The 131,002-nt window shown below is 36.0% G+C and overlaps 1 protein-coding gene across 2 annotated transcripts; it reads right to left on the bottom strand.

The window, feature by feature from the left end:
• Positions 1–20,702: 20,702 nt before the first annotated feature.
• Positions 20,703–74,670, bottom strand: OPRM1 (opioid receptor mu 1; the record flags this gene model as incomplete). Of its 2 annotated transcripts, none has more annotated exons than XM_079716642.1 (4): positions 20,703–20,741; positions 38,612–39,132; positions 40,265–40,617; positions 74,366–74,670. In XM_079716642.1, the coding sequence occupies 4 exons, from the start codon at positions 74,656–74,658 to the stop codon at positions 20,703–20,705; spliced, it is 1,206 nt and encodes a 401-aa protein (XP_079572768.1). The 2 variants fall into 2 exon arrangements, with proteins under 2 accessions (XP_079572768.1, XP_079572767.1); XM_079716641.1 differs by lacking the exon at positions 20,703–20,741 and adding an exon at positions 35,909–35,953 and having other exon boundaries at positions 74,366–74,658.
• Positions 74,671–131,002: the final 56,332 nt, after the last annotated feature.

The following is a 131,002-nucleotide window of genomic DNA, read 5'->3' as shown; positions in this document are numbered from 1 at the left end:
AACATGGTCAGAGTGAAGATGGACAGGGGACTGCTCAAGGGGCCACTGTTATTGATTGCTGTCCTTTTCCATTGCAGCTGCTGAACTCTGTGTATTTTTGGTTTGTAGTTTGCTCCTAGTTGGAAGAAAAGTAAGAGGCAAGAGATTGCAAGGGGAGAACTCAATGACTTTGAGATGTACCATGAAGGGGACACATTTTTTATGTCCCCTAAGGGAGAAATATAACCTTGCTCATGATCTCTCCAATGTCTGTTACACATCTGATATTTTTCCCATTTTTTCTGCGGGATTCTGATACCTGCTGCACAAGGCAGGACTCATCAATTCTGGGATGCCCACCTTGGCTGTCTCCCTGCCCTCCAAACACATGGGCAAAGCGTCTGATCTCTTCCGTGTGTTCAACCTGGAAGGCATGCGTGTGAGAATTACCTGGGGACTTCTAAAATGTCCTGATGACCAGGCCCCACCTCCAGACACTTAACAGATATAATTCATCTGGAGCAGGGCCCAGGCATTGGTGGTTTTTATTTGAAAACAATCAGATGACTTAAATGAATAACTGGGATGAGAATCACTTCTATATGAAGACACTCTAAGATAGTAACACTATCAAAACCCACATAACTGTCACTTTTTTTTTTTTTTTACTGAAAACTTTCTGCCTATCGTCTAATTTAATCCTCATGTCAGTTATTAATGATTTTGCCCTGGCAGAAACAGGCTCAGGGAGGTTAAGAAAATGCTAGTGAGTAGAAGGGGTGAGGGGTTAAACCTGGTCAGTGACTTGAAAGCTCAGAATTTTAATTACTACACCATTACAGATGCTGCTTTAGTTTTCTTTTACACTGGGATCTGAGCCCCTTGAAGGAGAAGATGAAGTCTTTTTATCACTCTCTTTCTAGTGCTCAGTGCTATGCCTGATGGTAGTTGGACACAATGAATACTCTATGTTGTTCAAGAATTCCAGGACCTTTCAGTAGCAAGGTGGGTCTTGGCACTGACTTCTGGGTCTTCAGAGAGTTCAAAACCAAAATTCAGCTGAATACATTTCAAAGATCTTAATGGCTTTATTCATGAGTCGGGCAGCATCCAACCTAGCATATAGAGAGGAGCTCCAAAGAGCTATACAAGGCAAGAGATGTTGTAGGCAGAGGGGGGCAGGACAAGGAAGTTGTACTAGGCAGAAAAGCGGGTTGGTTACTGCAAGGTTACTTTCCTTACAGGGGAGAGTGGGGATTTGTCAGGGAGATTACCTATTAACGCTGATCAGGTGATTCCTAAGTGACTAGTTTAAGATTCCATTTCTGGGAGAGCAGAATCTGTATTTAAGTCTTGGTTTGGTGACATGTGGCCTAGCACAAGCGACTCCATTTTGAGCCTTTTGCCTTGTTTTTTTTTTTTTTTTTTTTTTTTTGCGGTATGCGGGCCTCTCACTGTTGCGGCCTCTCCCGTTGCGAGGCACAGGCTCCGGACGCGCAGGCTCAGCGGCCATGGCTCACGGGTCCAGCCTCTCCGTGGCACGTGGGATCTTCCTGGACCAGGACACGAACCCGTGTCCCCTGCATTGGCAGGCGGACTCTCAACCACTGTGCCACCAGGGAAGCCCCTGCCTTGGTTTTAACAAGAGTCATTTCTTCTTTTGCACCTGGCTCCTGCGAATCCCTCTGCCCCCAATGTCATACATTATCCTATCCATTGATCTCCATATCATACTTATTTGCTTTATCTTACCTACATTTTCCTACTTACTTTTCCAGGCTAACTTGGCTGAAATGGTTTTTCTTTCTTTGACCTCTCATGGCACTTAACACATGTATTATATTATTTGGTTTATGACTAAATCTGTACCATTCTGTGTTGTATGTATAAAGACCATATACTCCCATTTGGATTTGTAAGATAGTTGTAGTAAGACTGTAAACAGACCAGAATCTTCTGTTTTGAATTTCCCATAACCCCCAATACTCCAGCTATAGAGCACTTGCTAATTAATGTCTGTTTAAATTAGTCTGTCCAAATTACAGAAAAAAGTATTTCTAACATTAGAAAATAAAATTATTGGCATAAAGAACTGAATATATAAAGGTTTATCTCTCTTTATTTAACCATAAAATAATTCATTAATCTTGCACAAGACATGCCACAGAAAATAAACATATTCAGCGACAGATATGTTTTTAAAGAGTAAATATACTCTTATCTAATTCTTTTTATCACTGTAAATAGCTGTAATTCTTCTCTTTACCATAAGCTCACCTCTAGCTTTATTTTTCCAATCATGGGCTTTTATTTATATTTCACTTGAATGTTACCTATATGCTTGGGAAATAAGTTTTGAAAGAAGTAGTATAATGTGAAAGTTGAGAGCATAGTTTTGAAATCATTCACTCCCTGGTTTACTAAGGAGAATATAACCTCTCAGTCTTGATTTCCGCATCTGCAAAATGGGATACCAGTGGTATTGCCTGAGAAGGTTGTTGTGAAGATTAAATGAAATAATAATTATAAAGCACTTCATGGAACAACTGTAGTTTGCACTTGCTGAATGTTCACAATATCCATATTATGTCTTTATGATCATTATAAGAGTTTTAAAATGAGTGCCCTTTATATTCCCAACTAGTCGTGGGGACTTTTTTCAGCAGGTAGGTGTGGGCAGCTACCTACTACTCTGCTTGCCTCCCTCTTTTGCCTTCCTATCATGAGCCAACAGGTTGGAATCCCTTCAAAGCTCACTCCATCCACGTCGCATGGGTGGATCCTGAAAAGCAGTAGTGGTTTTCATTGCACTCCCCACATATTGAAATCTAAGGAGCTGTACATTTGTGTTGTGCCTACACTTCAGAATGTGGCTTGGCCTCTGTCTATGGGGACGCTGGGCCAGTGGGGGAAGAGGATGCAGGAAAGGGGCTGAGTGGCTGAAGGTGTGGGTGGGACATGAGGTCCTCTAGCCATTCTAAAGAGGGAGCAAAAGGTCAGCATGAGAGATTTAGATGAGCTTAGTCTGCAGAATCACTTGGCTATATATCTAGCATCTCTTTCTACATTGTTCAGCTGAAATGTGATACCACGGTTTTACTAGAAGAGTCAAGGATAGCCGAATGTCATAAATTCCCATAGAGGTTTCTCTTATTTCTACTTCTGTCCTCCTACCTCGGGCAGAGTATTTTTCACATTAAACATTGAGCCTCAGAATGGAACCCTGGTGCAGTCAGGAATGGGGAAAGCAGGAGGGAGTGGTGACAGAGAGATGGAGAAGCAGCATCCCAGGAAAACAGCCCTGGTGACAGGTCGTGACACAGGTAAGATTGTGCATAGGATCCCTTTGATATGGCTTCTCACTCTTTGATGATAACCAGGTCCCATTCAGTCACTCCCATGTGACCAGCCAGGTCTCTCTGGGTGTAATGTCTCAGGCTTTCTGCATGGCAGAACTGAATTATGTCTTTATAGGTTCTAAACACGCAAAAGACAGTGGTTCCCCACCTTCCATATGTAAATTAAAATAGTGAAAATACTCAACACTAAAAAAAAGAAAGTTCAATATATACACTACCTAATGTAAAATAGATAGCTAGTGGGAAGCAGCCGCATAGCACAGGGAGATCAGTTCGGTGCTTTGTGACCGCCTGGAGGGGTGGGATAGGGAGGGTGGGAGGGAGAGAGACGCAAGAGGGAGGAGATATGGGAACATATGTATATATATAACTGATTCACTTTGTTATAAAGCAGAAACTAACACACCATTGTAAAGCAATTATACTCCAAAAAAGATGTTAAAAAAAACAAAGTCCAGTGAGCTTGAAATTTTCTATTATGATGATATTGGTTCTTCCCTAGGGAATATTAAATATCAATTCTTTCAATTTTCCCTCTATCCTGGTGTTTTTAATACACCTGCTTTGATTTTCCTCTAAGAAAGGGCATGTCTAGATTCAGTGGGGAGACTTGGCACTGCTCCGGTATCAGGCTGCAATAGGAAGAGTTTGAATGGAGCTCCAACCACTGCCTTCGTTGTCTTGGAGCATCCGTGTGTCCCTGCCAAAGCTGAGAGGCACTGGAGGCCTGGATACGAGGCCCAGGGAGCTCAGGAACATTGGGCACTGTGGCTGGTCCAAGCGTTTCATATGCCACCATGGAGCCTGTCACTAGGGAGAAGACAGAATTTATTTATTTATTTAAATTTCATAATTTTTAATATGCATTATCTGCACTAACATTGTGACAGCTCCATACCGTGGACTGACACACAATACTTAGAACAGATTTATCATATTTGGTCTTTAGGGAACTAATAAATGTTTTAAAATGGCCTAAATCTACCCTTCTGAGCCATCTCATTCCACTAGGAAAACACAGGGGTTTTTCCTCTCTTTAAACAAAAACTTAAATACGAAAATAACTACCCGTAAATTAATAATGTTATGACAATGACATTTAAAAATTCACAATAAGGCCAAAAGCCCTCTTTCTGTTTGCATGCTGCTCAGCTCTGACCCGCAGAACCCTCTGGAAAGGTGAGTGGCTTTCTTCCGGAGGAACGTGGGCTGAGGCCGCGCGGGCCTCCTACGCCTCCTTCTCTCACCTTTGTTTCCTTTCCTCTCGCTTTTATTTGTTGTAGGAGAGAAGTCAGCCTTAGTAACGGACTCAGTTCTAAAAGGTTGAGGAGCGTTTCCTGTTGCAAAGCTGGGTGTTTCCAATGCTTACCCGGACGGAGGGCGCCTGCTTCCAAGGCCCTGGCGTTTAACAGGCAACTTCTGCTCCATCCCAGCCGCTGCTACTGCCGTGAGGGGGACGAACCGCAGTATCACTGGGCTGCCGGCTGGTCGGAGGATGCCGAGAGCTGGTGATGGTACCCAAAATAGCGATCGTGCCACGGAGAGATCTGTGACGTTTGTTTGAAAAGGGTGTGTGATAAAAGATTGAATCTTTTTGTCTTTCCAAATGAAGAAGCAATAGTTCTGTCGTTTTAAACATACACAATACGTAGGAGACTTGTTTGACTTAGAGTGGAAAATTATGCCAGGGACAAAGGCAACACAAAGAAACGAACAACAAAAAGTAGCAAGAAAGAGGAATGGGTAAGTGCAGCTCTGCGAGCCTGGCAGCTCTTTACATCAGGGTTACAAGTGGCCCTTGGGTGTCCGTCTGTGTGTCTGTTGGTCCCACACACGGAAATGGAGGTGGATTAAATGCATCAGGTAACTGCTCTAATGTGGAAAATTTGCAGATGTCAAGGGAGAAGACAGAAATTAAAAGAGAACTAAAGTTTCCCTTAGATCCGGACAAAGATTCAGGCTATCAATATCCCTTAGGATGGATACACAGACTTGATAAGGGAAAATATTTGTTCTCATAGACTTCTAGTTATTATGGTCTATTTTGGTTTTGCAAAAATGTCTACAATCAATTCCATGATACACACAGTGAACAAAGCTTTGTCAAGAAGTGGAGTACAGATTTGACCTAAAGAAATGATCTAAGGTTCAGTCTGCCATCAAACTGCCCCTGGAAGTCCCATGATCCCGTAGGGGATGGGTGGGAAATAAAGAAGAGCTCAGAGGTCTTCTCTTTTCAACATGAAATTTAATTTAGATAGATAGTTCCTGCCATCTATTTTTGATAAGTGGTTTAGCTACTATTCCCATTTCCTCTTCTCAAAGAGTGTTTTCCTTTAACTCTTGTCCTAAAAATGCATATGAATTTTTAAATGAGCTGCTCAGCCAGGCAGTTTCTGGAAGAGAGCTGTCTGTACTTTTGTAGGACTGCCTGACTGCTCCTGCTGTCTGGGTCAGAAGTTGGAGGGGAAGAAACCTGAGTCATGGTTGAATATGTTTTAACGAGTTGCTGTTTTGTGTGCATTTCATTGCACACAATGTGACTTCTGGATGTATTATGTCCAGCCCTTTTAGTCCTGAGAATGTTCCCCGCCTCAGTCTGGGAGTTAGATGAAGGGGAAGGGATGGGTGGAGAAGAGGATGGGTAATTTGGGCACAGCTGAAGTACCAGAGCCATTGTATCTGCTCTCATCAGCTCAACATCCCAGAGAACTCCATGTCTTCCCTGCAGATATCAAGTGGTTCAGAGAGGGTAGCCTTCCTCTCCTGCCTCTCAGACCAAAATTTGGACTGAATGTTGGCGCATTGGAAAGGAGCACATTGCTGGCAGTGTTCACTCTAAAAGGGGACGACATGCCCCCGCCACCACTAGGCATGAAACAACTTCTCTGCTTTCGGGTTCCTGAAGGAATAACTCATTTCTCAGCACCTGGGTATGAACATAACCTTACTTTTAAGGTAGGTGTCTGGGAAATTCGGTGGATGGAGTTGGGTATGGATGCTGCTTCCTGGTGATCTTTCAAAAATGCCAATCTAATCATCTGACTTAATAAAGTATACATTTCTTTCTTTCTTTCTTTCTTTTTTTTTTTGCGGTACGCAGGCCTCTCACTGCTGTGGCCTCTCCCATTGCGGAGCACAGGCTCCGGACGCGCAGGCTCAGTGGCCATGGCTCATGGGCCCAGCCGCTCCATGGCATGTGGGATCTTCCCGGACCGGGGCACGAACCCACGTCCCCTGCATCGGCAGGCGGACTCTCAACCACTGCACCACCAGGGAAGCCCTAAAGTATACACTTCTTAAATAACATCCAAGTCCTTTAAAATTTGGCTTTAGCCAAAGTTAAAGCTTCTTCCATCATTCAGCTCTCAAACCCTATGCCCCAGTCATAAGCCATTTCCAGCAGGCAACACTTTATATGAATCAAAATGCCTTTGGCCTTTTCTGTAGAAATCAACAAGCTGTCTCAAAAATTTGTATGGGAACTTAAAGGGCCAAGAATAGCGAAGTCAATCTTGAGGATGAAGAACAAAGGAGGCCATATGCTATTAGATAATCAAGAATCATTGTAAAGTTATGGTATCTAAAATAGACCAATGGCCCAGAGTAAACATAAACAGACCCACACATATAAGGTTACCTGAATTACAGCATAGGTATGCTGCAGTGCAGAGGGGAAATAGTCTTTTCAATCAGTGGTGGTGGACCAATTGGATGTCCATATGGAAACAACAATGAATACTGTGCCTACTGTGCCTTCTTAATTTAATACATATAAATAAGTAAATAAATAAATAAATAAATAAATAAATTTGTTAAAAACTGACAAAATGAAACATTGGCAAGGTTGTGTAGCACTGGAACTCTCTCACACACTGCCTGAGGGAGAGTAAATTTGTGACGTCACCTGAGAAAACCATTTGGTATTCATTTACCAAATAATTCCATCCCCAGGTACGTACCCAGGAGAAATGCATATATTGATATATGTGCACCAGAAGATATGTATATACTAGTATTGTTTATAATAGTCTCAGACTGGAAACAACCTGACTGTCCATCAATAATTGGATGAATAAATTGTGGTATATTCACACAAAGTATGAAGTCCCTTGGATGTCATGAAAAGGGATTGGACTTTAATTGTTAGGCAATAGAACACCATTCAGAGGTGTTCAGCAGAGAACAGAGTTGTGAATGAAGAAGTTGCATCTGGTCATGCTATGCAGAGAAGATGTTTGCACATATTGGGATTTGGACATAGGTTTTTCTTTTCAAAATGTTCAGGTTTACAACTCTTTTTCAATATATAATCTGGAGTGATCCAATATTATTTTGAAACAGTTTTTTCTTACCATAAAGTGTTTTCATGTCAAGATTGCTTCTACATTCAAAAAATCATACCTAACAAATTAAAGTATGCTTTAAATTTCACCCTGTTGAACTTCTTGTTTCTTGTAAAGAATTTCATTGCTTAAGATATTGAATTCATTTCAAAAAATAGACTAGAAGTGAATGAAACTATGTTTATTTTCAACTATGGACTTTACAGCAGAGGAATTTTTTTTTCTCTTTGTACAGTTTGGTTGGCAGTTCTAGCTGAAGGAGTCATGAAGTTAAGATTAGGGACACTTTAGTTCTAAAAATAGAAGTAATTCATGAAGAGAAAAAGCCCACTTCTTTCATTCATTTCTAAGTGCTTATTCAGTATCAAAGTCATCTGTTAGTCTGATTCTTAGGCTCTTTACATACATTGGAACATTTACCTGGAGAATATTCTTTTTAAACAGGCCAGTTATTATGTGTGAATGAGAAAGACAAGAGGAAATTCTAGATTTCTATTATTATCAGGTTTTCTTTATTGGTCATATATATCATCGTACATTACATGCAAAAAAATCACAATATAGACCAAAATGTATATATATTCCGTCACAAGAGTAATACATTGCAAAAGTTTATGTTTTTACACACAACTATCTTAAACTGTCAGATAGGAATAATGTAAAATTAATTTAGCGATATGCTCACTGTTTGATGTACGGGTCAACATTTTGATCTGCATATGAGACCATTGTGGTTTGACAGCTCATTCTTTTGAAAACTACAGCTGATCATCCTATCCTACTCAGAAATGTGCATTAAATGATAGCTTGGTCTTTACTGCAAGTGAAAATATTTGTTTTTCACAGTGAAAAGGACATTCTGATGGGACTAACACACTAATTAAAACCAAAACATAAACAAAAAGCTAAAGAAAAACTACCAGACCATCAAAATGAAAAGAATGCTCTATATTTTTAAAATGTTCTCTTTGTGTGTTACGGTAACCAACAATATATTCATATGTCTCTATTTTCCTGGCAGGGGCACATACGTGAAGTATAGATACCAGGCAATACTTTTGTCTTATTGTGGTGAAGACAGATATGGGAGGAAGATCTGAAAAATAAATACAGGAAGCATGTTGTATTCATTGTTAAATTTATGAATTTCATAGTATGTTTCAAAAGATGAACTATTCTAGGCCGTCTTTTTATGTTACTAGTTGACATTTCTTCTACTTGCTCTTTAGATAATTAATTGCTGCAGGAAAGCTGAATCCATAGGCAGAACAGCAGATCTGTTTCTTTCCTTTTACTCCCAATACTTTCAAGGAAAACGATCAATTCTGCTCTTCTCTCAGACCCTGGATGGGAGCCACTTGAATGAGATCCATGCATTGAGCTGATTGCTTATGTTAGGTTTGACTTTAAGCTATAGAAACAGGAAGTAAAAATTCTGCTACCATTTCTATTGCTGGGGAGAAAAACAGTTTGTGGGCAAGGACTTGTTTAAAAATATTTGAACTAAGTCAACTACAGAGAATCTCATTTAATGAAACATATTCCTTTATGATATTTTTCCCACAGAAACATTATGGTTATCTTTATAAACTAAATGTTTTTAGTTGCCTGAATTTCAAATGTAATTGAAAACATACAGCACATCTTCTCTTTTCTAATAGAAATTACCTTTAGAAAGCAAAAATGTGTCAATAATGTTACAAAAAATTTAATAACAAGTGACAGAGCACCTAATATTGATTCACACTTTTTTTAAACTTGTCTTTTTTCTCCATTTGATAGAGCAGATTTTTCAATTTCTTTTTTCTTTTAAAGCGCCACTTGCAAAGTGGTTTCTTTTTTTCATTTAACAGAACAAAATGAAAACAAGAAACTTGTTATTTTAAGTTTCCAGAATTACATCAGTAGATGAAAAGTTCAGAAAATGTTTTACGAAGGGAAGGATGAGTTAGTGGAAACTGGCATTTCTTCTTTAATTCCCATTAAACTAATGGGAATTTACATGCCAATATAAATATATAGGTAAGTTTATATAAATATATATATTCCCTTTATATATTCCACTTATATGAGATATATATATTCACATCTAATGGGACATATAATGGAAAATATATATGCCAATATTCCTAATTTGTTTCTTATTAAATTAATGGGAATTTATATTCTGATATTCATAGAGCAGAAATTTTTTATGGTGGGAGTATTAAATTATAAACAGTAGCATTGAATTTTATGGATTCAGAATTTATGACCATTCAAACTTTTCATTGAAATTGATGGTTTGGGTGGAGACCATAGCATCATTTAAAGTTCAAATTAAGATTTAAATAGAGAATGTGTAGCTGAAAGAATCTTCTAATTTTCATTTTAAGTTTACAAGTAGTTTATTGAATCTAGACTTTCAAATAAGGAGCTACATTATCAATAAATTTCATTTTATTGATTGCTTTCTATTTTGATTACAATTACCATATAATTTCCAAGGCTTCATTTTGCTATGGGGTGTGTGTTGGTGTGTGTGTACCAATGATAGTTATTTTAAAGGTTATACTGTAGTTATACTGTATAATGTAAAGTACCTGACTGATAACAGAAATTCATCCAAACTAGCCATTTAAAAAATCACAGGGTTCTCTGATCCTCAAGAGGCTACAGAGCTATTCCTAACAGTTAGGGAGTCACATGTTATCAGACCATGAACTAAATAAATATGTTTGAGAATATACGTAGAATTATCTTTCAAATGTATGTGGATATTCTTACAAGAAATAAAATACAATCTAAAAGTATGATTGATGTTTTAGTTTTTCCAGTAGGCGTTTTCTCAAACAGGGGCACTCAAATTCAAATAATATTTGTATGTGGACGTCTCCAATATTATATCATGTTGGCATGAACTTCTTAGATTTCAAATACTTTAAAATACGGATACAGGCTGAAACTATGCTCTTTTAACATAACAGAGTCAAACTGACTTAGTTTATAGATCCAACCTAACATTAATTTCCTATTATTTACAAAGATATCTGTGTGCTATGTAAAAACAGAGCTAGAGGAAACACTTCTGGTTTTCCAATTTATGTCAGAGATAGCATGGTGGTTACAGGCATTCCCCTCTCTTCTCCCTCAGCTCTGCGGGAAGTATAAGGGAGCATTTTTTTCTCATGGTGTCTTTAATTGCTCAGTGTTCACGTGTCTCTAAGTGAGAAGCCAGCCAGTTAGAAAGCAACTAGCAAAATTGCTTCAAAGATCTTCAGGATCAATAAGAAAACTAACCAAATCAATCTCCCAATTTCCTACTGAAATTGGTATGTGAAATGGTTATGATAAGATTTAGTGCATTCTTGGAGAAGGAAGGATTTCATAATAAAAGTGAAAAAGGAATCATGTAATCAGGGTTTACTCCCCCCCAACCCCCGCTACTAAATGGATGGAGTTTATTAAAACAAACAAACAAGCAAAATCATTGGTCAGTTTTTCTTACTGTTGTTATTTTTCCCCAGTCCACGTAGAAATTATGTGATTGGTTCACAGGTAGCAAGGGGATCCTGAGAACATCTGCCAGGTTCTACTATTTGCAATATTGAATTTGTAAATCCTGGAAATAATTTATTTGAACTTAATTTGTATAGATGCAGGAGCTTGCATGGAAAGTACCCAGCTGGTAGGAGGTCTATTGGTTTTTCCATTCCCTTGGGAAATAAGGGCCATGAATTTCCATAAAGCAATTTAGTTAATATAGCAGTGATCGGTAGCTGCTTCCAGCTGAGTCAGAGTGCTAGGTGAGCCTGGGGGCAGATGGGAACAAATTGTCTCACAGCCAAAGAGAGTAACAGGAAGACATTTTTATTTTTCTGTTTCTGAATGAACCCCTGGGGAGGCCCCGAGCAGGCGATAGAAATCACCTGCAGAGCTGCAGAAGAGATTCAGAAGATGGGTTTCCTGTGCTAGACAGGATATTGGAGATTGAATTCTGACTAGTTCTAAAATCAAAATTATGTAGAGGAGGGGGCCATCGTTTGGTGAAATGAATGTAGGTGGCTCCTCCATGACGTCAAGCCATCAGCAAAGGTAGTCTCAATTTTCCACTTTATTCCAGTGATGCTGACCTCCTACACTGGTCATTGCATAGGGAAATCCATTCAGTAGAGAGAATAGAGGAGTATGTATCTGTGTGGTGACAAACATTCCAGAGAGACCTGAAAAATCTTGAACAGCAGCAGCAAAAACCCCCTAACCATCTAGCTAACTAGCCAACTAACAAAAAATTCTCCAAGGGTCAACAAATGAGGAACAGGCATTCTGAAACACCTAACTGACCATTTTATTCAAATTCACTTTATAAATGGGAACTCTTTTCTTTTGGAAGTCTCTGGTTGTCAGAAAGCTTAGACAATAATGTGCACGTGGTCAGGACATCAGAGCATGATATCTTGATCACAGCAAGAGAAAAGTCACATGTACTACTCTGCCAGGAAAACTATAGAATTTGATAGTGCATTTCAGTATTATGTTCTATAATGGAAATTTCATGCAAATTACATTTTCTTATTTGGAAAAAGTAAGAACTCTAACCTGTCACTCAAAAACTGGGGGGATCCATGGGTTTACCTGTGATTGGAGAACCTTTGAGGTCTTAATGAAGACCTTCTGCTTGTAACTAGGCTTTCCTAATCAGAACTGGAAGCCAAATCTACCCAGGATTTTCTTGCAGCCCAGAAAAGCCACCATCTCTAGGCTTGGTTGTCTGGGTGTCATGGCAGTGTGGGGTGGTGATATTATGGACACAACCAGATATGGAATATGCAAAGTATCTCTGCAACCCAAAAGCTCCATCTAGGAGCTTCCCTCCATCTCTGAGGGAACCAGAGAAAGGAGCGCCTAGGAGACATATGGATTTTGCAAATATCACATAGGGTTGGAATAATTCTGCCCTCCTCGAAATGGGAAAAAAATAATTGCTGTTCTCCCCAGAGATTTACCTGCTTTGTCCTCCACTGAGGATGGTGAAATCACAATCATCAGGTCACACAAATGTAATCTCCTCTCCCTTTTCTCTGGTATTCATTAATTAAAACCTTTTTACTGTGTTAAATGTATGAAGCTCAGTCATGTTGTCCAATGTAGGTGAGTATGCTCAGTTTCACCCAGACTCTTAGGAAAAGAGTTGTCTCCTTTATTCTCTCCTATCCCCTTCTTATATCTCCCTCAGCTTGGACTACTTCTCCTCTCATTTCCATTTGGTGTTTCATAATCCTGTTGATTCATTGAAAAATTACTAACATTAGTGGGTAATGCTAATTAAATAGACATTTATGTATTTTAAGTAAAACAACAAAAATTTTTTTAAAGAGATTTGACAGCAAATATGATAGCCTGTTCTCAAGATTTAGGTTCTTTTAAAAATCAAATTGCAAGGTAAGAAGAAGGAACTTGCAGGTAATGTTTAAAACCACCTTTTCCCAGGAGATTTTTTGTTGCTAAACATTCTTATTACAGGGCATGTAACAATACTAAGGTGAATTTTCCTCACTGTCTCCAAAAGGACCCCTGTGTTCCTTCTCTGAAACCATTAAACAAATATGCATTTTCCTGTATAGACAATGTAAGTCTATAAAGACTTGCTAAGAATGGGATACTATTAGCTCAAACATAAGTAATAGCCGCTCCCTTTTTTGATCGCACTGATCTAGACTTCATGCACATGACTGTGGGGTGAAAAGCAAAGCATGTTTGATTCATGAGGTAGATTTGAGTGACAGCAAATCATTAGAAGTGCAATCATTGAGATGTACCGACAGAGGCAAATTTAGTTACTGTGAAAACTGTATCTTCTTTCATAAGACATATACTTGTAACTCATGTGTCAAGAACCATTCTTTCAAAGCCAAAACTGAAGAAGACATACTATCTGAAAAATGTAAACATATTTATGCTTCCATTGAAAAATTGGGAGCTGCTATGATTAACACTGGGAAATTTTTACACTAACATAGGGCTGTTTGTGCTACTGTCACAAATGCAGAGGTTTTCCAGAAACACAGAGCTGTAAAACTATCTAGTGTAGCTGCCTGCACTCGGATGTGGTTTCAGTAGGTCTTGCTTCTGGTCTGATAGATTCTACAGCAGCGGTCCCCAACTTTTTGGCACAAAGGACCAGTTTCGTGGAAGACAGTTTTTCCACGGACCGGGGGTGGGGGGAAGGGATGGTTTCAGGATGATTCAAGTGCATTACATTTATTGTGCACTTTATTTCTATTAATATTACATTGTAATATATAATGAAATAATTATACAACTCACCATAATGCAGAATCAGTGGGAGCCCTGAGCTTGTTTTCCTGCAACTAACGACAGTGGTTTTAAGTATAATCTGGATGCCGTGTTCTGTGACTATGAATCCTGAAGCGTCTCACACCAGGGAAAATACAGTGGTTAAGCCAAGACATTGATGAAGATGCATGCTTGTTCCCATCCCCTGCCTAACCCAAGCAATATGGCTCTTGAAAAAAGAATTATGTTGAGAATCTAGGCAAGAATTTTGTTGCTTCTATAATGGCAGTAAGGATTCCTAAAGACACTCATTTCCTTTGGTGGATAGCCTATGAAGAGGATAGTGTTTTTGATTATGACCAACTTCTGCAGTTGCACAGCCATAGCAGAGACATATGTGGTCAGTAAAGAAGCCAAGAAGCTGAGGCTACCATGTCCTATCCTAAGTCTGCTCTGGCTAGAACACTGTAGAGCTTGGAAAACCCCAAGGGATAATATCACCTCCTGCAGTATTCATGGCTGAAGCTGGAAAAGTCACCTGTGGGCCACCTCATCTTGATAAGTGCCAGTATACAGAGAATAGGTCTGTATAAACTGATTGTATTAAATGAGATGCAGCAGACATCTTATCATTTCCATGCATTTTGAATGAAACATTTAGTCCAAGCTTTATCAAGAGGATCTTATTTTGACTTTTGAACATATAAATATACTTGACATAAATATACTTGACTTACATAATAAAGGCCATATACATCAAACCCACAGCAAACATCATTCTCAATGGTGAAAAACTGAAAGCGTTTCCTCTAAGATCAGGAACAAGACAAGGATGTTCACTCTCACCACTACTATTCAACATAGTTTTGGAAGTCTTAGCCACAGCAATCAGAGAAGAAAAAGGAATACAAATTGGAAAAGAAGAAGTAAAACTCTCACTGTTTGCAGATGACATGATACTATACATAGAGGATCCTAAAGATGCCACCAGAAGACTACTAGAGCTAATCAATGAATTTAGTAAAGTTGCAGGATACAAAATTAATGCACAGAAATCTCTTGCATTCCTATACACTAATGATGAAAAATCTGAAAGAGAAATTAAGGAAACACTCCCATTTACCACTGCAACAAAAAGAATAAAATACCTAGGAATAAACCTACCTAGGGAGACAAAAGACCTATATGCAGAAAACTATAAGACACTGATGAAAGAAATTAAAGATGATACAAACAGATGGAGAGATATACCGTGTTCTTGGATTGGAAGAATCAATATTGTGAAAATGACTATACTACCCAAAGCAATCTACAGATTCAATGCAATCCCTACCAAATTACCAATGCATTTTTACAGAACTAGAACAAAAAATCTTAAAATTTGTATGGAAACACAAAAGACCCTGAATAGCCAAAGCAGTCTTGAGGGAAAAAAACGGAGCTAGAGGAATTAGACTCCCTGACATCAGACTATACTACAAAGCTACAGTAATCAAGACAATATAGTACTGGCACAAAAACAGAAATATAGCTCAATGGAACAGGATAGAAAGCCCAGAGATAAACACACCCACCTATGGTCAACTAATCTATGACAAAGGAGGCAAGGATATAGGATGGAGGAAAGACAGTCTCTTCAATAAGTGGTGCTGGGAAACTGGACAGCTACATGTAAAAGAATGAAATTAGAACACTCCCTAACACCATACACAAAAATAAATTCAAAATGGATTACAGACCTAAATGTAAGACTGGACACTATAAAACTCTTAGAGGAAAACATAGGAAGAACAGTCTTTGACATAAATCTTTTTTGATTCACCACCTTGAGTAATGGAAATAAAAACAAAAATAAACAAAAGGGACCTAATGAACTTCAAAGCTTTTGCACAACAAAGGAAACCGTAAACAAGACGAAAAGGCAACCCTCAGAATGGGAGAAAATATTTGCAAACGAACCAATGAACAAAGGATTAATCTCCAAAATATATAAACAGCTCATGCAGCTCAATATTAAAAAAACAAACAACACAATCAAAAAATGGGCAGAAGACCTAAATAGATATTTCTCCAAAGAAGACATACAGATGGCCAAGAAGCACATGAAAAGCTGCTCAACATCACTAATTATTAGAGAAATGTAAATCAAAACTACAATGAGATATCATCTCACACCAGTTAGAATGGGCATCATCAGAAAATCTACAAACAACAAATGCTGGAGAGAGTGTGGAGAAAAGGGAACCCTCTTGCACTGTTGGTGAGAATGTAAATTGATACAGCCACTATGGAGAACAGTAGGGAGGTTCCTTAAAAAACCAAAAATAGAATTACCGTATGATCCAGCAATCCCACTACTGGGCATGTACCCAGAGAAAACCATAATTCAAAAAGACACATGCACCCCAATGTTCACTGCAGCACTATTCACAATAGCCAGATCATGGAAGCAACCTAAATGCCCATCGACAGATGAATGGATCAAGAAGATGTGGTACATATATACAATGGAATATTACTCAGACATAAAAAAGAACGAGGGGGCTTCCCTGGTGGCGCAGTGGTTGAGAGTCCGCCTGCCGATGCAGGGGACACGGGTTCGTGCCCCGGTCTGGGAAGATCCCACATGCCGTGGAGTGGCTGGGCCCGTGAGCCATGGCCGCTGAGCCTGTGCGTCTGCAGCCTGTGCTCCGCAACGGGAGAGGCCACAACAGTGAGAGGCCTGCATACCGCAAAAAAAAAAAAAAAAGAACGAAATTGGGTCATTTGTTGAGATGTGGATGGATCTAGAGACTGTCATACTGAGTGAAGTAAGTCAGAAAAAAAAAAACATCGTATATTAACGTATATATTTGGAACCTAGAAAAATGGTACAGATGAACCGGTTTGCAGGGCAGAAATTGAGACACAGATGTAGAGAACAAACGTATGGACACCAAGTGGGGGAAGCGGCCGGGGGTGGGGGTGGTGGTGAGATGAATTGGGCGATTGGTACTGACATGTGTACACTGATGTGTATAAAATTGATGACTGATAAGAACCTGCTGCATAAAAAAATAAATAAAATAAAATTCAACAAAAAAGTATACCTGACTTAAGTAAGGACTTTGAAAGCCTTGGGGTCTTTATAATAAATGTGGTCAGAGAGAATCTTTTCAGAGGTACTTTCTTTGTACCTTAGTTACACATCTCTACTAGGTTTTGAATCAGTGCTTCTGAATTTCAACTTTTGCCTGTATCTTGAGACATAAAGGGCCTGCTGTGATAACGCTGAAAATAGAACTTTATTAGCATCTTTTTGGGGGGTAATATTAAATAAGTTAAGTGTGCTTTTTCAATAATGAAATTTGCAAGTGAATGGATATCAGTTTTAGCAAAACATGTCATATTATCTAAGGAAATGAATATTCTCTTACCAACTCAAAGCTGTTTTTTCGATGGCTTTATTTTAAAACTGCCAACTGTCTATTTCAATGTTGAGAAGTATTTCAAGTGGCCAAATTAAGAGTCTTGTTCTTCTGATGGCACAGTTGGGATGCTATTCTATCACAGGAAATTCTGCTTGAGGTGCTTCCTGTTTTCTTAAAAGAGGTCCCTCTCAGGGCTTTGTGCCAAAGGTGATTAGAGGTGATTCCCAATGACTTCACCAAGTTTCTCTCTCTCTCTTTTTTTTTTTAACATGGATAGTTTTCATTTACAGTTTTCACTCCACATAGGGAGCATTTGCTACATGGTAGGTCTAGATTTTTATATACATTACCTCACTTGATCCTGACCATAACCCCATAAGGGTGCTACCATAGGCCCTACATTTAAGAGAAGGCTGAAGGTAAAAGAGCTGAAATACGTTGCTGAAAGCCACAAAGCCAAAAAATGTCACAATATGTTTTCAGACATGGATCTTGATGACATTGAAGCTCAACCTTTTAGCTTCTCCACTAAACTCTTTTATTTGACATCATCAGATTGTTAGGGTGGATCCAGAATATTACAGCAAAAGTTTAAAACAAACGTGTGATCAAATCCTCTTCCGAGGATCCCCTCCCCTGAGTAGGGGTATTGTCAGTAAAGTCCTGGTGGCTCACTTTTGCTCCAGCTGAGTCTCACCTCCCTCTAGGGAGAGAAAGATGCTGGAGCAAAGTAACAGTGAAGGTAGAGACCAAAGAGGAAAGGCCACTACGTACTAGAGATGAGAAATTCCCCAGCAAGAAATCAGGTGAAGAAGCAAAACTTCCATTTTGTATCTAGAGTCGTCATTACTGAAATGCCAAATGAGGAAGAAATTCCATGCATAAGGACAAGGGTGAAATAAAAGAATAAAAGAACAAAGAACAAGGCAGAACATTACATTTTCTTAATCTTGATTTCATAAGAAGCTTTAGCTCATCCAAATGAGTCCGGGCTGTTACTTCTCTATTTGCCACGGAATTGCAATGTAGTTCTAGCAAATTTATGATAAAAAGGAGTAGTTATATGTACAACTGATTCACTTTGCTGTACACCTGAAACTAATACATTATAAATCAACTATATGCCAATAAAAATAAAAAAAAAGAACAGGAGAAATGTTTCCATGAAAATAAAAAAATGATTTTGAATGAAAAATATAAAAAACACACTACTGTATTATTCACTTTAGAATGTCTTAACTAAGAGCTGGTCATTAGGCAGAAATAATGATTACTGAGAAACAGCCTTATGAGCAGAAAGCTGTACTATGTAATCCCTTGAGAAAACTCATGTTATTATGGCCCATTAAAAATAAGAACTTTCCTCCCCAGTGACTTATATACAAATATTTCATTCTCCCTTATTGTGTTTTGTTTGAATCACCCCTTTTACTTGTGGAAGCTATAGTAGTGTATATATGTATATAATGTATATATGTATATAATGTATATAAACAAATGCATTTATTTGACTTTCTAAATCTTTTCACAGTCCTGGTTTTAATTATTTTGATCAGGAAATGTAAAAAATTTAAAAATAATGCATATCCATTCTGGACATTATATTTGAGAAATGGTGATTGTTAGAGGCAAATATAAGACTTCATCAGAAGGAAACACTAAAACACTTATCCTTTGTTTTGTGTTTTTTTCTCATCCAACAGAGATGTGGGTTGGATCCACATAACTACAACCTATAGGATCTGAGACAATAAATTCATTTATTCCAATCCATGACAGCTGTCTCCCTGAAACATTGCCTTTGTTTATCTGGTGCATATTTGTGCCTTGTTAGATTGAAGAATGAACGCAGATTGTAAGGTTGAGACTACTGGCAGATTGTAGATTCAGGAATATTCTTATAAGGGAAGCTGACACCCTGTTTTCTACTGTGTCTTCAAAGAAAACTACAGTGTACTTGATTCATTTAATCAATGCAGACAAAGGTCAAAGTGGAGAGCTTTAGGGCGTGGGCCATCTAATTTGATTGTCTATATAGGTCAAATAAAATGGGTGATTGCCAAATCTCTACTGTATTTCATGCCACAGAAAACCAAAGAGATGAATTGTCTTAGAGAAACTACTTAGAAGACTGACATTTTACAAAGGAAACCTTGACATTTAGCAAAGATCAAAAAGACCAACGTATTGGTGATGACATTATAGAAACATAATATTCAGGAAAATATTCTTGGGTCATTGTTAACATTTCATGTCCAGGTAACTACAGAGGAGTGAAAAGTACATCACCCATTTTTCTCCACGGTCATTTGAATCTTTCTATTTTGAGATTAAGCTGACTGGATCCATATTTTTTAAAAAAGTTTAAACTGTTCTGAAAATCAACAAAAAACATCTGTCATTTTATCTTGCTGATTCAAAAGGCATAAGTATTCTGAGCAGAGTTTTAAAAAAAGAAAATACAATGTAAAGGGAGCATGTAGTAAGGAGAAATTATTGAGAAATAAAGAGTACACTTTAGTGCTTGACTTCCTGCAGGGATAAAGTGAAGTGATGAGCTCATTGACCCAATATTACCTTTTCGAACACTTGGATGGGAGCAAAGAAACTGCACAGGTAAAACTGGGAAGCAAACCACTGAAAGCCTAAGAGTGGAAAATCTCCCATTATGACTCTCAGGAAGGACTCACAGTGCACAAGAACAACCTTTCTGCAGCCGACACGTTACTGGGTTTCAGATGACCTTTCATGTTAATTTCTAAGAGATGTTATTTTTTAAAAAAATACAAAACAAGACATGAAGATGGAAGTTATGTCTTAACTGAAGATAATTTTAAGGTTAACATTAAAGGTCAAAATAGAGCAAAGTATTCTCTTACAGAAGACTGGAAAGTCTTGGAATTCCACCTCAGTTGCTTTGATCAGAGGTAGCATTTACTTTACATGTTACTACAGTGAAGTTAATAATTAATGGTTTTTCTTTGATGAGACTAAATGTTTGCTTGAAAACAATATTACATGCAGAAGGGCCATCTTCGATGGTAACCTCAATGCACATACCACAGCACGTTTCGGTCCCTTTGGGCATCTTCCTTGTGATTATGTACATGAGCAAACTCAGTGTGCTTTGGTTCTTTCCTTCCTAGTGCTTGACTTAGTTTGGTTGTCCCTCTCATGTGCAGAATGGAGTGGCCAGAGAGGAAGGAGTTTTGATGACTCAGAGCAGGCACTTTCCTAGGAAACCAGAGCTTTCCAACATTCTTGCAGTGACCTGCTTCCACATAGATGGTGGCTTCTAAGCTCAGTGAGGGTCTGAATGGCATGAGACCCAGTTAGGGTAGTGGAGTGGTTTCTGCTTCCAGGTTTTCTAGCTGAAAGACGAGAAAGAGCAAAGACAGTGAATGTTTCAGAGAGGGTTGCAGTGCACATTTATTGGGCATCTTCTATGTGTCAGAATTATATTGAGAAACTTCATGTATACTTTCACCTGCAACTCTCAGAGTTTTTCCTAAATATCAAGATGTTAATTAATCTCCTGGGTCATTATGAATATGCTACTGCATTTGTACACACTAATGAATAGGAACTATACACTAGTCATGAAAGAGATGTTATTGATGGGTTCTTGAAAAAACGTATTTTAACCCAAACTCTGTTTCCCTCTGTCCTTGACTCTCTTCCCTCCTTGTCTTCAAATTATTCATGATTTGACCAAACTTTCAAAAGAAAACAACACCTCTTTTTGTAGTACTGTTTACGTTCTTTATTTCTAGGTAAAGAAATTTTATATTTCACCCAATTCTCCAAATCAGTGGATTCTTTTTTCTGAAGCAACTGATTTGAAGTTCAGAGATTTCCCATCCCCACCTCCACTGTAAAGCTAGCGTATCTGCTGAGCAAAAATGGGACATTTGTTCACACACAAAATTATGGCTTGATATTTTCAAATAAGGGAGGAGGATTATGGACATGAAACAAGTTTTATAATTAACAGATAATTGCTGTGTCCTGGTTGTTAACATTTTTGTTGAGAAAAAAGGAGGTGTTTTTAAGTGTAAAGGCATGAGGATTGTTTTCCTTTAACTTTATTTTGGTAACTTTCAAACTTCAGGAAAAGTGTAAGAATTAGAATGGTACAAAGAACATGTGTGTACCCTTTACCCAGATTCACCTACTGTTAAGATTGTACCCCTTTCACTATACCATTTGCTTTCTCTTCTTTTTTTTTCTCCTTCCAAACAGACACAAAGACACACACACACAGACACACACACACATTATCTTATTGAACCATTTGATGCTAAGTTGATCCCTCAATATTTCAATATACATTTCCTAAGAATAAGGAATGGAGCGATCACTATGTGATCGCTGTGGAAGAGGCAGTATGAGCCCTGGATGCCCCTGTGCATCCATGCTGACTGTACCAAACTGTAAGGCTAACCCGTCTCTGACCCTGAACAGTTCCTACCATGGTAACTTAGGCGATTAAGTAGGTCAAGGTGACCACAGCATTGATCACTGTGGACTGCTTACTCCTGGGAGGTTGGTTTATTGCTTGCTGCCAAAGGGACTGAGATTTTAGCTATGGGTTCCTTGACTGTAACTCAATCCATTGTGTGTGCAGCCACCATCTGGTCCCATCGCATCACCCCATGGGACTTGGGAGCAGGGAGAATCTACCAAGCTAAAGTTTCTACCGTTCACTGTGCTATAATAACCTAAGTATTTTTATCTACTTTGGGCTCCTATGGACTTGTGGCGAGACAATCTGTTTGCTTGCTCAGTCATCTCCTTTGGAGTCTTGTTACTTCTTGTCATCTTCTAAGAGGATGAGATTCTTCCCAAACTGTACAACAAGCAGTGTGTCAAGATGGATGATGACTTTTTGAAAGAGAAAAGACAAGGGCTCATGGATGAGATTTGAGGAGGTGAAGAAACTCCTTGGGAGCTAGTGGCAAATGTTCTGGCCCATGTGGTGAAGAGACAGGGAGTGAATGGTCCACCCTGTCCTACCTGTTGATAAACATGAGTTGAATTGATGGATGGAGGCTGAGTGGTGAGGGAAAACATCTAAGCAGCTTCCCAAGGGGTGCCGTGATTGCTGCTTGCTCTCCTGTGGACTAGGGGACTAGGAGAGCACTCTAGGCTCCACCATGGAGGAAAGCACAAATGCATTCAGTCTTAAGTCACAACCAGGAACATTCAGAGGTCAATATGTCCCTACAGTGAACACCAACTTATAGATCCTTAGTGAGGGGGAAAGGAAGCAAGCCCAGGGGCATTTCGATCTACAGACAGAGCAACTGTTAGACCCAGAACTGACGAAGGACTGAGGAAGGTTATGCTCTTAGAGGGTGAATGAAGCACCTCGGCTGTCAAAATCTTGGGTGGCCCATGACTCAGAAGTGGATTCCAGAGGCAATAAAGAAAATATTCTTTGCACTATGACTCCCCATTACCAGAAACATAGCTCAGCACTTCATTTCACTGTCTAGCTATTGGAGACGATGTGTGCCTTGTCTATGTACGCATTTAGTTGTCTGCAAGTTCATCAGATAATCTGTCAAATTTTGCTGAGGACCCAAGCAGCATGCAACACTGGAGGCACTGCAAGAGCAGCCCAGCCCTGGAGCTTTTTGAACCACAGATTTCTGTAAGAGGAGGGGTATCCCTAGGAGCCTTCCTGGCACCATTCCCCACTTCAGCTGCGGCAGGAATATCTTAGGCTTTGAAGTTGCTGGGAGGGGGAAAGGATTAATGCTCTCTTTGTCTTCAGATTCCAGCCCTGCAGACTGGCAAAGCAATCACATGGTCCACTGGACACGAAACAGCTCTGATTGCCAAACTGACCTACTGCAGGGTTTATCACGCTGGTGTATGTGCTGTGAGGTCAGAGAAACTCATGTGGGTTTGGCTGGTCTTCAGTTATGCCTAATGCAGCTCCTAAATGTGAAAACCTTGTACATGTACAAGCACACACAGATAGAGGCAATCTTGTTTCATGTAAGCTCATACCAATTCCTAAGCTTCCCCTGATACCTGAGTGCCCTTGGGTCATGCCATATGTGGCTATCAAGGCCACAACTATTTGGTGACCCTGCTCCTATGGATTATCCAAATCAATGTAATTGTGATCCAAATCAAGTTTAGCAACAACTCTAGAATTGGAATAACCTGTCCCCTTCAGTTATATGTTTGTTACATGGGAGAGAGAGTGCTACAGGATATCTCTCTACTAGGCATGGGGGCGGGAGGCTTAGTGCCTCTTTGACCCCCTGCAATTATTGGCAATGACACCACTCCTTGGATCCCATTCCTTTCGTTAGGCCCTGAAATAAAGAAGACTGTGCTACCCAAAGGATACATGAATCCCTGTGTCATACAGTAGTGTGAGTATTGTTCCCTGGCATCAGAGTCCACTTTCTAGAGATAGGCCAGGCACTCATCCTCGACTTTAGCTACCATAGCCAATGAGGTGGAATATGCCATAGGAAATCAACAGGTCAGGCTAAACTCCCTGACTGTAAATGAGTCACTGATTGGCCTTTGACTACATTCCGATAAGTATGGTTGCCAACCACTCCTGTTGTGTTTGCATTCATACTGTCAATTACAATACTGTGGTGCAATCCGTGCACATCATGAGAAAGAAGCTACGTGATTATCTGCAGTAAGACCTGTTAGCCCTCTCTGGGACTTAATCTATTCAGTCTGTGATCTGGGAGTACATGGCTGAGGTCAAAAGTGCAGATTGACCTGATCCTGTTGATAGGGATTCTATGGACAATAACCCTAATCTTTAAAGATTCGGTCCTAGCCTCTATCAGTATGTCTAATCCAAATTGCTGATGGGGTGGCATAATCCTATGAAAATTGAACTCCGCCAAGAATAAGTGGAGCTGACAGGTGCATTACTGTGAGAGGCAGTTCATCAGGTATCCCTGTACCTTCTTGCTGACTGAGCTGAGCTGCAAGGCCTTACTATCTTCTGACTCCAAGTACTTTCTATAGCCACATAGTCAAGTAAGACCCTTTACTGCCAAACCACATAAGGACCACAGTAGGACCAATTTGCAATTCCTTGCTCTTACAGGAGGAAGATTGCTTTGTTTACTGCTTGCTACAAAAGGTGGTGAAGCGCTAGCTCTGGGCTTGTCATTTGTGGTGCAATCAACTGTGTGCATAGTGACAATCAGGGTCTATTGTGTCACTCCATGGGACATGGGGGCAAGGCAACCAGCACTCCTGTGTTGATGCTCCTACTGTTTGCTCTGCTGTGAGTAGTAAACTGTTTTCTCGGAACCACTGGGTCACATTGTCTATTTTTGTCACCAAGAGAGTCCTAATAAGCTGAACTGCTCAGTTGCTGAGATAACTCTTTTGGAAACTTGCTACTCTCTGCCATTTTCTAAGACTGGGCTTCTTTCCTGACAGTACCACAGTACCATTATAGATTCAGTAAAGTTAACATTTGACATAGATAAAATATTTTCATCTACCATCAGCTTTCCAATTTTTTCAAGAGCTTCTTAAACTGTTATTTTTCCCAGAAAGTCAACTAGTAAATCCCCTTGGGCTATTTTTTAGCCTATTTTGAAAAATAAAGTTTTGAAAAGTTTTTAGGTTCAAACTGAAGCTTATTTAAAGCACTTTTAATCTCTATCCATACAATGATTGACATGTGCTTCCTATCCCTGGAAGGAGTTTAAAAGATTGCCTTTTCCCATTTCATTAATCTATGGGAGGAAATAGAGGTCTTGAGAGGGGAAGTGACAGGCCCAAGAGTATCGGTTGAGAAAAGCCCATTTAATATTTTTATTTTTGCTCTTTGCAGCACTCTCTTCCACTTCCATTTTCTCTGTCCTATTTGTGATATCATCCAAAGTTACAGTTGAAGCCAGTACCAGACTTGGGTACTTCTGAAGCTGATTAGTGTTTCAGCCAGTAATAGACTTCAAAATCCCATTCATTACAGAAGCCGTAATAACAGAGCCACACAAAAAAACTTTGGGAGTGGATGACTCATAGGTAAAGATCTCCATTTACCTAAATAATGGAGAACTCATCCCTTCTTCCAGGTTCGATTGCCAGAATCAAACGTATTGGGATCTAGAGTATAACAAGGGGTCACACTTCAGTGAAGGAGAATTCAAGGAGAGGTGGAATAATCTGGTAGTTCAAAGGATCCAGACTCAATATGCCATATGCTTCCTTCTGCTTTTAATATGAATTTTTTGTTCAATATAATACATTCTTTCACAAAAGGAAGCTTTGGTGGTTACTTTTGTTGTTCACTGCAAGAAGCTAGCCCCCAGACTCTGAATAAGGGTAATTAATCAAGCCCAGAAATGAGCCCTAATTCACTGGCCATCGACAGAAGCTGGGAAAGTCCTGCTTATGAAGAGATCCCCTTGGCAGCCATTAGCATGGGATGCCAAGTCCACACAGCTGGTTATCAGCAGCCTGGCACCAGAACCCAGGTGGCTTGGCTTCTATCTTGCATTCTTTCACAAGAAAGATTGTAATTATTTAACCTTTGGCATGCTTCTCACAGTTGACTATAGATCACTTTTAAAAGATTTTCTCCTTTAGAATTGTAACCAGAAAGTGACAGGCTTCAAAACAAAGCAAAACAAAAGTGAAAACCCAAACAAAACACAACCTGTTCTATTTTCAGAGATATGAAGTTTCAATATCTTGTTTGTATTTAGACCATATATTTTGAATGAGTGAGAATAAGAGATTGATAATCAAATTTTAGAAGTCTTGTTAATGCCTGAAATAATGGGACATTGCCATTTATTCTAGTAAAATATTGGATTTGGAACAGATTTGTCCATAACTGGGACTAATGATCTACAGTGGGCTTTTTGAAATACTTAGAGGAAACAATTCTGTGAGATGTTACAACGTGTCTCTTGAAAAACTGAAACTGTGCTCAGATAAATTTGAGGACTTTAGCTTAAAGGACTAGATGCAAGTATATATACAGGACTAACTGCAGCACACACACACACACACACACACACACACAAATATAATAGGGCTTTTCAAAGCCTTTAAAATGCTGATCCAAGTATCAGTCCCCATGACCAAAATAAGATATGCAACATTTCTGAACATTTGTCTAAAAGCTATTTTTTAATGGACCACATCTTAGCACTTTCTATAGGAACTCAGTAGAACTTGTAAAAACTAAAAAACTTATGAAAGAGTCATTTGTTTTGATTCCCTAAACATCAAATCTTAACACTTGAGTTCTTGTAACATCCCCTTTTATGTAGGCAAAATGCTGATGTTTGGACATTCAAGACTTCCAGTAACAAGGGAATCCTAGTATCTCAAAGCTTAGAAAATTCTTTCTTTGGTTGTATTGCAATCCCTTTCCCTGTAGCTTCCACCCATTGGCTTTAATTATTGGAGTCGTATTGGTAAGTCCAATTCCCTGCTCACATCCCTTTAAGTATATGAAGATAACTATCTTGTGCCGTCTGAGCCTTCCATTTCCCAGGTAATCATGTGCACTTATTTCATCCATTTGTCATATTAAGGAATTTTAACTCCTTTTGCCTTCTTGGTTGTTCATCTCTGAACACAATCTATTTTGCTTATTTCATTCCTGAAGTGTGTTGTCTATTAGAGTGAGGCTAATATTTCTTTGGTTCTAGAAACCAAAATTCTATTGATGTGATTATTTATAATTGCAAGAGTTGATATGGCCATATTATGGTCATATGTGGTCATATTGTTGGTTCATGAAATAAAATCTTTATGACTTTTTTCACATCTGTTATCACTCACATTCTATCTTTCTATAATTGGATTTTTGGACTAAAGTTTTTCTTCTAGTAACTACTATAGTTTTTGTTTTTATCTCACTCTTCTAGTACGTTTGACTCCTTACCCGATCATAGGTTATTGAGCATTTCTCCATTGATTGGGACCCTTCAGGTGGGAATCAAAGCTGTACCATTATATTCAGATCATAATTCAATATAGGATAGAAGTGTAGAAATTAACAAGAGCTCATCAAATCTCTTGTTAAAAACACTATTGATACTGGGGTACCTGATTTCTCTGTCCTTTAAGAAAATAAAATTTGTCTTGTAACTAATTCTTGAGAACTTATCTCACCTCCTAGAGGTTAATGTTTCCTTTCTAAGTGCTCTCAAAATACACTTTAATAATCTGATCTAGGTTCTAAAAACAATTAGTGCAAAGCTACAGTCTTTGTAGTTTTCATAACTCCTTTGCCTTTGAAATGATGATTTGTGTTTCATTAATTGTGCTTCATTTACAAGTTCTCTTAGTGTTTTAAGATCTCCAGGAGATTCGACCTCATTTCTGAATGTTCTCTAACAATATCTTCACCTTTACTGGTCTTCAATTCTTTCTTAATAATGTTTCAGGCTGAAGATCGTTTCTCTGAAAGAGAAGCTTGAAATAAAATCAGGGTTGAAGAATTTTGCTTTCCTCTTATCTTCCCTTAATATTGAGTCTTATTCTTTGTAACTGGTTAGCAGTGCAGACTAAAGCTTTATTTGAGAAATCAGTGTGATAGTTCAGAGGAGATCTAGTCTAAAGTCAGAATACCTGGGGTCTAGTTCCAACTCTCAGGTGGTGCTTTAAGGACATGACTAATTTGGACCTTGATGTTTCTTCATCTATTAAACATCATTGGTCAGGTTAGATCAGTGGTTCTCAACTGATATTTACCCTAACGGTTTTCAACTGATTGTTTTACTTGGGGAGACAATGTCTGGAGATATTTTGGCTGTCACAACTGGAGATGGGTGGGTGATACTGGCATCTAGTGGGTAGAAGACAGGGATGCTGCTAAACATCCTGCAATGTGCATCCCCTCACAACAGAGAATTATCTGGCCCAAAATGTCACTAGAGCCAAGGTTGAGAAATGTTGGGATAGACCAACTTTACGATCCCTTTTAGCAGCATTAGTTCATTCGTTTAAACTTTTCATTACAAGAGCTATAATTCAACTTCTTGGGGGAAAGAGAATAGAGGAGATGAAAACAGTAAAACCTCACTAAGTGGCTTACACTAGTATTATTAGCCAGTTTCCTGGCACTGTGCTATGTATTTTACATGGATAATTATGTATCACATTCACATCAAAATAAGTGTTAGACACTATAGTTACGACCATTCTTACATATAAGGACATTGAAGTATAGACAGTTTCAGAGATTTCCACAGGGAAATTCAGCTGGTCAGTGGTAGGATCTGACCAAATAAATGAGCCATCTAAATAATTAAGATTTTATATTATATTTGCTATTCTTACTTAATTATAAAGTTTCCCTTTATCTGCTGATATTTTAAATTAAATTTACACATAGTAGAGTTTACATAAAATATAATTATCTATCTTTTTCTTTAGTCACAATTTTTAAAAACTCTATTTGGAAACTAGGCATTTGAAAAGACTCTCACAATTATATATTTTATATTCGGAAAAAAGCATACAATAAAAAATACATTTCTGGCCTACAATTTCCCCATTTATAACATCAGGAGGTTTGGATTAGATGATCTATATACTTTTTCAGTTCCAATATTCTAAGAACTGTGAATATTTTTCATCTTCTTGATAAATCCAATCACATTATTGGGATTTAGATGTTGATATTTACTTACAGTGTAACCATTTGAAAGGTTATTTGTTCCACTGAATTTCTGAAATAACCAGAAAAGTCTTCAGCTGTTAAAGTGCATACTAGCCATTCTGCAAGCCTCTATCTGCAGCATTTTAAGGTTCTAGGAGTGACATGTATCTCATCTGTTTCCAAAGAGTATCTCAAAGACAGCATTTTTTAAAAGTTGATGTTTTGAATTTGAATGAGCTCACATGTAACTATATTTGAGGATTTCTGAGTATAAGAACATGTTACTGACATGACAGAGAAAAAGCAAGAACAACAAGAGTGAGATATTTTTGCTAAGTTGTTAAATTATGGGATGAATTAAATTGGTGATTGCATTGTGAAATGTAGAATGGCCATACTCTATTTCACATCCACTATTCACTGAATTTTCTCATTGTTAAGTTTATTTTTAGTAATTTGACTTTTCTTAAGATATTCTTATTTATTAATGTCAATTTCCATAGACTTTACTTTTTTGCTTTCATATCAGATGCCTTAGAGGTACCTATTTTATCACAAGAAAAATTTTATTCATTTCTTGTGCTTTAAGGAACTTAGAAATATCATATGGGACTCTGGATTATATATATAATTTATATATAATATTTTTTAATCTTTATGAAGATTTGATAATGTATGTAGAAAAAAAGGAAATAAGTAGGGCTTGATAGATTTTGTAGATTTCCAGTATCCCTGAATTTCTATTGTCTATATGGAAAACAGAATAGTAGGAAGAATGTGACTAATTTCTAACATAAAATATATTCTGTGAGTCAGCTTTTTTCTCTCCCTTCCTTCCTTTCTTCCTTCCTTCCTAATAAATACTGCACTCTATACAGAGAAATAGCATGAATTCTTTTTCTACATATTCATTCTCATTCTTGGACCAAGGGAGCCATTACTTTAAATTATAGTGAAACTTTCAGCTTATATTTATTTGATATTTGTAATTACATGGAACTAATTTATCAGGCAAGTTATTTGCATGTGTTCCTAATAAGCCAGGCGTTACAGAAAGAAAAAGTGGTTCATTTCCTTTGATTCACAGTGAAGCAACAAACACTAAATTAAATTCATACTAATCTCCCACCCAGGTATGGTTAATATTTATATTGCCAGATATTCATTCCTTCTGCATACATCATTGACAATGAGGATGACCAAACTCACATGGGGTCTTGAAAGCTGGCATTATAATCTTTTGGATATGTATCAGGAATGCCATTCATGTTTTGAAAAAGTACTATTACAATTTTTTAGCACTCAGAATAAATCCTATTTCTAACCTCCACTTACCCACACCGTATGTGTGTGTGTGTGTGTGTGTGTGTGTGTATATATATGTGTGTGTGTGTGTGTGTGTCTGTGTGTGTATGTATATATATATATATATATATAGTATTCTATTTATATGGTATTTTATTGGTATTGGTATGTTATATTATATGGTATTTTATTTATTTTATATATATGTTATTTTATTGCAGTAAAAGTATAAATCGTAGGCAATATGGTTCTAATATTTCTTTTCATCGTGAAAAATTTCTACTCATTTCAAAGCTAGGAACTCTACTATGTAAGAAAGAAATTCTTGACTGTAAAGGGACAAGGCTGACAAAAGTTATGGCTCCAGGTTCTTGATTTCCAGGGAGATAATAATCAGAAGGAAATATTAAGACAGATTTTATTCTAGAAAGTTATAGTTCTCAAAATGTCACCCCCAAAATAATTTTATAATTTTTTAAAAATTGTAGCGATTTGTAAATATTTATTGCAACTGACCAAAAGATAACCACATCAGAATGATATTCAAAAGTTAGTGGCTGGTCATCTTCATTCCAATGGTAACGTTGTTTGAAGTGAGGAAAAAAATATAAAAGCAAAAAATACTATAAAACTGCATTTCAAATTCATAAACGTAGAAGTAAGAACACATGTGTTGTAGAAAGTTAAAAGAGAAAAGAATCTGCCTCTCATAGCTGGCTCCCAAAGCTAAAAAGAATAGACATTTATATGTATAACTGAATCACTTTGTTGTACAACTGAAACTAACACAACATTGTTACTCAACTATACTCCAGTATAAAATAAAAAGTTTAAAAAAAAGAAAATAAGATTAACATGTTCCAATACACTAAATCTCAATGTAAGGACTTTTTCATGATAAATGTTTATAAAATAGCAATTTACCACTTAAGGTTGCTAAATTAATGACACATCATTTTGAGTTAACTTTTTAAAGAAAACTGTGTTGCCATATTTTATCAGTTAGTTACATTAATTGGAATAACAAGCACAGGAAAATGCTGCAGTAATTATATTAGTTAATCCAATCTTTAAAACTCAACCTCCCTAAAAGTTCATAGTATTCAGTCAGGAAGAACTCTAGCTAATTCATGTATCAGTGTCCACTGTACTGTTCTGCTGTACAGAACGATCTTCTGGGTTAGCCCACTAAGGTGATAGCTGAAAAGACTGAGTTCTTGCAAGATGATGGGTTTCCTCCATCACATGCTGGTCAGTGACAGCATGACAGCTAGAACATTCAACTGACTCACTGTCCTGGTCCCTCTGGCACCACCAGCCCGCCAAGCTGCCTTCTCTAGTAGGATAAATGTGATTGGACTCACAATCCTAAAGGTCAGCTTATGAAAATATTAAATGAACTTCTCTGACATTAATGAAAAATTTTAACTGTGGAAAAGAAACTTCTATCATTCAGTAAGAGTCAATATGACTTTACTGACAGCAACAGATTTTAGTCAAATAATTTGAGCTCATATAATGGTAACCACGATCCCCATTACTGGATTTCTAATTCCCCGTGATAGTCATTAATCTATGTGAGTGTTTACTTTTATATACAGATATGCAAATACAGTAAGAATACATCTAAACAAGCCCATATAAAGGCCTTATGGCATTCAGACTGGCAGTATATAAATGTTAAAATTTAGTTCTAGGAGGCACCACTGAGTGTAGTGAAAACCAGACTAGAGGGATAGTAGGGCACATTAATTAAAAGTCTGGGTTATAATATCAAATTCAACTGTGTTCATTCCTCAGCCACTGCTCTTTACCTATTACCTTAGGCAAGTTAATTCCTTCAACATTGGTTTCCTCAACTGCAGAGATAATCCACACCTCATATGATTAAATAAGATATACTGGATACAAACCAGTCAATAAATGTTATTACTAACAGTCTTTTTTTTTTTACATAAACCTAAATGTATTCAATGCAAATATTGTAATTCCTTTTTTAACCATCTTTTATTGAAGTACAGTTAATTTACAATTTTGTGTTAGTTTTAAGTGTGCAGCAAAATGATTCAGTTATACGTATATATATATTCTTTTTCAAATTCTTTTCCATTATAGGTTATTACAGGATATTGAATATAGTTTCCTGTGCTATACAATAGGTCTTCTTGTTTACCTATTTTATGTATAGTAGCATGTGTATGTTAATCTCAAACTCCTAATTTATCTCCTCCCTTCCATTAAACCCTTTGATAACCATAAGTTTGTTTTCTATGTCTGTGACTCTGTTTCTGTTTTGGAAATAAGTTCATTTGTATCATATTTTTAGATTCCACACATAAGTGATATCACATGGTATTTGTCTTTCTCTTTCTGACTGACTTTACTTAGAATGGTAATCTCTAGGGCCATCCATGTTGCTGCAAATGGCGTTATTTCATTCTTTTCTGTGGCTGAGTAATATTCCATAGTATATATGTACCACATCTTCTTTAGCCATTCCTCTGTCCATGGACATTTAGGTTGCTTCCACGTCTTGGCTGTTGTAAATAGTGCTGCAGTGAACATTGGGGTGCACATATCTTTTCGAATTAGAGTTTTGTCTGGATATATGCCCAGGAGAGGGATTGCAGGATCATATGGTAACTCTACTGTTAGTTTTTTAAGGAACCTCTATACTGTTCTCCACAGTGGCTGCACCATTTTACATTCCCACCAACAGTGTAGGAAGGTTTCTTATTTTCCCACACCCTCTCCAGCATTTATTGTTTGTAGACATTTTAATGATGGTCATCCTGGCTTGTATGAGATGATACCTCATTGTTGTTTTAATTTGCATTTCTCTAATAATTAGTGATATTGAGCATCTTTCCATGTGCCTGTTGGCCATCTGTATGTCTTCTTTGGAGAAATGTCTATTTAGGTCTGTTATTACTAATAGTCAAATATTTTGTGGCAATAAACATATTTCCAAGTAAACAATATTTTCTCATCCCAGATTGTAGCCAATTTACAGAAATATATTAAGCTCTTCTGTTATATTTATGAAAGGGATAATTCATTTTAAACATATATACTCTAGTACTGCACATGCATAGAAGCACGCCTATATCATGCATGTGTATGTTCTCTCTCTCTCTCTCTCACATACACACACACACACTCCTAACTGGAACTGTTTTCTTTTTAAACCAAAGAATTGAAAGAATAGCCACTTTGGTCTCATTCACAAAATATGCATTAATGTGGTCAAACCTGGTAATTTTGTGAGCTATCCTCATTTGGGACTTTTGTCATGGAATTGAAATGCTTTTCCTTCTCAAACTGGTTCTCCACAGATGTCTTGTAAAAATGTCGAGAGCCAACTTTTGAGAGTGATTTGGCAAATTAGGCTTCTGCTTTTAGTTTAGCTGGGGATAATATAGTTTTTTAGTTAGCACAAATGCAAAGCATCTCCTCATTTCTTGACCTGCTACTTTGATCAAAATGTCAAGAAGCTGCTTAAAAAATAGTAACCCAATGGTTTAGGAATGGGCTTGCCATATTGATGAGGAGTTAGCAGAAGGTACCATCATGTTAGCTTTATCATTGTTATATTATTTTGTTCTATAAGACTCACTGATTGATATATTAGAAAGTTAAGGCTTTGTCACAAGATAACTACATTATTTTGCTAAACACAGGATTCATTTGGTGAAAAAAATTAGTATCAATCAGCTTGACCGAATGGGTTACTCAGGTTAGACACAACAGTAACTTTGGTAGTGTTTGGATGAAGTTACATTTTAAATCAGCTTTCAGTTTAGTGTTTTGTTCAAAATTCAGATTATTGGACCCTACTTTGACTCAATGAACCAGATTTCTTAGAGTTCCTCAAAAGTTACACTTTCTGGAGCTCACTGTAAAGCTTGAGATCCTCTGCCTGAGACCATACAGTAATATTTGAGTGCAAAGTGAGATAGCAGAGAAAAGTTTTGGATTAATATGAGAAGTCTAGATATTTGTCTGGGTTCTGCCTCTTACTGGTGGTTTGATCTTGTATAATCATGTAACCTCCCTGAACATTTTTCGTTTCATGTTTACCCATTAGGGTTATTATAGGAAGCTGATGTGATAAAAGCACTTTTTAATCTGCATGCTATCATATAAGAGTAAGGTAACATTATTATTATGGTTATAGTTAACGCAAACTCTTTAAATAATAATCTGACATAACAGAGTTTTCTTTTCCCATATAATGTTATACATTAAACAATAATCTAGGTGTCAAAACTAAAAATACATTAGAGAACGTGATCAGGGTGGAAACCAAGCAGTGAAAGCAGGCCAGCATCTCAGGTCTGAGTTGGACCTGGACTGATTTGAGCAAATGATAGAAGTGTTTTGAAGCCAAGTGGAATCCAATGAGGACAACAACAGGGTACAAAGAAATTAAATTGCATTGAGAGCAGATGGAAAATGAATGCCTTTGCCTAAGTCTACCTACCAAAGATCTAGAAGACATAAAGACAACAAACTGAACATAAATCAGGCATGGATCACTACAGATGGAGAAGTATGCTGGCCCCTGGCATGCATAAAAGAATATGAGACCATCTTTTTTTTTTTTTTCCCACATTGAGCCAGGATATGAGCTCTTTAGGGCACTGAGTCTGGTTCTTGACCTCCTTATCAATAGCACTTATTAAAAATAAAATTAGAAGGCAAGCACCAATGTAAGAAAAATTTTGAAAAGTGTAACTTTGGATCAGAGGACTAAAGGCTGGAGAGAAAAAATGAAGAATCTCTCCTGTGAATATTTTTTTTACTGAAGGGTAAGCCTGAAATAATGTCAGGGTATTACACAATCCTTTAGCTTGTCAATCAGTTGCAAGAAACGGGTCATTCCTACCCCCTCCAGATCTCCTGAAATATCAAAAGATATTTATTCAATCATTCATTTATTCAACAGATGTTTTTGGAGTACGTTTTACTGTGCTAGGCAGATACTGGAGATACAAGAAGGAGCAAGGCAGATATAATTTGTGCTCTCAGGAAGCTAAGGCTAACTTGTCCCATGCACCATGCCTACTGTAGATGGTTAGCAAAAGTGGCCACAGTGACTTTCCTCCCTACATCCACACCCCTTTGCAATGTGACTGCAGCTCCATCAATAGGTGGAGTCTGTTTTCCCACCCGTTGAACCTAGAACCTGTGATGGCCATGAGAACAAGCCTGGGCTAACACAGATGATGGAAGATGAGGATCCATGAGGAGCTAGCCATTCTTGCTATGGCCACCTTAGATCAGCTGGTTGACAGCCGATAGAGCAGCTCACCACAGAGTGAGCCCAGCTAAGACTGGAAGAACTGTCTAGCCCAGCCCAGCCCAGCCCAGCCCAAATTACTGATCTATAGAATTGTAAACTAAATAAATGGTTGCTTTCAGTCATTAAATTTTGGAATGATTTGTTATGCAGCAAAAGCTGACCAAGTAGCCCTTAGCTATGTAAGTATGACTCAAAGTTTATCTTGGGCACATAATTTTCTTATATGATCAAATTACCTTGATAACTGCCAACTCTCCACTTGACTTTGCGTTGCATGGACATGATCTCAGTGTACAGTTTCAGAATACAGACACCCTGGGAAGGTTTGATATTGGATCTCTGATCTGCAGAATATGAAGTTGACTAATGTGCTTGACATGTGACACATACAGTACAACATATTTCTTGGAGAAAATACAAATACATAGATAGGCAGGACATAAACATCTACAATGTTACAGACAGCAGTTAAACATTTAATGCAAATCCAATTAGTTTTGTTTCCTAACATGACGGTTCATGACTTAAAAAGAAAAGAAAAACAAAACAAAACAAAACACCTCTCTGTCAGATACTGAATTTGTAAACGAATCAATGTCCTATAGACACAGCCGTAAAGTCTCCAATTTTTCCCCCAAATAATTTTATTATTTTGATATATTAGTGAAAAGATCACCAAAGACTTATGTATTGTTCCAGATGTCTGTGTGTAACTGCCTTGATTCTAATGATGACACATCAGTGGAGATGAGTGAAAGGGATATTTGATTTATCTTAATTTTCAAATATGTCAGAGTGTCTTTTCCTCTTTTCCTGGCATCCACTCTTCTGTGTCCAGCTCTCCCAGCTGGGCGTTTTGGGAAAGCAGCCAATTCCAGGGCTAATGTGTTTCTGCTGTTATCTGACAGTGATGCTGCTTCATAGAGGCAGCAATGAAGATAAGCCCCATTTGGATGTATTATTAAAGCAAACCTTTTAGTTACTTAGACCAGAGCTTCCCCAGTTAGCTTCTTTTCTCCTCTCTCTGGCTGTGCATGAACCACACATGCGGCTGTGAAACTGCTGGATTTGGAGGGGAGTCAAGGGCAGTGTCGGGGCAGCTGAAGGACACTCATGCTGAACTCAGGAAAAACGCTCCACCAGACAAGCTGGGAGCTGAATTTCCAGGAAAGCAAGGCAGGTGAAGGGTTCTGAGAGGATCAGATATGACAAGAGATCCTGGCTGTGGTACAGGGTACAATACCGGCAGCCACTCCCCAAAGCGCCTGAAAGGAGAAGGAGGGTATAAACAGGTGCTTAAGGAGAGAGAACGAATCCTTTACAATGGTCATCGTTTTGCTCCAATGGTAAATATTTTAACCTTAGTTTAGGACTGAGGGTTTTAAGTTGCATTCTTTAACGTATTATCTTCAGGTTAGAGAAAAATCTATTTAAATTCCTACCCTCTTTAAGTTATTCACAAGATTTCCAGAGTCACTGAGAAGGAGAGCTGCTTAGTAAAAGGAGCAGGCTTAGAGGTCTTGATGTGAAAAAAAAAGATTAAAGAAGCAGAGTAGAAAAACTGTTCTTTCTGGCTTTTGTTTCTGAAATGGAATTAGAAGTGAGACATAATAAGTTAATAATTTCCCTTTGGTTGGAAATAGGCCTGCCATCATTACCTCATGCTCCCAAGGGCTTGCAAGTTCCTGGGTTCATTTTAGCATTATTTAATATCAAGAGTATGAGGATTCATGTCGCTATGGCAGATCCTTCTGGGCCATATTACATTGGTCCTGTGGTCAATTAGAAGGGGTGAGCCTGGGCTGGGTTGGGTGGCAGTAGTGGCAGTCACAAGGGACAGCGAGGGGTGGGGAACAGGAAGCAAAGAGGAAGCAGCTGCATCCTAAGGGAACCAGGCTCTCTCTCTGGCTCTGCGACTTGACTTCCTGATCATTTTTAGGGAGCCATCTGTCCCCACTGTTCTGCTCCCTGACCCTAGAAACTTTACCTAAGATTCTGACATGAGGGTTTACTTTCACAGGGAGTTTGAATTTGAGTTCTGTGTTATGAAATTACACAGGCTGTGATTTTTGGATGCTGGCACCATCATTCAGAAATTTACTTACTTAAGTTAATTTTAATAATTAAGTGATTGATTTACTTTACAAGTCAGACTCCAAATTTTCCAAACCAGTGGCTTAACAAGGCAATATTAACTTAGAGATAGACCTTTTTTCCTCTTTCCTCCATTTTGATTTCTCATGTGATTATTCTGTTGTGTGTAAACCTTGCATCTTCTGTGCAGGCTCCTATCTGTGTTCTTCTGTGCATAGGGATATATCTTCCAACAAATAGTCACTCCTCATTATACTAACCTCAACTGGTATAATGACTGTTGCAAAACTAATTTAGTTCTAATAATTAAGTAATAAGTTTGATGTTTTCTCTAGAGTTCAGGTATACAAATTTATAAATCAGTGGCTTAACAAAGTTAAGGACGGGCCATTGAATCCTCTTTTTTCCTTTGGTGTGACAGTGAGTTGCTGGGAACATCGTCACCCATCACTACAGTGGGCAAAGTGCTGACACTTTCTCTGTAACTGTAGATCCAGAGTAGGACTGGCTTTTGAGAAGTGACAGGGACATTGGAGTGATATGCATGGAACACCTAACATTGGGGGGAATGAGAAGAATTCTAGATTAAAGTCGCTTCCACAATGTGCTGAAGTCATTAATTTTGCATAGAAGCAAAGGCTGTGAAGACAGTATATTTATGGATATCTGATTGGAATGTCTCTCTATCTGAATGAATATGTACACAATACATAGAGCTCAGCTTACGTAACGAAGTGCCTCTCAGTCACAATGATCACAATTTGCTCCCCTCTTCCCCGCCTCCTCAAACTGATCTCAATCCCCTGGTTACTGATCCTTTTCCAATGGACTCAAATCTTGGATTTTAAGAAGCTCTATAATTTTTCTGTCATCCACAGGAGGTATACCCAATCCTAGAAGCTGCATACCTGATGGTTAGTTCTATCCACTGTATTGGCCGTGGAGGGGAGGTCTCTGGTGTTCTGACGCATTCTAGTGGAGTTCTGCTGCTCAATGGTGGAGGAAGTTGGGATACAGAACTCTTTGAAGCATCGTTTGAAGTTTTCATCCAGAAATGCATAAAGGACTGGGTTCAGGCAGCTGTTTGTGTAACCTAGAGCAATGCAGAAGTGCCAGGAAACAGTCTGGAAAGTAGTTTCTGGGATTGTGATCAAGGCTTTGATGATGACGTAAATGTGAATGGGGGTCCAGCAGACAATGAACACAGCCACAACCACCAGCACCATCCTGGTGATTCTTCGCAGGTTCCGATCCTTTTCTTTGGAGCCAGAGAGCATGCGGACACTCTTGAGGCGTAAGATCATCAGTCCATAACACACCGTAATGATGAGGACAGGCATGATGAAAGCAAAGATGAAAACACAGATTTTCAGCAGGTTTTCCCAGTACCAGGTTGGGTGAGAAAATGTTAGTGTACAATCTATGGAACCTAGATGAAAAGAATTATAAGGAAGAATTAGCAGCAACTTTTAATGATGTCATTAGGTGTTACTATTGCCATTTTGCTCTCTAATTTATCACCTTGACCTGAGTTAACTTATGGCTATTACTACACAAGCCAGAAAAGGAAAATTTAAAGAAATCATGGAAGAAACTCAGTTCTCTTTTGATTTTCAGGGAGAGTTATTTTTTCCAAATACGTCATTTAAGTTGCCCACTTTGATGACGTTAAGCTTTCATTCAGTTAACAATTATGAATCTCTCACCATGAGCTAGATCCTCTATGGGGTCTAAGTTGATATAAAAATATAATCACTGTCCAGATTCTATAGGAGTTTCCAGCTAATGGATGTCTTCACTCCAATTTCTGGGGTTTTTTTTTTGGCCACCCATGTGGCTTGCGAGATCTTAGTTCCCCAACCCGGCCACCACTGCAGTGAAAGTGCTGAGTCCTAACCACTGGAAAACCAGGGGATTCCCTTAACTCCACTTTTTTTTTTTTTTTTGGTATGCGGACCTCTCACTGTTGTGGCCTCTCCCGTTGTGGAGCACAGGCTCCGGACGCACAGGCTCAGCGGCCATGGCTCATGGGCCCAGCCGCTCCATGGCATGTGGGATCTTCCCACACAGGGGCACGAACCCGTGTCCCCTGCCTTGGCAGGTGGACTCTCAATGACTGTGCCACCAGGGAAGCCCCCTTAACTCCACTTTTTGATGGGTGGTTTATCATTCTGAAATGAAGTCTAAAAATATAAATTTGTCATGTAGGCAGCCACTTGAGATTTTAAAACAAGCCTCCACTTAATGTTCTTTGGGTTTAAGCTCTAATTACTCTTGAAAGAGCTGTGTTCTTATTTTCCCATCATTTTGATGAAGTAAGTGCAGAGAAATCAGGAACCAGTAGATTATGGTTTATCTTCTATTTCAAATGCTTACTGGACTTAAAATTATAGGGGAAAATTCCTATTTCAAAATATTCAAAAGTATTTTGCTAAAAAGAATCATTAAAATTACAGTTTGTCTACAGCATGGGACCACTCCATAATTTCTACTTGGCTTATGACTTCACTAATATATCTATCTATATTCTCTCTATCCCTCAGGCCTGCAGCCATACTCACCTTGCCGGTACTTTGTTGTTGCCATGAACATCACAGGCAGACCAATGGCTGAAGAGAGGATCCAGTTGCAGATGTTGACGATCTTGGCATTGCGGGGAGTGCGGAAATCCAGGGCCTTGACGGGATGGCAGACTGCGACGTAGCGATCAATGCTCATGGTGCAGAGGGTGAATATGCTGGTGAACATATTATAGTAATCTATGGAGATCACAATCTTGCAGAGGACGGTTCCAAATGGCCATGTTCCCATTAGGTAATTGACACTCTGGAAGGGCAGGGTACTGGTTGCTAGGGCATCTGCCAGAGCAAGGTTGAAGATATAGATGTTGGTGGCAGTCTTCATTTTGGTGTATCTAAGAGATGAAGGAAGAGCAGTGGCACCACCAGAAAAAAATAAAACCATCAGGGTGAAATATAGTTAAGCTTTCAATTAAAAAGCAAAAACTAAAAAACAAAAAAAACAGAACAAAACAAAACCCCCCAAAACCAAAGCAAAAACAATTGCAAGGATTAGTGGAAAGCATTTGAGGTTAGATACAGAGGAACTCTTTCACAGGACTAGATTGGCCATTCATAACCATGTGCCTATGGGCTGTATATATAACTTCTCTACCTATCAGTTTCATTATCTGTAAAAAAGTTATAATAACAGCTGCCATACTGATTTATTGGTTTATTTGTTTTTTTAAAAAATGTGCCGGACACTGATAGGTGTAACAGACCCAGGGAGCACTCAGTCAAGTATCCAGACATGGGGTAATAATACATTTTAATTCTAAATATATGAGAAAAATTTCAGCTATATAGTTAAAATTATGGAACAATGTAATCGTGAAAGAGTGTATGTATATGTACGTGTATACACACACACAAGAACACACACACAAATATACAGGCTATTATGGAGTCATAGAGATGGGGCAAAGGGAATAGCAGGGGTAACATAAGGAAAGAAGGAAGGCATCTTGGGAGTGTACATGCACAAGTTTAATCTTACAGTTGGTAGGAGTAGGTCATTCAAGACAGAGAGAAAGCCCGAGCAAAGGCATAGAGGTGAAATGGCATGATGTGTATGTTTGGCACTGAAAGAGTAAAAATGCCAGCAGGAATGACAATGAATCTGATGGGGGAGGAATATAGAGGCCAGTTCATAGAGGGACTTGTATACCATGGTAAGAAGATTAGACTTTATCCACTTTGTGATGGGGAAGCTAAGCTTGTTTGTCTTGTTTTTATTATTTAATAACTTTATGGAGGCATATAATAAAAGTATACAATTTGATAAGTTTTGCTGTATGTACACACTTTTGAACCCATCACCGTAACCAAGAGCAGGGATTGGCTTGCACACTCAATTAGACTGCACCTGATTTTGTAAATAGTTCTATTGGTACACACTCACACCCATTTAATTACTTCTTATCTCTAACTGTTTTGATGATGCAATGGCAGAGTTGAGTAGTTGCAACAGAGACTATATGGCTTGCAAAGCCTAAAATATTTACTATCTGGCCCTTTACAGCAAAAAATGCCAACTCTTGATCAACATAATGAACATGTCAATCACCCCCCCCAATGGTTCCTTGGGCAGCTCTTTAATCTTTCCATCTTGCCCCTCCCTGCCTTGACCCCTACTCCTACTGTTCTATAGACAATCACTGATCTTGATCTCCTTTCTGTCATTATAGATTAGTTTGCATTTTCTAGACTTTTTATGTAAATAGAATCACCCAATATGTACTCTTTTTTGTCTAGCTTCTTTCACTCAGCACAATTATTTTGAAATTTATTCACGTTGTTGCATGCATCAATGATTCATTCTTTTTTATTGTCCAGTGGTATTCCATTGTATGGATATGCCATAACTTGTCTATCCACTCACCTATTAATGGGAATTGGGTTGCATCCACTTTTTAGATATTACAAATTAGCTGTTATGAACAGTTTTGTACAAGTATTTGCATGGACTTATGTTTTTCTGTCTCTGGGATAAGTATTTAGGAGTGTTATGTGTCCTCAAAGCCGCAGAGATTAGAACTACCAAGTAGAAGACAAACAGGTACGGCGAGACACTAATGAATTATATCTGATGGTAGAAGAATATCTTGCAAATATATTGTCAAATTGTCAAATATATTTGACACTCCACGTCTATCTGCTCTGCTGTTGGTAACAGGACCTCAGTTTCACTCTAAGGAGCCACTCATTTCCCATTCTCAGTCCATGTACTTTGCGATGGGCTCCATTGCTAGTTCAAGGCATGAAGATTTAAAGTGAATGCCCAGCAATGGTCTCATGTTTCAACTAGAGCCAGTGAGATTTTGGGGGGACTTCTAGGGAAAGAGTATATTATTTTTAAAAAATTAAACCTGAGAGGATGCAAGGTATGTAGTTGTTGGAAGAGCCTGTCTGAAAATGGATTTAACCCATAGCATGTGGATCTGAGAGAGTGAGAGAGAAACCCATACCTAAAGCCTGCATGATGTAAAGGCACACTCGACAGCATTAGTCACCTTCCCAGCCAGCAGACCTTACATTTCACATCATGTCTTTAGCAGAATGTTTTATGTCAAATAATCACGTTCTTTACTGTCAGTTTATGACTCATCATACTTTTAACATTTTCTTCAGGCTCATCTTAGCACCAGGTACTTATGGATGTATGATTGTTTCATTAAAAAAAAATCCTTTCCTCCTCCAGAATGAGATGTTTGTGAAGCAAAATTAGGTTAGGGTTCCACATCACAAAAGGAAAAGTGAATATTTATCTGTAAAAGCTATGTCAATTGGCATTTTACAGGAATAATGCTGTTTTTCTCCATTTATCCTAAGAGCTTTCCTCTAAAGATAGCCAGTATTCATATCCCAATTACTCACCCTTTGAATCACAGCAACATATAAAAGAGGGTTCAGCAGTTTCCAAAATATATGGAAGAGAATAATTATACAAGACTAAAGGTTTGGGAATTCCACTTGCCTCTGGCATATCTCCAAAGGCTTCAATCTGAAGGGATAGTCTGACCAGAAAAGGGGTCATGCAGTCCAGCAAACATGAGCTTTTCATTCTGTTCTGTTCTGACGTGGTGGTATGAACATTGCTCCAGGAAAGTTACAGGAACAATCAGAGTCACACTATAAGTTATAGGAGTATATGAACCAGAGTTAGCAAGCATGCCAAAGAGGTGAGCCAGAGGAAGGATTACCTTTGGGTTCAGTTTACCTGGGTGGGTCTCAGTAGAACTCCTGGATGTCAACACACAATCCTTTTTCCATCTTTTGTACCTATGGGTTCTTACTGTGTCATAGATGAGTTTAGTGGCAAAGTGGGCAAAACAAACTGGGAGGGATAGGTGACACATTCTCAGAGTGTCTCACCTGTACTACAGGACCTTTTTGATATTGACTGTTCCTGCTATGCTCACTGAATTGGATCTTTTCCTCTAGGCAGTGAGCCAAGCTATTTTTTCCTTTCTAGTTAGACCACTGAAGTTTTCCCAGTATGTATTTAAAAATTTTTTTTCTAAATGATCCAGTAGTTTATTTGCTATATGAATCCAAATGAATTACAATACAACTATTAAAAAAATATTCTTCTCAGGACCTTCAGTGTTTGACCCATTAGAGTGATTTTATGAAGCTTCCAGATGCTGTGTTGGGGAAGAGGTTTTATAAGCCCATTTCATTGGCAGCTCACCTATTCTCCTGTGTTCCATACATACCTTTTGTTCGTAAGTATCCTTCCTTTTTTTGTGGTTATAATTACTATTTATCTTCAGATGCATTCTTCATTCCATTTCTCCAAATATTACCACTTACCAAAACATCATTGATTTTTGACCCACTTGTGCTACATGAAGCCAAACTGAATAAATTACTCTTGTATACATTGGGATAGGCTTTGTAAACCTTTTGTTGTTTTGTTCTATTTTGCTTTTGAGTTAGTTCTTGAATTGTGATGACCCTATCTCTGTCCAGAAAAAAAATGGAACAAGGATTCTTGAAAAGAGGAAAAACGTATTCCAGAATCCAGCTTGTCAGTTTTGTACCCCATCATATGCTTCACATGGCTCTCTACGTATTTTAGGAGTTCACAATAGAACCAGCTGGGATGTACAGAAGATTTTTGCCTCTTTTTGGGTTGATTTTCTGCCCTTTGATGTTTTACCAAATGGAGTTTTTTTTTTTTTCTAATGTCAGTGAAGAAGAAAGGTGACTAACTCAGTAAGGATTCAATGAGCCCCTTTTATATGTTCAGCATTGTGCTTGGAAAGATACCTTTTTCACATCTGTCACGACTTTTATATCCACTTACCCTCACATAGAGAAATTCACATTTTTAATGGAGAAAAAACTTCCTTAGAGTGTTGTCTTTTAATACTCATGATTAATTGGATAAATCCAATGGAATAAAGGCACTTGTCCTACATTTCAGATTATTATTTAGATGAAGAAAATGGTCAAATTAGTACCTACCTGAATCTCTCCTTTATTATCCATTCCATTCTGTTGTCTCAGGCAAACGTGTGTGTGTGTGTGTGTGTGTGTGTGTGTGAAAGAGAGAGAGAGAGAGAGAGAGAGAGAGGTTGAAAACAACCAAAACCTATGATACATTCTCATTAGGTATTAACACAGAAAGAGACCATATATTGGTTTATTATTTTCTGTTATCTTCTCAACTAACTTAGAGGAGGGAACAGGGGATTTCTCACTTTGCTATAAAATATTCTAAAACATTTTACTTACATTTATTTCAAAGTGGTTTCTGTGGTCAGTGACCAAATTTCCAATGAATTTATACTAGCAAAAGGAGAAAGTAGTATTCTGAGACCTCTGAGCCCTGCAGACAGAAAAGTGATTATTGTTTACTAATTTGTCTCAGAAGAGAAGACAGAGAGAGGTTTACAGGAAATTAAATAGAGAGGCACCTCCTTTCAGAGGTCAATTACCTCTTTCTGTCTCTGTGCCACCAGAGTGTAACAACCATCAGAGTCTTTTTCGTTGAGTGGTACTCTTTTTTTTTCATCCATACTGCCTTTTTGTTGTTGTTGTTTTTCTCTATATTCCTACTTTCCTCCTACTCCATGTCCCATTAATGAAAATTCATGAAAAAAATAGCCTTCGGATGGAACAAGGACAAAATTCTGCTTTCTTCAAGCAGTGGGTGAACCTTATAAATAGAAAATGCAAAACTAGTAACCGATCATATTTTAATTTTCTCATTTAGCGCTAGAAAAAATCAGAATAAAATGTGTGGCTCCTTTTAATAATTCCATAGAATTCTAATGGCACTAGAATCTAATATACTTCTATTGTACTGAGCATCCTGCTAACCTCATCATTTCATTCTCTTTTGGCTTCCAATTTGTCTATTTTCTTCTTTACTTTTCTTATTTTATTGCATGCATTTTTGTAAGGCTCTTTAAATCCTCTTGTTAGAATTGGGAACTGAGGTGGAGGATGGGGAGAGAACAGGGCCACACATCAATGGAGAGGGAAGGAAATGAAAAGAGAGACTCTTCCATTATGGCCAAGAGACTTTGCTTGACCAGTTTTTGCATTACACCTTTTGGAAGTGCTTGTTTCCTGCTTTATTTGATTTCTGAAAATTTTACATACTTCAGGATATTTATTTCATCAGAAGTTTATATGAAAAAAATAATGTTTTTTCCTTGATTCCTGTATTCTGTGATAAATAACATTTACCTATTATAGAAACATATTACCATGCTAAATCCTCTGATGTACGTAAACCATTATAATTTGGTGAAATATTCTTATCTGTGACTTTAGGTTTTTGTTTCCTGAAATATAGATTTTTATCTCTTTAGACCAAATTACTTCAAAAACAGCATCAGAATATCTGTCTCAGCCTTTTGCTTCTTAGATAACAATGCTTTATTTTTATTCTAAAGGCCTGGTTTTTAAAATTTAGAAATGCTTTAGGGACTTCCTTGGTGATGCAGTGGTTAAGAATTTGCCTGCCAATGCAGGGGACACAGGTTTGATCCCTGGTCCGGGAAGGTCCCATATGCCTTGGAGCAACTAAGCCTGTAAGCCACAACTACTGAGCCTGTGCACCACAACTACTGAACCCATGTGTTGCAACTACTGAAGCCCGCATGCCTAGAGCCTGTGATCCACAACAAGAGAAGCCAATGCAATGAGAAGCCCACGCATGGCAACAAAGAGTAGCCTCAGCTTGCGGCACTAGAGAAAGCCTGTGAGAAGCAATGAAGACCTAACACAGCCAAAAGAAAAAAAAGAAATACTTTAGCTTCCAAATTTGGGAGTTCTAAGAGAAAAGGAAATTCCTTTTATTTTAGGATCTGAAAGTTCTGAATGTAAAAAATAATCAGATGTGCATTACCACTAACATCAAATAATAATATACCCTAGGTATTTCTTTAATATTGAAGGAACAAAAGAGAAAACTTCAAAATATAATAAAACAATTCTACAAATGTCAATATTAGAAAATTGCTTTCTGAAAATGCTCAAGTGTATGCTGTAGATTATAAAGTTTTAGAGAGAGTAGACTATGAGTAGAATTATTATCTACTGCACTTAGTGCAACAAATTTAAGATTTCATCTATACTTTTGGTGATGATGTGCATTTAATCACTCAATACAAGTATAATATGAAAGATAGCATGAACAGAAAAGTTAAAAAGCTATAATTAAACTATCCATTCAAAACAGAATCCAGCTCAAGATTGTCACCAGTAAATGGAATTGAATGCAGGAAGAAGGGTTTGGATTTTAATTATTTTTCTTTATGATAAGATGAAACAACCTTTTTTTTTTTTTTTTTTTAGGGAACCCGTGGCTTTTGAAGTAAACAGGGAATATTCCTTTTTGCCTTGTCATTTTGTTGTCAAATTAAAAGGAACTTTGGTCATAGAAGGTCATGGAACGATGAGAAGTAAGATCTGAAAGGGGCTTTCAAGACCACACAGTCTGATCACCTTTTTTTATGGTGGAAGAAACTAAGCACAGAGAGACGTACGAACGTTTGAGATCTTTTCCCCTCATTTCCCTAAGCTTCATTTAAAACAGAAATGTACCTTCTGTGCTGCAACTGCATTGTGGGCCATGTGTATTTCTGGATGTTCATTGCTGATATACTCAACCCACCGTATAGCTAAAGCAAGGTAGGCATGCAAAGCTTTTTAATCTTCTTTTCAAAGATGCTCATGCTGGGAATATCTTGGGAATTTTGAGATATTTTCTCATTATATCGAATGTTGTAACAGAATCATATTTTTAAAAGGAGAATTGAGTTTGCTGCATTTCCTTTGCTTTACTCTTTCACAATCCATGATTTAAGCTTATCAATTCTATGTAGTTGACACACAACCTCTCTCTCGAATTCCATGACTACCTTTCCAACTCTCTTTGGGACATCTGTAATCTCCTATTGACTTCTCAAATGCAATACTTGTCAAAATGTGTTTATTCTTTCTTACCCACCACCACCAACACTACCATCACCATCATCACAATCAATAATAGCAAAATAATCAATAACATCATTGAAGAAGATGTAACAAATGGAGAGTTGAGATAATTAGGGAGACAAAAGTTAATTAAATTTTTAGAACTAGGGAGTAGAAGAGGAAGGGTGAAATATGACTCCCAAATTCTAGCATGGAAGAATGGACAGATGGTAATATCATTGTTTAACAAAGAAGGAAGAGAGGAAAAGCAGTTTTGGTGTTGATAGAAAGTTCAGTTTTGAGTGTACTATGTTGTGGGACAAAAGGAAAATGACTCTTAAGTACCCAAATATATGTTTGCAGTTCAGCTGGAGCAATTTATTTATGTCATCAGCCTCTAGATGTTAATTCCAGTCATGCAAGTGGATGAGATTGCCTTTTTGTATGTTGCAAAATGTGAAGAATGTTGAAATCAGAGAAGAACAAAGTCCCATAAAGGGACAGAAAAGAAGAGAAGGAGAGAACAAGGGAGAGACAGAAGGTGTGAATATGTTATACATGATGCATCAGAATGTGAACGGGAGAGAAATGAGTTGTAAAATGTCAGAGCCAGAAGCTTTTCTGTGGAAAACTCTTCTAATCAGCAGACATACATTTTTTTGTAAATGGGAGGTTTGATTTTTATCAGTAACCAAAATAATAGTTATTTTCTATCATGACTATATTTGATTATACAATGTAAAATGCAATTATTCATAGACTATAACATTGATGGCAGTTGCTTGAAATAGAATTTATCAGAATTCTTGCTTTTGAAAACACAAGTTTGTAGCAGTATCACAGCCATGAGTATGTCTATATGTGAACTCATATATTTTATATATTCTAATATATTAGATCACTTCTTACTTATATGATACATATTTCCCTATAAATCTTATAGCTCATATAAGAAAGAAATTCAATAGAAATTTCCCCAAATTTGATCATCTTAAAAATTTACATTACAATCCCAATATAAACTTGTAGAATGGAAAGACATTTTTCTATAATCCTAATAAAAAAAATAAAATTTGATCAACTAGGCTAGAGGAAAAATTAAATTATTTTCCACTTACCTATAAGAAATGATAATGCAAAATTGTTAAAAAACTTGAAAATATCTACCAATCTATGAATGACATGTAATATGTTGTCATTTTAATTAACATTTTACTAATTACTCTAGAGGTTGAAAATAATTTTATGCATTCCTTGGTCAATTATACTGCCTCTTGTTTTTATTTTTTGCTCATTTTTCCTCATTTTTTATTGACTTGTCAGAGATTAAAATGTTTACTGTAACTGTAAATATTTCTTCTCAGACTGCTACTGTTTAAAAATATTCACCATGTTTTGTTGTTCCTTAAAACTATTGAATTTTAACCTCTTTGATGGTGTGTGTATGTGTGTGTGTGTGCCCATTTTTCATTAAAGGCTTTTCTTATTATGAGGTTATTAAAATGTGACTGAAATTTCCTTTTTTTTTTTTTTTTGTGGTATGTGGGCCTCTCACTGCTGTGGCCTCTCCCGTTGCGGAGCACAGGGTCCGGATGCGCAGGCTCAGCAGCCATGGCTCACGGGCCCAGTCGCTCCGTGGCATGTGGGACCTTCCTGGACTGGGGCACGAACCTGCATCTCCCGCATTGGTAGGTGGACTCTCAACCACTGCGCCACCAGGGAAGCCCGAAATTTCCTTTTAATAATTTAAATTATAGATTTTTCAGAATATATTTTTAATTTTAAAAATATGATGCATGCTTATTGTAAAAATAAATAATACAGGAAAGCACAAAGGAAATAGAAACCTGGAACTCTACCACCTGGAGATAGCATTTTGGCCAACATCCTTCTAAACATCTTCTTATACATGAGAAGAGTAACATTCATTTATACTGGCTACTGACCTGGCATTGCACTAAGTAAATTTACAAAATTGAAGGGAGAGGCACTTCATCATCCCCATGTTACAGATGAGCAAACTAAGCCTCAGAGATCAGCTACCTTACCCAAAGTTGTAAAGCTCATAAGTGACAGAACTGGTGTTACCTCAGGTCTGTTCACTGCTCCATGCTGCCCCCCTCTAATGTATCAGAATGTCACAGAGGTAGAATTTGAGTCTTGTTACTCTTCCAAGCCCAGCACATAGGAGATACTCAAAAATGCTTATTATATTTGGTTATCTAAAATATATATTTAATCTTTAAAAAAAATTTTAAAAATTTTTATTAGTTTTTTTAATTTTAGAATTTTATTTATTTTTTTATACAGCAGGTTCTTATTAGTTATCCATTTTATACATATTAGTGTATACATGTCAATCCCAGTCTCCCAATTCATCACCCCCCCACCCCTCCCGCCACTTTCCCCTCTTGGTGTCCATACCTTTGTTCTCTACATCTGTGTCTCAATTTCTGCCCTGCAAACTGGTTCATCTGTACCATTTCTCTAGGTTCCACATATATGTGTTAATATACGATATTTGTTTTTCTCTTTCTGACTTACTTCACTCTGTATGACAGTCTCTAGATCCATCCACGTCTCTACAAATGACCCAACTTCGTTCCTTTTTATGTCTGAGTAATATTCCATTGTATATATGTACCACATCTTCTTTATCCAGTCATCTGTTGATGGCCATTTAGGTTGCTTCCGTGACCTGGCTATTGTAAACAGTGCTGCAGTGAACATTGGGGTGCAAGTGTCTTTTTGAATTATGGTTTTCTCTGGGTATATGCCCAGTAGTGGGATTGCTGGGTCATATGGTAGTTCTATTTTTAGTTTTTGAAGGAACCTCCATACTGTTCATACTATTAACCTGTATTCAAGAAACACCTGAACATAATTTCATCCTTGTGATGAAAAATGTCAGTTCCTCTTCTCCTATCTCATTCCTATTGCTTATGTGGTCATTTTCAGTATTTGTAACTGATTATCTAATCTTTACTTCAATATCTCTAAATAGCATGCTTCTAGAGTGTGTTGAGGGAGTTACCTCTGAAATATCTACTTTGGCTTGACATTCACAATGGTTTGGCTCACTTTATTCCATCCGTCTTCTTCTTTACTCCAATGGTGTTGATGGAAAATTCTGATTTTCTTCCTTTGCAATGAATTATCCCTTCTCTGTCTTGCAATTTTATCTCTTTTATGTTCTTGAATCTCATTAATATAAGACGAGACTTTTTTTTTTTAAGATTGATTGTGCTTGGCACTCAGAGAGTCCCTCCGGTTTGAAGTCTCATCACTTTCTTTAGTTATGGGAAATGTGGGGCTATTATTTCTTCAAATAGTGCCTCTCTTCCATTCCCTCTGTTGTTTACTTCTAATGGATAGCTTTTCTCTGTTTCCACTTCTGGTATCACATTTGTTTTTTCATCCTTTCCACTTCTATCTCATTTACTACATTCTTCCAGCTCACGAACATACTCTTGATCTTCCCTCTTTTTGTGTTACCCATAGAATACTGAATGTCAAATATTGTGGCTGTTATCTTCAGAATTTCAAATGTGGTTTCCTATGTAACAAACTTACATGTAGGCTATTGCTCTGAGTGCTCTACATTTGTTAAATAATTAGGTAAGTGTTATGATTATCTCCATTATACAGATGAGCAAACTAAGGCACAGACTGGTTAGGTAATTTGCCCTAGGGACACCTGACTGGCAATTGTTGGAGGCAGGGTTTGAGCTCACATTATTTGGGTCCTTAGTTGCCATGCTTTGCTTGTTAATAATCATCTCTTCTTATTTTCAGATGGTTTCTCCTTGTTTCATGGAAACAATACTTTCTTTCACCTCTCTGAAGATATTAAATGTAACTTATTTTAAAGTCCTTATTTGATTACTTTTTTTTTTTTTTTTTTTTTTTTTTTTTTTTGTGGTACGCGGGCCTCTCACTGTTGCGGCCTCTCCCGTTGCGGAGCACAGGCTCCGGATGCGCAGGCCCAGCAGCCACGGCTCACGGGCCCAGCCGCTCCGCGGCATATGGGATCCTCCCAGACCGGGGCACGAACCCGCATCCCCTGCATCGGCAGGTGGACTCTCAACCACTGCGCCACCAGGGAGGCCCTGATTACTTTTTAATTCTGTTTCCTCAAGTGTAAATTCTTCTGTTTGTTGTGCACCCTCTCCTATCTCTTTCATGGTGTAGTCACTCATTAACAATATGATGACCATTGATTTTGAATTGACCCTTAAAGTTAATATTCCTTGCTAGACTGTTCACTTATGGGACAGGAGTTGGAATCAGCTCCTGAGGCTTGTGTACCATACTCTTCTCAATAAGAATGGAGGATGGGGTGGGCTTGAGGTTGACAGAGTACACCAGTGGCTACCTTCTAATCCTCCAGAGCATTGCTGGTCTCCAGGCGCAGCCTAGTATCTCTGCGCCAAGCACTGCACCAGTTTTCAAATGGACATTATTGTTTCTGTCTAGCTTGTAGACTGGAAAACACACAAGGGTCAACCCACATGGCCTCCACCATTGTGGACATCTATCCTATTATGGAACCCTCAGGGGAGCCTCCCCAACCTGAGGCTCATACTCTCTATTCTCTGTCCCAGGCATTCTTTTGGCATTTTAATTTATCTGAAGTGAAAGAATCTCCTTTCTTCTGAATTCATAATTCGAGAGTAAAGTCGTCAGTAACATTATTATGATCTTAACATTATTGATCTTTCTGTTGCATCATTCACTCTTTTCAAAAGAAGGAATCACTTATCTGGTTTATGTTTAGGATAAAGTGTTGGTTATGTACAGCTCTGCTCCTATTCCTGTTGCTTTCTGAGATTCAGCTGCTCAAAGGAAATGCATGTTACATCCCACTACTCCAGCTTCCAAATTTTAAAGGAGCTGGTCCCCGTATGGAGAAGTTGCTAGTGGTCCAGGCCTGTGGGTTAGTGTATTTCATTCTGGGATTTAATTAAGAAGCCATTATTACTGTACAGCTATGTCACATCAACAAAGTATTTATCAGTAATAAAGCTGACATTTTTTTTCTCTGCTGATTCATTTTGCATTATCTTTCAGTTGGTTCAAACATCAGCAGAGAAAGTAGGAATGACATTGAATAAGACCATTTAGGGTCTTCCCTGGTGATGCAGTGGTTAAGAATCCGCCTGCCAATGCAGGGTACATGGGTTCGATCCCTGGTCGGGGAAGATCCCACATGCTGTGGAGCAACTAAGCCTGTGCACCACAACTACTGAGCCTGAGCTCTAGAGCCCATGAGCCACAACTACTGAGCCCGTGTGCCACAACTACTGAAGCCCGTGTGCCACCAACAAGAGAAGCTACCACAATGAGAAGCACGCATGTTGCAACGAAGAGTAGCCCCTCTCGCCGCAACTAGAGAAAGCCCGTGTGCAACAACAAAGACCCGACGCAGCCGAAAATAAATAAAATGTAATAAATCTATTTAAAAAAGACTGTTTAAGCATTCATATTGCCTACCAAGAATTTCTCTATCATTTCCAAAAATTTATGTATGGCTCTTCATTGATTTATTGATTTAATCTGTGTTCTTTTAAAAGATAATTTCTGAAAGATGTTCTGGAGTTCAGAGGCCAGAAGTAAAGTTTTGTGCCTGTTCTCGATCATCCTGAAAATGAAAGATTGTTTCATATTCACTTTTAGTTTGAGTATTTAATAAAGGCCGATCTTGTGCTATTAATGAACTTGAGAAAAAATTTCAACCTTTTGTATGCTTGCACATGAAATCTTAGTGCAATGTAAGACATGTGTGGACTATATTAGTATTATTTGTTTTGTTGTTTTGTTTGTAAGCCTGTGGAGTATAGAGACCAGGATCAATCTGTACTCTGCTACGTACTTGTCTGAATGACAGGATCAATTCTCCTAACCCTAATGCCCACATTTATATAATTTCTTTAAATATGAAATTCCTATTCATCTCATGTTCTTAAAGCATTCCCTACCCCTAAGAATAAATCATACCTCCCCATCCTATGTCATCTTATCATTCTCACATTGATCTACATTTTTACCCCTCCCCTCTTGCCAGAGGAGAAGAGGGAATGGCATGTGAGAGTAGTGAGGTTGAGTAATGGTGAGAAAGAAAAAAGCCCCTGAGAGCTTTTAGGGAACAAGTCTAGTTGCTAACAGCCAGGTTGTGATATTCCTTAGTGGACCATAATTCCACAGAATATCAACCTCAGATGAAGACTCTTCATGACCATGATGCCACAAGACAAAAACAAGTGGACTCTATAACCATGTATGATCAGAGATAAAACCAAGGTCACCCATAGCCATAAAAATAACAAACATCTCCCTTTCCTGATTAATATTAAGTGACCGCTGTTTATTATTCAGTGACAACTCTAGCCCTACTCTATTAATTCTGTCTTCTAGATAAAAAAAAAAATATTTGATGCCCATGTATCAAATTCCTCTTGCTTTGAGAGAGTGACCTATCTAAACAGAACTCTGCTTCCTTGAATCCTCTTCTAAATCACCAAATATAAATTAAAATTCCTGTAATGTTGTTTTCCTTGTTGTCACAAACTTAATAAGCCAAATTTTGTTCCCAGGAGTATTCCTGGTGGCTTTGGCTGGTGAGCATTGATAGTAGAGTGTGCTTGCATCAGGAGGGGCCAGCTGCAGCAGACCAACAGCAATCAGCGACTGACGGGAAGCATCAGGTATCTTCCAGTGGTGTCCACAGATGGGTACAGGACACTTAGAGGGCATGGTGGCCACAAAATCTGCCTGCACCACTGGAATCGTGGCAAATACATTCACCCAGTGTCTATCTGTAGCAGGCAGAATCTATTGCTGGTGGAACTGGGGGCTGTGAAAACTCACATTTGATACTATCTCCCCTTTTTTCAGGGCTGCTCTCCACTTTCAGAGGCTACAACCAGTGCTGCATCCTTAGCTGCATCCTCATCAGGCCGCAGGTTAACTTCCCTCACCTATTATGCATTCCATCCCTTCAAGTACTGCTGAATGTGCATCTTTAGGTCTAGAAGTCATCAAAGCAAAGACCTGCTTGCTCAATTGTAGTCATCTGGTTTATATTTATTGTGCTTATTTTCAATATCTTTTAGAGGTATTTTGAATCTTAAAATGACTATCTGATGTTCCCTTAATTAAAATCTTATGTGTTAGGAGATTAAAGATCAAAAATCTTACCTTTCAAGGCAGGACCATTCATTTGCGACAATTCTCCAGTCATACCAATGTTTACTTAATTTTAAGAGCAAGGTCAACCCTATTAAAATGCTATGAACCCACACAGCAGTGAGTAACTAAAAGTACCTTGATTTTGTTAATTTTTCTCCCAATTTGGCTTTTTAATCAAGTTAGGAGTAAAACTCTCCAGCATAGCCTAGTAGGAAGAATATTGGATTTGGAAGTATGATACATAGGTCTAAGTGCTATGTCTCATGACCTTGGCCACGTGGCTGAGCTTCAATTTCCACAACTGTAAAGAGGTGATTATATCACCCCTAAAAATTACCATTAAAACAAATTAAATGATGATGGTCATAGGTGCTGTTTTTTTGAGCATTGCAACTGCAGCCAACATTTACTGAGTGCTCACTCTGTACTAGGTGTTACTATACACAGTTCACTTGAATTTTCTTACTTAATCTTCGTAAAACACTTATAAGTTGCGCATTATCACTTCTTTTGTAGATGAATAAACCAACTCTTATGAAGGTTTAATAACTTGCTCAAGAACAACAGTTGCAGAGGCAGAATTTAAGTCCACACCTATTTTTTATAGTTTATGCTCACACTACTACAGTATGCACCATGTAATATAAGCTCTCTGTATGATAACTAATAACTTTTATAAAGTGCAGTAGGGTTTACAAACACTTATATATACATTTGTGTAAACTGATGCTCATAAAAATCCTATTAGTAGCTAAAACAACTATGAATATTATCCCTGTTTTAAAGAGAACTGAGGTTCAGAACAGCTGTCAAGGACAAAAATGCTTAACATAGTAAATTTGAAATACTTGGGTGTTTGCTGCTATGAAAACTAAATGCCTGGATAGGTTGGATATTTTATTGTGTGTGTGTGTGTGTCCTGTAGATTGAACCATTAGAAGCGTTTAATATTAGCACAACACGTTGGAGAGAATTATACATTAGGATACTGTGTAGGGAGTTGAAATAAGAATGTTCTCATTGCTCCTGGGTTTTGCAACAGAGATTTAATTAAGATCCTTGAAGACTTAATTTCAAATTCTATGTGTCAGAACTGTTGATGAGCATTCCCTGTTTATCCCTTTTAATGTGTCATAGCACCTGCTGATATCTAAATATTTTCACATTCAATTAATTCCTGCAGCAGAAGCTGTCCAAAAATCTTTTAGGACCAATTGAAGGAAAAAATAAAAGTAATGCAATTAGTGCCTGTAGATCTTGGCATATATAAAATCGTGTATTTATAATAACTGTTTTCCATCCAAGAATTATATAATCCTTTATAACTTAACTGTCATGCTGACCTTGGATTTTTCTAGGAAACAAAAAACAATTTGTTGAGATTTTTAAAGAAGTATTTTCAGGCAGAGAGATTTTTTGGAACGTATTTTTCCTTCCCTTGTGGAGAATTCAACAGCACTTGCTAGGAGAAAATATGATTCATGAATAAACCAGTAATTTGGCAAAGCAAGGAAGTTCCTTTAATTTTTAAAGTTTGAAATTTTAGGCTTATGGTGCAATAAGGGTTATTAAATCAATATAGAATTGTTTTCCACTTGGAATAGAATCACTTGGCACTGACAACATTTTTAGTCACAAATTAATGCATGTAACAGTATTTTAAATAGGAAAACTGCAAACATGACCTTGATTTATATTTTAGTGAAAAAACTCTCAAATGCAATATTTTATTACCTTTCAGGGTCATCTATTACTTTTGAAATTTTCTCCCCTTTCATTTTCATATTATTAATTGTGCTTTTCTTCATTATATCACTGCACTGCAATTTGTTTAGAATCTGAGGAATATAAAAAGTAAAATACAAATCACCATAAGCTTAATAGGTAGAGATAAACTCATAACGTTGTATGTTTAATGCTCTAACCCTGTGATCAAAGTTATATTTCACATTTCTCCTAGCTTAATAATTATATTGGACTTTATGTATGAAATAGAACATCTTAAGAATTATACGCATGTTTTTAATTTTCGTAAATAAAAAAAATTCACATTTGTATTTTTCTAATGACTTTTTCCATCATAAAACCCTCTAAGTGTCAACACTGAGTCAAGCATACATTTATTTAACGCCTTTTTTTAATTTTTATTTTTGCCGAGTACTGTGCTGGGCAGTGGTCCTCAACTGAGACCTATCTTGGACGGCCCTTCAGTCTGGTGAGAGACCAGAACCAAGTGCTTTCCAAACAGTATGTTAGATACTATGGCAAGGTAACAGGTGATATGGCAATGTTGAAAGAAGTGCTAAACTTGTATTTAGTTTTCAAGAAAGTTGCAATTATTCGACATTTGTTTCATCACATGGACAGTGTCCGTGAAAGTATTAAATTTGTTTCTCGGAGTTATATGACGGGCCCAGGCTGCCAAGGATTTTGTCTCTGATGGTGGCAGGAAAGGATTAGTAGAAGGTTGACCCCAAATAAGTCTATCTATTGTCTGTTTTCCAGAAATAAATGTAAATCTAGTTTCTCCAATTAGTCTATCATGTACCTGTTTTCCAGAAACAAATACAAACCTCTGTTAAATACATTTAAATTGGCAAATTTTACTACCATTTTACTGATAGTGAATAATTATCAAATTTTATCAGTTTATTTTCTGCTCATTGAAGTAGAACATCTTTTTCTTGGCCTAAACTTCGTACTTTTATGGTTGGTCCATAGTAGGGACCAGAAAATTTCCTTTAGTCACCTAGGGTGACTTCTTGTGTGACACATCGCTGAGATGGATCTGGATTCCTTAGTCACATGTTATCTTGTGATTTCTCTCTTTCTATGTCCTGGGAAGAACCCCACTCCTGTTATTCTCCTGATATTAGGGCTATTGTCACCTCGTCTTTCTTCCCCTGGGGAGGCATATGTCCGTTGATTTTTCGGGGAGAAAAAAAATCTCTCCACTGAGAATTCTTCTCCCAACGTCTGTCAGTTTTCTTTTTATCATGTTGATGCAAGAAGCAAACTTCCATGTACTAGTGATCTCCCCAGATACCTCACATTCGCTAATCTGCTTTTAAAGCATGGAATGGGAAATGAACTGTGATAGAGTCTATGGGAAGCATTTGGCATGGAAGATGAATAGGATAGGTTTCCACACTTTTCCTAAGTGACTCCATAAACACTTGAGAAGCAAAGAAACTTATAGGTGAGAGTCATGAGTGAGAAGGGAGGATTTTTAGTACTTTAGGCATCTGTTGACCTTACTTGGGCTCTCTGGAGTAACACTGACAAGCCTGGTTACTTTCACTTGGCAGTAATTCCAGCTGACTTGCCCCTTGCTTGTTTGTCTGGTGTTTTGCTCAGTAGAGAGACAGAGGCATGAATTCTTCTCAGATTCTTCCAGAACGAATTCTTGCAGATCTAATTTTTCTGTCACTATTATCTCCTTATAACCCCTCTCTCATTTGGATTCCTGCAGACAATTAAGTTGAAGAAGGAAAAGGCAGGGACTCTATGGACTCAGGTGCTCGTCTCAACTTGAATGCAGAAAATATTTTTGCTCTCAAATTAAACAAAAGATACCTGTATTATAAGAATTTTACTTTTGGGAATTCCAAGTTTCTTTCAACTAGGAACACTCAGAGAAACAATGATCTAAAAGTTCTTATTTTGCCAACCAGAAATGGGACACTGAAACACAGAGGGCTGAAATAAATACAGCATTAACAAAACAGTATAATCAGTATATTCAATGTACTGAAACATTTCAGCTACATTATGTCCTATTACCATTTGTTATTCTGTTAAATTCAGGGATAGGAGAATGTTAAAAAACAAAAGATAGTGTCATCCTCAAGGAGCTTACAGGTGCTTTGTTGAATAACAGATCCAGAAAGCCTTGTTTGATCTGTCACTCTCAGCACTGAGTCTGGTACTCTGGCTGTCTCCTGATCAGTTTGTTAATGTGAATTATTCGTATATACTGGTCACAGCATAAAATTATGCTGCTGGAGATAAAGTATAAGAGTACCTTTATATCACAATTGAGTTTCTGTAGTTAGAAGTTCCATAAATAATTAATGGATTCTATTTTTTCCAGGTTGAAGGGTAGACTCAGAGACTTGAATCCAGTTAACCCAGAGACATAAGTTCAATTCAAAATGTCATGGCCTAATATGAAGGAAAAACTCCAGATTTTGACCTGTGAAAAGACAAGTTTCCTATTTTCTTTATTCTCACTTCAGTGAGAGTACAGGCTATCAATAAAGAAAAAGTCATGAACAGGTTGTCAATTAGGGAACATTCTGGAAGGTATGATATGTAAGGTAAGATAACAGGCTAATCAGCGATCCTAGTGAAGCCTCAGTAACCAGCTTGAAAATCTCACCTTGACGCAAGTAAATATAGCAGTTTTGAAAGACCTTAAGTTTCAGGGTCATATAGATCTTGATTCAAATCTTACTACTATCATTTATTAGCTGGACAAATTTGGGCTTATATTTTTATTATTATTATTTTTTTGTGGTATGCGGGCCTCTCACTGTTGTGGCCTCTCCCGTTGCAGAGCACAGGCTCCAGACGCACAGGCTCAGCGGCCATGGCTCACGGACCCAGCCGCTCCGCAGCATGTGGGATCTTCCCGGACCGGGGCACGAACCCGTGTCCCCTGCATCGGCAGGCGGACTCTCAACCACTCCGCCACCAGGGAAGCCCAAATTTGGGCTTATTAATTAAATTTTCTGAGTTTTATTTTCTTCATCTGTAAAACTTGGAGGATATTGGTGTCTTCCTTAAATGGTTGGTGTTAACATGAAAATATTTTAAAATAGTATATTTAAGGATTATTGGTTTGGAGTCTAATTTGTAGTAACTTTCAATAAATGTTAGCTAAGGTGATGTTGATGATGATGATGCCTCTCATGGGTTTCAAATTTAATGAGGCAGATATTATACTCTGACATGACACAGCTTAAATGTTTATACTTATAAAAGTGTTATTTCTGCTTATATTAATTTTTTAGCATGCTTTCTCATGTGTGCTAAAGATAACTGATGCATCATAGCCTATATTGTTCTAAAATCACAGCTATTTTCCTTCACCAATTATCTCCCCCCCCCAAGGATTTGGTATGTTAAACTCCACCTCTTCATCTATTTTAACTAGAAAGTTGACCAATATATTATGTTTCAAATATCATCTTAACTTCAGACTACTGGGTGGACAAAATATCTCAGCTACACCAAAGCATGGTTTCTATTATTATTCCAGAAGAGTACATTTTTTGATAAAGGACATATATCTTTATGTAAAATATGCTTTATTTTTTTTCATTTTTTAAAACATCTTTATTAGAGTATAATTGCTTTACAATGGTGTGTTTGTTTCTGCTTTATAACAAAGTAAATCAGTTATACATATACATATGTTCCCATATCTCTTCCCTCTTGCATCTCCCTCCCTCCCACCCTCCCTATCCCACCCCTCTAGGTGGTCACAAAGCACTGAGCTGATCTCCCTGTGCTATGCGGCTGCTTCCCACTAGCTAACTATTTTATGTTTGGTAGGGCATATATGTCCATGCCACTCTCTCACTTTGTCCCAGCTTACCCTTCCCCCTCCCCATATCCTCAAGTCCATTCTCTAGTAGGTCTGCAAGGGTGTGTAGATGGGCACGTTCATTCATTCATTCATATGCTCTTATTTTTGAGTTCTAAAGTGTTGAGAAAATAGTACTCTTGTGGAAATTATCATTGGCGTGGTTTGTATTTTAATATATGCTTTGTGGCATTGACTCATACCAATGTACCAATGTATTTTGTGGAGATGTGACATATTTATTTACAGGCAGGAAACGTCTACATTTTTTCGGAGTAATGATCCTTTTTCAAAAGATGGCATCAATTTCTCCTTTGATACTTGTATCCTAAATTCCACAAAATGGGTAGTAATTTTAAAGAACAGAAGTTTTGGGTCTGACTTCTAACTTGAGATTTCTGCTGCCTATGTTTATGAATGACAGGGTATTCAGAAATAAAATGGACATTGTTTCAGTGTAGTGACACACTAATGAATGTCTTACAGCAATGGTTCTTGAGATTTTCTTCCTGTGAATCCCATTCATTCCAGACTCTACTATTCCATTGCTTTATCCTTAGTATTTGTGGAATGTTTATAACATCTGCTTTGAGAAATACTTGTAAATCCTGGTCAATAGGATTCTGTTTCATTGTTCTATGAAAATTAACCAAGGCCCTCTCCACTCACTTTTCTCTATCTTGTCTCTGAAACATAAATAATACCTTTAACAAAATTCAGAAAATTAAATAAAGACTTAAATCAAAAGGTTTCCCATTGCTAGGCTTGGTGATGGAGGAAGATAAACTACAGTAATTGTAATAAACCTTGGGAATAGTGTTTGTCTGATAGTGTGGTTGAAGAACACTGGGTTAGTTTTCCTAGTCCTATCTTTGGCATTTATCAGCTGGTGAAATGATTTAATTTTCTTCTCCACTAGACTGTACTTTTGGAGAGAGGTAGGACTGGGTCTATTTTGCTCAGTGGTAGATTTTGGAGCTTCTAAGAGGGTGCTTTGTAAGCAGTGTTGAACAAACATAGCAAATAAATGAGCTTCAGTTTCATCTTCTTTAGTATTAGTTTGACTTACAATTTTTTTCCTTGTTTAAACTCACAAAAATTTTACAAAATCAAATTATTCAATGTAATGAAAAAAGTAAAGTCCTATATAATTTTAAGGCATTACATTTATTCTTTAAATATCTATTTTGCTTATTTTGCAAAGTGGTTAAATAAGCTTCCTTTTATCATCAGAAGGAATGACTGTTTGAAGGATCTCAATGAACATTGTCTGCTTTTAATAGAACCTCTTATTTTCGTGGCCTTGGATCACCAACATCATCAGAAACATGCTCATATATAAGCCATGTGGTTTTCTCTTTAGAGCTGATGGGGCTGAGTAAGCGTTAAGTTATAATGTTGATAAAAATTTCCCTTGTTCTTCTTGGCAGGCACAATCAAGTTCTGATGTTCAGGTTATACTGCCAGCAGCATTTTTCAATGAGCATTAATAGTCCCCCACAAAATGCTCAATCTTTCAGTGGCACTGAACCCAGTGTTTCAGGGAAAAAATGCTCAGAAGCAAAGGCCTTTTCTTTCACTGATCTCCTTGTTCCACAGTTTCTGTACTTGGAATACTCTCAGAGAACTCTCAGTTCTCAGTTCTCTTGAGTAGGTCTCAAGGATATTATTTTCTACCTTGTGCTTGCTTTATTTATAGAGTTTACTACTCTGATTTAAAAGTTGACAGGCATTGCCTTGCAAGTCCTGGAAAAATCCATTATGAAGGTGTTAGGAATAGACATTCACATGGACTCACTGTACCGTCACAAATGCATTCTCCATGAAGACCTCCATCTTTTTGAACAGTTTTACTGTGATTAGTGAGTCAGACTCATAACAGAAGCCAGGACTTTTCACAGGGATGGTATGTTAAATTCCTGAGTTTCCAAAGCTCCTGTTCAAAGGACACCATTATTATAAGTTATTTCTTTTAATTCAAGTAAACTACTCTGCTGAGTAAAAAGGAGTTTCATTATATGCAGTCAGTATTTAGACTTGGATTCTGCTTTAGACACTTGGACTATAACACCAATTTGAATGTGAAATATTTAAGTTAAAAATAGCTATTCTTTTTCGAAAAAAATAATTGGTTTGCGTCTTTTTTCTCCATTAACTTATCATATAATATAGAAAGACTTATCAATAGGGAGCTAAGTAAACTGCAGTTATGTGTCCTTAGAATTCTCTTCCCATCATCATGGTTGCTAAACAAAATGATATTGGAGTGACCCAGTGCATTGGAATGAATCAAAGAATGACAACAGTAACACCCATGCAATGCCTTGCCTTGCCTCTGCAGAAACTGTGATTCCAAAATGATAAACTACATTTCAAAATGTAAGAATAATAATATGATTGATCTATGGTAAGGCAGGAGTAGTGGGTGAATGTTGAGACCTGGCATACCGATGGTGTGAGCCCAGTGGGAGGGAAGGGAAGAAATTCCCAGTGGGAGGGAAGCAAATAACAAACCTTATTTCTCTCATATAGCACTTTTAGAATTTACCACCCATTTCCATATATCTTATCTAATTTGGACCTAAAATTTATGTGAGGTTGAATATGATTAGTATTCCTCATTCCAGAATTAGCACTGTTTCCATGCCAGTGTGCCTGCTATGAAGGGAGATGATTGGTCAACTTTAGGAAAATTGTTAAAACATCCTGAGCTTTAGCTTTTCTGGGAGGTAGTGTAATTTACTATTTATTCTACAAGCAGCTTCATAATGTTCAGAGAAATGAAACATGGACAGATCTCTTAAACCTCCTTGTCAAACAGGACTGCTCTCTCATCCATGAAATAGGTAGGTTGGTCCAGATCTGTGTGCCCCAATCTCGACTGCACATTAGACTCACCAAGGGAGCTTTTAGACTTACCTTGGCCCGGGAGTTATGCCCAGAGTTTCTAATTTAATTAGCCTTAGGTGGAAGTGGGTTTTCTTTCTTTCTTTTTTTAAAGGCTTCCCAGGTGAATCTGATGTACAACCAAGATTGAGAACCACTGGAATGGAATATCTGGGAGGTCTTCTCCTTCTTTGTCTCTTAAGTGCATTGCAAGGATTTATGCAATAGCTCTGATGTTCCATGAGTTAATTGGAAGGAAATTCAAATTTGATTATTCATTTTATCCTGTCTGGGTTTCTTGTTAGAAGTTAGATCCAAATCTCACTTAAGAGATTCTGGGAACTGTAGCATTCTTCAGCTGGACTATTTATCACCCAGTTAAAACTCTCCCGAACTAGGCTCTCCTTGCAAACTTGTACCTGGTGGCCATCTGGCTGATTTAAAGAATTCGTGTACATGCTAGAAACTTTTCTCTGAACACAAGTGGTCAAGGAAACAGTCATTTGGATACAGATGGGGACTGAATTAAAGATGAGAAATCAGGCAGGGAGGAGATTTCAGTGAGTTTTAGGAAATGATTGAGGGAAACCATGGGCAGGAAGTCAAGGGATTACAAATACCACAGAACACCTAGGCTTACCCTAGTCCTCTTTATGCAGCTGAACAGTCTAAGTTCTAAAACACAGGGAATAACATTTTTCAAAGCGACTTTTGAGAACCACAGAAAATAAATTAAAAAAAAATGAGCAAGTTACGTAAGTCAAAAAAAAGAGGAAAAAAAATCCAAGCAATGAGCTTTTGTGCTTCAAAGGGCCTAAAGAGAGGTGGAGGGCAATGAAGCTGCCAGTCACCATCTGGGTGCATGGGAGTGGGTGTGTGTGTAGGCATAGGTGTCTTTGAGGACAGATTTCATATTTGCTAAGAAGTTAATGTGAATTTACAGATGGCAATTTCAATTTTTCCTGAAAGCTTCAAATGATTGAAGATGAAAATACTGTGGAAAGGCCTAGAAAATTGCACTGATTTAAGATAACCACAAAGCATATTTAATAGATGGAAAATTTTAAGAACTGCTATTTTCTAAGCACTTACTCCTTAATCACTGGTCAAGAATGGTAATGAATACTGCGGTTTGTCTGGGTCGGATGAAGAGTTGGGGGTTGAAGATGGACACCTGGGGTGACATGGAGATGATCCTGTGTGATTACTATTTTAACTATTTTAACTTCAACATCAGTTTCAGAAAAGCAGTATCCTCTGTCGTAAAAATCTATGACCGCTTTTCTGATTTGTGTTAAACTTCATTTTGTATTGATATTTCCTCATGTTGAAAAATACCGCAAGGTGGTACTAGGTTAGTTTTACAAAATGCTTTGTTTCCAACTAGTAAACAACAAAATGCAATCAACTTTGCCAAAGAAGGAGATATGTTTGTTTTTATGGCCACTAAGTTTTATTTAGCACGTTTGTACCAGAGTTTGGCAAATGACAGCTTGTGGGCCAAATTTGTCAGCTAAGAATGGTTTTACATTCTAATTTGTATTTTAATTTTTTTATATGTATAATAATTAGTTTGGCTGTTTTTGGTATGAGGCTGCTACAAGGAAGTAATTTGGTAACACTTATTATGGAATAATTTGCATTGTATAATCAAGTAAACCAAAATGAAGATTTGCATTTTTTTGTACTGAATGAAGAATCATTTCATTCTTGTAAAATGAGTTAACAAAAGAAGGTGTGGCATGATTATTTTCCTGATAATCAAATGTATGGATTTTCATAAAAGTCAACTAAAAGATTAGGTAAAATTATTAAAAAATGCTAGTTAGAAAATCAATCTTTTTTTTTATCATGAATGAGAAATATTTTAGGAGCTAAGTTTTTACATGTCTGCCTTTTACATCTTCACAGTTAGAATAATCAAAAAACAAAAATAAGTTTGTAGGTAGTTTTATATTTTTTAATGGTTGAGGAAAATAATTTTGAGGCATGTGAAAATTATATGGAAATTCAAATTTTAGTGTCTACCTAAAGTTTTATTGGAACATAGTCATGTCCATTCATTTGCATTTTGTCCATGGCTACTTTTGGGCTACAATGGCAGAGTGAGTGGAATAATTGTGACAGAGACCATGTGGTTGCAAAGCCTAATATATTTACCTTCTGACCCTTTACAGTAAACATTTGTCACCCCCTGGTCTAGACTGAGAGGTGATCCCTTTTCACCTGATGGGTGTGAGCTGTATGTGCACCTAAATATAGTAAAATGAGGTGAGATTCTTATCTTGGAATCATTTAAATCCAAACTTTACATTGGTTCATGAAAACATCTTGGTATAAAATAGGTTTTTAGGTTCCAGATTACATCCCTACTTTATTTGAGCATTCTCACCCTTCTCAGTGTGGAGGGACCAGGCTAATTCACACATCTGGAGCCATTAAATTGTAGGCAGTTTAGTTTCTTATTGAAAACTAGAGTAAGAATTTTGTGGCTTAAAAATTACTCCAAAGTTTGTTGAGTAAAAGTATCAAGTACACTATATATAAAATAGATAATCAACAAAGACCTACTGTATAACACAGGGAACTCCACTCAATGTTCTGTAATAACCTATATGGGAAAAGAATCTGAAAAGGAATAGATACAGGTGTATGTATAACTAAATCACTTTGCTGTACACCTGAAACTGACACAACATTGTAAGTGAACTATACTCCAATATAAAATAAAAATTAAAAAAATAAAGTGATTAGCAAAAAAAAATTTCAAGTAATAGTTGTGATTGTATGACTATAGTGCAATTACATACTACTTATTAGGTGAAAGTTTTCTTTCTGGAGTTTAGAGCTTCACCGGAAATAAAAGCGTAAAACTTCAGACAACTGAACTAAATCCTAAATTGTAAGTATAATCTAGACATTCACGTGGGATTATTACATAATCCCAATTATATTTAAACTTCTATTTTTAGAAATATAAGGGAATCAATTTAATTTTGAGAATTTTATTTCAATATGCAAAATTATGAAAACTGAGCTGTACCAGTGGATTGATATCAGCAAATAATAAATTCAAATAAAACACATATATACCTACACATAAGTCCACAAACTTTGAGTGGGAAATGGATTGTTACTCTTATAATTTAAACATAGAAAGTAAAATTTTAAAGAGTGAAAAAATAAAAAGTTATTACAGTCAATTCTCATTATTCATGGTAGTTTTGTTCTATAGACTCACTTTACCTACTAAATTAGAGAAGACTGAAGCTTTGCTTCTAGAGCAAATAAATACAGGGGGAGGTTCCTGTGAGTCTCCAATCACATTTTCATCAACTAATCAATACATAACGTTCTGTTGTGTGTGTTTCTGTTTAAAGGCATATTATTTAATATATATTGTTGATTCATTGACTCTGAACTCATGACCAACACCCCTATAACACCCACATGAAGCTTATCTAATACGCCTCCTTTTTCCATTAGGTATCTCACAGCCATCTTGTGCTTAGGACACTGCACAGCACTTCAACACTACACCTGGGGTCATTTAAAAATTTTTTATTTTATATTGGAGTATAGCTGATTAACAATGTTTTGTTAGTTTCAGGTGTACAGCAAAGTGTTTCAGATATACATATGCATGTATCTATTTTTTTCAAATTCTTTTCCCATTTAGGTTATTACAGAATATTGAGCAGAGTTTCCTGTGCTATACAGGAAACTGTCCTTGTTGGTTGTCTATTTTAAATATAACAGTGGGTACATGTCAATCCACCTGGGGCCATTTTAAACAGTGAAATCACCAACAACAAAAACATCAAAAACGCTAAAAATGTGGCCCTAAATAGACCTCAGAAAGGAAATATTTACACTCTGAGAGCTGAAACAGGAAGGCAGAGTGTTGTTTCATTTGACCTCAGCTGGGAATTTGCCCATCAGAGCAACTCTGCACATGTCTGTGACAGACCCCAAAAGCCCATAAATATGGATTTTAGGATTACAGGTAAATTTTAGCAAGTAAGCTTGTTTGCAAATACAGAATCTATGAATAATGAAGGTGGACTACATATGCAACATTCTTCAAGGGAATATTTTATTTATTTTTTTTCTTTTCTTTTTTTTATTTAACAAATTTAATCAGTTATACATATACATATGTTCCCATATCCCCTCCCTTTTGCGTCTCCCTCCCGCCCTCCCTATCCCACCCCTCCAGGCGGTCACAAAGCACCGAGCTGATCTCCCTGTGCTATGCGGCTGCTTCCCACTAGCTATCTACCTTACGTTTGGTAGTGTATATATGTCCATGCCGCTCTTTCGCTTTGTCACAGCTTACCCTTCCCCCTCCCCATATCCTCAAGTCCATTCTCTAGTAGATCTGTGTCTTTACTCCTGTCTTACCCCTATGTTCTTCATGACATTTTTTTTCTTAAATTTCATACATATGTTTCAGCATACAGTATTTGTCTTTCTCTTTCTGACTTACTTCACTCTGTATGACAGACTCTAGGTCCATCCACCTCATTAAAAATAGCTCAATTTCGTTTCTTTTTATGGCTGAGTAATATTCCATTGTATATATGTGCCACATCTTCTTTATCCATTCATCCGCTGATGGACACTTAGGTTGTTTCCATCTCCGGGCTATTGTAAATAGGGCTGCTATGAACATTTTGGTACATGACTCTTTTTGAATTATGGTTTTCACAGGGTATATGCCCAGTAGTGGGATTGCTGGGTCATATGGTAGTTCTATTTGTAGTTTTTTAAGGAACCTCCATACCGTTCTCCATAGTGGCTGTACCAATTCACATTCCCACCAACAGTGTAAGAGTGTTCCCTTTTTTTCCACACCCTCTCCAGCATTTATTGTTTCTAGATTTCTTGATGATGGCCATTCTGACTGGTGTGAGATGATATCTCATTGTAGTTTTGATTTGCATTTCTCTAATGAGTAAAGATGTTGAGCATCCTTTCATGTGTTTGTTGGCAGTCTGTATATCTTCTGTGGAGAAATGTCTATTTAGGTCTTCTGCCCATTTTTGGATTGGGTTGTTTGTTTTTTTGTTATTGAGCTGCATGAGCTGCTTATAAATTTTGGAGATTAATCCTTTGTCAGTTGCTTCATTTGCAAATCAAGGGAATATTTTAAAAACAGCTGAAGAAGAAAATCCACAAGCTAAGTTCCATATTAAATGTGACAGTGAGCTCATGGCATGAAGACAAGTTTTATGTTTGTATTATCATTTATCAAAATTAGAGGGAATAGCTTGAAAACAAAATGGATGTCCATATGTTTCAATTATCAGTCTGTCACTAGATACCTAGGTATGGCGCCCCAATTTAAAAACTTATGTGGTCCATTTAATTCTACATATTGAAATAAAATTCTCAAAATTAAGTTGATTCCCTTGTGTTTCTAAAAACAGAAGTTTAAATATATGCAACTGGTAAATTAGTACATGATTGAATTAAAAAAGCAAACTGTACTTGATAATATTCTTGCCTAGACAGAAACTGATATCTAGAATAGATTGATCTCTCTCTCTCATCTGATAGAACCCATCACGTGTTTCATCATGTGTAAAAGCCCTACCTGCCCTACCCATTGGCTTATAAAGTTTCACTTGGTTAGATTCGGTAGAGCCACTATCTCTCTGATCAGTTTTGCAATGCAACATCCAGAATGTGATTAATTTCTGAAGGCAAATATTCAGGTAATTTCTCTGTGAATTAGGAGAAAATGACAGTCTCATATTTTAAAATTCCACTCAACATTTAGTCTTCATATTTATCAATATATTTTAAAATGCTACTTTTTTTTAGTGTTTAGCAACTTGTTTTAATTTATATGATGACAATTCTATAACTAAGATTTAGAATAGAAATTATAAGACAGGATTCTTAAGAAATATGTATTCTTTTTTTTAACATCTTTATTGGAGTATAATTGCTTTACAATGGTGTGTTAGTTTCTGCTTTATAACAAAGTGAATCAGCTATTATCTATTGAAATGAGTTTATCTTTTCCTGCTGACTGAAACAATTTGGTTTCAATCCATAACTAAAGTGCATTACTAGATGAAATAACATTTCAGCTTTTATGTGTAAGGGGTCCTCCAAGGCTTACAAAACCCCAAAGTAAATATTGCCAGTATTTATCTTGAATGACATCTTGAAGTAGTCAGAAATTATTTCTATTTCCTTCTTAGAAGTGGAGAAATTATGCCTGGGTTATATTCATGAACAGATATATTTGTTGCAGCAGCTGCTGAAAACATTTTTTTGAATATTGTAGATAAGTAACATGGAAATATTTGTCACTATGGGAAAACACAAAGAAATCTTTACATTAATTTAAAACACATCCTTAAAGATAAATTAAAAGGACATAGGAGAGGTAATGATCTGAGTTTTTGTTTGTTTGTTTGCTTTTATTTTTTTTTATTTTTTTTTTTTTTTGCGGTATGCGGGCCTCTCACTGTTGTGGTCTCTCCCATTGAGGAGCACAGGCTCCGGACGCGCAGGCTCAGCGGCCATGGCTCACGGGCCCAGCCGCTCCGCAGCATGTGGGATCTTCCCGGACCGGGGCACGAACCTGTGTCCCCCGCATCGGCAGGCGGACTCTCAACCACTGCGCCACCAGGGAAGGCCAGCCCCTATGTTGTTTTGTTTGACATTTGTTTCTATCCTTGATCTGCTGGAACTAGAACAACTCTGGGCAAATAGTGAAATTATGTATATCAACATTAATATAAAATATAAATAATATATGCAGTTTGAAGAGCATGTTTAAATGATTACCCTTCATTTGTGGAAACACACATGTGAAATAAAATTTTAAAAATATGTATATGAATAATAACCACCAAATTTACAATAGTGATAGTTTCAGGGGAGGGAGTATAATGGGAGAAGAGAGACGGCTTCTTATATATATTATATATTATTATATATATACAATTATGTATTATATATTACACTATGTATTGTATAAAATATGTAAATTATATACAATTGTGTATTATGTATATATATATTATTATATATAATAGAACATATATTATATATTATTAGAGGTATATATAATTATCATAATTATATATAATGTTTAAAGGTGAAGAATCATATTATTCTCTATACATTTCTTTACATTGGAAATATTTCATAAAGTATAAGATAGCTCATTCATGAAAGGAGAGAAGGAAAAGAAACTCAGTGATAACTCTATGCAAATGACAGAGACATAGCTTACAACGGAGGAAATGAAAAACCATTTAGTGTTGTCAGGACACACTGAGAAAGAGGTGTTCCCAACAGAATTAGCACCTGTACAGGAAACAGCAGTTACAGTTCACATTGTGATAGATGTTACTAGGAGCTCTCCACTGATCATTTTGTGCTTTAAACCTGAATCAAATATTTAATAATATTTAATACACAGAGATCATAGGACATGTTTTAAAATTAGAAATACTTCTTAGTGAATTCAAAGATAATAACATCTTGCATATATTTAAATGTTCTTATCTGATAGCTAGTCATATTGAGAATTCATCTCATCAAGTTAAGAAACAATCTTAAAAAATAAGGCCATATAATTTGGCACTCTTCATTGGAACTTTATTTGGATGGCTTACAGAGCCCCCAGAGATCTAACAGTTTCTAACTCTTTACTTTTTCCAACAGTGTCTGCATAGACCATAACTAAATGGACAAATCTCTTAAAAAAACTCACAAAATAAATACATCTGGGACTATATCAGTTTTTACAGTTATGGTTAATTCTATGCTTTGGTCAAATATTTTCAATAAGTGAAACACTCCTGGTTGCTATAACTTTATGTATTATTTTGACTGATTTTTATCCTTTAAAACATTCTTGACAATAATATACTATTATCCCATTTTAAATGATTGCCACATATTGTAATATTTTATCACCTTATTTTTCCAGAATAACTGTGGTAATTTTTAATATATAGTTACCATGCAAGCATTTTTTTTCTTTAAAACCAAAAAATCTTTCAGATAATGAACAGTTATAACAGTCTATCATTCAACATCTGAATTTTAAAACTTTAGATCATGTAGCAGTATGTCTTTTCCTCCCTTATGTTCCTTAGAACAGCACTGTGTAAGAATGTTACTTAAGTTATATTATTTAATAATGTTGTTGATGAAGCTATGATGATGGTGGAGTTAAGATACAGAACTGAAAATCATTAATCATTCATGGCATCTATATTACCTGTTAATTTTGTTGTTGTTTTTTGTTGCCATAGTCATCGGACCTCATGGTTCACTCAATGTGTTAAGACATTCTAATAAAGGTAATCTTAATCTGGTTAGAAAACCGTAACTACTTGAAAATTCAAAAGTATTTGTTGAATTTTAAATAATAGCAGGAAGTAAGCATTTCACCTCAGTACTTTAATAGATGGAGCATTATATTCATCTTTCTAACAGAGGCAATAATGTCCCCAAACTGATCATTTTGTAGTGAAATAACCACAGCCTGGAGACAGTCCAGTTAAATTTCTCAGCTAAATAGATATAGTTTCTTCATTCCCCAGAGGCTTTCCTCATCATTTCATTTGTCACTGAACTATTTTTCTGTTTCACAGTCATATACCCAGAGGATTACCTGACCTTGGAATTAAACACCTGACTTGCCACAGGTGGGTGTTTGGGGTGCCTTTTTTTTTTCTTTTAACACCTTTACTGAAGTATAATTTCTTTACACTGTTGGGTTAGTTTCTGTTGTATAACAAAGTGAATGTATTTTGTTAAAACTTTAAGCACAGAAAAGTAAAGCATAATATCATATTCTCAGAGACAGTGTCACCATCCTTTTCCAAGTCATCAAAAGTTCAGAGGTTTTACATTTTAATACCTTTAAAACAAACTCACCCAAGTAGTAATCTCTTAAACATTAGAATAAAACCAATCTGCTTATTTCACAGCCAACTGCTGCTCTATTGGCTCTCGCTTTATAGAAAAGCATAAACTAGAGGGGAGAAAAGTCAGGAAGGAAAATACCAAGAGAAGCAATAACAGAGCATAAAAGATTATGTTTGAGATGGCAGGGTATCAAGATGGTTTGGTAATTTCTATTTATCCTTCATTCTCCAGGATTACAGACATAAATTTGGACTGATTTATTATTTCCACATTATTATCTAAACCTACTCTGTCAATCTTTTAGTTGAATTAACTCAAATCATGATATGCCACTCTAATAAACAGAAAATTATATTGGCTAAGAGCAATTCCATGGTACTGAACTAATGAATTATCTGTCCTTGGAGAAATCATTTATATTTTCTCTGCCACATTTTAATCACCTAGCCTAGAAAAGCTCTAGTTTCCCTTCTAGCCCTATAAACTCATGATTCTATGAATTTTCTTAGAAGAAATGAGAAACATTTTCCCTTCATGAAGCAGACCTTTAATTGTTATTTTATTATCATAAATGCAAAAGAGATAGTTTTTATCTTTGATATGAAGCTTTATATTAAATTACATAAAGTAATGTTTTAAAAAATAAATTCTTCCATTGATTCTCTCCCTGCATTTTTCCTTTTGTTGTTAGCCTTCTTTGCAATAGATGGTGCTCTTTTCTCAGAGAAACTACTTATCTTATTCCTCATCAAAAGATCAGGAAAATTAGTTTTACTCTTTAACAATCATTAATTAAAGAAATCCTACATAAAAGTAGAAAGAATTGATTACAAGCAACTTGCAGCATGCTGATAATGGAAGCATAATGGAGAAAATGATTGTTAAATGATTAAAGAGCTCCATTGAAACCTGCAATACTTGCTGAATAGATGAAGCCAATATTGTAGCCAAATATGAAAATGCCATGCTCGCTATATACATAGAACCCCTAGTAGAAAGAAAATCCTAAGTCAGGAGCCATTTTAAAGTATTAAAATAATGATCTACTTCAACAGAAGTGAAAATATAGTATTCCATATTAACATGTAGGATTTGAATCTGCACATCAACACTAACACAATCTATTTACATCAATCTCAATTAATGCTGAGAGTTTGCACACTCTGCTAGATAAACCTGGAACATCTGGGCAAATAGAAAGTGAGCCACAAACTCTTCTGAAATAATTTCATTGGATAAAGACACTTCTTAATTTTTCCAGAGCAACCATTACAACTTCTTATGTAATAGTTTATAATCCAGAATTATGCTGCCTTTGGTCCCTTCTAACTAGTTTCAGCTATTGGAGGCATTGAAAAACTGTCATGTCCTGCAGTTCTGAGCCACCCTACCTATTCCCATTCAGTTTGTGACTCTCCTAGCAGATCTGCAGCTGCCAGCTGCAAACTGGTCTAGACAACACAGCTGTCATGTTTGTTACAGCAGAACGACACTATTTACTGTGGAAAGACACCAGAAAAACTTCCTCTATGAGTGTGGCCTCAGGATGGAAGAAAGAGTGGAATAAGGGCTGCTATGACCAAGGAAGAGGAAGGTGTGCCAGCGGTGCAGCAAAATACCCTGGGACCAGCAGGAGTAGGAAAGTTGCCAAGGTTCATCTCTGAAAAGAACTGAGCCGGAAACCTGCCCCTCGTCCCCCCAGTTAGGGGTGAAATAACTAGAATTTCTCTTCCATTATTCACAAATTATTGTTTCCACAGCTCCTTTGGAAGGGACTGTGGGACACTGTGCTCAAGAGCCCTCTTGGCTCAGTATAAGCAAGCTGGAAGATAGACTTTTTATTTTTATTTTTTGCCAGAGCTTTATAGTTTTACCAAAGCAACTTCTCTGTTTCCAAAATTTTGGATTATGTCTTTATCAACGGAGCGAAGAATAGAAAAGTAGGATTTTGTATTCAAACAGCAACCACTCCATCCACTGTCACCTCCATACTCCCCCCTGTTTACCTCCCTTTTCTCACCCTCCCGCCGGACACCCCTTATGCCCCTATTAGCCACTGAAATCTCCACTCGGAGCCCTGCAGCCTTCCTTACCTGACAATCACATACATGACCAGGAAGTTTCCGAAGAGACCCACCACACACACAATGGAGTAGAGGGCCATGATGGTGACGGCCGTGATCATGGAAGGACTGCCGGTCGAAGGGCACAGGCTGTCGCTCCCGCCCAGCTCGGTGCGGTTCGGACCGCATGGGTCCGACAGGTTGCCTTCTAAGTGGGAGAAGTTGACCCAGGAACTCGGGCTAGGTCCCGGGGAGCAACTTGAAGAGTGCGTGAAGGGATCAGTGCAATTGCTGGCGTTCTTGGGGACGGTGCTGCTGTCCATGGTGCTGACGGCCGGCCGGCTGGGACCACGTTGCGAGTAACCGCGGGCGCCCGGACTTTCAGGGTCCACGCGCCTCCGCTGCTTCCCCTCGCCGCTGCCACAGCTCCGGCTATTTCTTATAGACCAGCCCCGGCGGAGCCAGAGAGGAGAGTCAGGCAGAAGGAGAGAGCTAAGCATCTGACGGTATCCTCTGCTGGTAGCCCCCTCCCACCTTAGAAGTACACAGACACATCGTCACCCCCACACCGCTGGGGGGGAGGGGAAGGAGGGCTGTGCGGGATCCAGAGGCTGGAGAGGAGGGAGGAGAGAGAAGAGGATTTTGCGCAAAGGGATCCAACGACTTGGTTTCCTCACTCGGCGCTCGTCTGTGCAAACACCTCTAAGGAGGGGCAGAACCAGGAAGGGAGTTGGAGAGAAGGGGTTGGGAGTGAGACAACCAGAGAGTTCGTTTTTGGAGGCTGTGAAGCATAAGAAAGGGGGCTGACATCAGCCCCTTTCTCCAGCGCCGTTTTCTCAGTATAATATGACAGGAAAGACATTGACTTGATGCAACTCTGAGCACCCTGCACCCCAGCGCTCTTCCATCCTTTCTGCCTAAGCAGTCGTTTGGGGGCAAAGTACACAAAACCTTCTTCTTTAGCCCCCCCTGCCTCAGACCCGCCTGTCCGCGAAAATGTAACCGCGTGTTTCCTAACACCAAGTGAGAATGTCCAACCCTTCAAACCTGCCTGAAACAAGAGTGATTCCTTCTCTGAAAAAGAAATGAAAAACAAACTTTTAGAGAGGAAACCTATTCCCTTTACTCCACATTCTCTTATTTCTCCTAGAGTAGGAGCTTTATTTGCATCTGATTTTCATCCTGGTGAGGAAGAGGCATGGGAACTGGGTACAGAAATCAGGGAGTTGTGGTGTCCAGAAAAGTCAAAGAAAGGTAACGGTGACATTCCATATATAAATCTCATACGTTTGGAATGATTAACTATTGTTTTTATCTCCAGACTTCCTACATGTGCTTCTCAGTAGAAGATTGTGAAAACCAAACATTTGCACTATTTCAGTGTTTTCGAGTGTAGACATTCCAGGAGAAACTATTGATACATAGACATCTGGAACTGGAACGGCTCACACAAGGCTGAGGATTATGGATACATTTTAAAATTTGATAACTCAACTCTAAATCTACAAATGTTTCTATTTAATAAATAAATTTGTAAATCAACCAGGAGTAAGGTTTTGTTTTGTTTTGTTTGTCTTTGTTTTGGTAAAGTTAACACGAATTCTGAAGTAATTCTCATTTCCGTACATGGGAATATTTGTCTATGTATATATATTTTAACAAAAACATTATCATTAAATATCCCCAGTTGGTTGTAGAAAGCTATATTCTTGGGGAGCAGGGACGGGGGTGAGGTAGGGAGCTTGGTAAGAACATTCAATTCCAATATTATTTTTATCATTTGTCTTGAAAACAGATAACACCAGTAAACTCTACTAATCATAGGTGATTTTGCCAATGTTCAGTATTATTTTTATCTTTTTATGTTGAAGAGTATAATTTCAGCAAAAAAAAAAAAGCTACAGAGATCTCCTAAAGACGAATAAAAATGCCTTACCACATATTCTCCTATGAGCTAGTACATTAATTCACTCATGTTGAGCTGAAATTTGTCTGCCATTATTCAATCTCTTGAGGACACACAGAATCAGTCTAAACTTACTTCATGTGAAAGACAAATAAGCACAGTATAATAAGCCCTTGCCTTGAAGTCAGATCATTTTGTGAACCTTAGATTTGTACGTTTTTAAAACTTTTTTAGCTGAGGGAGTTTGGATATGTTGCTTTACCTGGTTGAGTGACAGTTTTCTCATCAGTGGAAAAAAAAGTTGAAAAATAATTAGCATGTTTCATAAATGCTATGGACTGAATGTTTGTGCCCCCCCAATTCATGTATTGAAATCCTAACCCCCAGAGTGATGGTGTTAGAAGATGGGGTCTTTGGGAGGTAAGTAGATCATGAGGGTGGGAACTTTATGATTGGGATTATTACCCTTGTAAAAGAAACCCCAGAGATCTCCCTACTTCCCTTTTTGCTATGTGAGGGTACAATGAGAAGACAGCAGTTTGGCAGTCTGCAATGCAGAAGAGAGCCCTTACCAGAACCTGACCATGCTGGCGCCATGATTTTAGACCTCCAGCTTTCAGAACTGTGAGAAATAATATCTGTTGTTTATAAGCTACTCAGTTTATGGTATTTTGTTATAGCAGTCCCAAATGACTAAGACAATAATGTCATCTAAAATAATTTGAGTGATTTTTTAAATGACACAGCTTAAAAGCTTCAGGTATACTCTAATAATAACATTTTAATCTTTTTTAAACTCAGTATATTTTGTCAACCAGCCAGGACTTTATATGTAGACAAATCAACTGGCCATGTGACTTTTCTTCTAGAACTAGTGTCAAAGAGCAATCCAGTTTCCATTGTCCTTCTCCAGAAACATTTTTGTTTTTCATTCTATTTTATAAAAGTGTAGTTGTCATACGGAGTAGGAATTTGAGCTTTAACTATATATTTTTAACTGAAATTTGATATTTTCCTTTTCTATTACTTTTCTCAATTTTCATTAAGGAGAATTATTATCTCAGTTTTGAATGCAGGATATTCTGGTCACAATGCAAGTCTTCCCTGAAGTTGTATTAACATCTACATCTCACTATGTACCATCTATTCAATATCCAATTTGGGAAAATGCAGAACAAATTTAATTTCTCTTTCAAATATCAAGACAACCTTGAGAAACCCAGAAAAGAGCTTTTATAGAAAAAAATACCACTTGGTATATTCTGTACAAAGACTTGAAATTCCAGTTTACATTATACTTAGTTACTCTTACGAGGTGTTCTTCCTTTTCTCCATAATTGCACATTTCCTAGCTGAGTTGTCTCAAGTCTACGTGAAACCTCAAGTCTCTTGTGAAAGGAGGTGGACTGTAAGTAAATAACTCAATTTATTACAAGCCTAATTCTTTTCCATAACATGGGTTCTAACCATATAACCTTCAGTTTCCTTGAGCCTTACTATGTTACATGTATTCTAGCAATATCTGCGATTTTGTTGATAGTTTTTGCTTAGCCTATATTTTCTATTTGAAGAAAGAAAAACTTATCTATCAGTCAAGATTTACCATTGATATAAAACCCATACCATACATTTTTTCATAAAAATATTTGCTTCAAAGCAATGCATTCAGTAAAAGCTAAGCTGGATCTTAGGCAAGTACTAAAAGTCCCTCCTCTTCCTTGAACTTCAAAATATACTGGCTTTAGTTATTCATATAACTGCCATCATCATCCCACACTTATTTTAATAGCTTAGTCCTGATATTTTGGAGAGTGGCTGTTAATGGAACACATGATTAACAGCTATTAATGAGGAATACAGACATAAATACTACACATGAAACTTTTACAGTGGTTTGAAGCTCATTAAAAGAAGGGGCATCCAAGGTTTCACTAGAAGAACATTTTATGTATTTGTTTACAGATTTTTCTGTTATTTAATGTTGAAATTTGTACAACTAATGAGACTATAAATGCATTTTAATACAATATTATTCTGATCTCTGTACTGCTGCATAAACATCCAGTGAAATGGAACAGATATCCTTATTTACATGGTAAAAATAAAACAAACAAACAAACAAAAGTTTCAAAACTACCTCAGCTTGATAAACTTAAGACAGAGACATCTGAGACAGAGACATCTGGGATAAATCAGAAAACAGCTCAAAATCCAGGCTCTGCTATTTACTTCCTTGTGACTTAGTTAAGTTACTCATGCTTCCTGATACTGGGTTTCCTCCTCTGTAAAATAAAAATATGAGAATCAACTTCAAAGAGGTCTTTGCAGGACTGCTTGTGTATGAAAGAATTTGTCCTTTGTCTTTTGGTTGTTTATGTCTTGCTGTATGTAGCTTGGAGATTAGCAAGAAGAATTCTTGAAATTATTATGCTCTATTTAATATCATAGAATTAACCCTAAAGAATCTGATTCTTTTAAGGGACTGATGGTGCTGTCTATGAGTCCAACTCAATCAACTCGTTCAAATAATTCATCTAAGCATTTAGTTTAAGTGATTCATAAGCCTAAATATCTTTCTTAAAATATGGAATTTCATTTCTATTTGAGCCTTGAGAACACAGCCATTAAGAGAATAAACTCCAATAATAATTTTATTTTCTTATACAATTATTAACTATGAAAGTTTTTATTTCTAAAGGTCTTTATAAAATTTTTGTCTGATAACGTGATTTCCAGTTGAGAAACTCTCCACCAGACTGAAGTTTCTCCACTGTACAATTGAGCACCTATCCCAGTGAAAATACGGTCCACACATATTTTGCTTTCACACATGCCAAAATATGTTATGTATGACTAATTGCATAATATAATTTAATTTTATGTTACAAAAGTTGAATTAGAATTGACAGACTTGAAAATGACTTTAGGTATAAATTTTTTCAATTCAGTTCTAAAACATTAAAATATGTATTATCAGCAATTTAAATTCTTAGAGTGATTTATACACTCTAAGAATTATACAAAGTCAAGCGCATTCTAAAGAAGTTTAACAACTTTCTACCCACCACTTCTTTCTCTTCCTCCCTGACTTAAAGACAATAATTTTAAGAATGTTGTTTTCTCCATAAATTTTTTTATCATAAACAATTTTATATATAAAACTGGACATTACAGTCCATTAAATCCATTGAGTTTTCCAACTTCTGCTATTACAAATACTAGTGCAATAAAAAGCCCTGTGCTTTTCACATTTTTTTTTATCAGAGTGTCTTAGGTACGTTCCTGGAGTTATTTCTGGGTCAAAAGGTAAATACAACTTCTCTAGGCAGGAAACAGAAGAGAAGGAAAAGACCTACAATAACAAACCCAAAACAATTAAGAAAATGGTAATAAGTACATACATGTGGATAATTACCTTAAAAGTAAATGGATTAAATGCTCCAACCAAAAGACATAGACTGGCTGAATGGATACAGAAACAAGACCCACATATATGCTGTCTACGAGACCCACTTCAGACCTAGGGACACATACAGACTGAAAGTCAGGGGATGGAAAAAGATATTCCATGCAAATGGAAATCAAAAGAAAGCTGGAGTAGCAATTCTCATATCAGACAAAATAGACTTTAAAACAAAGACTATTACAAGAGACAAAGAAGGATACTACATAATAATCAAATGATCAATCCAAGAAGAAGATATGACAATTGTAAGTATTTATGCACCCAACATAGGAGCAGCTCAATACATAAGGCAAATGCTAAGAGCTGTACAAGGGAAAATTGATAGTAACACAATCATAGTAGGGGATTTTAACACCCCAATTTAACCAATGGACAGATAATCCAAAATGAAAATAGATAAGCAAACACAAGCTTTAAATGATACAATAAACAAGATAGACTTAATTGATGTTTATAGGACATTCCATCCAAAAACAACAGAATACACTTTCTTCTCGAGTGCTCATGGAACATTCTCAAGGATAGATCATAACTTGTCACAAATCAAGCCTTGGTAAATTTAAGGAAATTGAAATCATATCAAGTATCTTTTCCAACCTCAATGCTATGAGATTAGATATCAATTACAGGGAAAAAAATCTGTAAACAATACAAACACATGGAGGCTAAAAATACACGATTTAATAACCAAGAGATCACTGAAGAAAACAAAGAGGAAATCAAAAAATACCTAGAAACAAATGACAATGAAAACACGATGACCCAAATCCTATGGGATGCAGAAAAAGCAGTTCTAAGAGGGAAGTTTAGAGCAATATACTCCTACCTTAAGAAACAAGAAACATCTCAAATAAACAACCAAAACTTATGCCTAAAGCAATTAGAGAAACAAGAACAAAAAAACCTCCAAAGTTAGCAGAAGTAAAGAAATCATAAAGATGAGATCGGAAATAAATGAAAAAGAAATGAAGGAAACAATAGCAGAGAACAATAAAACTAAAAGGTGTTTCTTTGAGAAGATAAACAAAATTGATAAAACATTAGCCAGACTCATCAAGAAGAAAAGGGAGAAGACTCAAATCAATAGAATTAGAAATGAAAGAGTAGAAGTAACAACTGACACTGCAGAAATACAAAGGATCATGAGAGATTACTACAAGCAACTATTTGCCAATAAAATGGACAACCTGGAAGAAATGGACAAATTCTTAGAAAAGCACAACCTTCTGAGACTGAACCAGGAAGAAAGAGAAAATATAAACAGACAAGCACTGAAAACAAGCGCTGAAACAAGCACTGAAACAAGCACTGAAAACAAGCACTGAAAACAAGCACTGAAAACACAAGCACTGAAATTGAAACTGTGATTAAAAATCTTCCAACAAACAAAAGCACAGGACCAGGTGGCTTCACAGGCGAATTCTATCATCAAACATTTAGAGAAGAGCTAACACCTATCCTTCTCAAACTCTTCCCAAATATAGCAGAGGGAGGAACACTCTCAAACTCATTCTATGAGGCCACTATCACCCTGATACCAAAAGCAGACAAAGATGTCACAAAGAAAGAAAACTACAGGCCAGTATCACTGATGAACATAGATGCAAAAATTCCTCAACAAAATACTAGCAAACAGAATCCAACAGCACATTGAAAGGATCATACACCATGATCAAGCAGGGTTTATCCCAGGAACGCAAGGATTCTTCAATATATGCAAATCAATCAATGTGATACACCATATAAACAAATTGAAGGAGGAAAACCATATTATCATCTCAATAGATGCAGAAAAAGCTTTTGACAATATTCAACACCCATTTATGATAAAATCCCTCCAAAAAGTAGGCATAGAGGGAACTTTTCTCAACATAATAAAGACCATATAGGACAAACCCACAGCCAACATCATCCTTAATGGTGAAAAACTGAAACCATTTCCACTACGATCAGGAAAAGACAAGATTGCCCACTCTCATCGCTATTATTCAACATTGTTTTGGAAGTTTTAGCCACAGCAATCAGAGAAGAATAAGAAATAAAAGGAATCCCAACTGGAAAAGAAGAAGTAAAGCTGTCACTGTTTGCAGATGACATGATACTCTACATAGAGAATCCTAAAGATGCTACCTGAAAACTATTAGAGCTAATCAATGAATTTGGTAAAGTAGCAGGATACAAAATTAATGCACAGAAATCTCTTGCGCTCCTATACAGTAATGATGAAAAATCTGAAAGAGAAATTAATGAAACACTCCCATTTACCACTGCAACAAAAAGAATAAAATACCTAGGAATAAACCTACTTAAGGAGACAAAAGAGCTGTATGCAGAAAACTATAAGACACTGATGAAAGAAATTAAAGATGATACAAACAGATGGAGAGATATACAATGTTCTTGAATTGGAAGAATCAATATTGTGAAAATGACTATACTACACAAAACAACCTACATATTCAGTGCAATCCCTATCAAACTACCAATGGCATTTTTCAAAGAACTAGTACAAAAAATTGCACAAGTTGTATGGAAACACAACGACCCTGAATAGCCAAAGCAATCTTGAGAAAGCAAAACAGAGCTGGAGGAATCAGGTTCCCTGACTTCAGACTATACTACAAAGCTACAGTAATCAAGACAGTATGGTACTGGCACAAAAACAGAAATATAGATCAATGGAACAGGATAGAAAGCCCACAGATAAACCCACGCACATATGGTCACCTTATTTTTGATAAAGGAGGCAAGAATATACAATGGAGAAAAGAGAGCCTCTTCAATAAGTGGTGCTGGGAAAACTGGACAGCTACATGTAAAAGAATGAAATTAGAACACTCCCTAACACAAAAATAAACTCAAAATGGATTAAAAACCTAAACGTAAGGCCAGACACTATAAAACTCTTAGAGGAAAACATAAGCAGAACACTCTGTGACATAAATCACAACAAGATCCTTTTTGACCCATCTCCTAGAGAAATGGAAATAAAAACAAAAATAAACAAATGGGACCTAATGAAACTTCAAAGCTTTTGCACAGCAAAGGAAACCATAAACAAGACCAAAAGACAACCCTCAGAATGGGAGAAAATATTTGCAAATGAAGTAACTGACAAAGGATTAATCCCCAAAATTTGCCAGCAGCTCATTCAGCTCAATATCAAAAAAACAAACAATCCAATCCAAAAATGGGCAGAAGACCTAAATAGACATTTCTCCAAAGAAGATATTCAGATTGCCAACAAACACATGAAAGGATGCTCAACATCATTAATCATTAGAGAAAAGTAAATCAACACTACACTGAGGTATCACCTCACACTGGTCAGAATGGCCATCATCAAATAAATCTACAAACAATAAAGGCTGGAGAGGGTGTGGAGAAAAGGGAACTCTCTTGCACTGTTGGTGAGAATGTAAATTGATACAACCCCCATGGAGAACAGTATGGAGATTCCTTAAAAGACTAAAAATATCACTACCATACGACCCAGCAATCCCACTACTGGGTATATACCTTGAGAAAACCATAATTCAAAAAGAGTCCTGTACCACAATGTTCATTGCAACTCTATTTACAGTAGCCAGGACATGGAAACAATCTAAGTGTACATCGACTGATGAATGGATAAAGAAGACGTGGCACACATATACAATGGAATATTACTCAGCCATAAAAAGAAATGATATTGAGTTATTTGTAGTGAGGTGGATGGACCTAGAGTCTGTCATACAGAGTGAAGTAAGTCAGAAAGAGAAAAGCAAATACCGTATGCTAACACATATATATGGAATCTAAAAAAAAAAAAAACGTTATGAAGAAACTAGGGGCAAGATGGGAATAAAGATGCAGACTTATTATAGAATGGAGTTGAAGACATGGAGAGGGGGAAGGGTAAGCTGGGACGAAGTGAGAGAGTGGCATGGTCATATATACACTACCAAATGTAAAATCGATAGCTAATGGGAAGCAGTAGCATAGCACAGAGAGATCAGCTCGGTGCTTTGTGACCACCTAGAGGGGTGGGATAGGGATAGTGGGAGGGAGGGAGACCTAAGAGGGGAGAGATATGGGGATATATGTATATGTATAGCTGATTTACTTTGTTATAAAGCAGAAACTAACACACCATTGTAAAGCAATTATACTCCAATAAAGATGTTAACAACAAAAAAGGTAAATCCATATGTTAATTTGCTAGATATTATTAAATTTCTCTCCTGAAGAATTTTACATTTTTTAGCTATAATAGAAATATATAAGGGTGCCTGATTCTTCATTGATTTAACAACAGAATGTGGTTTCAACCTTCTGGATATTCTAGTAGTGGAGAAAGAATATGTCAGTGGAGTTTTAATTTTTATATGTCTTTATCAGTGAGGTTGAACATCTTTCCTTAGAGTTCAGTCATTTGCCTTTAGTTCTCTTTGTATTCTCTGTACAGTTTTCTATTTCATTAAAAAATAGAGCTGTTAGTCTTTTTTCTGCTTTATTTTAGGAGCTCTTTATATATTAATGATGTTAACGCTTTAGTTAATATTTTTCCTAGTTTGTCATTCATCTTTTTTATTTGCTCATGGTATATTTTGCCATGCAAAAAGTGTCTTTTTATTTTATGTATTCAAATTTATCCATATTTTCCTGTATTACTTCTGGACTTTGAGTAGTAAGGAGTCAAAATTTCCCACTCCCAGATTATAGGAATTTAGCCATATTGACTTCTAGTATGACATGTTTTATTTTTACAATCTGCTTTTGGAATTTATTCTCATTTATGTTATAAGGAATGGAATTTTAATCATTTTTTTCCATATGGCTCTCCAGTTATTGTATTCCATTTACTAAAAAGTTTATCTTTCTCCTCAGATTTGAGATGTCCCTTTTATTGTGTTCTATATTTTACCTGTGTATATATATGTAATGGGGTTCATTTCTGAATGTTTTATTTTGTTCCATATTTCTGTCTTTTTATGAAACACTGTTATGAGACCCTATAGTGTATTTTAATAACTGATAAAACTAGCCAGTCCCCCACTTATTTTTCAGTATCTTTGTTTGTTTATCTTTTCAAATGAACTTTATAGTTAACATGTCTAGTTTTCGTTCTAGTTAACATGTGGTATTGTATTAAATCTCTAGATTACTTTAGGGAAAACTGATCTATTTATGATGTTGATTTTTCCTATCTAATTACATGGTATATCTTTTCATTTGTTTACATCTACTTTTGCATCATTTAAGGGTGTTTTATATACTTCCGCATAGAGGTGTGGATATTTCTTCTTAAAGTTTAGCCTAGGTATTTTATATTATTGTTACTATTATTTTTGCTGTTGCAAATGTTGTCTTTTTCCATTAAATCTTCTATTTGATTATATTTATATACACATAGGATATTGCTTTTTGTATGTTAACTTTTTTACCTGCTACTCTATTAAATTATCTTATTGTTTATGGCAATTCTTTTTATTTTGGGGAATTTCAATTCATTTTTTGCATGCAGTTACATATTTTAAATTATAACAATTGGGAAATTACTTCACTTTAAAAATCCAAAACTCCAGAAAACTTTTCAGAAATGCATATACTACATAAGGTAAAGCACATCTGTGCTCAATAAGCCTAGCAGTAATACATCCAAGGTCATAGCTATAGTGAAGTCTTTGCTTAGCTGGGCTATTTTCTAAATTCAGCATAAGCAGGTTGTAAATCACTTTACCTTCAATAACCATTAAATTTCCTTTAAGGTATTATATACATAGTTTTGTATACAGGATCATACATGTAGAATTTACCAATTCCTCTTATTGTCTATAAGTGCATATCTGTCTATGGCTCTCAATTAATCTTTCAATTTTCATGACAACCACTAGCCTACCCAGCATTTCGTTAGTTGCAGTAAATCCCTTAAATATAAAATTATGTTTTGCCTTTTCTCATAATCTTTAAATGGCTTCTTATCTTACTTAGAGTAAAATCAAAGATCTTTCAAGGGCCTACAAGGCCCTGAAGGATCTTTGCTCCACTTCACCTCCCTTACCACCTCTGTAACCCCGTATTCTACCACTTCCTCTCATTTTCTCCATTCTGCCTCTTGGCCATTTCACTTGAAGTATTTCTTCTAGATATCCCAGTGACTCACCCCTTCACCTCCCTAAGGTGTCTGATCAATTGGATCAAAGAGATCAATAACCCCTTTCTTGACCACTCTTTTCAAGTAGCCTCCACACTGTAAATGCATCACTAGCCCCATTTTTACCTCTCCTTGTATCCATACTGTTTACTCTTGACTCTCCAGTTCTCTCTCCAAGTGGGTGGGATGACCTACACTGTTCTTTGAGTCTAGGTTCTACAATATGACTTTCTTTAGCCAGTAGAATGAATTAGAAGTGACAGTGTGCCAGTTCTGAGTCTAGGTCTCAAGAAGCCTTGACTGCCTGCATTTGCTCCCTCACGTCCCTTCCAAGTCCCTGAGAACCTGCTCAGACTGGCCTCCCAGAAGTTGAGAAGCATGCGGATTAGAGCTGAGTTGCCCCAATCACCTCACCTGAGATCAACTTCATCATCCTACAGCCAGCCAACCCCAGCCAGATCAGCATAGTTGACACACGGGCAATAAACACCTATTGCTGAATGCTGCAATATTGTGGTAGTAGATAACTAACAGACACACCATTGCAACTTTATTTTACTACATAAAATAAAGTTTTATTTAACATTTATCACCAGCCAACCTATTATATATTTTATTTGGACGTATATAGGTTTTTACTATTTAATATTAATTTCATGAAGGCAGGGAATTTTTCTGGCATAATGTGAGTTCTCAATAAATATTTGTTATATGAATAAATTCATAAAACTTATTTTCATAAGCTTTGCCAACATGCATTGATTATTTCAGGCACTTGGATGACATTGTTAATAGAATTTTTCAAACTAATTATTCTCTCACAAACACTTGCACTGGTGATTTAAATTAAAGGTACATAGCTGTCTCTCAGTTCTCCTTAGAATTTCATACACAATTCTTTGAAAGTATTCTGACTGCAACTGGTTGTTGACTCTTTATATAATTCTCTTCATCGTCCTTGTTTTCTCTGGATTTTTGGCTGCCTTAAAAAGGCAGGAACCAAAATGTTTAGAGTTCAAGGATAAACACACTGGAAAACTCCTTCTCTCTTTTAAAGGTGTAGACGATTAAAGATATTGAGCAATAAATATTACTAAACAAGTTTACTCATATTTCATATATTTCTAGAAAATATTTCACAGAGCCTATTTTTGTTTTTAAACATTATTGCTGAGGATGAATAGTTTAAAGAAAAAAACATTTTAACTTGATTGAAATGTAATTAAAAACCTACACCCAGCTTGACTAAAAAATCTGACTTTGAATGTAAGATTCCAGCTTGGCTCACAGGTGCTAGAATGTGACATTATTTGCCACTTTAACCCTTTGGAAGTATGATACCTAAGAAGGGCTCTGGAAATCAGATGTTGTCATATATGCCATTGTTCTGCCAACAGTGGGAGCTCTGCAAATTTGTATTTTCTGTCTTAATCTACGTAACAACTCAGAGGAAGGAAAGTGATGTATCCAAGCTATGATCTAGACCAAAGGTTGGTTATCTACCTATTGCTCCAGTCTGAGCAGTATAATTCAATAATTTATAAGTTATGGAAAGTTTTTATCATGACAGCACTTAGAAGACAAATGTTTATTTCTGTTGAGTTTTACTTGCTTGAGATTGTTTCAGAAGTTTGTCAAATATTCAAGCCCACCTCTAAGAAATCCTAGCTTGTTATATTTTTTATTATTTAGCCCATATGAAACCATTTGCTGAAGCAATCATTATAAATAGTCAGTTCCACTGGTATTTTTGAGTAGACCCCATCAAACAAGTGCTAACAATGCAATTATTCCTCTCCTTTACCAGTGTTCTTGAGATGAAGACTCCATAGAATAATGAAAAGAATTGTAGGAGATACTTAAATTTTTACATCTGGAAGAGGAAGTTCAATAATGTAAATTATTTTGTTGATAGTTGAAGTATTGCATAAATTATTTGGAAGGTTGTCTTATCTTGACTCAAAGTATCACTCTTTTTCTTTCTGAATGAACTTTTTAAAATATTTGAATTTAAATCCCACTTTTCTGTGAACATTACTTTGACATAATTTTAATAACACCATCTGTATTAGTAGTCCATCTGAAAAAAATAAATAAATGGGCCTATTTTGTTCTCCATTCCAATGGTTGCCAAATAATTTTCTTAAAAAGAAAAAAAAACTGTTCTAAAGTAGTCTACACATGATTGAAATGGGAAACTAAAACAATTATAAAAGTTATTCTGGTCAGAATCATTTTTGCTTTTTCTTGTAGCATCCAGATAATTGAGACATATGTATTATTTCAATTCAAATTGCTTGGCTTTAAATTCTTTGTGTGTGTGACCATGTGTGAATGCACACATATATGCACACGGGTAAACACACAGACAATTATGAGGTAGTTTATATTTATACTGGAAAATGACACTTTTGTGAAACTTTTAATCTGTTGAAGCTTTTCTCTTTAGCTGATTTTTCTGAGTATTTAATTCCCATAGCTAGGAGCTTTGGATTTCCCCATGTTTATCAAACTTCCAAATATGTAATAAAATTTAGGAGTAACCACAAGAACTCTGAAATAATTTCTATAAAGCCATACTTTGGCATAAATATCATTTATTCCCTAACCACTCCAGGAAAACACGGACATGCACACATACACGCCAGTATCATTTTATCCTCAGATTGCTGATTCCCTTTTTTCTGTTTGCTCTCCCTCATTTTTCTGCTCTTCCATCACAGGGACAAGGCAGGATGCATAATATTCAAAAGATGAGTGCTAAGTAGCCCTTTCTCCTGCTTTTCCAGCAAATTCAATGGAAAAGCTTTCTACCATAAAACAGATCAGCTTTACCTCCCTTGGACCATGCTATTTCGGTAATGTGCCTTGTACTGCTGCTTTTCTGTCACAATATGAGAGAATACCAGAGCTCTATGCTCCAGGTTTCCGGGAAAGATTTTGATGGGATGTAAGGGCTAGTCCTCTTAAAATGACAGTTATTGCATGTAACAACCACAAGGTCAAAAGGCTACAATTATATAAAAGACAGGAGTCCTTTTCTGTCATCTTAGAGTAACCCAGTTCTGCCACATCTACTCATCTGAATTCTATTGTTTGTAGGAGAAATGGGCAATTAGTGTGGGCAAAGTCATTACCATGCAATGAGTGGAGAAGCCCGCTGACCCAGCTGTTCCTTCCTGTTTGCTTTCCTTTTACCCAGTGAGTTTTTAGAATGCAGACTTAGTGCAAACTTACAATATTGTGACAGATCACATATCTCTAGCTCTGTGGAGTATTCTGCAAATGAACTTGGAAGCTTTCCCAGCTTTGGTGCTGCTGGATTTAGTCACTGTCCTTTTTTTTACAGGAAGATAACAAAGACTTACTGGAGGGTGGGGTAGCGAAAGCTTGAACAAAAAGCAAATACATAAGCAGTGATGGACCGAAGACAGTTTTGTCAGAATTTTGAAATTAAAATTCTGGTTGTCTGTATTCAGATATAAGATCAAAAATAGTTTAGGGTGATTTGACTGTGAAGCATCTTTGCTCACTAGTTACTAAGAACACTCTTCATAAAAGGGTAACCTTACCAAATAGAGAAGAACCGTTTTTCTTAAAAGAATGTTAGTGTGTTAATGGTTGGCATTTACTGAGGTATATGGTTCAAGCACTGTTTAAACTCATTTAATTCTCACAAAAATCCTATGAGGTAAATATCATTATCCCCATTTTATAAATGAGAAAACTGAGATAGAGCAGAAGAAATAACTTGCACAAATTCACAGATTAAAGTGGAGTGGAATTAGGTATTGAAGTCAGGCAGTCTGGTTCCTAGCCTACATTCCTAACCACTTCCTTCTGCTGCAGATCATTATGCTATATCTTTGGAAACATTGGCTTTGGACTTGGAAAGGCTGGACTTGGACACTACCTCTGATACTTACTAGTTGTATATACTTAGGTAAGATGTTTAACTTCCATAAAACCTAGCTTCATCATCTGTAAAATTAAAATAATAAGGTCAACCTCATTGTGATCAACAAGAATGAATGGATTATGCTGGGTATTCTTGGATAGAAATTACTAAATTAAAAAGCAATCCCTTCCCTTAAACTTTATATGTTTTTATATTAAATAATAAGACTAATTTCTAAACTGCTCCCCTGCAATTAGGGGCTTTGCTCATTTCTTCATCTATGCTTATTTATCTACTCTTCACCTATCCATAACTCACACAATATGTGGGGAAAGAACTGAAAAATTCTCATATTTGCTGGAAATATCCTGTGAGTTTAGCTCTTTTCGCAGTAAAATTGCAGGAAAAGCAAATCTTGAAGTTAAATTTGAGGTCAAACCCTCTGTTTTAGGTCTGGTAGTGCTTAGCTTTATACAGTCAGAGAAAGAAAACTTTTCATAGCTACACACATCATATGAATTACTGCAATTTTACAAGGATCTGTGTCAAAAATATTTCTTCTTGTTAAACAGAAAGGCTATTTTTGGTTGGATAGTTGTTTTGTAAAATTGTGTTGATACTATTAAGTTTTAAAAATGCATCGCTTTGTACAAATATTGATAGACATAGTGGCTTTCCACATACCTTTCAGGACAGTGAACTGCCATGAAGCCTTCCATCCTTGATGATGCTATGTAACTTTGATTTTTTCCCCTAACTTATTTGTATGTTTCAAATTGGTACCAGGACAAATATTCAGGATCTAATTCAGTAAGAAAAATGAGAAAGGATATATCTATCTATATCTAAATCTATACATACCTCTACCTCTATATCTATATCTAGATATATATGTCTTTACAAACTCCTTCCTTAACCCCATATCACCCTCTATTAACCACCCCACTTTACTGATTTCCTTCCAAATAATTTTTTCCCAAGTTATTTGTCACACATGCAGTCTCTACTTCCTCACTTCCTAACTCTTTTCAACCTATTCAATCTGGCTGTTACTTCTAATGTTTCATAAAAACTGTTCTTCACAAGAGCGCTATTGACACTTGAAACTAATTGACACATGCCTTTCCTCAACCTACTCACATTATATTCCTTAAAACACTTTCCTCCTTTGGCTTTTATGATATCACTCTGTCCTCTTTCCCCCCCTTCTTCTATGGCACTCTTCTTCTTCTGCCTGAAATCTAGATGTTGGAGTTTATTGGTGTATTAGGGTTCTCCAGAGAAAAAGAACTTATCTCTATATCTATCTATCTACCTACCTATCTATCTATCTATCATCTATTTATCAAAAAGGTATTGGCTCAAGTGATTATGGAGGTTGAAAAGTCCCATGGTCTACCATCTGCAATCTGGAGACCCAGGAAGACCAGTCATATAGTTTGAAGGCCTGAGAGCCAGAGATTCAATGGTGTAGATTCCATTCTGAGTCTGAAGGCCTGAGAATCAGAAGTGCTAAGGGCAGGAGAAGATCAGTGCTCCAACTCAACAGTCAGACAGAGGGAGAAGACAAATATTCCCCTCTTCCTCCTTATTCTATTCAGGTCCTCAGTGGATTGGGTGATGCCCAACCACATTGGGGAGGGCAATGTACTTTATTTAGTCTACCAATTCAAATATTAATCGCTTCTGTAAATCTCCTCACAATCACACCCAGAAAGAAAGTTTAACCAGACATCTGGGCATCCTATGATTCAGTCAAGTTGACATATAATATTAGCTATCATACTTGAGGATAAGTCTTAGGTTCCCCTGATTACATTCTCTCCTTAGCTAGTTTAGCCAATCTCACGTCTTTAAATATGACCTAAATTCTAATAACTACCAAGATTGTATTTCCATTTCAAACTCCTCCTCGGAATTATTTATTCAGCTGGCTACTTAACATCTTTATTTTGATAACCCCTGGGTATTCCAAACTTAATGCCCCCAAAATGAACTCTTGATTTCACCTCTAAAACTTTTTCTCACTTAGACTTTTCCCATCTCAGTAAACAACATCATTGTTGATTTAATCATTGAATCAGAAACTTGAGACTTAAGGTTTATTCCTCCCCTCCCTTACCCTCAAATATCCATCTATAAACAAATTCTCTATCCGAACATGTAGTCACCCACTCTCTGAATCTCCACCACCACCACCACCTCAGTGTATTTCACTATCTTTCTCATCTGGACTCCTGCATTAGCTCCTTAGTTGATATTTTTGCTTCTACTTTTGCTTCCTCCAATCTGTTATACATATGGAAGTTAGAGTGATCTTTCAAGAACATAAAGATTATTCTTTTTCTTACTTAAAAAGTTTTTTTTATTGGAGTACAGTTGATTTACAATGTTGTGTTTGTTTCAGGTGTATAGCAAAGTGATTAAGTTATACGTATACATATATTCATTCTTTTTAAGATTCAAAATTAGATTCCACATATAAGTGATATCATATGATATTTGTCTTTCTCTGTCTGACTTACTTCACTTAGTATGATAATCTCTAGGTCTATCCATGTTGCTGCAAATGGGATTATTTCATTCGTTTTTATGGCTAACATTCTAAGAACATAAAGATGATTCTGACATCCCCATGGTTTAAAGTCTTCAATGAGTATTGCACTTAGGACCCTGTGTGGTATGGCATCTGCTTATCTTCCAACCTCATCCGGTTCTGCTCTCTCCCTTGCTGCACTTTAGCCGCAATGGCTTTATTTCATATCCTTGAACACAACAACTTTGTCTTTCCTTTCATAATATGTCAGTACAAACATATGTCTCTGTCAGCTCTCTTTTGTGCTATTGCTATGATTAGCTCTCTTCCTTCAGTGGGTCACTTACATGATACTGTCATAGATAGGACCTCCCCATGTTATCAGAATTGATTGTTTTTTATTCTCTAGCATAGCCCCTTGTTACTTTCTTTCATAGCAATTTGTATTTAAATACTTATTTATTTGATACCTGTATTATCTATGTCATCACTAGATTACATACTTCATTAGTACAGAGACTATTCTTTGTTTCATACTTTATAAAATTAGTGTCTCACACAGTGCCTTGACATAGTAGGCACTCAATAAGTATTTCCTAAATAAACATGTAAGCTAAAGTGGAAAATTGCTTTGAGATATGGGTATGAATCAGCATTCCTTACAGCAGAGCAAAATAAAGAATGACCACAGTTGTAGAGTTGGGACATGGCTTATGAGCTCCCTGGGTTTACACTTATTAAAACTTCTATGAACTTCAACCCAAGTATGATATGAAGTCCATAAAGCAACAGTAAAAAGGAAACACCATGAGCAGAGTTCATAGTCTGCTGCCCCAAATTATTGCCAGTATGATTCTCTGTATTGTTCTAAATGCAGAAAATTTTGTCCATAACAGATAAGAGCTATCCAGTCACTCCATTGATGTAGCTGATGGGAGAATTAATAGACCATAACAGTTTAGAAAATAAAAGTAGGGGTAGACTCAGATGCCTTTAATGGGAGACATCTTTCTTCTTCCCTTTATTGTGTATGAAATAAAAAATATTAAGGAAATATCAATCCTTATCATTCTTAGTAATCATTTATATCTTGGACCAGTTATTACATACTTGGGCAGAATCAGGGCATACTATATCAAACTCGGATTCCTTTTCCTTTTTGGCATCAGTGTTTTGTAAATTTAAAGCCTCAATTCTGGGATCTACTCCCAGTGGGGATGCAATACAAGGGACTAGAAATAACCTCTGAAATAACTAAACATATACGAAAGTGGTTTTAAAGATACTGGACATCAGGCAACAAAGGACAATGAAGTCTGGGAGATTGTATACAAACAAGATGAACTTGAACACTGCCCCGGTTTTTGCCTGGAGAAAGCTCTGAGGCCGTGTTACAGGCAGAGAAAACCCAGATAGAATCCAGCGGTCTCCTTCAACCAAGAAGAGAAAGTTGTGAGTCCATGGAGACCAAGGTGGCTTGAGTTGACAGGGAAAAGCAGCAGAGAAAAGAGAGCTGCACATAGAGAGAGCTGAAGAATTCCCCCTCAAGTCTTTCTGTGTATACTGATTAAATACTTGCATGTAAAGGAAATATCTGAAACCAGAGGAAGAATTACCTGAAAGGATTAAAGAAAATAGTACTTTAACTAGGATTGAGAATAGTTCCTATTCCCACCAGCCAGAGTGGAAAGCCTCTTAATTCATAGGACATCAAGGAAAGTACTCAAAAGGCTTTCATCTCAGTAGTAGGGAAAATTCATCATGGATTGCATACTGCTCTGGCCCTGCCTAAGAAAGTTGAAAAGCAAGACCCAAAGTAAGTCTACTGTTTCAGAGTAACTTATCTCTGTCCCAGAATAAAGGTAAAGATTATTTATAGAAATTCAAAAATATCTAAGATACAACGAAGTGAAATTCATAATGTTGGCATATAATAAAAAATTACCAGGCATGTCACAGAAGCAGAAAATATGATCAATATTGAGGAGTAAAACTAAAAATCAACTAAAACAACCCCCAAATGCAACACATGACAAAATTAGTAAGTAAGAATGTTAGAACTGTGACTGTAATCCACGTGTTCAAGAAGCTGGGAAAAGACTGAGCATATTAAGTAGAGACATGAAGAAAATATATATATCCTCACATCAAACTTCTTAAGATGAAAGCTACAATGTCAAAGATGATAAATACATTAGATGAGATTAACAGTAGATTAGACATCAGAGAATTACAGATAGAGTAATGAGAGTTTTCAAAAGGAAATAGGTGAAAAGAATGACAAAATGAAGATAACATCAGAGAGTTGTGGGAAAACTTCAAGCAGCTTAATAAATGTAAAATGGAGTCCCCAAAGGAGAAGGGAATAAGAAAATAGTATAAAGAAGTATTTTTTTTAAATGACAGAAATAGGTAAATGTAAAATGAAAATATGCCATTGTAATAGTAATCAAAAGAACCTGGAGTGGCTATACTGATATCAAAGTAGATTTTAGAATGAACATTATGAGCAATCAAGAGAGTCATTTTATAGTGATAAGGGGGAGAAATTCATTAAGAGGACTTAACAATACTAATTATTTATGCATTTAATAATAGAGACTGAACATACATCAAGCAAAAACTGAAAGAACTGCAAAGAAAAATAGACAAATCCACAATTACAGTTGAATATTTCAACATCTACTCTCGATATTAATAATACAAGGAGACAGAAAACCAGTAAGGTTGTAGAGAACTTGAATAATACTGTCAAACAATTTCACCTAATTACATTTATTGAACATTCCCCCAAACCAGCCTAAACTGCTCAATTTTTTTAAAAGCACATTGAACATTAAATAACATAGATCATATTCTGGAACATAAAATGAGTCTCAATAAATTTTCAAAGATTCAGTTCATAGAAAGTATGTTCTTTGAGCACGATGGAATTAAATTAGAAGTAATAATAATAAAAATAAACTTTGGAATTTTAGAGATCTTCTAAATAACCCATAAGACAAAGAATTAAAAAGGAAATTAGAAAGTATTTTGAAGTGAATGAAAATGAATGAAAAACACAACATATTAAAATTTTCCTGATGCAGCTAAACAGTACTTAGAGGGAAATTTATAGCACTACACTCTTATATTAGGGAAAAAAAGGGTCTCAAATTAATGACCTCAGTTTCCAACTTTAAAACACTAGAAAAAGAAGAGTAAATTAATCCCAAAGCAAGCAAAAGAAAGGAAATGATTCAGGTCAGAGAAGAAATTAATGAAATAAAAAACAGAAAAACAATAGAGAAAGTTAATGAAAATAAAGGCTGATGTTTAAGAAAATAAATAAAATTGCAGGAACATCATTTCCCTTCCTAACCCATGTACTTGTGTGTGTGTGTTTTTTTTCTTTCCATACATGGGCCTCTCACTGTTGTGGCCTCTCCCATTGCAGAGCAGAGGCTCTGGACGTGCAGGCCCAGTGGCCATGGCTCACGGGCCCAGCCGCTCCGCGGCATGTGGGATCTTCCTGGACTGGGGCACAAACCCGTATCCCCTGTATCGGCAGGCAGACTTTCAACCACTGTGCCACCAGGGAAGCCCGAGTATGTTTTCTGAATATTAGAATAGAGGACTATCTGAATATTCTACCCAATGCTCCATAAAATACAATGTTTTCTCATTTGGTTAGTATGAATGGCATTGTTTTCAGCCCTGTATAACAGGTAATCCTTTTGGGTGTTTTTTTCCCTGACTTCTGATATTTTCTTCATGCATATGCAATGTTCAGTATTATGTCAAATACTCAAGAAGGATCTTTTGCAGATTTCAGTGTCCTTTCTCTGTGTAGCCCTCTCCTCTTGAGAATTCTGTCTGGTAAACTCTAGTTGCCTTGCTTTACCTGGGCTATTAGCTCCATCTCCTTATGACTCAGATTCTGTGCCTAAGTTCCCCCTTCCTGTTTCAGTGGTCTAGAAACACTTCAAGGCAAATTTTAGGGGCAATTTTAGGGCTCAACTCATTTGCATTTCTCAGGCATCACCGTCCTTTGTTGCCATAGTCCGATGTCTTGAAGACTTTTGTTTTACTTATTTTATCCAGTTTTTGATTCCTTCAGTAGGATCGTTAATTAAGTCTCTATAACTCCATTTTTGATAGTAGAAGAACTTTAAATTTGTTTTGTATTTTTATACATTTGGATTTGTTTGTCATGTTATTTTCTGTTTTCTCTTTGTACTTCTTTTCTGTGCCCAAATTTGTTTGGTCTTTTTTTTATCATTTGAGTTTGTAACTGTTCTATTCTGTTACCTCCTAAATTGAATTGGAAATTATAATCCTACATTTTTTCTTTTGGTGGTTGCATTAACAGTGGCAGTTAAAAATTATTTGCAATAGAATACTCATAACACCTAGAATTACAATGATTATAAATCCATAGTTTTCTTCAGGAAAAAGAAACAATATAGCTACTTGAGATTAATTTTATACTCCTAGACAGCAATTTATAGAGTGCTTTTGATATTCAGCATTGGATTATAGCCATAATATACTAAAATAAACATTGAAATTAGCAAATGTAGCCTTGAGAATATGTTTAGAATACAAAAATATTATTGGTCTTTTTAAATTTCACACTTTGTGTTGCTGTTGCTTAAATATTGCAGCCACCTTGATTTGATCCAGAAGTAATTGAAGGCAACTAATGATACATGATAAGTTGTCAATGCTCTCTAGCCAAAGACCATCAGAAATATACTTATGGTTGAACAAGTTGGGTTTACTGCTTGTTTCTTCAAAAGAAAATGCACACCATCAAGAACTGTGAGTCACCTCAGTAGAAGAGTTTTAGAAATAACTTTTTAAAGGGTTTGGGTTTATCAATTTTGAATAGAATTGAGGAAGCAGACTTTGTTCTGAATTGGATGCTGTCAGAGAGTGGGAGTAATTCTATCTTAATAAATCTTATCTAAAAGGAGAAAAGACTAGACTGAGGCTAAAACTGTAGTAATTCCTACTAGCCAAGATAGGGGGATGTTTACACATTTTTGTGGTTCGGGAAATGTTAATATTTTTGTTTGTATTCAGACGTGATCTAATGATATTTTAATTTCAATTCAATACCCAAAATCTAAGAAAATATTACATAAGCTAAGCATAGTTTGAGCTCCAACAAGATCCTGTCCTTGATCCATCAGAGTCACAGTTGGCCTTGTGTGACATTGATGTTCTCTGAAATGACTTTCCATAGGAGAGCACCAAGGTCTAACTATGAATGCCAGATTGGCTCCTGACTGTTAGGGACTGCATTTCTCTGTCTCTAGATAAACTAAAATGAAACTTGGTAAGAGAAATCAGTCAAAGAAGCATTGCTGATAAGAAAGCCTGTGAAAGCCAAAAGAATGCACAGTATCCAAAATGTGCACCGTTGTATTAGGGTTCTCCAGAGAAACAGAACAGATAAAATATGTATATAGAATATATATACTTCTTTTTTTTCTCAAAATGTAGATTCTCTTTAAGAAAAAAAGTTCATATTTGTATTAAATTAAATTAAATTAAATTAATTAATTAGTTAATTTCTTGGTTGCACTGCATGCGGAACTTCCCCAATGGATAGAACCCGTGCCCCCTGGAGTGGAAGGGTGGAGTCTTAACCACTGGACCACCAGGGAAGTCCTAATTTAATTTTATTTAGAAGTTCCTCTACTTTATCTGGTTTTAGGGCTCATCATAATTTTCCTGTTCTAGGGCTCTTAATTTCCTTTTATACTCTGAATTACAATAGAGCATAAAAACTGCAGTTCTCAGCATGCACTGCTACCAGGATTCTCTTGTTTCTACCACCTCAATTGTGGACCACATCTCAGGATGAATAGTTTGTGTCATCAGTTACCTGCTCTCTTTCTGCCAGGGTTGCCCTTCTATTTGTGGATGTGTAGAAATGATTGTACCAGGGTGTGTCTTTAAAAAATTTTTAATATATTTTATTTCCCCAGTATCTCCAAACTATTATCATTTCAACAAGTAATCAATATAAAAATTTGAGATATTTAACTTTTTTTTCATACTAAGTGTTTGAAATTCAGTATGCATTTTATACTTACAGAACATTTCAACTTGGGCTAGCCATATTTTAAGTGGTCCATAGCCACATGTGTCTAGCAGCTACAGTAGTTATTGATTAGCACAGGTCTAAACTACAAATCTCATGAGGGCAGGGATCTTGTCTGTTTTGCTCACTGCTTTGTACAGAGGCTGGCATGTAATATGTACTCAAGAAATAAATATAATGAATAATAAATATTTATTCTAAGGATTGGCTCACATGATTATGGAGGCTAGTGAATCCAAAATCCGTAGTGTGGGTTGGCAAGCTGGAGACCCAGGAAGAATCAATGCTGCATTTCAAGTCTGAAGGCCACGTGCAGGCAGAATTCCCTCTTGCTCAGGGGAGGTCAACATTTTATTCTATTAATTCCTTCAACAGATTGGATGAGACCCATCCACATATAGGGGACAATCTGCTTTACACAGAGTCCTCTGATTCAAATGTTAACCTTATCCAAAAACAATACCTTCACAGAATAATCAGAATAATATTTGACCACATACCTGGGCACCATGCTCCAGCCCAGTTGACACAAAATTAATCATCACAACCATGAAATATTATACACTTGCTAAAAAAGGAATATAAGCAGTTATGTGTTTCACAAAGTTCAATAACTAGTTTCTCTGTAGAAGCACAACTCTTCCTGCTACTGAGACCAGGGGTACCTTTCCCTGCTGGTTCTCATAAAATGGATAGGCAAGTCATGTGGCTGTCAATGGACAAGAACATCTATGAGTGTACTGCTTTGGAAATATGCTCCACTCTGTTCTTATGACTTCTATTTATATTTAGACACATCCCCACATGCTTTGAGGTTGAAATCCTACAAGAGAGGTTGCTCTGGTTGTCTGTGAATCAGCATGGCTTGTTAGATTTCTGAAGCTAATGATGAAAATATATGGGTTGTCTTTTCTAACCTTTAATGTTAAGAACAGTGAGCATGATGTTTGTCTGCAAAATGAGACAAGTTTTGAAGTTTATTCTGTAACTAGACTTCATCAGTGTGAGCCAGATTGATAACATATTGCAAATATTTAGGCAAAATAAGTGGGTGAGTTGTCCAAAAGAATAACTGTATATTCTAAAGTCCCTCAGATCTTTGTAGGGAATAGCTTTCCCAATAACAGTTGAGAAGCATCAATTCCTGGGAATGGTGTGAGTAGCAGTCTATGCCTGGGACCAGTAATAATTTGAGACCTTCCTTTAGGCGGTATTGAACTTTTAAAAAGTCTTTCATGTGCCCACATTTACTTTTGTTATTTTGCATTGTGGCTAAATTTCTTGCTTTGTTCTTACATTGTTATGTATGTCCTTCTTATTCTTTCAGCTGGGCTTCAAATTCTTTTTGGGGAGAGCTTGTCCTTTATTTATTTGGCGCAGGTGGCACCAGTTACAAAAGCATTGAACAAACAGGGGTTGCCTAGCCCTTAAAGATATTGTTGAGTGGTCAAATGAAGGAAAGAAAGTGTGAATGTATTGATAAATGAATGAATACCAGGATAAGGAGAATCCCAAATCACTCCAGCCCATGTTAAAAAGCTCTGTGAAGACTATAATTTGTGCCCATGTGCCTCTGGTTATTGTCTACAATAAAGTAAATAAAATGCCAAGCAGCACCTTGCAACATAACTTTTATCCAGTAACTGAATTGAGGAGATAAGACAGCACACTACAAGTATAAATTGATGCAGTTTATTCTTTTGTGATAGTCTGATATCTCAGAGTTTCTCCTATCTGAACTTTTATTATGAGAAAGTAGCCAGAACACTGAGTAAGTAATTAGAGTTGTTGAGTTTATGTTCTGGCTGTACCACCTACTACATCTCTGACATTAGACAAGTCACTATGGGTTCTTAAATTGAAAACTAGGAAAATAATTCCCACTTTGCCTGTTAGTGCAGAGTTCAGGAGATGTGATAAATGTGATGGCCTTTATAGGCAACAAAACCCTAGAAGGTAATAGAAATGGTGTTTTTGAGTCTCTTGGTTCTGCAGGAACAATGCTAATTTCTTATCCACTCATCTTTCACCTGTGACTTTGTTTGGATGTGCATTTCCTACAGTCCATCAGAGACTAAAAATGTAAGATGAATTAAAACATGGAAGCCATTGTGCAGATAATTTAGAAAACCAGTACACTTGTGTTTGGCATTTCCAGAGAATGGCAGTAAATAACATTAGGGAGGGGCTTCCCTGGTGGCACAGTGGTTGAGAGTCCGCCTGCCGATGCAGGGGACACAGGTTCGTGCCCCGGTCTGGGAAGATGCCACATGCTGCGGAGCGGCTGGGCCCGTGAGCCATGGCTGCTGAGCCTGTAAGTCCGGAGCCTGTGCTCCACAATGGGAGAGGCCACAGGAGTGAGAGGCCCACGTACCGCAAAAGATAAATAAATAAATAAATAACATTAGCGAGGTACCCAGGAGCAAGGTCGTGTAGGATCTGGTAGGCCATGTGAAGGACTTTGAAATCTATTTTGAGAGTCATGGAAATTTTTCTGGAGCACTGAGAGCAGAGTTACATGATATAATTTATGTTTTAAAAGGATCTCTTTGGAGAATGTGGCAGGTAGTCTCCAAAGATGGCTCAAAATGAGCCATATTTCCCAGAATTCATACACTTGTGTAGTTCTCTCCCACCACAATGAATATGGCCTGGCATTTGACTTATGCTAACCAATAAAATGTACAAAAGTGTTGCTGTACCAGTTCCAGGTCTAGTTTTTAAGAGGACTGCCACTTACTTTGGGAGTCTTTACCTACCATGTAATAAGCCTGGTTATCATACTGAAGAGATCACAAGGAGAAGATGTTAGAGAGGGAGAAATTTCCCTCTCTATACATCTTGATTTTTTTGTGGCTGGACTAATGGTAACATTGACACAAGACAGATTAACAGGAGAAAAAGAAGCAAATTTTAATTCTTGCACAACGAGGTCTCATAGAAACGAAACTTAAGAGGTGGCCAAAGCAGGAAGCTTTCATACTCTTTAGACAAAGAAGGAAAAACTTTCTGAAGAACTGACAGGACAATGAAACTCAGGTTTAAGTACCCAGTTAGTGAAGAATCTAAACAGAGTTTGCATTTGGAGTAGTAAATTGAAGAACTAACAAGTTTTGTTTATACAGGCTTCTCAGCCTGACGTTCCTGTCTTTGGTGATAGGGTGTCCTTCTACCTCCAGGTGCAGGAGATTTATTTCCTGCTTTCAAGGAAACAGAAAGGAGGGTCAGAGTGTCCCTCTTGTGTTGGCCATTTCTTAAGAAACTGTAATTCAGAATAATCAATATGCCATGGAGGCATGTTTTGGGGTGGCTTACTCTGGGCCCCAACAAGGACAAACCCTGAGACCACATGGAGAAAGAAAGGTCCAGGTTTTTCAGTGTCCTAATCACTATCCAACTGCAACTGTGTTAAAGACATCAAATGAGATGAACCAAATCATTGCTCAGCTGAGCCAAGTCATCACACAGAACCATGAAGAACAATAAAATCATTGTTGTTTTCAAGTCACTATGCTTTAAGAAAGTTTGTTACACAATAGATAGAACATGGATGTGGAAAAGCAAAAGAAGAAGAGAGAACAGAGGGTTATTCAGTTGTCCAGGTGAGATGACGTGGTCTTCAACTAACATTTCAGGAGGTAAGAAGACATTGGAGTCAGAGATGATGGGATTTGTTGATGGACTGATGGTGGGGTGGGAGATAAACAGAAAAGTCAAGACATTCCATGTTTATTGGCTGGCATGACTGGGATAGCAATGATACCACATAGAGTTGAGAAAAACTTAGAAAAAAGTCTATTTAAGAAGGACAAATAAGAGTTTAACTGTTAGATATCACTATTAATGTGACTATTAGATATCAAGTAGAGATGTCATATAAGTAGTTAGATAGATCCCAGAGGGAATGTTCGAGTTGAGGTATTATTATTGGAGGCACTAATGTGTGGGTGACACTAATCTATGGTGCTGGATGAGGTCAGCCAGAAATGACTGTAGTCAGAGAATAGAAGTGGTCCAAGGTGTAGTCCCAAGTATGCCAGTACTTAGAAGTCAGGAAGATTTGTAGAATCCAATAAAAGAGACCAAGAAGAAATGACCAGTGAGAGAGGAAAATTAAAAAATATGATGTCCTTAAATCCAAGTAAAGAGGTGTTTGAAAGAAGAAAGTGTGAATTGTTGAGTCAAATGCTCCTGAGAGATTTTGTAAGAAGAGGATCAACCATGACCACTGGATGTGACCTTATGACTGTCATTATTGGCCAAGAACAAGACTAGTTTCACTGGAGTAGAAAAGATAAAAGCCTGACATGACAAGATCAAGAGAGAGTTGGTGATGAAATAATGGAGACAATGAGGATAAAAACGGTTTTATATCTTTTTGCCACTAAAGGAGCAGAGAAGTATGTTCAAAATTGGAGGTATGTAGGATTGCAAGAGGATTTCTAAAAGCAGGAAGATGTTGCATATATGTTATGTCTTGAGAATAATCCAGTGAATGGAGAAACCTGATGGCAGGGGAGATGAAATAGGTAATTTCAGGAGCTAGGATCCAGAGCACAGCTGGAGGAACTGACTTTATCTAAGAGAAATGCTGCTCACCTATAATTCAGGAAGGAAGCAGTGTACAAAGAACAGATGTTTGATCTTGGTGGATTTGATGGAATGGAATGAGGAAGTTATCTTCTGATGCTTCTGTTTTTGTTTATAGAATGATGTTTTGGGGACATGATGATAGAGTTTTGAGGATATATAAAATATTGTGAAATAAGCGTCTGAGTAGAGTGAATGGACCAGGCGTCTGGAAGCATATTTGAAGTTCTGAGTTTCTGTTTCTCTACAGAAGAAGGATGTGATCCTGACTCTCTATTCTGTTGCTACATACTGTGTTGTTCTGCCCAAAAATCATGGCTGAAATTGTTCTGAATTAATATTGCCAGACTGCTTATGTAAGTAGGCTGAGTGAATTGTCCCAGATCCCATATCTGTTGAGGACAGATTCAGGATGGATGTGCCACTGTGTGAGATATTGATCAGGACACCTTATTAGACTCTATATAGGCAGAAATGCCTTTGCCTATCATTGTGAAAGTTTTAACAACACCCTATGCAGGGTTATTTCAAAGGATATTATTTCATTCTGGAGGTAGAAACTGTGTTTGCTCTGCATATGTTGACTTGTTGAAGCCATGCAGCTGGCCTCAGGATGGTTCCTTGTTCTTCAGATGACTATGAATTATTATTAGTGTGTTATCATTCTATCTTGCTGCTCCAGCATTTTTGTCAACACATTTTCATCCATCAACACATTTTTTTTCTGACTTATTCCTTATTTATCAGTGAAGAACCATTGCACTACAGAGAGATCTTAAACTCCTGAATACCATGGATTCCTGAGGTGTATATATATATGTGTGTGTGTGTATATATATATAATATATATAACTGATTTTAAAAGATAATCATTCAGTTTTTCATCAAGTGGTAAATTAAAAAAAAATTGTTAGCAGAAGCCTGTTTTAAGAATAGACTAGTTACTGTATTTTTAAAAAATGAATAGAACATCCAACATCGTAGAAGGAAAAGAGAAATGACCTGGTGATGAAACTCATGGAGGAGTAACAGGGAAATGTGATTTGTCTTTCCCAGAGCCAAAAGAAAAAAGAAGTTGTCACAATCTATTTTTGAGCCATAACTTCATTTACGTCGTACCAGAGCTGTATGAAAAAAAGTCTTATTGGTCAGAATAGTAAGTATTGATGCATCATGAAACACATAATGATACAGAGAATATACTTATGAAAGATAAATTTCTGGTGTTAGTTCAGAAATGCTCTAAGTGCTCTGATGTTAAATAAAAACACTCTGGCCAATTTCAGAGTGTCATTTTCTACACTGCAGTATATTTGTAATTTTAAGTCAAATGTAGGACTTTTCACTTGGGGATAAAAAAAAAATCTGGCTTTGAGTTACTGCTTGTCTAATGGAACGAGCAGCGAAAGCATTCAGAAGTGATAATGGGCAGACGATTTCAACATATTCTTTAGCTTCTTTGGTTCCCCTGGGGGATAAATATTTCATTCTGTGGAATGGGAATTAGCTTTTGAAATAACAGTGATAGCACCCAGAATTTTCTCAGCCCTGTGACTCTAGAGAAACTGTTTAGTCCAAGTAATTGAACTTTTGGAAATGGGACTGGTGGATGTCCACAGGCTGGGGTTAAACTCAGACCAAAGCATGGCAAGAAGGTATTCAGGTATGTAATAAGTTGGTGTAGCAGGGCATAGCCAGACAACAGTTATTGGGAGGATAGCTGAAAGAACATATGTTTCCCATACACTAGAGGGAAAACTTGAGAGGGTGCCTGAGGATGCCTGGCCTTGTTAAGGTGGAATAGAATAGGAGAGGGATATCCTGGGTTCTCAATATAAATACTGGGAATTAGAATTATAACTATAGCTGAATTAAATAATGGTAAAGACTCCTACCTTACATTTCCTTATCTGTGAAACAAAGCCACATGATATTAACTTGCCTTTTAATTTTCTTAGATTGTTTCACCTTTCCCCTGAAATATAGGATTGGTGTACTTTGGGGTATTTTTCTCATCTATTGATGTTGGACATGGATGAGGAACTCAGGCACCATGGAACGGTAATAGCAAAGGTTTCATTGTGCCAGGAGAGCTCTTCCAGGATGTTTAGAGCTCAGGAGACAGAGGAAGAAGCTTCTCAGAATGAACAACTTCTCTTATAGAGCCAAGACAATAAGGAAAAAGTATTTTTTCTCTTTCTATTATGTTTTATTCAGAAGACATGAGGAGTCTGATTCTAATTCCATTCTGTCTGCCACAGGATATAAACAGAAATCTCCTAAGATTTGGAAAAGTACAACAATTTAATTTACACAAAACCATAAGGGTCACAAGTACTAAATGGTGATCCTGGTAATTGTAATAACACTTACTTGAGGCACTTAGAGAAGCAATATCACAATATCTGGGGGACAGGGGCACTAAAATAATTCCAATCTGGAAGGTCATGGAAAAAAATTTTATAGAGAAAACAAAACAACAGCAATAACACCAAACCCAGTTCTAGAACAAAAATACCATTTTTAGATGGTTGAATAAGTCCAAATCTTAAAATATTTCTTTGTCTCCTATAAATAGCTAAATGAGGGACAAATAGTGGAAAACAAAGCCAAAATACAGAAATGATGGTCCTATAGGCAATTAGGTACAAACAATAGGGCTCCCTTGGGGTCTCTGCAGAGAAAATTGTGCAGACCTTTTGACGCTTAGCCTGGCATTCTGGGACGAGCCCTGGAAAGCAGCAAAACTGGCAGAACGTACCACCAGGGAGCTTGGTGTCTCCATGACCCAGAGGGTCAAAGAAGCTGAAGGAGGACTAAGTCATTCCAGTCCTTGAGGCGGTAGAGTTCAAGATTCTGAAGAGAAGGAAGGCCTCTTCCAGGTGCATTGGCAAGAAGCATGCCTCATTCTATATTACAGGGATTTTGCTGCTCAGATTTTGTGATGACTGGGTAAGAATAATATATCTCCTCTAAGGGGATCCAACAGCTGGAAGAATGGTTATCAATTAAAACAAATAAACACTTGGTATAATAGACCAGATTTTTATAGACAGATAAAAAATTTAGGGATACCTTGAGAGCATTTAAGGAGATACAAATGCAGCACACAAAATATTTTTCTGGAGTTAGAAACCACAATTATCTAAATAAATCCATTCAGTAGATGAATTGAGGGAATATATTGTCACTGTTGAGGTCAGAATGAAAAGCCTTTGAGGTCAAAGGGCATAAATGATCTCAAAACCCAGAATAAAGACAAGGAGATAACAATTAAGAGGGGAAAGATGAGAGATTTGCTTGATAGATCCAGGAATCTAACATGAATAATTGTGAAAGGAAAGAAAAAATATATATAAAGGATATGTATTACTTAAAAAAAGAAAAACAAAATCTCTGAGCTGAAGATAAAGTTGCATCTATAAATTGAAGAGGGCTTATCAAATTCCTGGTAGGAAAGATGAAAAATTAACTGGTTCATATTCTGATAATATTTATTAACTCTAAGAATACAGGACAATCTTATAAAAGTTATTAGAGATAGAATAAGTTATCTACAAAGGAAAAAGTTAGTCTGACATTTGACTATTCATTTGCAACACTAAGGGCTCTAAGCTCATCTTAAACAATCTCCTAAGGGAAAAGAATATTATGACTCCAGAAATTATCGAACTGTCGGTGTAGAAGAATTCAGGAAGGCTCTCTTAGAGTAAAAATCCTTGAAACAGAAAAGACAATATAACTATGGATAAAATGTTTAAAGAAATAAATAGTGACATAAAAATGAACAAGTAAAAGGCACTAGAAAAATAAATAGGCAGATATGAAAAAAGAACCAAATATAACTTTTGGAAATAGAAAATGCTGGAATAACTCAAAGACAGCTCAGAATAAATGTGCTTGAAGGTACTACTGAGGTAATTAATGCATCCCAGAGAGACAAGGAGATGGAAAATATGAGACAGGTTAAGATAGAGGGATAAAAAAATGAGAAGGTTTAAACTGTTTAAGTAGACTTCTAGTAAAAGAGCATAGAAAAGAGTGTATAAAAGGAACTACTTGAAGAGATGCTCTCTGAGTATTTGATAGATTAAAGAAACAAATCCATAGACTCCCAAGAAAGCAAAACACCCATCAGTCTGGATAAGCACAATGAAATTTATACTTACATAAATTTTGGTAAAACTGAAGAAAACAATAAGTATAGAGAAAAATCTTAAAAGCCATCAGATAAAAAGGAAGTCACCCACAAGAAATAAAGTTTGGACAGTTAATAGATTTCTCAACAGGAAAAAAAAAATTAAGCCAGAAGCCAATAGTATAATATTAATATAAGTGAAGTCCAGAGAAACAATATTTGACAACTTAGCATTATGTACTCAACAAAACTATTTTTAAATAATAAAGAAGAAATAAAGACTTTTTCAAATAAAAATTTGGTTCACCACAAAATGTGTTACATTAGACAGCGTAACTCTAGGTTAGGATCCAGTATGAATTCACCTCAAATCTCAGTGGCTGAAAACATTAAAAAATTATTTCTTAATCATACGAATTTTGCTGTGCTTCTAGGGTTTTCCAAGGTAGGCCCTTCCAAATGTTTTACTTAGGAATTTATATACTATATCTTCTGACTCCATGTTGGCATAGAACTTCCATCTGTAAGGCAGAGAAAGAATTTTTCACTTCCTTAGCCAAGAAGTAGTCAAAGTGCCTACCTAATTACTCAGGAACCGTGTAGTATCAGAGAAGGGAAGGGCATTGCTGAATATTAGTAATATATATCAGGAAGAGAGACTAAATTAAATTCTAAAAGATGAATCTACAGAAGCAGGCAACTTATTTCAGAAGGAACTTCTGATGTAAGAAATAATGGTGTGCAAAGAAAGTCATAAAAAATAGTAATAATAATGATGTTTAATTATTAGGACCCACATGACAGCACTAGAAAGTGGAAAAATAGTAGAACTTAAGGTGGGGGAGATTGATCTACACTTAAGCAATCAAAGTTCCTGTATGGTTTTCAAGGGTTAAAAAATAAAATTTGGATGTTGTTAGGCTTAATAGGTATAGTAATAGATTGTATACATTACAATTAGATAAGAGGGAGTAAAATTGAATATGAGAAATAAATAGGAAAATGCAATAAAACAGAGAAAAAAGAAGAGAAAAAAATAGCAAAAATAGCAAAAAGTATTATGGCAGTAGTGAGTCAAATATATTAGTAACTTTATTAATAATTCACAAATTAACTTGTTAATTTAAAAAATAATGTGAATTTGAATAAAATGAAGAAAAATAAGTTAAAAACTTAGCTGTATGTGGTTTACAAGAGACCCTCTAAAACTTAAGGACATGGGTGGAGTTTAAAGATATAGAAAACATGTACAAACACTATCCAAAAGAAAGCTGAGGTAGCTATATTGCTATCAGAAAAAAATAGACATTAAGAAAAAACATATTATTAAAGTTCAAGGGGATAGTACTTAACAATAAAAAATTCCGTTCACCAAAATGACAGAGTAATTCTAATAGAGTATATGTCAAATAAAATAACCTTGAAATACTTAAAGCAAAAATTTGGATACTTATTGGAAGATACTGACAAATTTACTGTCATACTGGATTTTAGCACAGTTTTCTCAATCACTGAGAAGCTAAGAAAATGAAAAACTTAGAAAACATGCCTAAGATTTGAAAAGCACAATTATAAAACTAGACCCAACTACAATCTTCTCAAATATGCATGGGACTGTTACAGAACTTGATCCCGTGCAGGCCTTAAAGTCTACCTCAATAAATGACTTCGGAACATACAAACGATGTTCCTTGACTATAGTGTAATTGCACTAGAACACAATAAGAACAATATGAAAAAACACAATCAAATGTACACACACAAATATGTATATATATATAAGTGTGTAATATACATACATGTACATAAACTTAAGAATGAAAGAACAAAAGGAAAATAAAGCAGAAAATTAAAAAGAACCATAGCAAAATAGTGCAATGTAAGAAAAGCACCATTTAAAGGGAAATTGATAGCTTTAAAATCTTGTATTAGAACAAAAGAAAGATTGAAAATTAATGAGTTAAGCAGTCAACCTAAGAAATTAGAAAAAGAACAGAACTACTCTCAGCTGTATGATGAATAAGGTCTGAGGATCTAATGTATAACATGGTTACTATAGTTGATAACACTGTATTATACAAGTGAAGTTTGCTAACAGAGTACAACTTAATGTATATATATATATACACACACACATATAGAACAGAACAAAATTTTTAAAAAGTGAAAGAAGAATATAAAGAGGTTACAGTAGGCATTAATGAAACAGAATCCAAAGATGACATAGTCTCAACAAAATATAAAGTTGGTTCTTTTGAAAAAAAAAAAAGGAAAATCTTTGTAGAGTTTTAGCAAGAAAACTGTTAGACAAAATAAAATAAGATTAGGGAGATAAAATGGGCATAAATGTAATTTACTATAATTTATTAAAAAGAAATAGTCTGACTACTCCTACAATCTTCATACAATTGACTTTATAGTTAAAATTTTTCTCCCAAGGTAAACACTTGCACCAGGTGGTCTTACAGGCTGATTCTAATAAATTCTTGAGGAACAGAATATTGCAATCTTATAAAAACTATTCTAGAGAATAGAATAAGAGATAATATCTCCTAACTCATTTGAATCCAATAGAAACTTATGTCCATATCAGACAAAATTACAGACCTATCTCACTCAACAGGATGCAAAATTCCCAAGCAAAATGTTGATGAATAAAATCATGAACAAGTTGAATTTATCCCAGGAAGGCATAAGTCTCTAGAAATATCTTCTACAGTGTTAACATAGTAACAAGACCAAGATATATGGTCATACTGATACATATAAGAAAAGCATTTGATGAAATTCAACATCTGCTAATGATAAAATTCTTATCAAAATAGAAGATAGGATTTCCTTTACTTGATAATTGAAATCTAACATAAACCAAAAGCAAACATTTTGAATGATATAATATTTTAAAAGCTCATTTTATTTTAGGAATAAGATAAAATTACTGTTACCACTGTAAGACAAGAAAATAAAAGAAACAAAGTTTAAAAAGATATTCAAACCATTAGAAGAAATAGAGTTCACTAACACAGCTGAATATAATGTCAATATACTAAAACTCTTTGCATTTCTATACACAAGCAATTAAATTTGAAAAATAAATTAATATGTCTATTAAAACTAGCATATAAGCTACCTAGATTTAAGTCTAACAAAGGATAGGCAAATGATGTATGAAAAAAAGGTAAACATCTTCTGACACATAGTCAAGAAAGTAAATAGAGAAGTATATTGTGTTATTAGGTTATAAGATGTTGATTCTCCCCAAATTGATCTGTCAGCTGAACACTATTGAAATTAAAATTCCAATAAGGATTAAATTTGTGTATGTGTGTGAAATTTAGCAAGGTATTTAAGATGATAGGTAGAAAATTGTCCTATCAACCATCAAACCTTTATAGAGATATGATAGTTTAGGTCCGTGTAGTATTGGACTTAGGAAAGACAAACTGATAAATCTATATAAACACAAGAGATATGAGAAGTGGAATTGTAGAAGAGGAAAAATGTAATAGACTATGTTGTGAAAATTGATTAGAAATGGGGAAAATTGAAGTTGGACCCCATATCACATACAAAAATTGATTTCAGGTAGATTAAATCATTAAGTGTGAAAAACAAAATGAAAATAGAAAAAATGAAGGCTGAACCTGTATGACCTTTGAGTAATACAATTAAAAAAATAATATTCATAAAATAACAATAAATAAAACATTTGACAAATTTCCCTAAATTAAAGAACTCTTCATTAAAAGACAACACTAGGAAAAGTGAAAAACAAGTTAGAGAAAAATAGAAGACATTTGGACATTTTCTTATCAAAACTCAGAGGAAGTTTTTTTTTGGCCATGCTACAGGATCTTAATTCCCTGACCAGGGATTGAACCCGTGTCCCCTGCAGTGGAAGTGCAGAGTCCTAACTACTGGGCTACCAGGGAATTCCCCTGATCATAATTCAATAAATATTAATTTACTCATAAGAGAATTGGTGAATAAGATGATATTTATAAAAAGAAAATAGAAACAATAGAAAAACTAAATCAACAGATAAAACCTCTCAAAGAATTATTTGGTAAAAGAGGAAGTCTATATCTGAAAAATAAAAATAATGGAAAGGCTACATACCTGAACCTTTGTCATATAGTTGGAATAAACTAAGTAAATAATCAAGAAAGATGAAAAGAAAAAAAATTAAGCACTTAACATAAGAACTAAGAAAAAAAAACCTAAAGAAAACAAGTAATAAATAAATAAAAGTAAAAGCAGAAAATAATGAATTAGAAAATGAAAATCATTAGAAATAATGAACAAATCTTTTGTTCGGTTTTTAGGGAACAAAACAAGACCATAAAATTGTTAAAATTGTTAGCAAAACCAATCAAGGAAAAGAGAGGAGAATTTGATAATAAAGAATAAAAAATGATAATAAGGAAATAACAAAAGCTACAAAGGAAATTTAAAGATGCAAAAGAGATGGTTCTGCCCATATTATGCATTTTAATTTGATGAAATACATTTTCTACAAGAATGTAAACTGCCCAAACTGCCCCCAAAAGAGAGGAAATAATAGTACTAAGTGTTGTTTATCCTGTGCCAGGTACTGTTCTGAGAACTTTCCATACCTTAATTCTTTTAATCTTCACAACAATTTTATGAGGTAAGAATTATCATTATTTTTTTATCATTCGTATTCTTCAATGAAGAAATGGAGGCACAGAAGGATAAATGCTTCACTAAGGACACATAGCTAGGAAGTGCTGAAACCAAGATCCTAGCTGTGGGCTTCCAGCACCAGCGTCCATGATTTCAGCAAGTTTACTACATTGCCTCTAAGAAAACGTAAGCAAGCCAAATGCCACAGAAGAAATAGAAATTGCTGTAAAATGTTACTTCCGGAAAAAAGCATCAGGCTAGAGAGAGGCAAAGAGAATTCTACTTTGCTTTGAACAAGATCTAATGAATACTATTTGACAAGTTCCAGAGAAGAGAAACAAAATATTTCCAAATTATTATATGAAACAAACATAACCTTGATCTTAATTCCCCCATAGCACATAAAAGTAACTCAAACTCACATATGGATACTGATAGAAACAGTTTAAGTAAACAGATTCTAAGCAAACAAAATTGAGCAACACATTAGCAGTGTAATAAACTGCATTTTATTCTAGTTACATAACAAAGGCTCAGCACCAGAAAAGCTAGTAATATAATTCAGCAATGAATACATTAAAATAGTAATTTTACATGTAAATAAATGCTGAAAATAAAATTGATAAAGGTTATTACCTATGATTGGAAATTTATCTTGTTAAATAATGTTGGAATAGGAAATTGATTTATCCATACTATATGCAATAATAGCTCATATGCAATAATTTTAGTACTGTGGTACTCCAGGCAATGCTCTCCTCAAAACAATTGACAAAGAAGCCAGAGAAATGAAGTCAAATATTGAGGAAAAAAAAGAATGAAAACAATGTGATTTTACTACACACTCATAAAAATGGCTATAATTAAACAGACCAACAATACAAAATCTTGCAGAGATGTGGTGCAGTTAGAGCTCTCATATATTGTTCTTTGGAGTGTAAATTGGGACAGCCACTTTGGAAACCAGTTTTGCAATATCTGCTAATACTAATTACATACACAACCCTTGAGATGAAATTTTATATATACTTATGTATATATGTAATATAGTTTGTATAAATGTATTTAAGAGAAATAAGTGTATACTTCCACTTAAAGATATTTACAAAATATGTCTGTAAAATATTTTGTGTAATATGTAACATCTTATTGATAATAGCTCCAAACTGGAAACAACCTAAATGCCTATTAATAGTAGAATGGATAGATACATTACGGTATATTTATATATAACCACTCAGCTACTAGATATAACTACTGCCACCTGTAACAACATGGATGAATCGCACTGTCATAATGATGGGTAAACAAAACTACACACAAAAAGTACAAAATGTATGATTCTATTTATATGAAGTTGAAGAACAAACAAAACTAACGTCTGGCTATAGAATGGTGGCTACCTGGGTCTAGGAGGTATAGGAGTGGGTTTTGTCTGGGAACGGAAGCAAGGATTTACACATATACAAGCATTCATAAACATTCATCAAACGGTACACTCAAAATTTGTGTTCTTTATGCATGTTTGACCTCAACAAGACCTTAAAAAATAAAATGTGCACAAAGCATACATATAAAGGCAAAGTTTAAGGGCTTTTAATACAGCACAAATAAAGATTTCTGTTATCCAAATAGCATCATGGACAAAATTAACAGAGAGGCATAGAGCTGGAAATGATTCTGGCACAATATACAACTAAAAAGGATTAAACTCTTAAGCATACAAGAAATTACTTTAGAAAAAAAAAACAGGAAAATCACTAATAAGCCAAGAAAAGAGATAATAGATCAATTACATTCAGAGGAAGAAACATGCAAACCTAAAAGGCTGTAAAGATTGTTCAATCTCATTAGTGACAAAAAATTTCAAATTAAATAAAACAATGAAATGCCAATTTTTGCCATCAAAATTAAATAGGATATCAGCTTGGAAAACTGAATCTCTTCCTACTTCTGAAGTATAAATAGGTGGATTATTCTTCAGGGCAATTTGCAGTGAGTTTGTGTATGTACATGTGTCATAACTCATCAACTCTATTTCTTGAGGTGTACTCTTGAGAAAAAGCCATTCTATATATACACAAAGAAATTTCCAGCATTGCTAGTAAAATCAAAGAATGGGAAATCATCTAAATAACCATCAACAGGGACTTGATAGGTAAAATATGGTATTGCCAATGATGGAATACCACGCTACAGTGAAAAGGAAACTACTGTGCCTGCAGGGTACAGGATAGAGACTCACAAGAGTATTTTGAACGAAAATGTTGAAGTAACATAAAGAGTTGAATAGGGACTTCCCTGGTGGCCCAGTGGTTAAGATTCCATGCTTCCACTGCAGGGCATGCAGGTTCAACCACTGGTCAGGGAACAAAGATCCTGCATGCCATGTGGCGTGGCCAAAAAGTAAAAAATTAAAACCAGAAAGAGTTGAATAGCCCCAAGCCATTTGGTAAATTGTATTTACATAATTTATGGTGATAAGATGGGTTGGGGTGAAGATGAGGTGATACTAGGGGTGATACAAAGGGAGAAAGGTAAGGAAAATAAAATCAGATGAAAACAAATTTAAAAAGAATACAGAGAGCGAGTATTATAGTGTGCCATAAACTATGGCTTATTGCCCAAATTCTATGCACTTGAAGTCCAAAAGAATAAAATGGCCTTCCAGAAAACACAACAAAATAACAAGCTATTTCCTATTTCCTTTAAGTTGCAATTTATGCAGCAAAATCATATCAAAAATGAACAAGTTGGACAAGGCAAGAACCATATCAGAATAATATTGTTTGTAGCACACCTTGCTGCAGGATCTTGTTGGAGCTCAAACTATGCTTAGCTTATGTAATATTTTCTTAGATTTTGGGTATTGAATTGAAATTAAAATATCATTAGATCTGCTTTAGTTAGAAAGATAATGCCATATGGATTCCCTCATTTCTAAAGATCTAGGTGTCAGAAAAGTTTACTAGATTTATTTTTACTAATCTATATCTGCTAGTATAGCCCCTATAATGTAATTTTGTACTTTAAGGAAATCTACAGTAATACTCCTTTATCAGTAGAGTTTAAGTAATCATATTAACTAGACGAATCTTGTATAAGAAAATAGATTGAGAGTATGCTTGAAAAAGAGTTCTCAAGATCACATTACTTTAAGTAATTTTTGATTTCTTTAGTGTAGATGTGACTTTTTTATTGTTACAAGAGAATAGGAAAACTGTGTTACTAAAATAATGTACCTACTCAAGCTCTAATTTAATGAATGACCAATTCTGACAACTAAAATTCTACTTGCCTCACCCTGAAAAAAAGGTATCCAACACAATTTTATGATATAATTAACACCATGTTCAAACGCTGAAAAATTTAAACGTTCTCTCCAAACTACAACTGTAACCACTACAATTTTCATCATATCATTTTAAGATGTTAAACTTGTAGGCAAACTAGTTCTCCTCAGTTCATTTTGTTCAGTAAGGAAGAGCCAGTGTCATGATGTGTTGCAAAAATTAGTGTGTTTGCACTAATTTTTTAGTGCAAGTCTGCAGATGTTTAGGATCTGTAGATCAACAGGGCACACCCTGAAGGATAGTTAAAATCAACACAACATATCCATTCTTTTCAACTGTGTCATTTTTGTTTCACCTTGAGAAAAATCAATGAATGTCTCTAGAATGTGGAGTGCCAGTAATGGAGCCAAATTCCCTGGTTTCAAATCCTAACTGCCCATTTAACAATCTGTGTCACCGTGCATAAGTCATTAAACCTTTCTGTGTCCCAGATTCCTCATGTGTTAAGTTGAGTGAATGTCACTGTGACCTCCTGTTTCAGTCTAGTTAATTGGTGCCCAAAATATTGTGAAAAAAGTCATAGAGTCCAGCCACATGGAGCTTAGCCAAACAGTTCTTCTTGCCAGTTGCCTCTGCCTTAGCATGAAGCTCCCGCAGAGCTCCTTGGAGCTAGGCTGTTGATACATTCAAGTTCTCTGCAGTTGATCAGCAACATCTGGCACTAATGATTTCTCTGCCACACACTGGTTGGCATCTGTCACCTTGACAAGTTCATTAGTGGCCAGCTGCAGAGTATGTTGCTGCACATCCGGATCCTGGGGTCCGTGTGCTGCTAGGAGGAGTGGTGCTTTGGAAGTCCAAGGGTAAATGCATGCAGTTCTAGGTATCGAGGTAGGCAGGGGCTCTTGGTGGGGTGTACCTGGCCCAATCTCTAAATTTTTGTTTTTGCATAAATCGGATACTTTTATCCCTTTGCGGCTGTGTCTCTTTTACAATGTTTATGCTGGTGGTAGAGTATTGCTCTAACAATGCATGCGTGTTCTGCAAACTAAACCTTCACCAGTAATTTGGAGGAGTTGAGTTGACAATGTTGAATCGGTTTTCAAAATCCATCCATATTTTCACAAGCAATTTCAACATTAATTTGTCAAGAAAGAAAAAGAAGTGCTGTTGGAATCTTCAAATATAATTTCTAATGTGGTAATTTAATTTTTTCCCACAAACTTATTATGAACAAAGTTTTATTGATGATCGCATCAAGAACTTGAAAATATCATCACTTAAAAGCCTTGATCAGGAACTACCTCTTATCATTTCAAGCACAAAATCTGATATTAAAAGTACATGTTTACAGAAACAAGTTCAAATTTCTCATTTACATTTTTGAAAACCTGTAATTTCAATGTTTTATAGAAATTCATCATGCTTTGTATGACTGAACACTTTGTTTTTCTAATAAATAATAAAAAGAAAGTGTAATACATTTGTTTTACCACATACCACATAGATGCCACTGGCATGACCCAATACCCCAGTATTTATCCCATGGTGCTGTAGAAATATTATTTTTCTTGTGCTATTGTGTGAATAATTTGAAGAAGCAATTAACTGAAGTATAAGCCCACTGGAATGTACAGCAAATATTAGAAACATGAAAGTAGATTTATATTATTGAGAAGGAAAGTGTCCAGACCTGGTAGATTACTAGTTCTCACAAATATTGCATTCCCCTTTCCTTCCTGGGCTTTTTGGAGACTGTACCTCCCATCTCTTCATGGTTAGGTATGAATGAGTAAATACTTCTGGATAACGTCATATGAGCAGAAATAAAACGTATCACTTCTGGTGTGACATTTTCCAGTTTCTTTCTTTTTCCTTGCCTTGGTAACGAGCAACATTCCAAGTGGTGGAACACTGATCACTCTGGAATCTTGAGGGACAGCGTGGAGCAAAGTAACTGTCCCCAAATTCAATGACCTGCAGCAAATCTAAATATTTATGTGTGAATCCATTGATCATTGGGGTTATTTATTCCCTCAGTGTATGCTTAGCTTAACATGACAAACTCACCAAAATGTGAAATTAAAAAAAATAATTTGAAAAATAAGATGGGGCTTATCCAGGCTATAATATGAACTATTAAAATAAAATAAAAATAAAAAAGATAGATGATCTAGTAAAATTATGGGCAAGTGTCTTGAATAGAAAAGAAGATACACAAATGTTCAATAAATATATTAAAAGGTGATTAAAGAAATGTAAACTAAAACATAATGACATTCCATACATATACATAATGGCTAAATTCAACACACTGATAACACCAAGTGTTAATGAAGATATGAAGCAATGGAAACTCTGGCAGAAATGTAAATAAGAACTACCACCTTGCAAAATTGTGGAAATATCTACTAAATTTGAGCATACTTAGTCCCAATGACCTAGCTATTCCACTGCTAGGTATCGAGATATCAATGTAAAAAAGCCAAAACCTGGAAATAAAAGTAATTAAATAGTAGCATGTTCATATAGTGGTATACTATTCATCAATAAAGGTAAACAATTTATAGCAAGAAATGATTACATGGATAAATCTCACAAACATAACATTGACTAAAAAGAGCCATACCTGGCAGAAGATATACTGTGTTTTTCCTTTTCATAAATTTCAAAAACTTGCAAAGTAATGATTATGATAGAAGTCAGGATCATGTTATATGCGAAGAGGAAGGGGTAATGATTGTGAGTTTGTTCAAGGATGCTTTTGGTGTGCATACAATATCTTTTAAGTGGTGGTTACAGGGTATTCATCTTGTGATAAATCACGGAGATGAATATTTGTCCTGAACACATTTTCTGTATTTTTGTTATGCTTAAATAAATATTTAAAAGGAATATTATTAAGGCAAAATCTCTTTCGGATAAAAGTGCATGTAGGCAAACAAAATAGCCTGGGAGTATATATTTTGAACCAATTACACTGTACGGTAAAATTACAGATGATTTTATACTCTTCAATGTTCTTTATTTTACATATTTTGTTATACCATTTTGTTTGTAGTTTGAAAGAAAATAAAACTATTAAAAAATAAAAACAAATACCTCAACCTTGTGGCAGGCAACAGAATTCCCTTTATAATTTTCTTAAACTTTTATACCTCCTTTCACTTGTTTTTCTTTTCCAGAAGCACAAAATTTAATATGCTATTTTAAAAATAGATCTCTGCATTTCCATTTTATTTAACTACTATGGTTTTAACAATAGTGGGTTTTTTTTAAAAGTTTTAATGCATCATCAGTAATTTTATTTCAAATTTATTTAAAAAAGTATTAGGCTTGGCTGGGAGCTTTGCTACCATTTTTATTAGTTTCTATTAGAAGTATATTCTGCATTATTAAGAGTAACACAAATGAACTTTTAGAATACGAAATCCCTTTGGTATTTTGAAGTCTTTGCTTTTAGAAAATCTCCCACCATCTATGCCACAAGAGGACAATTCTGTTAAATGCATATAACTGCACATAAATGCATATTAAAATTTTGTTTCCCCCTCTACATTAGTGTGTGTATGTGCTTGGTGATGTCTATTGTCTTAGGGCAGATTTTTGTCATAGAACAAAAGATAGTATTTTTCCAAAATATGTTTTGTGGGGATTAATCTTGAGAGGTTTTAGACACACACACACACACACGCACGCACTCTCTTTGGAGGTTAACAAATCATATGAGAATATTTAAGACTTTAAATAGTCCTACAGAAAATGAACCTCCTTAGCACATTCTTCCTCAAATTTTTTTGAACCTGAACATTTTCCCTTCTTACTAGAGTTTTCAACGTTCCCACTTCATGAAATCCTGGTTGGCCTTTAAGTCATACTCTAGAGGCCCACATTTTCAATGCATGATGCTGTTTTACTCTCTGACTGAAAGGCATCTGAGTAATTCCTAGCTAGAAATCTGAATTAAAGTGGAAACGATTCTTGCCTTTCTTCTTTCCTTCCTTCAAATGCCTTTTTAAAAAATTCAGTTTTGATCTTAGTGGTAAAACCAGGATACTGTCCGGGGCCAGCTATTTTTATTTTTTAATTTTTATTTTATATTGGAGTAGAGTTGATTAACAATGTTGTGTTATTTTCAGGGGTTCAGCAAAGTGATTCAGTTATACATATACAAGTATCTATTCTTTTTCAGATGCTTTTCCCATTTAGGTTATTACAGAGCAGAATGGGGCCAGCTATTAACACTTTTGTTTTATCTTGTTTGCTCCTACACTCCCAGTGTCTGCATTGCCTCCCTCACCCTGTCTCTCGTGCCCCATCTCTCCTTTCCTGGTCAACACCCCACTTTCACAGCTCATCCAGCCTTTCTTAGTAGTGGTCCATTACCTACAAGGGGGCTTTCCTCCTCTCTTCTACCCCATTACAACCTCCTTTTTATGGGTATAGTTGTTAGGAGAAAATCATTTTCACAATTCAACACAGTGAGAGAGATCACAACCTGATGCATTTCACTCCCTTAGAATTTTAGCTTTTTTTTGGTTTTTTTGAAACAATGAGACTGCTAAGTATAGAATTAGAGCTGGTAAAGTAATCGAGCACATTTTACCAGGAAAGAACCTGGAGAGAGATTATTTTTCCAAATCCATATATCATGTCATGGTGGAGAGATACCCTCCAATCTTGTGTAAGTTCTGCACTGGGCTCGCCAGGGTCCCAAAGGCATTGTATTGGACAGTGGGACCCAATTCCAGCAGGTGTATTTCCATTTCCACTTGCACTCCCTAGTACAAGGGTTGGAGACTATAGTCCAAAGCCTGTTTTGTGGAAACCTACGAGCCAAGGGTGGTTTTTGCCTTTTTATATAGTTGAAAAGATATCAAAAGAAGAATAATATTTTGTGGCTCATGAAAATGAAATGAAACTTAGATTCTGGTGTCCACAAATAAAGTTTATTAGAACACTGTCATTTGTCTACCTGCCTGTGGTTGCTTTTGTAGTAGCTGAGTAGTTGTGACAGAGACCATATTTTGCTATAGAAGTATTATTTTTCTTAATTATTAATATTATTGTAAGCTTAAGATACTTACAATTTGGCCCTTTACAGATAACATTTGCCTACCTTAACATAGAAGGCAGAAAAACACCCACATGCTACTTCCTGATCTGGAATAATATTGAGTGCCTCTATGTTTACACTAAATAATATATCTTTCAGGAAACAGCCATTTTTTTAAAATTTTCTTTTTGAATTCTTAAGATTTTATATTTTAAACAGCCAAAGTAATACTTGCTTTTTATAGCAAATCAAATAATTAAGAGATGCTTTTAGAAAAAATTAAAATCTTCTTACCAAATCTGTAAAATCTCCCTGCCAGGAATAAAAAATATTAACAGTTTGATGTATATACTCCACAAGTTGCTCTATGATTAATCAAACAGAAAGAAGCATACATGGAGTATGGGTATTGTGTTGTGCATATGTTTAAGAACTATACATTATATATCAATCTGCAACTTAAAGTGCAGTTCCTGATAGATTTTATGTAACCCATTGTTTTAAGTAATTCCTAGTAGTTTTGATATACCATAATTTATGCAGCCATTCACTTTTGGACGTACATACATTATACTTTCAAACTTCTAACCCAGCTGTCGTAAACAGTTTTACATACAAAACCTCACATAATGGAAATTTCATTTCTGTAAGACATAGTCCCCAATGTAGGAATGCTGTATCAAAAGGTTTGTGTAGGGCTTCCCTGGTGGCGCAGTGGTTGAGAGTCTGCCTGCCGATGCAGGGGATGCAGGTTCGTGCCCCCGTCCGGGAAGATCCCACATCCCGTGGAGTGGCTAGACCCGTGAGCCATGGCCGCTGAGCCTGCACGTCCGGAGCCTGAGCGTCTGGAGCCTGTGCTGTGCAACGGGAGAGGCCACAGCAGTGAGAGGCCTGTGTACCGCAAAAAAAAAAAAAAAAAAAAAATTATGCGACCCAAAATATCATAGTGCTGAGGCTGAGAAATCTTTGCTTCATTGTTTCCAGAATTGAATGTGCCTGGGCAGAAATATAAAGCCAGCCTGATTTTAAATCTCTTTATAAAAGTTACTTGATTTTTTTTTCTTGCACAGATACCCAAAGAATTCATTTTTCAGCCTTAAGATCCATTACCTTTCATAATTACTAATTCAGTATTAAATGGTCTGCATCAACTTTTGTCCAAAGTTGTATTTTTGTTTTCTCTCCAGATTAGCCCTACTTTCAAGAAGTGGCTTTTTTGAAGTCTTCACTGAAGGTCAGGTGTTTTGTGTATTTTGTCCTCTTTAAGTGGTCAGCACTATGTAATCTCTCAGATCTCATTCAGCCTACAACCCACAGGATCTGTTTTTTGCCTGCCTTGAGTCTTGCCTTTGGCATAAACAGCTTGATCGTATTTGGCAGAAACTATATAGATGTTTCTTAGCCAAATATTCTGAGAAAATCCTGTCCCACTATTTCCAATCACCCCAGCCTCTCTGGAACTTGATTTCTGTTTCTTCCACTCAGTGAAGCTGATCCTCCCTGCTTGGACTCTACTTCCCTGGACCATGGTTTGACAATTGTCACCAGGCAGGAAGCCAAGAGAAACCTGAGATCATTTCATGTGTTTCCCTTCTCTTAAGTACCACAGCCCTTCAATGCCTAAAAATGGGTGCTTTATGTATTTCATTTTCGAGGGTACTGGGTAACTTTGATATCAGTTACTTCATTATGGCTAGAACTGGAAGTAGGTTTTACACTTAAAACTTTGTTCTCCAATTCAGTTACAGAAATATAGTCTCATATTTTATCAGAATAATTTTACAGTTTTGAATTTTACATTTTTCTTTAAACTCTATGTATTGTATTTTTAGTAAAGTGTTAAAATGATCTAATTTTAATTTCATTTTTTTCTGTGTATTGAACTCATTTTTCCAACATTTAATAAGTTATCTATCTCCTTTCCACCTATTTGTGGGAAAGGCAGCATGACAGAATGGTTAGGACTACCCTGTTTCAAGTTCTGGTTCTGCTATTTCTTAGTTTTCTGGCCTTGGGGAAATTTTATCAATTCTCTATGGCTTGGTTTTCTAGTCTGTAAAATGCAGATAAAAATACCATGCATATCATGAATAGTCGTGTCTTACTTATGTAAAGAACTCATAATCATATCTGGCATAGAGTGAGTACTTTTATGTTAGCTCTTACATGAGCATTTGTGATGGCACATCTTCTATATACCCAATTTCTCTAAACACATAGAAGAGTTTTGGGATTTTCTATTTTGTTTCTATAATCCTATTTACCTTTCTTATCTAGTCTTATATTGTTTTTGTCAACTGTTACAGTTTCTGTTGTTATTATTTCAGATGAAGGAAACAATTCAGCTTTGTATGGACTGATGGTATATTTTTTCAAATAATATGTAAAGAATAAAAAATAGCATGGATCAAGTTTAAAAGAAGTCAATTTTTATAGCTTTGTAATATGCCAATATCTATTAGTCTGCAAAACCCATTGTTTCTCATTTTTATCACATTTTAATTATTATCGTACCTTTATTATTCAATAATATATTCAGAATCAGATGTTAATTTGCCTTCCAATACTGCTGAGATTGATTATATAATTAATCCTTCATTCATTTAACAATCTTTTAGCATTAGGCATACATAACAAAAAAGACAAAGTCTTTGACCCTATGGAGCATAAGTTCCAATCAGAGGGAGAAATAGATAAATCTCAAAAAGTACAAGATATGGACAATTTAAAAGTGATTCACAAAACTGACCCAAAAGATATAGAGAGAATCTGCATCCAAGAAAGATAATGTAAACTTATCTTTAAAACACACTTACAAGAAAATCAATCAGGTACTAGGTCTCAAAGGAAACCTTAGTATATTCTAAAGAACTTACACTGTACATAAGGTTTTCTGTTACATTGTGATAAATTTAGGAAATCAGTCACATCAGTTTAGCATAAGAAATCTCAGTAGTTTGAAACCTAATAAAATTAGTTCTAAAGAATGTATTCATTTTTTTCTGTGATTGTTGCTTTATATATGAGAATGTTACTTCCTTGGGTTATTATTTAAAGGTAACCTTTTAAATTATATTTACCCTTGGCATTGGTAAAACAACATCTTTTTTGTTAGGTAAGATACATCATCTTCAGTTCTTTAGAAGAAATTTTAATAATATTCAGTTACTTTGTCAAGTATCCAAATGTTTCTACGTTAGCAGTGGGATATAAAAAGCAGCTCTTCATCAGTCATTTCAGTTAAGCTGGGAAGGAAAAACCAGCTTGGGGAATATTTGTGATAGGAGATACATGAACACATATTTTAGACAGCAAATATTTTGTATATTTAAAAAAATAATTTAAAAGGTATCATAGATTTTTAGAAATATAATAATTCCAATGATTATTGTTATTAAAATTACTGATTATTTTAATGTATTATTATGTGCTATGGAAACCAGGCAGTTATGATTGGAATGGTGTTTGCTATAAAATAATTGTTATTCAGTGGATGTTAAGCTTGATCTTTATTATGATGGAGACTTGGAAATTCCTTTTCTCAACATGTAGTCTTTCTTAATGCATCATTAGGGTACCTTTTGATTTCTTTCAACATAGAGATATTTACATTTGCTTGTTTGTGGATATATATATATTCTAATAGTCAAATCTCTCTATTTCCTGTGGTTGAGTAATGAAACTATCAATAACAATGCCAGGTATAAAGAGAATATATTGATATCCAATTCCATTTGGGTCCTTGATTTCATAGAATGAATAGGAGATTTTGGTTTTTTTGCTTTTTATTTTATTTTTAAAGGAGATTTTGAATAGTAAAGTATTCATCAAGTATTTGCCCAAAATTCTTCCAAAATTTCCAATTGCAAGAGATAATTGTATGTGATAGTTTTACACAACGCTGAGTGACATCAGAGGTTTCAGGATGGTTATGACAAAAGTTGACACTCAGAGAATTAAATTTCATGGAAATATCAGAGATTTATTTTATGAACCAATTTCCATTTCAGGATTTACAGTGAAATGAAGTTGACAAAGCATTTAAGGAAAGCCAAGTCTCATGAGTAAAGGAGGCAGAGTTCCCAAGAATACTTGAAATTCTAATTCACAGTTTCTTTTAGTGTTACCAACTCCAAAATGAATAAAAATCTCTGATTGAGGAAACATTTCTATCACTTTTCAATCATTGCTCTGATTCATTTTATGGATTAAATTAGAGCCTTAAAATAGCTCACTCTATCTGTCTGTCTGTCTATTAATCATCTATCTATCTCTTTATTATCAATCTATCTATAAGTGATCAACAGTTTGGAATATATTCCTAGTAGATGCTAATGGACAACACAAACTCTGCTGTTCATTCTTCAGTTGTGAATTAGTTTTTAATTGTGAATTATTTTTAAAGCTTTCTTGAGCTCTTCTTTGAGTTCTATGAGTTCTTCACATAATATGACAATTTCTAAAGACAGACTAACAAGTATTTTTATGCGAATCTGTGGGATAAGATTATTTTGACTCATTTTCCAACCCTTATTTGAGGAAGAGTAATTCATCCTTGTTTAGGAAAATGGTAATCCATAAACCCTTTGCATCAGCAAAACTTCAGATAACACAGTTGTGAAATTACCTGATATAAATATAAAGCATCTAGTATTCATGGAAATAAATTACAATAAACTACTTTAAAAGTAAATAAAATTTGGGAATTATAGAACTTTGAATTACACTGTTATAAAAAGAAGTATAATTTTATCTAGTTTCTTATACATGGTCTCAGCACTAGTACCTAATTTTTCTCTGCTGGGTAATGATCTCTTAGAGATAAAGTTAAATAGATTTTAAAAATGAAAAACAAATGGCAAGGAGCATAGAAAAATTAATTCAATATTTATACCTACATGGATCTTGCTAATAGGTTTAAGTGCTTTCAAAGAGTTTATCTTCTAAAGTTGGTTTTCTTTCCACCCATAGTCAAGTTCCTTCTATATTTGGCTTATCATGCACTGTTTTCAGGACATAATGTAAAGTGCACAATAATAGATTCAAAATTTCTACAGTTAGAATTAAGGATGCTTTAGGCTTTATTGTATGTATACAGTGGCTTTGAACAAATTCAGAAAATATGAATACATGGTATGGCTATATTTTCTAGTTTATCTTGGATAAGCAATAATATACTAGTATTAATATTACAATATTATATTAATCTAAACATTATATTGATCTGAATATCCTTTAGACCTGGCTCAGCAATGTGCTCATGAAGAATGCTGTATAATACAATGTGGGACATAATTAGGTCTGTCAGATAAAATACAGGATGCCAAATATTGCATGGGATACACATATATGAGGAACTTATTTGTTGTTCATCTGAAATTCAAGTTTGACTAGGCCTCCTGTATTTTGATTTGCTAAATCTGGCAACCCTATGCACAATACCAATAGAAAAGTGACTTCTTCAGAGCACACAAATTGCTAAGCCTGGATCTAGGTACATAGTGAATGTTTGATATATGTTATTGAATGCGCATCACATATATGAAGTAGAGAAGATTAAAAAATATACCCCAAACGTTATTGAGAATAATATTGACTCTCAAGGACTAATTTCAAACTAGAGGTGTGTACTATATATTGCTCAGGTATCTGCCAAAAAGGGTTATTCTAGGATCAACGGAAGGCAAAAATTTCTGTAAACAGATGAAAATGGGAAAAACTATGGAATCCAGCCAAGACAATATGTACAGCCCAGCTAATCAAGGTGCTTTAAACTGTGTTATTTCTTCAGGAACATTAGGAGAATGTTTAAAAGAGTGCTTTAAAAATGAAATTTAAGGATTTATCGCAGCCAAGTTTTGCTCACATACATCTTGTAATTTTTTTGAGTAGCTGTTAAGTATTACAAACTTGAGCTTACTGTTCTGCTTCCAAGTTGCCCTTTTAGAGTGTAAACACATAAACTTAAAGGAATAAAATCAAAACACTCCTTTATAAGATCATTTTTCCCCCAAATCAACTCTCATAAAAATTACATAACTTGAGAAATGTCATACATCTATCTAATCAACAGAATTGCTGGGATTCAGACCCAGCTACCTGATCTCAAAACTTATGCTTTTTTCATTATAGAATGATAAATAAGAGACAGAAGAGATTGAAATTCAGGGATAACAGTGTTTAAGAGTTTATTTAAAAATATTAAAAACTTGCTGTTTCAGACCTTCTATGTTATCACCTCTTATTCCCATCCATCTGAAAGCTCCAACTAAAAGTTGTGTTAAGGAATTAGCTTCAGAAAAGTTGGTGCACATGAGCTGTTCTAGTATGTTCTTAACAGATAGAAAATAATATTTACTAGGAATCTCAAGTTCAGGAAGAAGGAGATTGCCATGTCATACACCAATAGCTAAAAGGGGACTATTCATTCAGAGTTTCATTTTTCTGTGCTTATTTATTTGATAAGCATCAACTCAATTTTCGCTTGTCCCTGGTTTTCAGTACACAGCTTTGATAAGCTTATTGTTTTTCATGATTGAATGATCATATTTCGGTGTCCTGTCCTGCTATCTTTTTTCATTCTTTATGTAGCATATCTAATTCTTAAGTCTGTTTCTGGCAGACTAACTCTTACTGTTTGAGGCTTTCAGTCAACTAAAAATTATTGGATGATTTTTCATTTGCTGCCACACTGCAGCACAGAGAGAAACTAAAAAGAAACTCTTACGATAGTTCTAATGTATTGTAGTAGCTCTTCTGAGTGTGCAAGGGAACTTGGAGGAGAAAGATCCCTAATCTTGGACCAATCTAATGCATATAGGGGGACAGCCAAGATAGAGTCTTCATAGTAGCTCACTTAGCAAATTATGCTATTAAGACCTTAAATTAGAATTTCAGCTTTGCAAGGAAAATCACATTAAGATTATCTATTTAAATCATTTATATCATGCTCTTATTCCTGCAGAGTACATCACGTGGTGCTTCATCAGGGATGTGGACACCTTCAGTGGCAGGAAACCCTAATCTCTCTAGGATCAGCCTAGTCTATCACCTGCCAGCTCTGACCATTTACATTCCCACTTTAACTTGGGTCCTAACCTCTTTCTGTGACTTTCACTCTTTCATGATAATTCCTTTAATAATTAAAGCTATCATGTCCTCTTGACTCTTCTCTGAACTCAGCTAAGAATTCTGTGTAACTTGGTTTCCAGACCCATCACCCACCTGCTTGCTCTCCAGTTTTCTGTACTTTTATAAGTGTGGTCTAAAACTGAATATGGGGACTTCCCTGGTGATCCAGTGGTTAAGACTCCACTCTTCCAATGCAGAGGGTGCAGGTTTGATTCCTGGTCAGGGAACTAAGATCCTACATGCCTTGTGGCCAAGAAACCAAAACATAAAAAAAAAACAGAAGCAATATTGTAACAAATTCAATAAAGACTGTAAAAATTGTCCACATCAAAAAAAAAGTCTTTAAAAATAAATAAATAAAACGGAATGTAATTGTTCAGGGTATTCTCATCAGTACCTAGTAAATATGATATCATCTTCCTGTTCTGCTGATTTTTGACCATTTACATCAAGTTTTTGGCGCATATTCATTTTAATATAGAAAAAGATCAACTAAATTAGTCTTATGTAAGTTACTGTTAAGTTACAGTCACTCAGAACTAGAATTTATATAGTTGTTCTATCTGGATATGAATGTAGTCCCATATAATTATATCAATTAAATTCTAGTGTGTTAGACTTTCATCAATTATTGCAGCCTTAAAAAGTTCTTTTTTGATATGAACTCTGTTGTTCAATTAATTCACACTCCCATCAAGTTTATCTTTATCAGCATATTTGATAAATTCTTTATTTATACTTTATTCCACTTGAAATAATGTAGACTAAATAAGATTTTGGACAAAACTCCAGAAACATATTAGTTACATTTAAAATTTTATTTTCCAATCTGATTGCCCTTGTGTATTACTTTTTTGGTCTATTTTGTTTAAAGCTGTCTTCTTTCCAATGGAGGGAAATTTCTTAAATAAAATTAAAGATTAAAACAATAATCACTCATAGTCTCTCAATTTATTGGGGAGGAACCTATCTAGGAACAAAATAGTAGTTTTAGGCAGTATGTTTTAAGTTACTTATGAAAAATACCAACAAAATATTATAGACATTTGGAGGAAGGCAAAGCACTTTTACCTGAAGTGCAAGCCACAGAGAATTAGCATTTCAATTACTCATTAATTCTTCAAATATTTATTTAGCTCTTACTATGTACCAGGCTTGGTTCGTGCACTGAGGAATAATGGAAATGAACAAAATGCACTTGAGTTTCAAGAACAGAAAGATTATCTCTAGGCAAAATTTGGAGGAAGATTATTTCTGACAAAACAAATAGCAAGAACAAAAAACTTAGAGGCAGGAAATTCTGCTCTGGGAGTGGAGATCTATGTCATTCTTAAATGAAATAATGAGGGTGTTTTGTAGCAAGAGTTCTCATGGAGTACTTCTTAAGATAAATCACCAACAGAAATGTAATTCTGATATCTAACTGGATGACCATTCATAAAGTTTCACTCTTATTAGCTAAGATAGGAAAAGTGTCCTTGCAAATACATCTGCACTCACACAACTGCATCTTGACCTCTGTGCATGGTTTATTTTTGAACACATCTTGATCAGTAGCTTCCATGTTGGCTAATTCTCATCAAACTCATGGTAAAAAAGTTTGCATTGTGGTTTTGATGGATTTTGTAAATTTATTTTTTAATTGAATTATAGTTGATTTACAATGCTGTGTTAGTTTCAGGTGTACAGCAAAGTGAGTCAGTTTTATATATATATATATATATATATATCTACAGATTCTTTTCCCTATTCTTTTGTATAGGTTATTATAAAATATTGAGTGTAGTTCTCTATTCTATACAGTAGGTCCTTATTGTTTATCTATTTTATATATAGTAGTGTGTATATGTTAATCCCAAATTCTAAATTATCCCTCTCCCTGACCTTTCTGTTTGGTAACCATAAATTTGTTCTCTATGTCTGTGAGTCTGTTTCTGTTTTGTAAATAAGTTCATTTGTACCATGTTTTTAGATTCCACATATAAGTGATGTCATATGATATTTGTCTTTGACTTATTTCACTTCTTATGATAATCTCTAGGTCCATCTGTGTTGCTGAAAATGGCATTATTTCATTTTTATGGCTGAGTAATATTCCATTATATATATATATGTATATATATGTGTATATATATGTGTGTGTATATATGTGTATATATATATATGTGTGTGTAATATATATATATATATATATATATATATATATATATATATATACCACATCTTCTTTATCCATTCATCTGTTGATGGACATTTAGGTTGCTTCCATGTCTTGGTAATTGTAGATAGTGCTGCAATGAACATTGTGGTGCATGTATCTTTTTGAATTATGGTTTTCTCTGGGTATATGCCCAGAAGTGAGATTGCAGGATCATATGTAGCTAGTTTTGATGGTTTGTTCATATTAATGTCCTTATTATATTTACTTGATTTAGGATTCATGCAGAGTTTTGTGGATTTGAAAGCATGAAAATCTTTGGTATGTTTCTCATCAGGTTGAGATGCAATTTTTTGGTAATTTAGCAGTAGAAGCACTGTGATGACTTTACTTCTTACACTTATTTTCAAAATATCTGGTTCTGGGGTAAGGCACTTATTTTTAAATAACTTGAAAATGTTGTATGTGTTCATTATACAAAATTAGAAAATAAACAAAAAGTCACCTGTATTACCAACCTTAGAGATAGCTATTGTTATCATTTTGATGTATTTTAAAAAGTGGATTGTGGTATATTCACCTTTTACTCGCTTAACATATTTTGTAAATATATTTATAAGTTGCTAAACACACTTTTACATTATGACATTAAGGCTGAATTACATCCATTGTATGGATATTTCATCATCATTTTAACAATCCCTATTGTTGTACATACATCTTTGCATAAACTCTTATTATTTCTTTAGACCAATTTCCACGAAATAAGAAGGGCTTTTTGAAGCTTTGTGAAACAAATTCTAAATCACCTATATAACTCTTTCACGTTTTTCCTTTTCATTATACATATAACATCTTACAATAAAAAGTTCTTAAAAGCTTATATTCATTATAGTTATTAATTATTATTTGATATATGTAGCATACTAATAATTACTACTGCAGAAAAACTAAACAAAACTCCACGAAGGCAGAAACTATATGTGACCACTTTGTGACCTAAGTACTTAGCCCAAGTCCAAAGAGTGGTAGGTCTACATTTTTGTTTAATGAATGATTGAACATGAATTAATGAAACCTTAAGTTTGGGAAAATAATTTGAAATCAGGATTTCTAAGTCACTGTCTCTATATTTAATATAAAAGTTAATACAAAGGAAAATGATCAGGAACATTTATTGAAATGGACATTTATTTGAGATAGTTCCTTTTTTCCCTAATTGACTTCTTAGTGAGGAATATAATCAGTGTTGAAAATTATCTTCTGCTATTTTCTCATAATGAGGATAAAAGAGAAATGAGTGAACTGATGAGGATGATTATAATTTTTGTGACTTTCTGTTTGAATAAAAAAAAATCCCACAAGGACTCAGAGGCAAAAAATATACAAATCAATTTTCACTGCAAAGTAAAGGAGCTGTTACAGTGGAGGATTCCTGGACTGAATGTCAATATTATGACACAGTATGAGTGTGTTTCGTGTTTGGTAATTGCAATCATTGTTGCTTTTGTTGTGGTCATCCATTTACAATGCTTGGTGTCAGTTTATTTATCTCTTGTAAAAATAAAATACAGTGTGTGTGTGTGAAAAAAAAAGAAGTTTCAGCTCATCATCATTC

The sequence above is a fragment of the Hyperoodon ampullatus genome, assembly GCF_949752795.1.
Source record: "Hyperoodon ampullatus genome assembly, chromosome: 12".
Classification (NCBI taxonomy): domain Eukaryota; kingdom Metazoa; phylum Chordata; class Mammalia; order Artiodactyla; family Ziphiidae; genus Hyperoodon; species Hyperoodon ampullatus.
This window is presented reverse-complemented; position numbering and strand designations above follow the sequence as displayed.